The sequence below is a fragment of the Ambystoma mexicanum genome, chromosome 1q, assembly GCF_040938575.1.
Source record: "Ambystoma mexicanum isolate Mex_15411 chromosome 1q, UKY_AmexF1_1, whole genome shotgun sequence".
In the NCBI taxonomy this organism is placed as follows: domain Eukaryota; kingdom Metazoa; phylum Chordata; class Amphibia; order Caudata; family Ambystomatidae; genus Ambystoma; species Ambystoma mexicanum.
In genome coordinates, this window is record NC_090922.1 from 628062114 (window position 1) to 628206292 (window position 144179).

General features: G+C 46.5%; 1 protein-coding gene across 1 annotated transcript; it reads right to left on the reverse strand.

Moving 5' to 3' along the window:
- Window positions 1-15269: 15269 nt before the first annotated feature.
- Window positions 15270-79462, reverse strand: LOC138534084 (tumor necrosis factor ligand superfamily member 6-like). Its single transcript, XM_069641194.1, has 4 exons — window positions 79074-79462; window positions 63874-63919; window positions 62529-62585; window positions 15270-17122 (listed from the first exon to the last, which is right to left on the reverse strand). The coding sequence occupies exons 1-4, from the start codon at window positions 79311-79313 to the stop codon at window positions 16728-16730; spliced, it is 738 nt and encodes a 245-aa protein (XP_069497295.1). The 5' UTR covers window positions 79314-79462; the 3' UTR covers window positions 15270-16727.
- Between the last annotated feature and the right edge of the window lie 64717 nt (window positions 79463-144179).

A 144179-nucleotide genomic window follows, 5' to 3' on the forward strand; every position in this document is an offset into this window, starting at 1 on the left:
GACACCTTTCCCGTTGGGCACTCTCACTGAGGTGCCGAACGTGAGAGGTGTCCCACTGACAAATTTCCCAGTCTGGCCCTTAAAAGAGCGACGGGGGGGGGCAGCTTGCCCCCTTTCCCCCTCGGTACGCCATCGGTGGTATACTGCTCACACTTTACATATAGTATATAGGTGTTGAGTGGTAGGGGATGCACTGACTACTGCAGCTGCAGAGGTTAGTAGGGCAAACGCAACTCCTTGTGGGGGGCCAGGGGCGGTGGCGCAGTAATGTACAGGAGACGGGGGTGCGTTCTGTCAACATGTACAGTCAGTGCAGCGGTGTAGTAGGGTTTCGCTAAACTAACTGGCTAAAGGCGTGTCAGTCACACTTCACATGGTGCAACAACAACTTGGCAGCGCCGCAGCAGGCATAATGCACGAAAAAGTATACCTCCCTATCAACAGTTCCTAGTAATATTACCCGCAAATTAAGGAAATGGTAGTGACCACGACCCCTCTCTGACCAGACCAGCACAGCGCCCCCATGAGGAGCACTTTACCCCGCCCCCACCCCTCGCCCCCGGCATCAAAACCTGGCTCCACCACTGCCCTGCACCTTTTTTGCTTTATTCATGTGCATGAGTGCAAAACGTTTCGAAATAATATTGGAGGCTTTGGCAATTTGGACTTCCAACTTTGAGCTGCATTAAGAAAAAAATTGTAGGATATATTAGGGGGTAATTCAAATCATAATTTGGCGGCATTTACTGCATGCAGTATATTTTTTAGCAATACCGCATGTGGTAAACACCTCCAGCTCCATAATCTGATGGGCGATAAAGATAGGCAGCAATTGAAATACCCTCCGTTTTCCCCTTTACCACCAGACCCATATTGAGGGTGTAATGACTGCCTGCTGATGGTGTGTGCCCACCTTAAACATTAGATCAGGAAGAATAAAACGACTTCCACTTCAGTACTGTGATGGAACTGCACAGATTCAGGCACTCACTAAAACATTGAACTTGTCGTCCCTCCTCTCATCTACTGTGTGTGCCTTCTAGGCGAAAGTTAGTGGCGAAAGATCACTTGTAAAAGTGCGTCACTGAGCCAGTTGATTTGAAAGAAGAGGTACTGGGTCTCATACAGGACAAACACCTTCGAGCACCTTGCTTGGCCATCTTTGCTGCTCACCATAATTCACTGAGCACAGAGTAACTGGGCGCTGGAACATGCAAACTATAGCCATGATGTGGGTATTCTTAATCTTTTATAAAGCGCCAACTTGTATAACAATCGCTCCTGCAAGATAAAAGTGGGGGCTTCGAAGTAGCTTTGTATTAAAGAATGTTTTTTTTTTTAATGGGGGATACGCTTTCTGTTCTATATATCAGTTAAATGTCCAGGTCTGCAGATGACATGTTGAATAGACGGACGGCTTCATCACTGTACATAAGATGCAACACACTGCAGACTCTCCTGTCCCAATAAGAGAGCTGATACATTAAAAAAAATAGTGCCTCGGTCCCCTTAGAGTGTCTTGACAGAGCAGAATGGGTTCCTGATATGGATTCATGTGGTATGTTACTGAGGTCATTACTGCGGCTTTACATTTCCGACTGTGCTGAAATTGAATCTGAAACATTGACTCATCTGAATACCACGCCACTTCAAATCAGTCACACCATTTCTTTGAAATGCAGTGCTTTGAACATGGGTAGTATGACCACAGAACAGGCAGCATGGGTGAAAGAATGCGAGGAACAGCTTTTCCTGTACTGAGTAGTTCATTTCACAGTCCGACAATTTGATACATAACTATAGGAGGTTCTTCCAACTGCTGAATATCTGTTTGCAAGACCACTGCCCTCATGGCCCGTCTGAAGCATCGATGTCCAAATATAAAGATTTTTTACTAACTGGCCATCGAAGGATCAGCACAGTGGGGAAGGCCCTTTTAAGTGCTGCAAAGTCTTGCTCGGCCAGAGGCATCCAGATATGACTGTTTCCCTTCTTAAGCAGTCGGTTATTAAAGTAAACATTTGAGAGTAGTTTCTGATGGATTATCGATATAAATTTGAAAACCCCAAAGAACACTGTATTTCCTTGATGGATTTGGGTGTGGAACAGTCCAGAACTGTGGCTACCTTGTAACTGTCAATTGTTATGCCCTTTTCTTTGATTACAAACGGTTGTCCATGATTTAACCGAATCAGAAATGTCTGAGGGAGAGAAAAACGAAAGTCATTTGAACGAAATGACTTTTGGTTTTCTCTCCCCGGGACATTTCTGGTGACCCGCACCCCCCACCCACCGCCTTACTTACCTTTTAGTGACACACTTCACTCTGTGCCGCCCACTCCTGCATCCTTCTGCGACGTCGGGTCCCTTCACTTACGTGCATGCCCCCAATGCCATTGTAACGAACAAGGGTGTGGGGGACGCCGCCTCTCCCCTTGTTCGCTACAATGGTACCGTGTGGTAGATTTGTTCGAAATATTCAGCTGTATGTAATTTTCGTACTGTAGAAATTGGGGTTTTTTTTTCTATTTTTTTATACGGATTCCATTATAAACCCCAAATCCTCAATAGAACGTTGATGGAAGGTGCATTTTATGGCTTAGCAAGGAGATGATGTGTTCCAAGTCTGGACACTGTGTTTCTCATACAAAATGGACATGGGTTTCTTCATCTGGAGAAAAAACTAGTATGTCATCCAAATGCACTATTAGGGAATGATCAATAAGATCAGAGAAAAAATGCTGTCCATAAATCATTGGGAAATAGCAGGGGTGTTTCATAGCCCGAATGGCATAGTGTCCAAAAAGGGTTTGAAAAGCCGTCTTCTGCTCGTCCACTTGTACAATTACGAGCAGATGATATGCCCTCTGATATCCAATCTCATGTGCAGACTAACATTCTGCAAGGATCTCTTCAATAAGAAGCTGTGGCTAGCGATCCCTTACAGTTACCTGATTTAGCGCTCTGAAGTCTATTCCAGGCATTAGCTTGAGGGTATCCTTCTTGGGGACGAAGAAGAGGGATGCCCCATCAGTTGATTTTGACAGACTGATTAAACCATTTTGTAGATTCCCTGGGAGTTCGACCTTCAAGGCAATCTCTTCTGTTCTGACAGTCAATATATCCTTCCAAAAATCACAACTGCCCTCGGCAGCAGATCAATTCGACAATCATATGGACGGTGTGTTTTTTTTTTCTTTTCTCTGTCAGTGGGAAAAACATCCAGAAACTCATGGAAGATATCCGGGACTGAAGCAAGGTGACCAATTATCTGGTCAGGAAGGATATCTCGAGGCGCCTCCTAAGGCCTAACGATACTCAGGAGGGTACAATGGGAAGTGCAGTATTCAGAACCTAAAAACAGGATGTAGGCTGTCAAATTGATGAATGGGTTATGCAGAGTTAGCAATGGAATTGGCAAAATCTTTAGGAAATGTGGAGCTGAAATCAGGTCAAAGGGTGGTTTTTCATGATTTTGGGCGATCTGTACATGAATGGAGCGTGCTTGTGCAGTAATGGCCCCAGCGCAATAGTGGTCCATTCTTCTCCATCGGAAAGTTACGCCTCCTTGCCCAGACCATGCAGCCCATGAGTCCACCAATGCCGGGACTTACATGGAATAATGCAAGAGGCGCGATGGAACTCATAACAGGATGAAGGCGGTTTTCCTTTATGTAGAATGTATGATTTAAGGGAGTTTCTCTTTGCCCTGGTATTGCATTCTATTCAGGACAGGGCCTGGCCATGTCATGTCTTGACAATACATTCGAACCAAAAGGATGGAGAAAAAAAAAGTTTGAATGTTTGAATGCTTTTATTTTTTGTATTTTTTTGGGGGGGGGGTTTGGGATGGGAAAAATTAGTGGTTTCCCCCCAAAAAACGGTGGTTTGGGGGGAACCCCAAAAAAAAATCCTTTTGTTTCGAATGTATTGTAGTTTGAAACTATGTATTCGAACATTTGACTATAAACCACCACAATATTGACATAGGTCTTTGTTTTCTCCTTCTTTAACTTTCCTTCTCTCATAGCGGCCCTTAAACTGTATCTATCTGCATAAGGAGTCAGTTTGCTTGAGTAGATGGAGTCGAAAAATAGTCCTTGGGTTGGACTTAATACTGGATGTTTTTTTTCTTTCCTAGCATTGTTCCTGAAGTCTTGCATTTAATTGGATGATCAAAGTTATTAGGGAGTTGAGAGTTACAGGGATCCTTATGACCTGGGCCGGCAGCATGGCAGATGTTCTTTTTTCGGGGCTAGGTCCTGAGTAGCCTTGTTGGCCACTGCTGTGGTACTCTCCTGAAACTGCTCCATTGGCAGATTGTGGGTCTTCTAACGTCTCAAAATGTCAATTGATGGTCTTACCGGGGTTCTGATGGTCTTCTGATGTCTGGCCAGTCTGACGGATGGATGCAGGTCTTCTTCCAGGGTGGGTAGTGGGTGGTTGAATCTAGACTGTTCCTCCCTAGCGTCTCCATCCCAGATAAAGGCTAAGCGAGAGCAAGGCTGAACCCAAAGTAGCCACAGAATGCAAAGGAAAACTGGTGATTGAGTCAGAGAAAATCCCCTCCAAGCAGAAAAAATGTGTAGTCCGATCAAACGGTAGAGTAACAATAAAAGGCAGCTCACATTACTCATTAGCATTGTTGAGAAGGAGGGCGCCCTTGTGAATAAGTCTGTTTATAGTGCAGGGCCCTAGGTAGTAACCCAGAAGGAGAAAAAGGCACCAAATGCAGCAAGGAAGGATACTTGCCTATTGCAGAGGTTGTCTTTCAATGGGCAAGGTGAGGGGCCTAGGTCATTTCTGGGGGGAGGGGCCTAGGGCATGTCTGGGGGAGGGGTAATGGTGTAATGAGCCCTGGAAATCTGAGAAATAATAACCCCCTTCTCCTGCCAGGAATGGCCTGGACCCAGCATCCCCCTTGGATGCCCGTATGCCAAAGCCTTGTAGCCAACCCCCCCAAAAAAAGGAGTGTGGCCTGAGGGTGGAGCTTGCCCTGCTCCAAAAATGCAAGTCGACAGCTCGTCCACAGGTGGTGTTAGACATCCTAACCCTGATGTGGGTGAAACAAAAAAGGGCATAGGCTGTGGGGCAACAAGTGACCCAATCGCAGGGTGTGACAGCCACATTCCGGCTGCCTGAGGTAGGAACGGTAGCTCTGGCTCCTGGATGGCATGACACACAGCCACAAACCATGGAAAGGCAGGCCCGTGGGGAGGTCCTACTGGTACTTGACCCATTGCCATGACATCATATCTTATGTACTGAAAAAGACTATTAAAGTCCCCTCACATGCTGGTGTGCCAGGGTTCACTCCTGACAACACTAATCAGGAATCTCAGATGCACAATCACCTCGACAAACAAACCCAGACAGGTAGGAGATGGAGGAGGCCTTCATACAGCCTGTCATGTGCCAAAACTACTAGCATTGTAGTCTAAGAGACCTACGCTCTGATAGCCTTGCCATAATCCAGCTTATCAGTGATCAGTCAAGGCATTCCCCAGGGCCACAACAAGTATTCTGATTTATAACACCTAATGAAGTGTGAATAATGGAGTAGGTACCACCCAAGCTAATTCAACAAATTACACTTATAAATATGTAGCTATATAATTACCAGCATTTTAGTACATGCCATTTAGCCCCTGTGGCACTCTGTGGGGTATTGCTGAAAAAGTGAACAAAATACCAAGGAAACCCTTTTTAGTGCTGCAAGCACCCTAGTTGTACAGCCACTACAATACAGGTGTGATAACTAGTGCATAATCGTTCACACACATCACATAGAAAGGTTTTCAAAACAGTATTTTAATTAATTAATATCTTCATCTTATACATAGTGAAAGCAGACGAAAAAACAATCCAATGTCGTGCTTTTTCTTGCTGACAGTTCTGATCTGTCAGTGGGGTAGTTGAATACAGAGGCTGTGTCTCATTACTCCAATTTCTCTGGTTGAAATTGTAGTCACCGTTTGAATTGTTTCTTGATCTGTTTTATCTTGCCACAGTAGAGATGGTTTCACAGGCTCAGCGATGTGATGGGCTGCGGGTAGCGGTCAATAGGTTTTGCAGTAATTGTAGCAAGTTTCTTGATCCGAGGATTTGCGTTCTGATCCAGTCCTTGGCAGAAATTCCTGTGTAGCTTAGCTAGATTTTCTTCCAATATCTCGATTCCCAACTCCCTGTGCAGGTCAGCTGTTCTTGTAAAAAGTGGGGCTACAGCCACTAGCCTCAGAGCTTTGTTTTGCACCTTTTGAAGAGTCCTCCGGTGTGTTTCTGCAGAGGTGCTCCATGCCTGAGACGCATAAGTCAGGGTGGGTCTAATAATCCTCTTGTAGATGTTTAGTTTACTCTGGATAGACTTGGACCTTGACCTCAAGAGTGGGATCGCTCGTTGCATCCTGCCTTTATTCATGAGATGAGCCAATGCTATAGGTGATACCAAAGCCTGCCACACATCAAGGACCCAGGAAAGTGACGGGACACAGTATTTCTGGGAGATTTAAAATTAAGGGATAACCTACAAGTGATGCATGTTCAGTAAACGTTGGTATTTTAATTGAAGAAATCAGGTTACTCACATGAACCATTTAATTACTTCCAGGTAAAAGCTTTCACTTCTGGATATAGTTGTTGCTGGCCAAAGGCTTGTCTGTGTCTTACGAAAGTAGCCTGAGCTGATGTGCTTTGGCCAAGAAATGGAGGGGCCGTGACCTGCTTTGACCTGGGGAGCTGGGAGGCAGAAGACAATTGTACCGTGGCTAGTCCATGGAATAGAGAGGAGACATCCCACTAAGGTGCCCAGCCGCAAGATCCTCCCCTACAAGATGACATGGTCTCCATCCCTAGTGCTGCTCTGTTGCAAGACTCACTCTCCTGTTCATTTCCCAGCCTACTATAAGTTACCAGTATTATCACTGGGACCTCAGTTTCAAACCATTTTAAGGAAGGCTGGACCCTGAAGTGTGGAGTCTTGAGGCCCTGAAGTAATGTGTACTTAGATGTTTGATTAGAAGATTTACCTGCTTCCCATTTTCCACTGTCAACATTGATACAACTCTAATGATTTCACAGTGACCTTTCTGTTTTAATGCATTTAATTGGGAAGTTAGCCAAACTTCCCAGTTCATCAATTGGTCAATGGATGAGAAGTCCTTATAGAAGTAATGAAGCTGATACACCAGAAATGTGTTTATTAATTCCCAGGTGTATATATGCTGCTAGGAATTATGTTGTAATAAAGACTTCTAGAAATGTTTGGAGTTTCTGCTTTAGGTGCTTAATAACACATAAATGCCCTTGAATGTTTTCCTCGTAAAGCATTTCATTACTCCTTTTGATTCAATTGATGCTAAACAAGTCCAAAACAGCCTCTACCACAGTCCTACTGAAGAGAGCTCTCATGAAGACGTATTGCATGGCAATCTTGCATTAACTCTGTTAGTAATCATTTGCTTAGCAAAGCTAAAAGTAATTCCGTCTTTGCTTTACTTGCATTGGAAACTCTCGCTGCTTATCTATCCCCATTTGGGGATATTCCTTAAGACCCCTTCACTGTAGCCAAGTTGCTTGTGGCAGAATACCAAGGATGGCCGATGACTTCAATAGGAATTGTGACAAAGACCCCTGCCTTGTTCAGGCGATTTTTACCAGGGTGATGAAGAAGGCCAGGTTCCTCCTTCAGCTATAGGATGATGGACCTGTTGGGCTGCATGTGGAGGACCCCAAGTCACTCTTAGTGCCAAAAATAAGGTAGGTGCCAGTCACAAGGGACATACTCCAGAGACAGACCCTTTAGAAAGACCTGCTCGCTACAGGAAAAAGTATTGTCAGCAGTAACATCAGAGCAGACCTTGGCACTGGGTCCTCATTTATAGGGCAATGCACATTGTGGCATTACCAAGACAGAAAAGAGGAGGAAGCAGGGTGGAATCTCACTGCGGTCAATGCTCGCGTGAGTAAGGATGCATGTCCACTGCCAACGCCCAGATCCCCATGCATATGCACAGCCAAGGACAGGCTGGCAATCCAAAATGGTGCAAAGTGATGTTTAGAGTTTTGACCCCCAATATGCAAGACAACCTCCCACACACGACCAATACACCTGACACAGAGCGCACAATCAGGAATAGCTAAAACCAAACCAAGAGAGCAAGGCCAAGGCAGGAGGCAAAGTAAAAGCAGTACACGTGGAAGCTGTAAAAACAGAGGCCTGTGGGAATTCATTTGTAGTTGGATCGTGGAAGGAGAAGGATCAGGAGTAGGAACTGTGCTTGCACCAGGAGACTGGGGAATGGAGGAGAGATCCTGGAGGCTGGGAGAGACTGAAGACCCAAAGATACAGAAGGGCTAAGGGGAGTAAAGAAAGAAGCAAGAAGAGCTGGAACAAGTGGGAAGGCGTTGGCGAGCATTGGCCAAAGAAGGTGAACATAACTAGAAGGAGGGAGGAGATATCAGAATGAAGGTGATGCTATCGGTTGGGAAGGAGCCGAGGAGAAGGAACCCCAGGAATAAGGAAGAAAGTCTCCAAATAGGTTAAAGGTGGAGGTTGTTACTTTGGAGGAGGAGAATGCTCAATGGGGTGACAAAAGGGGAAAGGACAGAAGGCAGCTGTAGGTTGTAACATGGAATGAGGAAAGTATCCACAGGGATGACAAAAGTGATAGTTGTAACAGATCAATACAGGAAAGTGACAGCAAGAGAGTAGAGCAACAAAGAGGCACCAAAAAGCAGGGATGAAAGAGAAAAGGAGATCTTTGTTTGGGAAGTGGGAGGTGCCCACAGGGGTGAAGACAGAAAGAAAAACAGAAGATCAGTGGAATAGATTTATAAACAAACAGCAGAGTGATGGGCCGGTACCCAAAGGGGAAAATAAGTAGAAGTTGAGACCATTGTTAGGGAGGGGGTCACATTAGTGAAAAAGAAAGTAGAGGGATAAGATCAGAAGAGCAAATGAGGTACAGATTGATGAGAGATCGGGGAAAAAGGAGAGGAGTTAGAGGACAGGAATACATCCAATGTATAGAAAAGTGGAGCGCAAAAGAGGGTAATCAGGAGATGGAGGGGTTGTAGACAATGGGAAGTAGGGAGGAACCGGGGAATCATTATCATAGACTTGAAATACCTAAAGAGCTACAGTCAAGTGGGAGACAGGAACAGAGGGGATAGATGAGAATAGGCTTCTGGCTCGAGGAGAAAGGTTACCACAAGGGGGGTCCCGAAGCAGAGAAGATGGCCACACTCTCAACCTGCCAGTCACTCCTGGCCACATAGAGTTCAGGACAAGCTACCCTGTGCTCTGTGCAGGGCCCTCACTACCCAGGCCGAGGGTGAAATTATACCAACCGAGCTGAAAATTGATTCACAGAATCTCCCTATGTCCTGCCCCAGAGAAAAACATGAGACATGAAAGACCAAGTCACACATGAAAAAGGCAATGAAGGGAAGAACATAACCTGGAGACCAGTATGGAACTGTGGTGTCCAAGGAACCAGAGTGGAAACCTTTGATGACTGCTACTAAGCGAATAAGGGACACGGACGACATGTCAGGAATCATGTCTTCTTTATTTTTAATATGCATGTTCACTCCCTTCATGAGGTAATTTCCGCACATCACTTCCCACCCCGGGTCACAGTTCGGGACAGACCCACATAATGATGTGCAGGTACTGTCCAAGACACTAAAATCTGACCCATCATAAATAATGTGTTCATCTACATTATCTCTTCAATCCATCTGATAGGTTTCTTCCCTACTCAACGAAGAGATCTTTTTTCAGAGGTGTCAGCAATGATGTCCAGAAGCACTTGTGTCTCCGGTGCATATGCATTGTCTGACGGTTCACTATCCCCTGACTATCCGACACAACTTTGATCAGTGTCAGAGGTCCCTTGCTTTCATGAAGAAAGTAGACTTTTTAGTGATCTTTCTTTTGCCCTTCTCAGCTGGTAAAATTGGACTTTCCTTCTTGTAACATTCAGGACTTCTGAGCTGTTGCTTGGCATGCCACCATGGTGTCACCTACATTCACGTGTGATTTGTGTATCCGCCTATTGTTTTATAGCCACCTTGGATTGTGCGTCTTCCTCGCAGAGGTGAAACTCCTCATCTTGACTTCCAACTCATGTTGTCAGCTGTGGTGGACTGGGAACCAAAAGAGGCCCTGGAAATAATTTTCAAAGTGGCCCCATATTACACATTTTCAGCAAGCCCAACCCTTTTCCCATGTGAAAATGTGGAACTAAAAAATGGTTACTACAAGGAAGTGTCCCAGGGTGCAGAGGCCTTCATGGAAAACTCCAGAGTTCCCCATTGGCCAGTCCACCCAGGGTTCTACGCTGACGAAGATGAGTCTGAACCTGTCACTCGAAAACCATCTCCACTGGGCACTGGCTAGTTATACTGTGATGCACGTTGCAGTGGTTGTACAGCAACTGCTAAATGACTGGTTCAAGTGGCTCATTTTTTATGTATGAAACCTGTATGGATCATTTTAGATTGCTCGTAAAGTGTTGTACTATTTCATTTGCCCTAGCCATAATGGTGTGACACACCGATTATAAAATCACATGTATACAGTGAACATTTTGAAATTTTGACTGCTAAATGGTGAACCATTATCTGACTTGCCTAGTTTTTATACATCATAGGCAGTGAACATTTTGTCAAGTGCCGGGATGACAGTGGGGGCACCGGTGAATGAGATGATGAGTAATTCAACGTAGCTGGAGTATTCATCCATTGCAACTGAAATATATGTGCCGGAACGAGTAGGGGCAAAGTAATCTACAGATATTTCTTCCCATATTCGTTCAGGCAGTGTATTCGGCAAATCACACCGTTCTTGAATGTGGTTTCAATAGCAGTGTCCAACCTGTGAAACCAGATGCTCTGTATGAGTAGTCGTTTGGTTGATGCTAATCCTCTGTGGCCATAATGGGCAATGTCCACCTTTTTCTGTTGTAGTAATGATGGAATGATTATCTTGTTGCTTTGTAGGTGTATGTTAGAGGAAACCATGTAAATGTCGTGTTTTAGATGTAGTAATCTCTGTAATTACTGTTGATCAATGTCTGGCATGCCCTTGGCTAGGTGTTTGGTGTGTTTCCATCTGCCTGACTTGGGGCACTTTATAATCACATTTAGAGTGGGGTCTCATTCCATATGTCGTCCAATGTCCTCTAGCAACACCATTTCTGGTTTGGTTTCTTTAGGATGTCAATTGATGTCGCGAGCATCCACTGACACTTGACAGCAGAGTGTAGCGAGACAAGAAATCAGCCAGATTGGAGCCAGACCAGCTCCTTGCCTTGCTTGGTTACTGACAAAGGGTTGTGCACTGGTCATGGGAAAGTACTGAATATGGCTTGTACAGTAGCTGGCCATACCCAGAAAGCAATGTAGTGCAGTTATGGTCTGGGGATGAGATGTGGTCATTAGCACTGATACCATTTCAGTGTCAGGTTTAATCCCCTTTTCTGAGAAAATATGTCCAAAAAATCTCAGTGTGTGTTTCCCAAATTCACATTTGTCACGGTTCAGATTGAGGTGTGTATCTTCAAGGGCAATGCAGGCTTTCTGTAGTGTGGCATCATGTGCCTTCTGTCACACCCCAAAGATGAGTATGTCATCGCCGTAGTTCATGCAGTTGGGAATATGTTGTATTACTTTATGAATTGTCTGTAGAAATACCTCATCGGCTGATGATATGCAGACATCAAGGTGCTTGCAATGATGGAAGGCCAAGATGTGTGGCGAAGGTAGCAACGTATCTTGAGGAGAACTCTAATTCCAGCTGATGGTAGCCTCTCTTCAGGGCCAATTTGGAGAATGTTACACTTGTAGTATGGTGTTTATCTTGCTGTATCGCTGAGTTGGGAATCCGCATGCAGACACTGTTGAGAATGACGTGCTTGCCTGAACCCTTTCTTGGAATGGGTATTATACGAGAAACCCATAATATGGATTATGTGGCTAGTTAAATGACGTCCTGCTCCCTTTAACAGGCACAGTTCTTCTTCGACTTTATGTTGCATGTTAAAAGGTACACAAAAGTAGTGTTGAGCACTGGGTGTGAGGTTAGTGCCAGTGTGCAGTCATAATTGGTGATTTTCTAGCTTCCCTATTCCATGAAAGAAAGATGGAGCAGCTGGTCAGTTTTGGCCACCGTGTTGAGGATATTGGTCAACATCATGTGCAGGAGGCACATTTGAAGGGCTCTCTTGAAACTGACAATGAACCCACTTTGTGGCTGCGCCCCGATGACATGTAGTTGTAGTGTGGCTGAATATTTCTGATAGTTGCTCTTGGCAGTAAACGTGTCCATTCAAGGCAGTGGAATTTGAAACCCCTAAAGAAATGTCAACCTTTCAGGGGCGCAGCTGAGAAGGTTGTGTGCTGGTGTCTATCAGAAAATCCATAGGGGGATTGTTGACGTCAAGGAGCAGAATAAGGCTAAAATCAATGGCAGTTTTGTTTCCTGTTATTGCAGAAGGATGACTCTGATTCACCAGTGGAACGAGGTTTGGATTTGAGATAATTGAGCTACCTTTGTGATGTGCATGTGGAATGGCGATATGACGATCGATTATGACAATCCAATTTGTCTTTCTTACGGTCAAGCGAGTAGGTTTGTTCTTTCCGTCTCCTTGATGGTAGATCTTGTGCTCGGGGGATGATCTGTCATTGGTCATGGATTTGGGGGGGTTTGAGCTCTCTTGATGTCTGACATACTCCTCTAAAATGGCTTTAACAGCCTCAGTCGGTGCACGATTGACATCTGACAGAGAATGGGCTGTCGTGCAGAAAATCATATCTGCATCTGTAGCATATTTTCCCAGATTATTTGCTCTGATTTGGTGTAGATGTCAATTGCTGTATAGGCACTGGGGTTGTTGATGATAGTTTCAGCTTTTCCGTGTTTTCTAGTAGGAGGTCAATGGGCCTGGTGGCACGAGCCATCGTCATTATTTTGTCGGTCTCGGGAGGATAGGAGCAACGTGCTCGCCTTGGAAGCACGGCGACACGGAGCAACACAGGTTCGATCCCAGGGTCCGTGCTTAGAAACCTCTGGGTGTTAAGCGCGTTATAAATAACCTATCATATCAAAGGTGTGTGCTTTTTGTAGCAGTTTCAAGTCACAATGCTTTACGGGGCACATAGGCATATCACAAAAGAGTGCATTGTTTTGCCCCCTTCGCCTGTGTGGTGGTGTAGAGTATGTGCCGCTCATAGCCAATGTTTTTGTGAGGTGTAAAATAGTCATTTTGACCTTTCTTCAAGTCATTAAATGTAGCAATGGCACTTTCCTCCGGTTCATGGAGTATGTCATGAGCCAGGAGCCTACCAGCAAGAATAGTCCCCCCTCTCTCCTTTACCTTCTTGTGGCAAAATTGCATCAATATCGACTTCAAAATCATGCACACACCAGGGACCAAGGTTAATGGTGTCTAGAGTGTTAAGAGGTGAGGCTGCACGTAATGGAACAAGCCCTGGTGACATAGAAGCACTGGAGTCAGTGCTGGATTATCCATTAGGCCACTTCTTTTAGGGGCCCCGCGACAATGGATCAAAATAAAGCAGTGCAGAAAATTAAAATCATATTAGGAGATCATTTGCGAGGGAGGGGCCGACATTTCGACTGCCTAGAGGCCTCCACATGGTGTAATCCGGCACTGACGGGAGTATGTCACTTCCTCATGCAACAACGCTGTGTTTCAAGAATAATCCCCACAAGGAGGCGTATGACAGAGAAAGAGCTTTGTAACATGAATAATGCAGGTATGAAATAGCAGTGACTCAGCATTGGGGTGCCCATGCACCTTGGAAGACTGAGTCAGTTGGTCACTGGAGCTGTCACTTGTGTGCCACGTATGCTGCGGAGGCGGCAATGCTGTAGGAATTTGTTCCGCATTCCTAGCTGGCTTAGAGAACCGTGGACCTCCGATCTCCCCTAACAAACACACGCAGAGTGATTCAGCAATAACCACTCAACACTTTGAGCATCAGAGGGTGCATCGAGTGATGGAGCTGAAACAAATCTTCTTAGTGGAGGGCAGCACGGGTCAGGAAACGGCCTTTGTCGCCATTGAGAAGTTGTGAGGACTGCCCAACAAGAGATTAAAAGACATGGATGACATGCCAGGAGACATGTCTGCTTTATTTGTAATACATGTGTTCACTCCCTTGTATGAAGTACTTCCCACAGTCACTTCCCACCCTTGGACTCGGCTTGGGGAGTGACCACATAATGGCATGGAGGGGCCCACAAACACTCTACATCTGAAGGAACCGCCACAGAACTAGGCCACAGACTTTCCTACAGCGAGAGTGTTACCAGACCTTTCCTTAGAAGGGAATCCTAGTAGAAGTGTGATTCTGAACCTTTAGTTAGCCCCAAACTGTAGGTAGCTTGTGATCCATAGAACCGGCCTGACCATTTTAGTTGAAGTTTACTCCATCCCCATTTGTTATTTCTTCGACTGTATACACCCCTTAATATAACTCAGGCAAATTGAGTTGTCTGTGTGCTCTGTTCATTGCATCCCCGTCGGGGGCCACAGTATGTGTAGAGGAGGAATGCCCGGTGCAGCAGCAGGTGTTTGCACTTTTGAGTTGTATATGTTGTTTACATGCTCTTAGATGCCTGAGGGTTGTCCAGCTGAGGCCTCGAGGGCCGGAATCCTGATGGGCTTTTTAGGATATCCCTCATTAACATTCATGAGGAAAAATGTGCATACATTTAGAATCATTGCATGCAAATTTATCTCATGAATATTAATGAGGGGTATCCTGAAACCCCAACATGGATCCGGCCCTCGAGGCCTGGAGTTGGACAACCATTCATCTTGAAACATGAAAGTACAAACATACCTGAAGGCGTACAAACTACTCCTGCTGCACCCAGTCTCTCTCTCCTTCTCCTAGAAAGAGCCGGGTCCTTTTCATGTAAGTGCTGCTCTCTTCCGAGTACTCATTTGCTCCTTGCTCTCCTATCATGTCCAGTGACCCTGCCTTTCCCCTACTGCATGTGCTCCTTGACTCCGCCCTCTGTGCGCTTGGACTCTCTGCTCCACACCCCAGTGCTCCATGCCCTCCTGTGTCCCCATCTCATGTTCTCCCATGTTCTCAAGCTTGAGATGCTCACTTCTCGCCTCGAGAGTGTGCTGCACCTAGAAGATGATCACCAAGAAACAGTAAGAAGATAAGAACCAGAACCAACATCCTACTCAGTGGACAATGAAAGAAAGCAGAACAGCCAGGGGTAGAAAAACACGATTGATTTAATTACATGTAAACAGTAATATATTAATTTTGAATACAATACATACTAATATTTAAAGCATTAACAACACAATAGGTACTTCTTTTGACTTTTCCCTGAGCCTTTTCCTAGTCTGGTGCATGTGCCAGTATTAATTTATCCAACTAATGCACACCTGGCAAAAGAGAACCTACCCCTTGTGACCAGCATTGGACTAGGCAGGAGGGCGAGTGGTGAATAGCAATCTTTTACATTCTTTCCACTGAAATACAGGAATGTGTCTGCATATTATGTCTACTTTAACAAAATGGCCGCAGGGGGTCCTGCAAAATGTGATGAGTGGTCCCAGATATTGCTGCCACTCACAGTCCTTTGGTGAATGTGGGTGCCCCTGAATTGCTGTGTCCCTCTGCAGCACAAGGGCTTCGGGGATGTCTTGTGCCCTTCGCATATAGGCATACCCCCTAATCCTGTCTCAATGACAGTAGCAGGCCAGGTCATTTAATGCTTATCAGTCCCAAGGCTGGTTAATAGGAGGGGAGAGATACTACAAACGTCTGCCACTGGGGTTTCACTACCCCTTTCATTATCTGTATTCAATCCCATTGGTTGTCAGGGTAATGAGATGGTCTGCCCATCTAACTCTCCCCATCCAGTGCAATGCCTTCCACTGACAGAGGAAAGCCCGTCTCTTGCACTCTCCCCATACAGTCTAAGTGTGATCGACTGAGAGGTGGTTGTTAATGGCCCCAACCTTGACAAATTCTTTGATCAGTGTGCAGTGAAAGCCGTACTTATTCTCCTCCTCCAGTCTGCCACATGGAAGGGAAGTCCCTCGATCCTTATCAAGCCCTATCGCATGTCTCTGAAAACATTGACCCTGTAATGCTCTTCTTCCTGGGCATTTTGCCTTTACTTCCTGTCGTAATACTTGTCCCAATGGGGGGGAAATCTGGTCCTCCTAGTCTTATCCAGTACTAAGGCCTGCCACTGGCACGCACATTGCTTTGCCTCTGTCTTGCCTTGTCCAATCACAGGCCTATCTTTTAGGGGTGAAGCCCTGTCCCCAATGCCCTCCTCCTATTATCCTTCCTCTTTCCTTCATCCTGTCTCAATATCTCTGGCATGAACGCCTCACCCCTATTGTCCACTAGTCCAGTACAGATCTGTAACTCTCATCCACCTCCTATAGTCATGGCGTCCATCCCTGGGATGTGATGACCTGGCCGTCAATGTAATGTAAAATGTTTTACCTTATCACCATCATATGGATGGCATTTCCTCCCAAAGAGCATGTCCTTTAAATCCACATAATTAGTTCCTTGTAGTGACTTTTTCTGACCAACAAACTGTATTTGGCACCTTTGACAACCTCCCTTTTGTTGCCTCTTCCTGGTGTCTTGTGTCCCAATTTATCATCTTCAATACCCACATGCTTGGGCCCTAGTAACATTGACATCTAAAGTTTATAGAGGCCAAAAATGGTCTTTGTTTCCTCAAAACCAACCAGGCTGACATCTGACACATTGACATACACGCTGTCGAAGCGAGTGAGGTTGAAGACGGCTGCCAACGTGCTGCTCCTCGACCACTTGCCGTTGTTCCCACAGTAGTTGTTGTTCCGACTCTCAAGCAGAATCTTTTCACTTCCGGGGCGCGGCGCCCGCTTGAAAACAGTGTGGATAAGGGGTGTGTTTTGGCAGCTGAGAAATCGGAAATAGACGGTGGAGTAAACAAAGTACAGTCCGGTTTCGTTGATTACAAGGCCTCTGTTGACATAAAAGACCCCATCCAGAAATGCCTGCCCGACAGTATCTTCCCAGTCCAGCGGCAAAGAATTTGTGTTGGATTTGCCTAGAAACAAAAATGGACAGAAGGGATTAGAACCAGAACAAGCACGACATCCAATCTCAGAAGATGTTTCAGCGTTTTCTTGATGTACGGCTATTCTTTTCCCTTCTATTCTATTCCAGCTCTATCACAAGTGTTAATTCCTCTGATTTCATTACATTAATGATTAATTATAGAGCAATGCCCTATATAATGGCCCCTATTGCTCCCAAAAGCATAAAACAAATCTAGTATGCACTTGATTTTCTAAAACAGTGCAAGGAACTGGCGAGACACCATGGGCCTCATTACGATCCTGGCGGAAAACCATGGTGCTAATAGCACCATGGTCCATGCCGGTAACTTACCGACTCCGCCATGGAGAAAGGGGGAATTACCACCCCATTACAAGGTTGGCGGGGTGGTAATTCCCCCTTCCTCCATGGCCCTTCCCCATTCCCATTTTCGCCCCATAGGGCTCTATGGGAATGGGGAAGGCACTAAGTACGGTACCGCAAATTGCGGTACCGTACTTAGCACCAAGGTCCCTTTGCAGGTCCCTACTTTAACGGCTGGTGTAGACCAGCCGTTAAGGTCGGGTCCCGCAAAGGGACCTCGTAATCAGGCGCTAATGGGTTAACAGCGCCGCAGCCTTTTACGGCGCCGTTAACCCATTAGCGCCAGGGTCGTAATGAGGCCCCATGCGCAATTTAACGCAGCTCCAGACAGTTAGGTCTGAACTCTGTGGAAGGTTATGGAATGAAGGCAGTGCCGTACACAAAACCAAGAAAGGTAACACAAAAAGAAGCAACACGTATATTCAGGACACATATCATGTAAGGTGTTTATTAAGACAACATTTGTTTATTTAGAGATTAAGCAGAACTGAAATGTCCCCAGGGCCTAACGGTCAATAGGACCTAAAGATCAAAAGTTATAGCCGTTTAAAGTCCACTTTTAAAGTTCTGTTGAAAAAAGGTGAGGCAAATGGAATGGAATGATTGCGATTGGAAGGACATTGGGAGAATGGATCGATCAAAGTCAAGACCAAACTCCAAAATGGGAACCATTGAATCTACTATGGGAACGCTGGCTACCAAGTGATGCTTAAGAAATAATGGATCCCAATGTTGTCCAATGGATTTTCTCGCCAGTGGCTATAAGTAAAACGTAGGCCAACCTGGTTGGGATAAGGAGGCAGATGTATGCTTAGGAAAGTGAAGGGACACCAAGATGCAGGATCTTCATTTTGTGGTCAATTAGGAGAACCGTTGTCATTGGCACTGGACATGAAGTAGAGGAGAACCAGGACTGCAGCCACAGGAACCAGAAATGTAAGCAAACAACCTGGGAATTAACTGGTGTGGGCGGGCTGCCAGTTCTGGTCTCAGAGACCCTAATGCTAAATGACTTAGGGCATTTGCAGGCCAAAAGACAGAGGGGATTTCTTTGGTGGCTGCTGACTACACACTGGATTGGTCTCCAGAACACGTAAAAACACATGTCCAGAGGCTACATGGTTCTTGTAGCCAGTAAGGCTGCTGCTGGAGGGTTGTGGGTGCTTGAGATCTCTGGGAGTGGCTTCCAGGCATTGCTTTCGTGAAGAACAGGCTGGTGGTTACTTTGGTAAGCAGACAGTCGAGGGTGGCCAAAGCATCTCCCAGAATGCTTGCAACCAATGCAGATGGCTGGTCTGGTCTTCTGTTCTCTTTGGGGACCAACCAGGGATCACAGGTTGCTTTCCAGCCAGCCCAAGGTGAGGTAGCAGTGTACATCCGGGTGCCAGAACAGGTGCAGCTGCACCAAGTTAGACATTGTTCCTACAGAGTAGCTTTGAGGTACTGGGGCTCCTTCCTTCCAAAGGGAAGGATCCGAGGAGTCAGCGGGGAGATGAAGTGCACCTGCTGGGAAGCATTCTCCCAGGCCGTGTCTCAGGAGGGGTTGCAGGTTCCAAACAGAAATGTGTGTGCCCAAGGCAGTGGTATTCACCCCATGTGTTTGCGACCAGGTCCCTATGTACTTCTTCTCTGCCTCCAGCAAACATGTAAAATGGTATTGACCGGTGCCCCAGGAAAAGCCCTTTACCCCCCCTGGGATCATAAACTTCCTCCACCACTGGTACAGGCAAAATATGTCTCTGACAATTGTCCATTCTGTTGTCTAGCAGAAGTCTGCTTCCTCCTCCTACCAGCTATCAGGCAGCGGCTGACTGACAAAGCATGTGAGCCAAATGTATGAGTTCTAACAATTTATTTCATGTAAGAATAAGGCTGGGATAGAACTAGGGGTTTATCTACAACTGAAACCAGTGTTGCTATCTTGAAATTAATTAAGCAAAATATAACTCCTGACCCCATTAGGGCCCAGCTAGGAGGGTTGCATTGCTCACCCCCTGATGGAAATAAAGACACAGACACCGCGGTGTAAAATAAATGTATTTTATTTAGGTTGTGTGAATGTGTATGTTTACTAACTAACTTGTCCTACCCAAATATATTTTCTACCTAATATCTTAATCATATTGTTGAGTGGTATTGTCTCATTGATGATTTATTCATGATCTGTAATGGCTCAGAAGAGATATGCATGCGTATGTAGATTGTTTGAATGATAATTCCATGAATTTAAGATTGACTATGACCAGCAGCTGTAAAGAATTGTTTTTTAGATGTCAGATTTCAAATTATCCAGAATTTGCAGGTGTACCCCTGCTTCACACAATTCCTACTCCAGTCCTAGTTTGAAGGGTATGTAATGAACTGAACCAATGCTTCCGTGTAGACACTATTGCTAGTCTTTCCTGTAGGAGCCAGTGTGAACAAATTGTCTTTGTTTCCAACTCTAGAACAAGCCTCATGAAGCTGACCTTGAGTAAAGCATAAATCCTGTAAAGCGATCACAGCTGCTCTGAGTGGGAGCATTAAGATTGCACAGCCACATTATTGGTGTCCGGTTCTACAGCTGAGGCAGCAGCAACCTCAGCACCAGTCCCGTACGTGAAGGGATGAAGCGTGTCAGCTTTGTACTGTTGAGAGGTCATACATTCATCAACTTCCGTGGGAAATTAAGTTCCTGTTATTATCATGAGAGATTTGCTACAATGTAAGGGGCAGCGCCATTGCGGACACTATTGAAGAGACATGCACCGTTTCATGTGACCCGCATTGCTACAAAAGCACTGTTTTGTGTCACCCGTATGCAGTGGTCAAAGTGGGTAGGAGCGGTTGGGAGCATGCTCCTCGACTTTTTTAAATTACGTTTTATATTCCTATACTTTTATTTTACAAAGAAACCGTTCTGGAGTGGTTTTTGTTTTGAAATAAAAGTAGGAAGAAGGGGAAACATACATTTTCAGTGTAGTGCACTGAACGTTCCCTTAAACAGCAAGGAAATGTGTTTGGGGGATTTTATTGTGCGTGGGAGGGGGGTGCTGATGGTGTATGTGGGAAGCAGGAGCAGTCCAGAAGGGAACATAGTTCCACTACTTCTTTTCGTACACTTCAACCACTGCCCGTATGACTTGAAAAGTGAGTGCTGCTAATGCCAGCTAGAATGCTGATAGTGTAGAAAATTTGGAACATTTGACTGCTGAGGTTTTCATGAACCGCTGAACTTTAGGAACAATGAACGTAGAACTATGGCATAACTACGGCGCGGAGAGCCTTATGGCAGGGGTAAGCATTGCAGACCGCTTAAAAAAATGTATCTGAAAAAGGTATATGTTACTAGTGGTCCCCAACAAACCCTATTGGGGAAACATGTCAAGGGACCACGGCGAAAGGCTGTGGACACTGGGCATGGCTAGTGTGCCCAAAAGTCTGCTAATTATTCCTATGAGGCCACATCCTGGCTTCTCTCTTTCTGTCTGAACACACTGCAAGAGTTTTCAGTGAAACTGTGGAACCCCCCCCCCCTGTTAACTTAATCTGTGGTGTTCAGCAGTGGTCTTGGCTTTCCCCCACCTCATATAATGTATTCACAAAACCTATTTTTCATATTCTTGATGATCTTGGCATGGTATGATGAGGCAGGATTGCCCTCACCTTAAAGGTGGCAGAGTCACCTTCATAGCAAAGGATTCCATCCCTATCAGAAAGGTAGGTAGGACAACCGAAAACAATAGGTAACCACCCACTCCTCAAACTGAACCCCTCCCCTAGCAGCACCATCACCCACCACATCGTCTACCGCCCCCAGGTCCCGTAACAGACTTTCAGGCTGACTCACCTCCTCACAGACAACCTAAAAGAATCCAGCAAAGCTATCCTCCTAGGAGACCTCAACCTTGGCTTAATGACCCGAAAGATCCCTCAGCCAACTCACTAGACAAAGCGTTAGGAACCCTAGGGTTTCAACAAGTTATCTCAGCCCCCACCCACATCAAGGGTCACACGCTTGATTGAATAGCCCACCACAACTGCCCTGTTACCATCAAGACAAACAAACCCCTTCCCTGGACTGATCACCATGTCATCCTCTTCGACCTCACCATGGCCAAGTCAGTCCGCCAGCCTATGACACCCCTCCCACCAGCTCTCACTAGAAGCACCCGTCAACTCACCAAAGATAGATTCCTACCTCACCTCACAGTTCCTGCCCCCAGGCCAACGTTCTCTCAAGACCCAGAATCCCTAGCTCAAACATTTAACACCATCATCACCCAAGCAGTAGACATTGCCCCACTTACCTCTAGGAAGGTCAAACGCACCAAGCACTCCAATTCTTGGTTCACTCCAGACCTTCTCGAACTTCGCACCAAAAAAAGGGATGCACTCTCCACTTGGAAAGCCAACCCTTGCAACTCCACTAAAGAGAGTTCAACAAAATTGCAAAAGAATGCAAACTAGCCATTATCAAAGCCAAAGCCACCTCATTCAATACGAGAATAGACACAGCCAAATCCAACACTAAAGAGATCTTCTCCATTTTCATTGAGCTAGAAACACCTACTCCCCCCCAATCCATCACAAAAGATGAAGCCTGGTGCAACAGCATCCAAGCTGCCATGCTCAGAGAGCTTGACACGGTGCACAGCAAAATCCAAGCCAACCAACAGTCACTTAACCACCAAGCGCTACACATCCTTAACAATAATTCTGGAAACACACCCCTTTTCTCCTTTAAGGAGGTCAACAAACGGGAAGTCATAGCCCGCTTGAACTCCATCAATATATCAAACTGCAAAGGTGACACTTGTGCAGCCACTCTCATTAAAGAATGTGCCACTACCCTTGCACCCTTCCTCATTACCTTTATTAATGCCTCCTTTTCCACCAGCCTTGTCCCAGCCTGTCTGAAGCAAGCCCGGGTCCGCCCTCTCTTAAAGAAACCCACGCTAGACTCAAGCACACCAGGGAACTACAGGCCCATCACCACAGTTCCCTTTCTCCTAAATATCCTAGACAAAGGAGCCTGCCTCCAAGTCCAACAGTTCCTTGAAGCTAACAACCTTCCCGGTCTCCACCAGTCTGGCTTTAACCCAGGCCACAGAACCGAAACAGCCCTACTAGACCTCAAGAACCAAATGGATGACTTTAGATACTCTGGCAAACCAGCCCTACTACTCCTCTTTGACCTCTCGGTGGCCTTTGACCTTGTCAACCACAAAACCCTGTGCCAACACCTCTCAACCTCTGCACACTTCTCGCCCAACGCTACAGCATGGATCACCTCATTCCTCCATGCTAGAGCAATAAGAGTCTTTTCAGACCTAGTCTGCGCGCACCCTAGCACCATCCAATGTGGAGTCCCCCAGGGCTTGTGCATATCCCCCTCCTTATTTAACATTTTTACCAGGCCACTGTTCAACATCCTTGATTCACTAGGCATCACATATACAAACTACGCCGATGATACACAGGTCCTTCTAGCACTTTCAGGTGACTACGAGTCAGACTCCAAAACCCTAAACGCTGCCTACTCCACGATCCAAACGTGGACAGCAGAGAACTGGCTCTGTCTAAATGGAGACAAAACTGAACTACTTCTAATCAGTTCACCCGAAACTCTAAAGAAACTTGACAAACAATACACGGTTTTTAACATCGACAACATACAAATCCCAGTCTCCCAGGCCGTAAAAACCTTTGGAGTCTACCTAGACTCCAACCTCTCAATGATGAGGCAGGTAAACGCCATTGCCTCGTCTGCTGCCTACCACTCTAAACTACTCAATGCAGCTAGACCATTCCTGACAAAGCAACATTGCCTAACTATAGCTAGAGCTAAAATTGGGGCCCGGCTTGACTTCTGTAATGCCCTGCTGGTCGGCACCTCCACAAAGAACATTGAAAAACTAAAAATTGTCCAAAATAATGCACTATGGGTATCCCAATAAGGGAACACATCTCAGCTGCCAAGAAACAAGCCCAATGGCATCCCGTCAAATAACCAGTCATATTGAAAACATTGTCCCTCACTCATAAATGTATCCATCATGCAGCCCCTCAATACTTTTCTCAGAGAATCACTAGACCACCCACAGAAAGACCAATCAGAACCCCATACACCAACCTACTCTCAGTGCCCAAGGTCATAAGCGCGCGGGCTGTAGTCTCCAGCTTCCCATTCATCACTGCGACCCAGTGGAACTCCTTGCCTCCCAACCTCAGAAGAATCTCATCCCACATAGCCTTCCGAAAAGCAAACAAAACACGACTGTTCATCTGAAACCTGCCAGTGTCGAGCCATAGAACTCTAAATGCATTGAAATGTCCTGCCTGTAACTTACTTTTTCTTCAAGTAACTAAGTCGTCTGTATATTATGCTTCCCATGTAACCCGTTCCAACCTTGCTACGCCGCATGTAACCAGTAAGCAACGTTGTAACATGGAACTAAGTCAATCTCTTGTAACAGTGCCTCGATGCCACTGGGCTGCCAGTTCACTTTATAAATGTAAATAAATAAATAAAAATATAGAGAAATACTAACTACGCTGACAACACACTGATTTTGCTGCATTTTACAGGGGATTATAAACAGGATTCGGACAATATTAACAAGAGGTTAGACCCTGAGAACACTGTCGGAAGTGGCCAAGTGTGGGCTAGGTCTTGGTGTGGCTTGACGGTCGAAACGAATGCTGTGAGGTTCTTTCCTCTACTCTAGTGGCTCCCGGCGTGCAGACCTGTATTGCGAGAGAGCTGTCCTAGTGAATGGCTGTGAACGCTGTTGTCAACGCTTGGTAAAGACAGCCGAGATTATTAGTGAGCCCGGAGTGGAGTGGAGAGGAGATTGGTGATTTCTGGGGGGAGGGCTGTCCACTGGGCTGACCCCTTCTAGGGAGGGGGGGGGCAACTCTGAGCTCTGTGTGCCTGAGAGATGGTATGGCAGAGAGCGCATTATACAGAGCTCCCATGCTCTTTTGCTCAGGGCGTGAACATTATCCCTGACCAGTCAGGACTCTGGCATAAAAAGTTAGATCATTTGCTTTTTTTGTTGCTTCTTACTGGCTACTCGGTAAAAAGCTGTGTACAGTGACTGCGGGGTGCCCTTTGTAGGCACCCTTTGGATTGTACACTCTCAATCAAGCAGCCTACTTAAACATAGAATACTCTGGTCTGCTGCAGCCCAGGGAGTCCGGGTTTAACAATTTACCCATCATGCAAGTTAGCACTGTTCACTGTATTATTGCTTTAGCGTATTAAATGCATTAGGCTTGCCACACTGCCCAACTGAATAAGTTTATCTGATCTGCTTTTCCGAGCATACTGACCTTTAAGGGCACTCTTTCAAAATGCCTGAAAAAGGTTGCTATCTGCTGCGCAGCCAATTAGTGCCTGAGGGAATGGGCGGCCTCTTCAACCAATGCAAGGAGGCAGCCCTCAAAGAGCACCCTTTGATGGCGCAGGGGAGCTGCACCCTACCCTTAACCCCTACCTCTGAAGAGCAATGCAGGGGGTGTGCCGAGGAAGACATGACCTCGGAAATTTTAATAAACCTACAAGAACCCGCTCTATGGGTTTCATCTAACCCGAGGGAAGGCCATACAAAATGTCTGCAAAAGCTCAAGCACTTAGAGCCTGTAGAAATTACTCCAATAGTGAGCAAGCAAATCCCAGATTGTTTTCTCCATTCTTACACAAGTACAGAAATAAGGTCACTGACTCCTTGCTGTGCCTGGGCTATGGTGGAACTCTCCAGTATCAAGGATCAGAGCTTGATTGAGGCAGCCACATGGGTTGGTTTGAAACGGCTCCTGTACCTGCTGTTCCTCGCGGTGACGGTGGTAATTTTCTAAATGCGCCAGTTTCTCCTATACGAAGAGCGTCACTGTTGGGCTCCTCTACCATGTTAACTGAATTGATTCCTCTTGACAATACTAATTCTGTGCATTGGAAAATGATAGACAAGGTAGTTTGCCACTACATCATACTTTGAGAGAAGCGGATGAAAGGATAAGACTAACTTCTCCCACTGTTTCCGCACTGAACTCAGTAGTGAGCAGATTTGTTGAGCAATGTGACAATAAACGCGATGTTTATAGATATAAAGTACTTCATACCTCTAAGGATGCCATGGGGACAAAGGATATGGGATGCCCTCCATGTAGTGCTTCTACAAGAAAACAGGTGGCAAGACAAGCAAACTTGATCTCACTCACCCAATCCCTTAAACAGGGAAATTCTACGCAAACTGGTGAGGCGCCGCTGGACAGTGATATTCCAAAGTAATAAGTCCTAGTCTCTAGAGAAACGCTCGCAAAAACTAAAAAGCTAATAGGCATTTGCGTAAATTCCTCCATTCCTTACACACCACAGAACTGGCTGCAACCTTGGCAAGACAAAAGGTCCACTGGGCAACTCCATCTTTATCCACGGACACGGCATCTGGACCTGTTCTGTTCCCCAAGAGGGGCAGCAAACTCAGAATGTGATACCAGGGGACTATTACCAAAACGTCTACATCAACAGGGGTAATATCTGAGGTCCCACCCCTCCACCCCCGACTCCTGTAACCTTCTAGGTCTCAAATGCTGCCTTCACACGGACCAGCTCCTAATTGTGACTTTGGGATACAAACTGATGTATTATGCAGCAAGGAATCTCAGCTTATAAAAAAACCTGCGATTCACACAGGTTTCAGCAGTATGATCTCCTTGCACGTAGCATAAGCACTTGTATGGGATCCTTGCACGTAGCATAAGCACTTGTATGGGCATGTCCAATCAGGAGCTAAAAAGGTGTAATTTAAATCATCAAGCAGTCCAGTGTGGGTTAGGGGATTATACAGAGAAAAAGAAGGTGCAGAATTATGCAGGTGCAGTTAATCAGGTTGCAACATATTCTAAAGTAGGCCTTTTTGATGCTGCCCCTGTGGGTCAAAGGGTCACTACCAAGAAGGATGCAATGGTTCAGACAGGCAAAGAAGTAGGTACAATTGGATGGCCCTTACTAATGCGCTCAATGGGTAGACAAACAGAGGCTTTATTGGACTCCTATGTCAGGGGGCTCAGGCCAGGGAGGAATCTGGAAAATTATTGGGGTCCGTTCATATCTACTGGGGGGGACTTTTGTTGGCATCAGGGGCTAGCTTCCTCTTCCCCTCACAGCTCCTTAACTCCCTCAGGACCTGGTGGGGAAAGAAAAATAGCACCTCTTTACTGTGTAAATCGCCCAGGCCTTTGCACCCCCTGTGTTTGTCAACACGCGGACACTACTATTAAAGAGTCAAGCCTGTTACCTTCCATTGATTGCCTACAAGAAAACATTGAAGGGGTATCAAGGATGGTTGATAGGGTAGGAGGGTGGGTATGGGGAAAAAACCAAGTCACAAATAATGGGTTATGTACCAGCATATTTGATACTGGAATTTGTGCTGGTATCTTCCAGGAAATCTGATATACTATTGAATCGCTCTGATGTACTGGCCCTTCTGAATTAAATACCCCGCCTTCGCTAGATTTCAGCTAAGGATATCGAACTTTTGGAATTTCTTTCAAGATAACATAATAGACATAGTTGCACTAAAGATTCCCTCAAAGGCAGTCTTTTCGTTACTTCTTGACGAGGCTGACCCGTTAAGAGCCATGGGGTATGATTTGCGTCCCAGTATTCTTCATCCTGGTCACAGTTACTTAAAGAAAAGAGAAATTGTTAATTATACAGAGGGGAGGTATAATCAGGATACCCCAAAGATAAAATCACAAGAATGAAGTACTGTGGGGAATGTTCATAGTAAAGTGAGTTTTATGGTCGCAAGTAAACATATACCAGACCCTGCAGAAGATTGGCCCTGGCACCCTGCAATGCTGTCAGAATTAAAAGCAATGTATAAACAGAGCCCGGAGAAACTGCCCTGGGAGAAACTGCGGGTAAGGCAGTCAGAGAGAATTCCATCTTGTCAGGTTGGTACCTGCAAACTGTCCATAGCATTTGGAATGTTAGGGGGTTTGATAACCTCACTCACAATGACGGTTTGGTTAAGACTCTAGGCCGGTATCACCTTGTCTGTTTGCAAGAAACAAGTGCTACAGATAGCATTCTTTGGGAGGGGCATCAATGTTTTCATCAGTAAGCTGAACGTACGCAGGGGTAGACCCTCTGAAGCTTATTTACGGCAATTGGTAATGTCTTGAGATTGGGAGGGAAAGTGTGTGTCAAAAGATGATAGAGGAATTCCAGTGGTAGAATTGGGCATGCCAGGCAATGCAAACAGTTTTAATACATTACTTTTTAATATATACTAGAATCCGCACCACTCAAACATTTATGACTTTATTGTCTCTGTAAATGCTAATATAGAATTGTTCAACATTAAATCTCCGGAGAGTAGTAGGAGACTGCAATGCTGTATGTTTACTTCCGGAAGACTGTTTGGCTACAGATAAGGACGAGGCTTTGGAATATATTAAATAATAGCTAGAGTATGGTCACAGTTTGAAAGAATTATGTAGTGAGTGGGGCTTGCGGATCTTGAATGGCCAAGCCAATGGCGACATACCCAGCCACCATACCCGGCACAGAGACAAGGCAGTAGCCTGGATTGATAATATTTTTTTGTCAGATTGTCTTTTTTAAAGGTGCAAACAATTTCTTGTTGTTGATAATCTCGCTAGTGACCATTGTATGCTAATTGCTACTCTTGATGTGACTCTTTATTATTCTACCAAGTCAACATAAGGACCTGGTAGTTAATTGGAAGTGAAATGGTATAACATGGAGGCCTAAGGTTCTGGAAAGGTTTAATGCTGAGCTGGCAAACATCCACATTTGGTAGTAAGCAACTTACTTTTTCTGTTCCACAATTTCCCAATTTTATTACACAGAAAGTGTCAGAGATCTGTAAAGAGGACTGCTGACGGCCTCTTTCACGTCGTCCTCATACATTTAATAGTGAGGTTCAACATTGGAAGAGAGTCATGATACAGGACATAAAAGCAATACGAGAAGGGAAATTTGATTTAATTAAGCAGATCGAATTGGTTAAAAAGGTAAAACAGAAGTATACAAATTGGAAGACGGCCAATAGATACATGGTAGCTAAACAAGATGGTAAATGCATGCTAGAGACTTTATTGAAGCATGACTCTAGGAATGTTTGGACCTTGGTGCGTAATCAGGCTACTTTAGTTATGGATGCATTATGTAATCCTATGTCAGAGGCTGTGTGGAATTTGTATTTTAAGGGCTTATATAAGGAGGTCTCTACTGAATACTATGAACCTGGATCTAGGGGTCTCAGGACTCCATAATTCTCTATGGAAACCGTTTTAGAATTTGTTCCGCCTCTGACTCCCGTGCCGGGTCCGAAAGGACTCTGCAATAGACATCTGAAATCGGCACCTGAAGTATGGGCTGCTACTTTGTTTCTGCTTTTTGAGAATGTACTGATAACTAGAACAGTTCCAGATTCTTGGCGAGTATCAACTATAGTGCCAATATACAAGAAGGGTGACCGATTATCATCATCTAGCTATCGACCGATTGCCGTCCTGGATGCCAAGAGAAAATTATTTTCGGTGCTCCTTCTAAAGGAGATTGAAAAATGGATTAAAGCAACAAATCGCTTCTCCAAATTTCAGAGAGGGTTCAAGAGAGGCACCGGAACAGATGCCAATGGCCCAGTTATCAATGGCCTAATAGAACGGGCTGTATTTAAGGGAGCAGAAGGTCTGTATGTTGAATGTGTCGACCTGTCCATGGCCTTTTACATGGTGGCTAGGCACCGTGTCTGGGAAAAGCTTAGGAAGTGGAATTTTCCAGACTGCATTTTGTCTATTATAGTGCATATTCTTACTGGTACAAGGCTTAGAATTAGATTGGACATGCAGGGGTCCGTGTCTGGGGAAATTCACACAGCATGGGGCTTGAGGCAAGGGTGCATATTGGCCCCCTTCCTCTTTAATTTGCATATCTCAGACCTGGATGAAACACTCAAACCCACTCTTTTTGTCCCCCCAGAAATTGGCACAGAAAAAATCTATGGTTATGTTATGCGGATGTCGTTTTATTAATGGACAGAACGCAAGTGGGCCTACAACGACTTTTACATTGTTTTTTATGAATATGTCACCACAAATAAACTAAATGTGAATTTGTCCAAAACCAATATACTATGTTTCAATGGAATGGGTGTGAAGCGTCCCAGACACACATGGACTCTAGAGAGTAACATTCTTTCTGTCATCCCATCCATTAAGTATCTGGATTTCGGGCAGGTCAGAGCATCTCATAGAGCTATCATGCATGACAAACTAATGGAAAGAGGAGGACAATTTGGAGCTCACATTTTTTTATTTGAATTTTGAATTTTTGAGTCATTTATACTGCGAACCGGACAAACTTAATCGTATTTGGGCACAGATAGAACCATTAACATTTTGACTGTCTTTCTCCAATGTGATGAGTTTAGTGCCCCTGTCACTATTTCCCATGGGCAAGCTCAGCAGAACAGATGGGTTTTCAGGGCCTTACGGAATGTCATGAGTGTCTTAATCTCTCAGATATATGCCGGGAGTTTATTCCATAATCTAGGTCCATAAACCCCAAATCTACGGTCTCCTTTGCTCACATATTTTGACTGCGGTACCTGGAGTAAGTTCTTCTCACCTGAGCGTAGCTGCCAGCTAGGAGTATAACTCTTGATTTTGTTAGATAGAAACCCTGGCGCCAATTTATTCACACATTTAAAAAACAGGCAAAGAGTTGTAAACTCTATTCTCTCTTTCAAATGTGCTGTATAGCCCAGAAAATCTGTCGTTTTACACTGACCACTCTAGTTTCATTTTACAATCTAAAAGTACTTCCGGACCCTCTCTATGGTTTAGAAATCAATTCATTCACTGAATTGTTTGGTTTTAGGAAATTGAATGGAGGAATCTGGAGGAAGGTGCTAACTCTACCAAACTGTGATCCATGAAGTGTGTTGTAACATGGAAAGCTATTGCACTATTTAGAAAGATCATACTGGCAGTTCCTAACCCTTGTTTCCGGACCGCCACACTCATAATGAGGCCCATGGTGCATGTTGACAAAAAGTAATGTATATTATGTTTTGCATGCAAAATACCAGCAGACATTTGAAAAGAAAAGCCAACTTTGTTTCCATGAAAACATTTCTGTAGGCCATAGGCAAACCCTTTTGCTGGCTGTGGGACACATGTCACAAATAACTTACCCAGTGCGAGGCTGGTCATTACATACCCCCACCCGCTGTTTATATATTAGGGCAGTTGCGAGTAAAATTATGAAGTTTTGCCACATAACTAGATTGTTGCCATAATTTGACACAAGAGCAAATGGGGATAGCAACTGGGAATTGCCACATGTTTGCTCCAGACCACTAATCCAATCCATAGAGGGAGGCTGGATTTGGGAGGAGAGAGAAGAGTGACTGTCCAATCCTATTTGCGAGAACTGTTGCAGGGTACTCTAGATTGTAAACTTGATGGTGTCATCGCTGCTATATAAGGAGGAATGCACTGTGAGGAAGGGTCAGAGCTGCTGAAACTTAACATCAGACAGAGCTGCAGAAATGTACCATAGGGAGAGCTGCTAAAGCGTACCATCTGACATATGCAAGGAAACACCAGAGGAGATTGCTGACAGTGCATCTGGCTGGGGCTGTCTATTGGTAGGAAGGCCTAAAAAGCTGACTAGGTCATATGGTGGAGAGAGGGAGGCCATCCTTGAGAATGGAGTGACCAGACCTCTGCCCTATATTTCCAGAGGGTCCTGACATGCAGCTGGCTGTCCTGAACTTTAAACAAAGGTTTTCAATGTAAGTAGACTGGAGCCCTTTGTGACAAAAAGGTGGGGGAATCTACTGGGCTTAAATCCTTTCCCTTTATAGTGGGTGTGGGGGGGGAGTAAAACTGTGTAGATCCTTAGCCTATTTAACTAAAAATATTAATTTAATCAATTCCCTTTGGCAGAACAATACGGAGTGATTTTTGTTCAAATTTTAAATGATCAAAGCTCACTTCTCAGTGTGCGCTGAAAAACTGGATAATATTTTTGTCCTGTTCACCCTGACTTCTTTAAGGAAGAGGGGTGTCTTTGTTCTTAAATCAGTCAATATGTTTTGTCCATCTTTCCTCAACACAGGCCTTTTAGTGGAGGCGGGTCTCAAATCCTAAATTCTTCAATCATCCTAATTTTTCTGTCAGACGTCCCCAACCCAGACCAAAGTAGGGGGGGGTGTCTGAAATACAATCCGCTAAATTACCCTGGGCCTCATTACGAGGTTGGAGGTAAGGGAAAAACAATGCCGGTAAAGGATTACCGGCATCGCTAACAGCTCCTGCCAATTACGATCTGTCCATCCGCCATGAGCGGCACCGCTAAGAACGGTGCCACTAATAGCGCAAGCTCGCGTTCGTGCGAATCCCCATGACGGCATTAACGGCATGGCGGAAATAGGTGTCCATCACAAGGCAAGTGGACATGCTAATAGCGGCATGGACTAGGCCCAAAAAGCCCATACCGGCAAGGCGGAAATACCGGCATTGTGAACCACCCGTTAAGGGACATGTGCAGTGCTCCAAAGTACCACAGGTGGCCACAATCAGCACAGGTGCAGGCAATGGAGACTGGGGCAGCACAAAAGGAGCACACCACAGCCCTTCCCACACCCATTCCCACACCAAGATGATTGCAATACTAGCAGCATGACATGGGCTGAAGGACATGATTGCATTGCAGCACCAACAACAACAGGCAGCACAGAGGAGACGCAGGAGGAGGAGGAGAAGGAGGAGGAGGAGGGCGAGACAGGCCCAGCAAGCCCCACCAGTGCACCTAGTGATACCACAGAGGCAGCCACCAATCCCCAGGATTAGAGCCTAATCCCTGAGCAGATACACACCCTGTACTGTCTGGACCGGGATACCATCACCACCATTGTAGACATGATATACAACGACATTGTGAGTCTCATTGACATCCGTACTGCCATCCCCCCTCTACTGAAGGTGGTAACTGTGCTTAACTTCTTGGCCACAGGCACCTACCAGCATACGGTAGCTCAGATGCATGACATATCACAACCAGTATTCTCACGCACGCTGAACCAGGTGCTCGATGCCCTCCTGAAGCACACAAGTGAACACATATCCCTGCCACGGACTGCCCAGGAGATCTCCAACACCAAAGTTGGCTTCTACTCACTGGCAGGCATCCCAAGTTGCATCAGGGCCATCAACTGTACCCATGTAGAACTGGTGGTCCCACATGCCAATGAGGCAGTCTACCGAAACAGAAAGGAATACCACTCCATCAATGTCCAAATGGTATGTGACTCTAACAAGATTATCACACATTGTTGTGCCCGATATCCCGGATCAACCCATGATTCAATGGTCCTGCGGAACTCCACGATACCACGCTACATGGAGCGACATGCTGCACAACGTTCGTGGCTACTTGGTGAGTAGCAGGGCAAGCACATGGCAGTGTGATGTGGATTGTGAGTGGGTGGGGGGGAGATGCATACTCCAACTGGGTGTGAGTCGGGGGGATGCATACTCCAACTGGGTGTGAGTGGGCGGGAGATGCATACTACAACTGGGTGTGAGTGGGGGGGGATGCATACTCCAACTGGGTGTGAGTGTGGGGGGATGCATACTCCAACTGGGTGCGAGTGGGAGGGAAATGCATTCTCCAACTGGGTGTGAGTGGGGGGGAGATGCATACTCCAACTGGGTGGGAACTGTTGTCAAGAGAAAAATGGACATACTAATTCACACCACTGTCCACCGAGGCAGCCCACAATGGACCTGACACAAAACCACATGCAAGTGGTAAGTTGCACAACAAAGAAATTAATCGCAAAACATGCCAATTCCATCCACATGCACATTGCACAACATACCATTCCCTATATAACACAAACCAGCAACATGCATCCAAAAATCACATAGGAACTGTATGCTGAACAACATCTGAAATGATCTGGGCCCTTGAGTCCTTACAAATGGATCTCCTGTAGCCATTGTAGTGAGCCACACCCGTACACCACTACTGAATTGACATATCACAGCATGGGGACATCACCTACGGAATGTCAGTATACTAGCAGTGTGGTACAAACGTTGCCAGGCCCAAGAAACACAAATGACTTAAACTCACCCAGAACATGGCAATAACTGCCGTAGGCATGCATGGTGCATGTCCACTTGCAAGCATTACCTCATCTTCCCACATTGCAGTTACTCTGATTGCCATGCATGCTTGGATTTGTGGATGTTATTCACAATGCTATGTTGGTTTGTGTGGTATGTACAGTTTCCACTTGATGTAAACCCTTACACATACCCATTGTTGCACCCATGCAGGTGATGCTGGATATCCCCTGAAGAGGTGGCTCCTTACCCCTGTACGGAACCCACAGAACAGGCACAAAGAGGACTACAACCGTGCACATACCCGAACCCGCGTGGTGATTGAGCAAACCTTTGGCCTTTTGAAGACACGCTTCCAGTGCCTCAGCAGGTCTAGCGGGGCACTCCTGTATGGGCATGAGAAGGCGGCCAAGATCACCATGGCATGTGTCATGCTGCACAATATGTGTATCAGGCGGAATGTGCCAATGCCCCCTGACATTGAACTGCAACCACCTGCCGAGGATGATGACGGGGATGAGGATGGAGGAGAGGGGGCTGCAGGTCATGCAGGTGTCGATGGCCAGGAGGCACGTGCTGTGCGCCAACATCTGATTGACCAGATTTTCTGAATACCATGTTTGCACTCTGTGGAATGGATGTGGGTATTTGGCCACTGGGTTATGTTGTTGGGTGCACACTGGGCCCTGTCCAGCAATAAAGCACACATACACAATGACAATGTCCACTCCAGTGATTTATCTTGTCGCTTGGTGTTTTATGTATTAATAGTTAAAGAAGTGCATGGAACCACCTACGCAAACACCCTTTCCCCCCTCCCCCCACAACACTCCCAAAACACCATTTCCCCCTCCCCCACAACACTCCCAAAACACCCTTTCCCCCCTCCCCCCACAACACTCCCAAAACACCCTTTCACCCTCCCCCCACAACACTCCCAAAACACCCTTTCCCCCTCCCCCACAACACTCCCAAAACACCCTTTCCCCCTCCCCCACAACACTCCCAAAACACCCTTTCCCCCTCCCCCCACAACACTCCCAAAACACCCTTTCCCCCTCCCCCCACAACACTCCAAAAACACCCTTTCCCCCTCCCCACAACACTCCCATGAATGGCTTCCACAACAGTGCTGTCCAGCTGTACATGAGTCAGCAACAACTGGCTGGTCCTATTTCCCATCCCCACTGCCCCCGTTTGGGGGTTGAGGGGTTGTGCGCTGCCGAGCCCGCAAGGACCTGCGCAGGGGGCTGGTCTGCCTTGAGCTGGCAGTGGATGAGGTGCACGGTTGTTCCGGGGCTGGTGGGGGGTTCTGTCTGTCTATTGCGTCAGCTATGCGTGTGAGGACCTGCCTCACAAGTGACATCTCATCACATCGCCTGTTGGTGCTGGCTTCCATGGACTGCCCGATGTCCCTTGCATGCTCCCTGACCTCCTCCCTCAAACGTGCCGCCTCATCCACATGCTGGCCAACCAGCGCAGTGATGTCCTCCTGCCGCTGTCTGATGGTGGCCATGTCATGGGCACCGTGTCTTGCTCGTGGGGTGGGTGCCTCGCCTTGTTCTATTGGTCCAGCATCAGGTGATGGCCCTGGTGGACTCCAGCCCCCTGCCACCATATCATCACCAGACTGGCCACGGCTGCTGGAATGCGATGCGTGGGCTTGTTTCTTTTGACTGCGGGGGGCTGGGTGTGTGTTCTTGTATGGACAAGTCACAGGTGTCCTCCACATCGGACATTGGTGCTGTGTCTGCTGCCTCGCCAATAGAACTATTGGCTGCAGACAGTGTCTCTTCCGCAGGTGGATCGTGCGTGGGGGGGATTACTACAGTGGGTGCAGCAATTGGGTCTGGCGTAGGCTCACGTCTTGGTGGCGTGGGTGGCTTGGTGGGTTTGGACCTCTGCGGGAGGGTACTCTTCCCTGTGCCCCTCGACATGGTGGCAATGTTGCCTGACTCCTTTGCCCTGGGTTGTTTCTTGGCAGGGGGAGCCTGTGTCGCAGTGTCCTGATCATCGCTGTCACTTTGTGAGCCTGTAGGGGACAAAGCGGGGGATGGCATTGGTGATTGGTAAAGGTGCTTCATGCAGGTGTTGTTGTTCATGCTGTTCTATGCATTTGGACTTCATGTTTGGGCATACAGGTCGTATCACTGTTGGGTGGGTCATTCATGCATGAGTCTGGGGACACGTGTCTGTGGTGATGCATGCATGTGTGTGTGTTGGGATGTGATTCGCATATGGGCAGGGTTGTGTGCATGTATGTTTGATGGCCACATCCATGAGATGATTTAGGGCTCACATATGGGGAGGTACCTCATCTTTCACAGTGCAGTGTTTAGTGTGGACACTCACCTCCATCTGCTGATGTGGGTGCACCACGCTCCATGTCGCCGACTCCCTCGATGGATTCAACACCTATGGTGCTTGCGCAGGTCTCCTCCCACTCCATGAGTTTAATTGGCGAACCTCCACCGCCTCCTGTGGCCATGGCCAGGTTCCGGTTGGCAGCCAGGATGCTGCGTACACGGAGGCGGAGATCGTCCCACCGCTTCCTGCATTCTCTCACAGTGCGGGGGGTGGTGCCCACCGCACTGACTTTATGGGCCACCTCAGCCCAGATTTCCTTTTTTTTAATCAGGGTGACACGCCGCATGTCATTAGCGAACACCACCTCTGCATTGGCAGCAAGCGTGTCCGTGAGCATCGTGAGCTCTTCATTGGTGAAACGCTCCTTACGCTGCCGGTCTGAAATTCTTTTAATTGCCTTGGGCATTGTCAGTGGGTCTCTGAGGGATTTAGTAAGGCTCTAATGTGGATGCAGGTCCTGGGGGCAGTGGATGGCAATGGATTGTGTTTTTAATGATGGCCGCCGTGCTATTTCCCGTTCCTGTGCGATAACGCTACTTCCGGTTCCGCTTATTTACGGTCAACGCTAATAGCGGTCGCCGCTATTAGTGATCATCGCTCTTAGCGGTGACCGCTAATGCCGTTTTATAGGGCAGCGGAAGTGGTAGCAGCTCTTTCAGGGATGCCGCTAAGTGACTTTTCGGGGGGTTTAACGGGATAGCGCTATGGACATTAACGGCATAGCGCTAAGCTCGTGCCCACGTACTCATGATACCACGCTATTAGCGGCCAGGTACAATGCCGCTCACGTTATTAGCGCCATGCCGGTAATGACCGTAACTTACCGCCATCCGTGTAATGAGGCCACCCGTCTTTATTTTAAAGCGATAGTGTGGGTGAAATAATAATTGCCATATGCGTTGGCCCAAATTTGTAAATTAAACTGGTAACCTTTAAGCGCGCAGGAAAATCGAAATTGCACAGCACTACATTCGTAAATTGTGTTCACTGGCCAGCGCTAAGTATTTCTTGAAATTAAATTTGTAGAAAGTAAAGAGTTGTGGTTTGTGTTCTTTTCAACTCACTTATGTGATTTATTCATGTTGAGAGAAGTTTATTGTGTTGTGCAAGGGATAAAGTGGTGTTTGACATTTCAGTGCGAGCTTCGTAGCATCTATATATTTCCTCTACAGTGGCCTGGTTCTTGGCTCATTGGTTGCTCAGGGGAGGCATCCAAGGGGTATTAGATGAATTGGAGATTGGGCTCAATAAAAGAATCCATTAAACCGTTTGCTGTGTGACACCTTGAGTGGGGAGGAAAAGATCACCCTGTGTTGAGGGTGGCCTCTCAATAAACCGTTACAATGAGGAGGGGCCCTGAATGCAGAACCGCAGATGAGCTACAGGTCTGAATCGACCTGTAGACGGAGACAAATATCCACAAGAGCCAAGCAGACCCAAGGAATATTTGGAACCCCGCAGAAGAAGCTTGCCACCCTGAGCCTGCTGTTGTCCTGGTAGAGGCCCGCTTTGCTCTCAATCTCCGAAGACCTGTGAAGGTTCTTCAAACCTTTGGAGTGGTGGGAACAATCGCTCTCGATGCCTCTCGGTTGCCCTGCAAAAGAGCCTGTTCGGAAGTGTTCCTGGGCCATCCAATGGACTATCAAGCTTGAACCTTGGCACCCATGCAGGAGCATCATCACATCCAAGCTTGCACTGCAAAGCACCTTTTCATCAAGTTTCGTCATCCCAGCTGCGTTGGGACACGAGAGAGAAGCATGCATCAGATTGCGAGAGTTGGGTGCCCCGGCGTCACTGTGTGACAGTGACGGTCACTGAAAGGCAGTTTTCCTGCGTTTCTTCTTGTGCCCTTGGACCAGTTGCATCAGTGTTTGCTTTGTTCTTCAACGAGAAGAGAGATACAGCTCCTGGTGTAAACCGGACCCACATCTTCACCCGCAGTGCCATCGCACTTTGAAGCTGAATCAAGGGTGGGAAATATTACCACTGGTGACCCCCACCAGTCCTGCCAGGTGTGGACCTGAACCAAGGTAACGACGGTGAGTACTGAAACCACTTACCGGTGGCCTCTTGTTCATCCATTGTATTTTATGCACAGAGGATCCTTTGTGGTCCTCTCTTAGGCTTGGGTTGTCTCTTCTTCCTAAAGTAATCTGAAAGTTGGGAATAGCTTTGTTCATTGCAGAGATCCTCCCCTGACACTTGGAACCTGTTTTCACCCTTCACAATCCCACCTCTAACTTTGCCAGCTCCTTAGAAATTGTACTTTGTGACTGTATGCACGACCAAGCGTGTGTACGCGCACATCGAGCATTGAGCACAAGGCTCCATTCTTCGTAGGGATGGACTTATAAAGTTAGGGTTATCCAACTCTGAAGTCTGTCAATGCTATAAAGTTGGCCTGCCCCTTTTCCCTTACAGGTTTTGGCGGTGCTCCGTACTTTATCGCATTGACATAAGTAACTATGTATTTTACAAGGTGTGTTGTTTGAGTGGTGATTTTACTGTTTGTTCCATTTTTCACTTGGGTTTATTCTTGGGCCTAATGCATTGTAGATTTTCGTATACTACTGTCTAAGGGTAGTTCTTGGTGTCTTAGTGTATGTGCACATCAAAGACCTTAGACCACCCCCACTCCTCCTGTGACTTAGGTGACTTAGCCTTGACTGCTCTCCAAGCTAATGTGAATTGGTCCGGCTATCTTCCCAGAAGTCTTCCCTGTTTCACTAACAAGGATGGTCTCCTAAACTTCTGTTCACTAGAGCAGAGTTTAGAAATCCATTCTAACAGTGGCAACCTTAAGTACTTTGTTGAGAGGAGAAAATGAGTAGAGGGAAGGTCAACGAGCAGGTTAAAGCAGTAGTTGAGTTTGCTGAGGCACAAGGTAGAGATTGGGATTTTGGCAGCATAATACGTGAGGAGCAGGCAGAGTTTTCTGATATTAAGAAGGATAATTGACAGTGGAGGTGATGGAGTGACTGAGTTTGTGTTTTCTGTCGAACAGTACCCCGAAGTTGGAGAGCTTTAGCTGACAAAGTGAGAATGTCAGGAGGAAAGGAAATGGGGGTCGGACATTGCTGTTGGCCCTGGAGGCTTGGAGAAAGAGAACTTCTGTCTTGAAAGAGTTTAGTACCAGGCAGCGGAAAGCCATCCGCTGATGGATTCTGGGAGTCAGTTTGAGTTGATATTGATATTGATGTTGGTATTTTATTTGTATCACATCCATACACAAGTGTTTCAGAGCGTGACTAGGCAAGGGAGGGGAACAAGGGAAAAACAAAACAACAATCTTACTAGGTCCAGTGACATTGAGAACATGCAAGTGCATGGCATTGGGAAAGGGGAAAGTGCAAGGGAGGGGGGGAGAAGTGGAGAGTTCTGAACAAAGGGATAACATTAAATAATAGAAAGAAAGAAAGAGTGGTAGTGCAGCCAGCAGGTGGCAAGTGCTAGGTTAAGGCAACATACAGGGTGTGTCTGATAAGTGCAGAAAAAGGGGGTGGAGGACTGTAGGGTTACAGATAGAGACCCCAGTGCAAGGGATTGTCAGGAGGCAGTGCGGGTGGGTGGCAGGGTGAGCAGTTACCTGGGCCCGAAAGTCAGAGGGTAACCCGGTGCATGATGCCGAGACAGAACAGATCAGCAGGGGAGAGGGGGAACGAAGGCAGAAGCAAAGAGGAAGGTCTTGAGGTGCTTCTGGAACCAAAGATGGTTCTCCTCAAGTTTCAGAGTGGCAGGGAGGCTGTTCCAGAGGGAGGCCCCAGTTGAAGACACAGATCTAGCCCCAGCTCGGTTCTTTGAAAAATGACTGAACCTGAGGGAGTGAGAGGTGGAGGAGCGAAGAGCTTGGGAGGGAAGATATTTACGGAGAGGCAGCTGAAGGTATTTTGGACCCAGGCCGCAGAAAGCCTAGTGGACAATGCAGAGGATCTTGAATTTAATCATTGCATCCACTGGGAGCCAATGGAGATATTTCAGGGCTGGAGAGATACGATCCCAGAACTTGAGGCCAAGGACAAGTCTCGCAGTCCTGTTCTGGATAAGTTGCAAGGGGGGGAGAGTAGAAGCAGGTAGATTTAGAAAGAGGCTGTTGCAATAATCCAACCTAGAGAGAACCAGGGCTCGAGAGACAGTGAGCTCCTGGGGAAGGAGAGGAAAGGCAGAGTACCTCTGAGGAGGTGAAGTAGGGAGTTTGACTTTTTAGAGACATTAGAGAAGTGGGCAGAGAAGAAAATCGTGGAGTCAAAGATGACCCCGAGGTTCTTAGCCTCGCAGGTGTAGGTAGGAGGAGGGCCAAGGGAGGCCGACCATAGAGTGACAGGAAAGGAGGGGGAAGGTGTGCTGATGAGGAAAATCTCCGTCTTGCTGGCATTCAGGCAGAGATCGTTGGCAGCATACCAATCCTGAATGGCAGAAATGCAATCAGAAATGAGCGAAGGAGAAGAGGTGGCAGAAGGAAGCCTGAAGATGAGTTGCGTGTTATCAGCATAGCACTGGAAATTGGAGCAGAAAACGGCAATGCAGCGGGTGAGAGTTGCCAGGTATTGGTTGAAAATCCAGGGTGAGAGGTTAGACCCCTGGGGAACACTGCAGGTAGAAAGGGAGATAGATGAAAGGAAGGACCCAAGTTGGACATGGGAGGGTCGATCCGAGAGGAAAGAGGTCAGCCAGGCCAGACCCTGATCGGTGATCCCCAGGTTGTCACGAAGATAGTTGAGCAGGATGGTATGGTTGAGTGTATCAAAGGCAGAAGAGAGATCAAGTAGGACGAGAACGGAGGGGATGTTAGAGTCAAGGTTGGAGAGCAGATCTTTGCGGATGTTCAGGGGAGCAGTTTCCATGCTTCTGGCAGCTCTAAAGCCAGACTGATGATCGTGGAGACAACCAACAAAATCAGAGTGAAGGTTAAGCTGTGAGAAGGCCAGATTTTCTAGGAGTTTGCCCAGAAAAGGAGTGATGGAGATTGGGCGATAGTCAGCCAGACAAGTAGGGTCAGCTGTGGGTTTCTTGAGAAGGGGGTGCACAAGGGAGTGCTTCAGGGGGAGGGGAAGGCTCCGACGGCGAAGGAGAAGTTGCAGAAATCAACCAGGGCAGGAGTGAGGGTGTCAATGTGGTCCTTGGAGGTTTTGGAAGAACAGGGAGGAGTCTGTTTTGATGAGACTTTCATTGATCAGACTTGTCTAGAGACCTCATCAGGGGAGAAAAGAGGAAAGGAAGATAAAGAGGGTGGGGGGTGGCAGTAGGAGGGCCAGAGTTCACAGAAAGAGGGGGGGTAGAGGGAGAGGAGACGAGAGGGTGGACAGGATGTCCTGGGATTTTGAGATGAAATGAGAAGTAAGGGCAGTGCAAAGGGTGACAGAAGAGGTAGGGACTGCAGCAGGGTTGGCCAGCTCCTTGCAGATTTTAAAGAGGTTGGACAAATTGTTAGTTGCTGCAGAGACACAGGCTTGGATGTGTTCTCTCTTCTTCGTGTGGACAGAGAGTCAGTATTGCCTTTGGAGCAGGCGACAGGCCAGTTTGCTAGAGGATGAACAAGAAGCCCTCCATTTCCTCTCACCCACCCTACACTTACGTTTAAGTCTGGCTAGGTCAGAGTCATACCAAGAATTGCACTTGGCTTTGGGCTTCAAACGGCTCCTCATGAAAGAGGCAAGAGCATCAAGAGTGTCGAAAATAGAAGAGTAGAGCATAGACAGGGCTTTGTCAGGCTGTGAGTCAGCCAGAGGTGGGTGGGGTGGGAGAAGATGGCGGCGAAAGCCTCAACTGACACAAGCTTCATGAGCCGGATGTCCGAGAAGGTAGGTGGCAGTGTTGGGGTAGGCTTGGCCTGGGGGAAAGTAGAAGAAGATCTGGTCTGGTTTTCATCAACAAAGAGGCGGCACTGGAAGCTAAAGGATGAAATGAGTTACCCATGGAGAAGGTATTCAGGGTGAATAGAAGTGGGCCGAAGGTTGGACCTTTAGGCATGACCAATGTAAGGCGAGTAGTGATAGAGAAGGTGTACGAGATCCAGGAGATGGAGAAAAAGAAAGAGCTGTGGGAAAGGTGAGTAGTGCTAAGAAAGTTGGGGAAATGGGTGAGAACAGTTTTGGCGGAGTGCTTGCTGCAAAATTCATATTAGAGGGGGCTACACAGCGAAAATATGTCGAGATAGTTAACAATATCGTCGAAGAGCTCCCTGTTGTGGATTCTGGAGTGGTGCAGCTGAAGCATCCATTCTATATACATAAACAAAAACACCTGGACCAAGCTCAAGTCGGCTTTAGACCCACGAGAGGAACAGAAACGGCACTCCTATCTATATGAAATCAACGCAGACCCCAGCACAAACTCTGCCCTGATACTACTCGTCCTCTGTGCAGCATTTGACACAGTCAGCAATTAAATCTTCATCAAAAGGCTATAAGAAATAGGAATAACCGACCTAGCCCTGCTTTGGATTAAATAATTCCTAACCGACAGAATGGAAACAGTCTGGATGAAACCCTTCAAATCCTCTCCACAAGTCACTGACTGTGGAGTGCCACGAGGGTCGTCCCTATCCCCACTGTTCTTCAATATCTACCTGACCCCACTAATCAAACTCGTAAAAAGACACAGCCTCATCTGCCACAACTATGCAGATGACACACAGATCATCTATAAAATCAAAGACCCACAAGAAGAGAACACAATGCTGGAGGATTGCCTAAAAGAACTCTACGAATGGATGAACACAAACAACCTCCAACTCAACCCAGGCAAGACAGAAATTATAATTGTCTCCAAAAAACAGGAAAATAACCAGTACATCTCCTGGCCCAGAGAACTAAGAACAGCACCCACACCATCCAAAATATTGAGAAACTTTGGGGTCCTAATGGACAACGCGCTGACAGTAGAACCTCAAGAAACACAATTATCAAGAAATGCTTCTTCCTCCTACACATGACAAAAAGAATCCTACCACTCCTCTCGTTCAATCATAAAACACTGACCATCATTGCACTCATCATGTCCAGGATACACTATGCTAAACAGCCTTTACCTCGTAATTCCGGACCATCTACTGAAGAAACTACAATGATTCCAAAATGCAGCAGCTAGACTTCTCCTCAAACTATCACGAAGAGACCACATCACCCCAGCACTAAAAATGCTACACTGGCTGCCAATCAAACAGCGAATTACATTCAAAATGATGTGCATTAACGCAAAGCGCTATTCATGGTGAAGGAGCAGAATTCCTACAAAAGAAGATAACCATCTTCCTGCCGACAAGAAACCTCAGATCAAGCAATGACATCTGCCTGGAACAAAGACCATGCACAAGAAAAAAACGTAGAGGATCCTCATTCTCCCACATGGCAGCCAAAACATGGAACACCCTTCCAAAAGAAATACGCAACACAAAGGACCACTTAAAATTCAGAAAATCACTTAAAACCTGGCTCACAATTGGATGGTAACGAATAGAAACACTAAGACAGCACAGAAAATAAAATAGCCCACAATGATCACACATGGAAGACAGAACCCGGGGAACGAGGGAACCCAGGACATACACACCCCCAAACCACCTCCCAACTCCAGGCAGCACTAAGAACAGAGGCCCTAACTGCAAGCAAGAGAGTGTTAATCCATGAAAGGGAGCCAGTGAGACAGGGACCACCTATAACTCAGAGGGAGGGAATCCGCCATTGTAACCCAGGAAGGCGACAACAGGCAACGCCATGGAGACCCACATACGATCCTAATACCATACACCTCAACCCAAAAAGGGGAAAGGGGTCTTCACTTCCCCCTACAAATCAGAGGGAGGGTACCAACCCTAGATCCCCAGTGAGGCGACGAAAGGCATCCCCTGGTGACCCACAAACGACAAAATACCATACACCTCTCACCTCTCGAGGGAAGGGGCCCCACCTCTTTCCTACCCCCGCACCACCTAATGGCTCATAAAGACAAGCCCACTGGCGCAGAACACAGAGAGGGACTAGGTGAATACTGAACGCCCTAAGCAACAAGATAAAGAAAGGCCCCACTAACCCAACTGCCAAACCTCAACTGACTGCCCTGCATACACTTCTCATACGCTAAACAATCACAAACAACTTCCTTGCGCAGCAATCCGCACCCACTTCCCTACACTGCAACAACAAAACAAGTCACACGTTGTCTCACACAACACCACATGGGAATCTACCGATCCATGAACTGCACCCATGCTCAGCGAACAGTGGCCAACCGAACTGAAGCTGCCAACAGTACATCACTTTCTTCCTCACCATACTTTTGTCCCGCTTTCCCCCACTAACAACCGCACCCTCTCATCTTTCAGAGCCGCCAGAGCACCATGGGACTACTCTGGTGGTGATAGTGCACAGTATAAACATCCTTTAACATTAACATATCAAACTGGACAACCCACTGGACCATTAGCATGAACTCCAGTCATTCCTATAATTCAGGGCTCGTGAATGAAGGCTGGCCCACATTGAATAAGAAGAGATTAGCAAATGCCTGAATCCTGCATATTCCTTTTGTGTCCCACACCCAAAGAAGCAAGATGGCGCCACCTACTGTATGCACCAATGTTCTCTTTGTGAAACAGGCACTGATTTGTGCAGAGCAACCTTTTGTAGATTTTTGATAACCGAGGTCTTGGATTTGTGATATTAGCAGCATTGTCAAGTTAAACCCTCTGTCGACGAAACCGGCAATACTGAAAGCTTCCCATGCACAGTCCATGCACAATTTTGGGGAACTGGGTCTTCCCACCTGCCTGCAGCTTGTTTGGTACAGTCAAAATCTGTTGCTGCTCTAGGTCGAACTGCCCTCTGCCCCCTCAAGCCCCACCGCTTTGCCTTCTGATACAGCGGCATAGCCAGGATTGTCCATCTAGTGGGGTCTAAAGCTAATGTAGTTGGGCCCACCACAGTGACATTAGCATCTGTAAATTCCTAAACACATTGCTGAGTGGGCACTTACAGGTGTTGGGTGGGCCTTGCCCACTCAGGCCCTACCCTGTCTACTCCTCTGCTTCTGAGAGTTGAAGACTTGCTCTGAAAAGCTGGCAGTCCAGCAGGAGTACAGAGAAGAGGTTGAATTGGCACTGTCTCATTTATTCATTTTTTTTAAATATTATTTTTTTGGTCATTTGTCACGGGCCGACATGCAAAATAAATCCACTTCAGAGAGGAAGCAGAAAAAGATGGAGGGAGAGAGGGTATCGACGGGGATGGAAAAGGTGTATGGGTGAATTTAGGGCCATTCACAGGCGACCATGGTCGACGTTCTCAAACTCACATTGAGTATGTCCGGATCAAAGCATGCCCAATGACATAGGGAGTTGTTGTGCTTTGACACATTAGTCCTGCAACACTGACTGCTCAAGTCAATTTCTGAACTTGTGGATGTTTACAGCATTTTTAATGTCTTGCAATAGAATCTCCATCCTTCGAATTGATTCCTTCATTTTCCTGACCTCCATTGTATTCCCTGTTTCAGGAACATGCCACATCCCCCCTCTCTGTCACAAATATACACAACAGTGGAAATAGGACACCATACAACCTAAAGGGAGTATTGAATGCATGACAGGAGGGACTGGTGTCAGCTGATTCACGTTGCCCAATGGCACGGCCCCTAACCCTTGCAATGGATTCTGGGACACTCTTGGTAGGCTGCTGGGACCACTGATGATGTGGGTGATGTGGGTGGCTTGGCTGGCAACAATCAAATGCTGTGATGGTGTCCTCCATGTTCCTTGTCAACTCATTTGTGGCAGCCATTTGCAAAACCTACTTGCTCTGGGCAACAGCTGGATGGTTGCTATGGCCACACATGTACTGTGCAGCCCGGCTGGTGGCAAACAAAGACTGCAGGACAGGGCCACAGGCTAGTGGTTAAGGTGGTGTCTTTCTGGTCTATGGTCAGCTGATGTGTGGTGCCCAACTGCAGGGTCTGTTAACTTGTTGGTGCTCAACTGTCAATTCCAGCCCGACCCTCTGGTGCCCCTTTACCCTGGCTGCCAATTCTAAGGGGTAGTGTCTAAAAGGGTAGCCTCTACGCCTTTGACTCTACTCTGCCCCTGAAATCTGCATCCCCTCATTGCCAAAGGGCCCATGCTGTAATCTAAAATACCATGTCATGCGTCTTTCCTGACTGCATTACAAGGGCATTCTCATGTCCATACTGCGAGCACATAATACTCATTTCTAGGACCATAAAGTTCCAAGCCTAGATAGTGCCAGTCACGTAAAAGCAATCTTTTGCTACAAGCTAAACATTCATGTAGTCCCTTTCACGCTGTTTAATAAGCAAGTACAGAAAAAAACAGGCATCCATTTCCCATAAACATTCCTCTTACAGTCCCCATTACACTGCTTGCACGTCAGATAACTAATCCTTCTCTGTTTGATAGATCTCTTTCTGTCGTTACTTATATGTCTTTCTCTCCCCCCATCTATTCCTTACCACCAACAGACTATGGTCTGGTGTCACAATTGGTAATTTTTATTTTGGTAGAAAGAAAATGTGGAAACCAATATTTGCGCCCTTTACTTTTGCTCTTTGTTGTATTTCAAAATGAAGAGAGGAACTCTGGTTTGCTGTTTTAAACAGTATTTTGTTTATTGCTGTGATTTCTTCAAAATGTTGTTTAGATTAGATTAGTTCACAAATTAATTTGGACCCTGGACACGTGTTTCACTGTCTTTAAAACATATCAGGCAGTCAGCATCAACATATGTCTAAAATTTGCAAAGCAAAAGAAAAAGAAATGTTGTGATGTAGAAACGTTGCCTCCAGCAATGTTACTATATGAATCTCCACAGTCAATTCGCATACATTATCAAACAAGATCTTCATCAAGTTGAGGGAAGTGCCAATTTTTCTTCAAATTCTTTTCAATTTCCTTAGCATTTGCGCTATTTGGAGTTATTATACTGGCCCTCATTACGACCCTGGCGGAGGTCCATGGTGCAATTTGCACCATGGTCCATGGCGCTAAGCTGCCAACTCCGCCATGGGGGTTGGCGGACTTACCGCCCCATTCCTACCTTGGCGGGGCGGTAAGTCCCCAATCCCCATTTACCCTTCCCCATTCCCATTTTTGCCCCATAGGGTATAATGGGAGTGGGGAAGGCGTTAATTACGCCACCGTAAATTACGGTGGCGTAATTAACAACGAGTCCCGTAGCGCCATGGATTTTTCCGCCTGCAAAAAGCAGGCGTAAAAATCACCATGGCGCTACGGGAACTCGTAGTCGGGCGGAAAGGTACGCCATGCATTACGCCGGCGTAAACCCCTTTCCGCCAGGGTCGTAATGAGGGCCACTGTATCCCCAAGTCCCATCCCGCACTAAATACTTTTGTAGTCACGAAATACACAAAACATTTTTTGAATATATACGACAGTGTTTGGGTAAAACAAACAAAAAGCATGGTTTTCACATATATTTAAGCCTGTTATGCTCTGTACCTAATCTTATGTTTGATAATGTATGCAAATTGACTTTGGAGATTCATATAGTAACATTGCTGGAGACAACGTTTCTACATCGCAACAAAATACCTTTCTTTTTCTTTTTCTTTTGCTTTGCAAATTTTAGACGTATGTTGATGCTGACTGTCTGATATGTTGTCAAGACAGTGAAACACGTGTCGAGGGTCCAAATTAATTTTTGAACTAATCTGATGTAAACAACATTTTGAAGAATTCACAGCAATATACAAAAAACTGTTTAAAACAGCAAACCAGAGTTCCTCTCTTCATTTTGAAATACAACAAAGAGCAAAAGTAAAGGGCGCACATATTGGTTTCCAAATTTTCTTTCCAATTGTTGTGCTTGCCTGATCAGTCTCAGACAAGGAAACCAACGTGCAGCCCCCAATTTTATAACTAATAAAAAAACGGCTCGCCAAGGAGTTGCGACAAAGTCTGAAAAGGACTGCAGAGCCCTTATCTTATGGTCTGGTCACACCCTGGCGGGCCACAATAACCTGATACCAAGGACACGGCTAGGCACCTTAAGACCACTGCAGTGGTGATGGGTGCAGTATAAATATATCTTAGAATAACATGTGTAATTTGTATGAACTACATCATCAGTAAGCTCCATGTTTAGCAACAGAAAATAATGTTGCAGTGAGAAATGAGCACAACAATGATCAAATAATTTCACGTTCTGCATCAGCTGCATTACTAATGACTAAAACCTTTAAACGAGTGTGCAGTGTTTGTGGTCAATGAGTCCCTGTAGTAAAAAGGTCTTTCTTTAATAACAGACAAATCTGAAATGTACTTTCTGGCCATTAGACAAAATATTATGAAGATTGAATTGGCACACATGTATAATGTATGGGCTAAAGCGCCAACGACAAGGAGGAGCAGAGGAAATTATTGCATGCAGTAATGTGGGACTACAATCTGCTCCCTACCGACCTCAGCATTAACTCAACATGTGATGAGGATCTATAAAAAAAATGAATAAGACATACCCGCTTCATGTGATCTGAGCTTTGTAGAAGTGGCAGTCTATCGGAATTCTCATGGCAGTGTAGGTTGGACTTAAAGGTTACGTATGCTTTGAAACGACAACTGTAATCCACCATTGCCCCCAGTAAGTGCTACAAATGGCATTTGCCACTAACATTACCAAGACTTTCCATAGGGGAAAATGAGCCCAAATGCAACAACTAGCTCTCCACCCAGGTGCCAGAAAATGCTTCTACGGCAAAGTATATCCAGCAAAAGGACTTTGGAAAGTTGGCCGCCAAGAGCAGCAGTGCAAACAGCGCTGAAACAGCACATTGACCTCTCATTTCCCTTCATACACTCTGCAAAATCTGTCCTCTAGTGGGGCTGCAGCGTCTGAAACTCTTGGTGCGGGCAGTGGTTCTATCTCCCGCCCAATGCTGGGCAACGGTCTACAGGTTAGATTGCAAACATTCCAAAATAGGACTAGTAGAATCATTCTTGGGCTGGACAGAGGAAATTGAATGTGTGTTTGCCCTTCAGAAGACCCATGGCTGTTACCCGTAAATCTCCTCTTCAAGGCTAGGGTTATGAACTTGGTCTGGACGATGCTCTAGGCTTCTGCAACGTTTTATTTGCCAAGTCTGGTTGCATCTCTTGATCCAGTGAGACTTTGTAAGATCAGAAAACAAAGGTTGCTCGGGAAAACACGTCACATTTGGGCAGAAAGCAACTTTAAGGTGGAGGGAATGGCCTTATTGAATTCTCTGCCCAATTAGCTGAGAGGAATTCCCTTTAAAAGAAACTAATGGGTTGCTACTGCCATCACGTGATCCGCTTTGTTTGTGAAAAATTATGTGATAGGGGTCTGTATGTGATGTTTTACTTTAATTGTTTCCGTGTTTGTATTTACAGGCACAGTGATATGTGTAACGTTATTCAAGCTTTATAGACCTAGAACAAGGGGCGTACTCGGGCTTTTAAATTGGCCTTCAGGCCCATTAACTCCCGGGGCAGCCCGAGGGTGTGATCTGTAAAGCTATTATGCCCCTAAAAATAAAAATAATAAAAATAATTAAAAAAGTGTAAAAAAATCTACCTGTAGCGTTGTTCGGAACTGGCTAGTTTCGAGCAACCACGTCCAAACATGATGAGGAGGCAGGCGAATAGCTTATGCAGCAGCTGGGCCGCATCTGGCAGGTGCAGCTCAGCAAAGACTGCAGGCAACAAGGGAGGTGGAGGGGTAGCCTTCCCCCACCGTAACAAGGTAAGGAGTGGGGGAGGAGGGATGGTTTCCCGCGCCGGGGCCGCATCTGTGAGGTGCAGCCCGGGAAGGTTGAAAGAAGGTTTGGTGGGGGGCATCACCCACCACCCTAAAAATGTAAGGATTGTGGCGGGGAAGGGGCCAATCATTTTTCGTGACCGGACTGCATCTGTCAGGTGCGGCTCGGGTAAGGTGGAGTGCATGGTTGTCAGCGTGACACTCCTGTAAAGAGAAGGAGCGCTGCGCGGTGCTCCCGTGAAGGGAATGAGTGCCGTGCTGACAGCCATGGCCACATAGATGTCAGCACAAACGCCCCAGTGATGAGAGGCAGTGCCGCCCTGAGATCCATGCTGCGCTGTTAGCATGGCTCTCAGCGCGATGCTCCCTCTCATCACGGGCAGCATGTCTGTCAGCGACCCCCGCGAATGGCTAATGGGAGAGTGACGTGGCACTGCCCCATTGGCCCATTCCAGGATGCAATAAGTATTATGTAGATTTTGTGATGGTTCAGCGCTTGGGAGCTACTTGCAGGCCACTGTTTGAGCTTTATAAATAATATAAATGAACCATAAAACACCACCACTATCACCACCAGTTACACTACCACACAATCTAATTAAGTCCCACCCAGCCCAACTCGCTCACTAAACGCAGGAGTGTTCAAACATGCTAACAACCTGCCTTACATATGCCACTAGTTTTCCTGAAATGCATACAATTGCCTAACATCTCCCAGATATGGACTCGGAGCTTAAGAGTTAGAGGCGGTATTTCTGCTTTCAAGACAGAATACATTTGCGAGGCTTTAATAACCAGAATCGGAAACCCCCAACACATAAAAACATTGGATACTGCATTCATACTCTACATCAGCCCGAAAAAGCTCCATTAATAGCTAACCTAGTGTTTTTCTCAATATGAGATTCTTCCAAATGACCAAACACCAACTCCTCATTCGCTACTTTCCTCCAGGATTATAATCTCTTGTTCATAGGTTTAGTAAACCACAAAGATCAGGATAACCGCCTTGATGCGTTATTCACATGGCCATCTTTGACTAGTGCAAAACAAAAGAGGTGATGGCTGGAAGGTTTGGAATTAATCCTAACAACTAGCATTGCTCTGGGCAACGCTCCAGACCATCGTTCTTCACCTGGCAAGCCATTACAAAAGAGGAAAGGCCATATGCAAATCAGGCTTGGTCCCACCCCAAAAGGGGCAGTCCAGCCCGAACTGCTTGGTCACATCCCGCCTGCACGGGACCACAATCATCCCCAAACATGTTTCGGCCTTGTTAGGCCTCATCAGTGAGGAGTAGTTATGGTCTCTAGGCCTAGCAGACACGGGACCCATGTCTGGGCATGCCCGTCCCACTCGGGGTGACTTACACAAAACAAAAGAGGTGATGGCTGGAAGGTTTGGAATTAATCCTAACCACTGGCATTGCTCTGGGCAACCCGCCAGACCATCGTTCTTCACCTGGCAAGCCATTACAAAAGAGGAAAGGCCATATGCAAATCAGGCTTGGTCCCACCCCAAAAGGGGCAGTCCAGCCCGAACTGCTTGGTCACATCCCTTCTGCACGAGACCACAAGCATCCCCAAGCATGTTTCGGCCTTGTTGGGCCTCATCAGTGAGGAGTAGCTTGGGTCTCTAGGCCCAGCAGGCACGGGACCCACATCTTTGACTAGTACAATCAAGTATTTATTCAATTGTTTTTTACTCTTTTTTATAGAGAGATTATGCCACATTTAGAGCATTTGCTTGCTTGGCATTTGGGTGTTATGTGGCAACTACAGCAGTAAGCCACTGTATCAATGTTTTATTTCCTAACTGTAGATCCACTTTCTGATATATCTAGTTACAGTTTGTGTTCTTTGATGTGGACGTCTTGTTGTAGCTCATTTAAGTGGTGCTTTTGTGCCAACTATTCATCAATGCTAGCGATTCGTGGGGATGAGGCTTATCGTTTTGGAAGCAGAATTAGATCCTGGATGTTGTTAGGCTACACTTTCTTATGTGACGGTTATCAGCCATTTTAGGGTCAGGTATATTGTATTTTCCGTTATTGGCCTACACTGTTTTGTAGGGTCATGCAATGGGCATTCACTCCACTGCCAGCCACAGGTGACAATCACCAACCATATTTCAACCATCCACTAACACTGGTAACCATTGACAGCCATCCCCAACTATAGTGACATTTGTTTTTGCTCACAAATAGATCTTTAGCAACAAAATGAGTTTTGGCTTACAGAAGATGCTTTAGAGCAACGTTTAGTCTTAGCTCATAAATGCCCTTTAGCACCACACTTGCTCGGCTCATAGATGGGCTTTAGCTCCAGCATTATTCTTTGCACATGGATGATACTTCACTGCTACTATTAGTATTTGCTCATGTGTGAGGCTTTAGTGCTACAATTACTCTTGGCTCATGTGGAAATGGCACCACTCTCCACATGTAGACCCCTGACATCCTTCACTTGTGTTTCACATATATATATATGTATATATATATATATGTTACCACATGGAGGATAGATAGATATATTCTTTTTTTTATTTTTATTTTTTTTTATTGTATAATGGTTAAAAGCTAACTCAACCTTAACAATGTAAAACATTAATAAGAAAAATAGTAAAACACATTAATTTACAAATCATTATAACCACAAATTGATTATTTCAAATGAATAAAACCAATACATATTGAAAGGGAAATTCAGTGCAATCTCGCTCACTTAAAACCGAAAGACACTCATTAAAAACAACAGATTCGTCACTTCCAATTAATAGAGCCATTGCATATCAGGAGACAAATTCAACTCAGCCATTCTTGCTTTTGTACCCTAAAATTATTCATTCAATCTCAATCCATTCAGGAAGTTCACCACTGAGATAACAGTGGATACGCGGGATCCAAGAACACACATTTCCCAGAAGGTGTCGGTGTACACATTAGCATGCACATCGACAAACATTTAGAAATGCACAAATCTCAGTGTGCTGAGACTGGGACATACAACCACAAGATGTTTTAGTGTTTCTACCCAGGCAGTTTTCTTGCAAAATTTACAAACAGCTCCACGCCCCAGAATCAAACTTCGTCTAAGCCAAATTTCACCAGTATACTACAAATTCCATTGAAAACTGAGAGAACTCTTACCCATCCTAGCACATGGAAATATTTCTATAGTAAGCCATAGTACTCCTCTTTTTATACTCACTATGTGGATGACTCAGGCTGGTGTATGTATGCAGCCGGTCCAAGTTTAAGCTCCAATCGAGGTCAAGCAAGGATTGCTTTAACTTTTCCATCTCCTTCATATGATCACAATTGAACAGACCCATGAATTGCAATAAAACTGTACTGCGCTCCACAAATTCCTTCACGGGAGCAACCGTTCCCTTCTCCACTATACCAGCAAGGTCACTGTATAGAGTATTGGTAAGGGCTATCAAAACATTTCTGGATAATGACAGAAATGACACTGACCTTTCACCTTTAAGGAATTTGCACCCAGTGAATATCTAATGGCCGGAATAGGCGCTGCTTTTGGAACTCACTTTCCACTTCGCCAGATTATACCCTCCAAAACCATAAAAAACCCAATCCTTCCAAAGCTCGATTCCATACAGCAGCTTAAGAGCAACTTTCCCTTCAATGAATGTTACTAACGGAATGAGGGAAAATGTAAAGCATCTGCTTTTAATGCATTTCATTTGTACAATGCTGGCATCTGCTTTAGATCTTAAACATTTCTTATTGTGCAATTTATCAGGGCATCCCGTTACGGGGAACCCCAGGTACACAATGGAGTCAACCCTTGTTAAAGCAGTGCCATTTAGAAACCAATGCATAGCGGTTCTCCTCTTCCTTTTAGTAAATGACAAAATCTTAGTCTTCTTTGGGTTAATCCTAAAACAGTTTGATTTGGCACAACCTTCGAAGGTAGTCAACAGTCTCTGCAGCCCCTTACCTGTGCAATCAATCAATATGAAATCGTCGGCATACGCCAAGCAACTCACTGCCAGATCCCCTAGCTTAGGAGTACCCAAAGCTGCTGCTTCCAAAGAAGTGCCAGCATCAGCCACGTATAAATTGAATAGGCAGGGGGCCAATATGCACCCCTGCCTAAGTCCATTATACGTGGCAATTTTACCCGTTAGTGCACCTTCATGATGTAGCCTGACCCTTACATTAGAGCCCTCATGAAGCATAATAATCAATTTTAACAGACCAGGCGGGATCCCCCACCTCTCAAGCTTTTCCCATAATTTCACTCTAGAAACTGTTTCAAAGGCATAAGATAAATCGATAGTTGCCAGATGGATTGTGTCATACTTTTCCTTTACTAGGAGATCCTGATAGCAACCCAAAACCAAACCATTCAGATTTGGTCTGTGTATTTTACGGAACCCCTTTTGAAATGTGCTAATCAAACCCTTGCCGTATGCTCAAGATTCCAAATGAGTTAAAATAAGGGAGGCAAAGATTTTACTATCCGAATCAAGAACTGATATCGGACAATAGTTTTTAGCTTCCGACCTACTTCCACTCTTATATTTAGGGACAATAAATTCTGTTTGCCAAGTATCTGGAAAAGTGGCTGACTCTAATATGTCATCAAATACTATCTTCAAGATTCCTGCCCACTCCTTCGTGGCTCCCTTAAATAGGCGATTTGCAATCATATTGGGCCCGGGAGCTCTGGAATTGCCAGCTCTCATTATAACCCCATACACATTGCTCGTATCAAAAGTCATTGCACCCATTAAGCTACTTACTACTACCTTCTTCACCCCCTCCCCGCAACCTCACAAAATGTATCCGCATAAAGTTCTTGAAAATGAGTCACCGAATCAGATTCTGGTGCTGCATTTATAACCTGGTCCACTTCAACCCTGGACTGGTTATCCATCAGTGTCCAACTGGCTCTGGAATTTCTCTTTTGCAAATGCCCCATGCCCATGTTGCAAATGCGTCAGCTTGCAACATCAAAGCTCTATGATTTCTCACCCAATTCTTGTATTTCTGTTTTTCCTTTTTTATTTTTTCCACAACCTCTAACATATTCGAATTCCTCCTGCAGATGGGTCCGATTTCAGCCCTCATGTCATTTTAATGCCTGACCAACACAGCGTTGTACTTGTGCAATTGTTTTAAAACCGGAACCTTACATTATTTAGCAGAGTTTATACACCCCGGTAGATTGTTAATAGATTCCCTCACAAAAATGTTAAAATTATCATGTGTGAAAGTTACCAATTTCCAATTATGACAAGTAGACGACACCACCGCCCCTATTTCATTATTCACTAAATCAATCCTTTTAGGATTCCACAAAATTCTGTTTCTGGCTACATTCAACGACACGCTTTCTTTGAGAAATGCACGTTTACACAGCGATTCACACATGAAGTAGCATTGCAGTATGATGTGGTCACTCCAACCATTTGGGACAGACTCAAATTTGTTAAACTTGCCCATTAGAAAGTCATCAACAAAAACATAGTCCCGTATTGAGCTCTCTTTACCACGAGACCAAGTCGGGCAACAACCCTTACGTGCCTCAGTCACACTATTCAAACAATAGAGACCCAGATTATTCAGGCAGCTATGCCATTGAGCACCATAGTCCTGACTACCTATGGGATCAATGGTAAGGTTTGAGTAGCCCATAGCAGTTCTTCTAGACTCAACTGAGGAGCCTGGGGGCTGAGTGCAGTGAGAATTAAGATCCCCCAAAACAATCACCCGTCCCATGGAATGCTCCTCTGTCCATTCCATTATAAAACCCACCAAAGTTTCCAAAAACCACTCTAATAGAGATTTTCCATCATGCCAATAGACATTGCAAACTAGAAAAAACCTCAGTAAGTCCCCTTGACCGGTGCACCATTCCATGGCCAACAAACCTTGTCTAATGTCAAATATTTTAACATTGTCAAAACCCACTCAGATTTTAACATGGTGATAATGCCCCCTTTCGGTCTTTCTCTGGTGACCTTTGTCGCCAATTGGGTTACCGCTTGATATCCATCCCAAGCGGGGAGCTCCATCAACCACGACTCCTGAATGCAAACCACTTCCAATTTACATAATTGGAGGCCCACTTCTGGGTTTGTGAACAAGTGTGCATGGCCCCTGGAATTCCAGGACACCAACTTGAGATAAGATGTCACTGGGACGTCCTGTATGACACATCCCGAAAATGGTTGCTATTTAGAGAAGAAGCCACCCAAGACCAATCCTCTGTCTTTTGTGCTCGGACTTGCACCGTGTCATTAATCTATTAGAGTTCTTATGCTTGTTCTCCACAGAAACCGAGTGATAGGTCTGACGCCCACCCTTTTCCTTTACTGGAGATGCCGACCTGGAGTCAAAAGGTGCAAGAAGGACGCCAATTTTCCTCAAAGCAGAGACTTCCCTCAGTAAAAATTCATACACCATCCTGGATTCCAAGGCCAGCACCACCTTATCCATTCTCTGCGGATCTGTGAATTCAACCCTCTTAATATATGTTGCTGAGATCATACTTAAATGATCAACTTCTGAACACAGGGCTAGCATATTTGATGGATTAAGTATAAGGTTGCCACCAGATTTAAAAATACTTTCTAAGGAGATCTTATATATGGGTTGCCTTTCCAGATGCTGCTCTTTCGTTGCCATGTGGCTATTAATACTCCTCTTAATTTCCTTTTCACTTGTCCTCACTTGGGGGTGGGGGGGAGTAACATACCTACCCCTTGCCCCTTAAGAACAGAACTGTTTTGACAGACCGATGTTCTCCTTTAGACCAGGTGGCCTTAGTGGGTGTTATCGCATTTGAGGAAATCTTCTCATAGATGTATTTGGCACCCTTTCGGGCCACCTGTGCAGAGTGTGTCCTCTCCATACGTTGCACCCCTGAACTGACAAAACGCTCATGCTCACAGAGCTTCCAATGAATGTAATTCGCTCCATCCAGATCAATTACATTAGCATTTAACCAATCAGAATTGTTTCTTAGGGGGGCATTACTTTGGTTGTCATTCAGAACGAAAAAAACCTTACTCTGTGCCTTTGGTTCTTCAGGATGTGGCCCATTTAGTTGAATAGCAACCCCTCCATCCGAGTAGCCCCTGCACTCAGTGTCGCAGCTAAGGACCTTGGACCCTGCATGCCATGCGGTGCCCATTGGGCGATCCGCAGTGCTAGTAATAAGGGGCTGTACCGGAGGTGACATTTCACCCCTCCGGTTGAAAACCACCTTCTGCACTGATTTCAGTTTAGCCCCTTCCGTCGAAGGTGCATCATATTGCATGTAACAAGAGCACACCCCCTTCATCCGTAGTCCCTCTTCGGGGATCATTCCATTTTCCTCTGCCGTATAACTTAGTATAGCCCCCCAATGGGAGCTTCTGTACGTTGTGCAGTGGATTAACATGTCAGAGGGATGACTGCTTTCACACCTTGTACACAGTTCCCCACAGAGCAACCCACAGCAGACTGTTCCACATGTTCCTTTCTCTCCTCTTCCTCTTCCTCTACCTCCAATTGAGTACCAACCAGGGTTATTGTGACGGGTACCGAAGCGTGATATAACAACCCGGACACTGTGTTGCCTTTTCACCACAAAAACCTTGGGAATAGTCACATTTCTCATGGGTTTACCCGCACGCGGATTTGTAACCCCTTCCTTGTTCCTCTTTTTTGGTTATTTTCTTCTGCGCTATCTGCACATTGTTTCTCTTTTCAGTGGCCTTTTTACTCGTCCTGGCCAAGGCCCCACTATTGGCAGCAGCAGACCCCACAGAGGGGTTATGGGGGGCAGTAGTTAGTGCACATACCTCTGGCCTAGTTGAGTCATTGTCAGAGATAACCGAGGAAGAAACAACACCCCACGCCTCTGTATCAATATTTGACAAATACAGGGTTAGCTCTCCCCCTTTCTAAATTTGCTTTTTCAATAATCATCACTGCTTGGGACAAGTCTGTGCTCTCAACCCCTTGTAATCGTTGCATGTCATCCCAGAGCCAGCTAATATAAACAGTGTATCAAGTTGGTTTTGAATGGCTCCCAAGACTATTGTATGTAAATCCGCCTTCTCTTAGATGTCCTCACATAATCCTGCAAATGTTGAAATCACCTGATTGAGGGTTTACAAGGCAGTTTGACCCTTAGTTTCTGCTTCAAAGGACTGGCGGTATTAGGGGCAAAAGGAGCTACGTCTAGACTCCATACCAGAAACAGGGCGTGGCGTTGAGGCATAGGAAGTGCTCAAGTAATTTTGCCCATCATCGTCCCCCTCTTCAACCTCTGAGTGAAAGGAGGGGGAAACCCCCCCCCCCACCCGCTGTAATTTGGACTTCCTACGACTTTCAACAACCCGTATGCAGTCCTCATCAGATAGCCGGGTCGATGGTGATTCACTACTCCTTGCCCCGCGATCATTCTCTTGCTTTTCCACCACACTTGTAGCCGAGCATTGAGGGTGCTCCTCCACTCTTTCAACATTGACTCTTAAGGGTTGAACACATTGAGTGATCATCCCGGTTTGCTGATCGGTGTATGCTTTCCCTGCACATGTTATGGGAGGCGGCGATTCCAGGAGCTACAGGTCTTTTACCATTTCTAGCATTTTCTCACGCAGTCATATCAGAGTGTTTGTAAAGACTTCGTAGCCCAAACATCTTGTTGAAAAATTACTAGACTTTTCGCTTAAGTCCAAACAACAAGCACTTTTGGATAAATTGGCCGTACAATCCCATGTCACTGTGCCTCACCATAAGCCACTATAAGCCACTCTTACTCCCCTTGTCTCTCGAGCAGATTATTATGTGCTTACCATACTACGCCCCCACCAGTACTCGTTAGAGTCCACTTTGAGCATGGCCAGGGCACTCCAAGCTGCGTCACGCTCTCACTTTCACTGAGGAATGGATAAAAGAATGAAAAAGAGGATGTTCCTTCCCCCGCCCCGCTTACCCAAACACCGGAACACTTTACACACTTCGCCCGTTTCCCAGTTATTATGTATTTTGCTGGTCTTAAAGTGATAGTGCTCCAATAGTGCAGAGAGCAGCTGAAGAAACAGACGGGAACGCCAAAGATTAGCAGCAGAGTATCACACCGGAACACTTACACTTATCACATATATATATATATATATATATATATATATATATATATATATATATATATATATATATATATATATATATATATATATATATATATATATATATATATATCACTTGTTGTTTACTGTGGGTTTTCTGTATTTTTCATTTGACCAATGTATTGCGTGACATTTCAGTTTCCCAAATGTATTTTTCATCTTGCACTGTATGTGACTGGACTTTATGTGACTGTATATTGTGGGGATTGTGGAACTCCAGCCATGCTCCTGCCCAATAAAAGGGACTCCATTCCCTCTCAAGCCCAGCCAAATCCCCCTGAAAACGAATGTTCCCAAACCAGGTAACAGCTACCAGCTTTTACAGCCAGTGTAATATGCAGCCTGGGGCTGGCCCTTTCATAACCTCCTCTGCACACTAGTAACAGCATCTGTTGTCCCTGCCTATGTTTTCCCACTTGTACAGCCTGTGATTTCTCTCTCCCTTCCTGTCACCAAGCCTCCTTGGACCCTGGGAACAGTTCTGTTCATGATGGGGATGGGTGTGGGTGGGCTCTGGAGGTGGGAAGCGACAGCTGTGGAGAGAGGACCTGTCCCTGACAATGTTTTCCCACCTGTCCTAAACCCAGTGAACAGCCAGTAACCAGTTCCACCTCTTTTGTCCATCATGGGAGTGGGTGTGGGACAGGTTTTGCAACTTGACCTACACCCTGGCATTTCCCTCTCCCTTCCTGTCAGCAAGCCTCCTTGAGCCCCCGGAACAGCCAGAAACCAGTTCCGCGTGTTGTGTTCATCATGGGGGTGGGCGTGAGCAGGCTCTGGATGGGGGGGGACAGCCTTATAAGCATGTGGAGATAGGACCTGGATCTTTTTTTCTGGGTTGCCTGCAGTGGTGGGCTGGCAGTGTTGGTGGGGGCAGAGAAGCTGAGGAGGGCTTTTAGCAGGTACCCTTTTCCCCCTGTCTGCCCTTCACCCTCTCCCCCTTTGCACCCTCTTGTTCCTCTCCCAACCTGCTCTGTTTTCCACTGGTAGGTCTTCCAGCCTTCTGTGTCCTTGCTCTTCTCTTTCTCTCTGTTTCTCTGTTTCTCTTTCTCTGTTTCTCTCTTCCTCTATCCCTCTCTCTGCCTCTCTCTTTCTTTTTCTCCTGTCCTCTCTCTTCCCCTTTTTTGCTCTCTCTCTCTTCCTCTCTCATTTTCTCTTTCTCTCTCTCTCTCTTTTGCCCATGCTCTTCGGTCTCCCTCTCTCTCTCTTTCCACCTTTCCGCTCACTCTCTATGTTGCCATTCCTCTCTCTCTTTCTCCCTCTCTTTGCCTTTCTTTCTCTCCCTCTCTTTCTCTCTTTATCTCTCTGCCTCTCTCTTTTACTCTCTCTCCCTGTCTCTTTCCCTTTCTTCTGTTCTCTTCCTCCTCCTCTCTTTCTTTACACCTTTCTATCTCTTCCTCTCCTTCTCTTTCCCTGTCTTTCCCCTCTTTGTTTCTGTCTCCCTTACTCTTTCTCTCTGTGTGTCTTTCTCTCTCTATCATTCTCTATCTCTTTCTTCGCCCTTCTCTCCGCCCTCACCCTCTCTACCAGCCCCTTCTCTCCCCTCTCCACTACCTCTACCACTGGCTATTTGTTCCTCCTTGCCCCCAACTCTGTATCTCACTCATCGCTCCCAGATGCCCATTCTTTCTTCTCGCTCTCTCCTGTCTCAAGTCTCTTTCTCGCCCTCTCTCCTCCTTCCCAGCAGCTTCCCCACTCAGTGTTTCCCTCTCGGATCCTTCCTTCTTCCCTTGGGGTCCCTTCTCCCTCTGCCCTGCATCCAAGGGTACTCCACAGGCCCCGGGTTCCATGAACATGGGTGTGCCTAGCCTGTATGTGTTCCACTTATGGTCCGCTTTGTGCCCGCAGCAGTATGCCTAACGTACAATAAGTATGCTTCTCTGCCAGTAATACATCTGTTCCTGATTTCTGACCTGAACAAAGACATTGGTGCAGTCATTTGGTGTTTGCACTCTTCGGTGTAGCCTGCCTGTCATTGCGAGAGGGGGGACCCAGTCCACCTGCATACACAACGCACCCTCACCAGGTCTGTTAATCCCTGGCCCAAAACTATGGCTCTGCCTGGGGTCTCCCACACGACCTTCCCCAATTTGGCAGCCTCCCAAGTCCAAACTCAGGGTACATAGCTTTGCCTGATAGATGGTGTGTGAGTGCAACAGTTCGTTTTGGCTCAGAGGTGCCACTTTAGTGCCACAATAACATTTGTCTAATAGCTGTTGCTTTAACTCCACAATTAGTTTTGGCACATAGATGGCACATTAGCTGACGATTACATTTAGCTCATAGGTGGTGCTTTAGTGTCACAATAAGTTTCGGCCCATAATGTGCCACCTAGTGCAGCTACAACATTTTAGCACATAGGAGTTATTTTAGCATCCTAATTAGCACCAAGGCGTGTCAGGAACATTGTATAGATATGTTGGGATGTGGCAAGTCACAAAACAGCGCACACTGAAAATCTCAGGGACGTGTGTGGGACTGGGGAAGTGCAACAATGCCGCACTCCTGTATCATGATAGACATTCAGGTTGTCTTTGGTCTCTCTGCCTGGGATATCAGGGCTGTCTGTGCGGCCAATGGAGTTCCCTAGACCAAAGCCAAAACTGTTGACTTTCTCAATGCTTGGTATTTATAGGTTCAGTTAATAAGTCATTACAGGAGCCAAATAATATGCCCTCCGTATGTGAGAGAGAACCGAGCAGAAAATATGAGAGTGTTAACTTGCATGGTCACAGGTGAGCCACTAGTTATTAAATTATACCAACTGCTTGTGCAAATCAATTTTAAATTCATCTTTTCGAGATGGAGGCTGCAACTCTAACAGTTCTCCAGTAGGCCATGCCTGGCATATTCAGGGGCCACTCTGTGAACGTTGTCGAGCAGGCCTACTATTTTTGTCTGATAGAGATAGCTAGGGAGCATTCTGCAGGGTATTACTACAAAATATCGCAGAACATGACAGCAAATCCGAAAATGTCGAATTTCTAAAGCCCCATTACACTGCATATATATGTGGGGGGATGGGTGAAGTTGATAATAAATGTGGCTGAAGTATGGGGGGTGCGGGCCGCCCCCTCCCTATCTCCCAAATAGATATGTGTTGACATGAAGTAAAAGAAAAAATAATCGGCATTTTCAGATTTCGATATTTTCACGTAGATCTTTGTGCCGCCTCCAACATATGGCCAGAGGATATTGGTGGTGGGCTGTTTACTCAACGGAATTGCTGTAATATTTGCACAAGGTGATCCCAACTTCTAGGCACAATATAGGAACTGCAGCACTCTGATTATTACAGCTATATCTTCATCCACTCTCACAACACAGATCGCAATGTCCAATTGTTGACAAGTTTGAGATTTCAAAGTTTTGAAACAAAATTAAGGTTTGAACAAATTCCTTGATGCCGATCAGCATAGACACGCATCTGTTTTGTCATTGGAGCTGCTTAAGAGTGAGACTGTGGTCCAAGGTGCGATATTATGGCATAGGCAAAGGAACGGAGTCCTACTTCTATTTCAATGCCAGGAGACCTCGTGATAATTCTCCGAGAACTAGAGGGGAAGACAGATGAAGGCTTCATTTTTGCAAATGTACAATGCCACATACCCGTTAAATGGGCCGCTTGCTTTGGGTGTTGCTTTGATGCTGTGAGGTCTGGACCGCCTGTCAAGAGGAAAGTTGGGTGTTAAAAGAAGGCAATCAGTTCAAAAGCACAGACCCCCCAAAACAGGCTAGAATGTCTGGATGTCCCACAGCCTCTGAATGGATTTAGGCCTTCAGTGCACACATGTGATCTTACTATAAGGAGAAATGGTTTAGTGCGGCCATCATAAGTCCAAGGTATTGCTTCATGTAACTAGCCACAACCCTCATGCCAGGGTACATCCTAACTTGCCCAGGTACTACCATCATATGCAAGGTGCAGTCTCATGTCCTCAAATACAGCAATTGTATGTAATCAATTCCTCATAGTTCAGGACTTGTGCATCCTGTGCTACACACCCCTGGCATTTACCCAAGTAGGCTCAGTTTATGCTAAGTACATATTCCGGGTACTTCTGCTATATTGCAGATGCAAACTAATACCATGCGGTACGGCCTTGCATAGCCAAGCAAGGCTATCATATGCCCAGGCACAGTGACATATATCCAGAATTAGTTATCATGTTCCTATCTAAAGACATCATGTGCCCACCTACAGCGTCAACTGCCAATGTTTCCCGCCAGTATCTGCGTGGGTACGGTCTCATATGCCATAGTACATTCATGGATTCGGATTGATGGAGGTCATTGGGGCTGAGAATGGTAGGAAGAAGCAGGTCAGGGTCAGCTGGACTGAATCTGTGTGGGTGCTCAGCAGGGATGTGGGAAGTTGGGGATCAGTAAAATAGGGGAGTGCAAGGCCGTTCAGTGTGGAGGATGGCCTCGCGGAGCGGTGCGGTACAATGGTCAATGCGTGTGAGAGCAGCGATAGAGCTGCGTCTACTAGCCTATAAAGCTACATCACCAGTAGGTGGTGAAGGGAAGAAGGGACTGGGGGGATGTTGGGTTGGGGTGCAGAGTTCATATGCACCTTGGGATCCCTGTAATGTGGGTATATGTACTGAGAGAGAGGCAGAGTATAATGTATGGTGACACATACAGCATCATAGAGTCATGGAATCTATGACCTGAGATACTGTATGTTTCAACATAGGTTATTCTATGCTTGCATTAATGGGACCAGGAATGCATGAGGAACATACACAATATAGCTCAGGTGTTGGGAAAATAATGAAATAACTTGTGAGAAAAATAAAAAGTCAGTCAATAAACAGGGAAAATAACATTTGCATAAAGAAATGGTAGAGAATGGACAAAGGGCTACAGAACTGGTCTCCAAAAGTGATGGTGAGGTGTCAGGGGTGGTATTCACTCTATGCATGATCTGTGCAGTATGACGACGACTCACCGATCCGCCTTTCCAAGACCGAAGATAACTCGCTGCTGGCAGATAACTGGGAAAGACAGAAAATGAATATGTTATTAAAAAAAACAGCCTGCTTTATTTCTGCCCTAGTGAAAAGCATTTGATAATAGGAATTGGAGCAACACCTGGTTTCTCTATTCCTAAAATACACACAGAAAAATTGGTGGCGCACTCCTTTTGTACATTTCCTTTGTATGTGGGCAACGCTTAGATAATCTAGTCCCTGGATGGGACATGAGCACAGTGGGATTGCACCAAAAGATCATATCTAAAATGCCGAATGCAAGTTTAGAGCGCATTCTGCATAGTAGATAAAATGTAAGCCCATGATACCAAACAGGGGTAAGGGAGCTGCTGGGGTGTCCCATGCATACATTATAGGCAGTGCGGGGGGCCAACGGCCAAAATCCCAAAAGACTGAATTACAAAATGCGGGCTAGTGGGCTCCATGATTTTGTAATTCGATCTTTTGGGATACGATATTACAACGTACAACCGAGCACAGTATATGCCCTGCCTACTCTTCACACACACTGCATAGTCACCAGCTTTATCCCAGCTCAGGCCGTGCCAGTGTCTCTGCCCCATCCCATTGTGAATCGATTTACTATCTTTGCCTCCAGCATTCCTGCTATGGGTCACATCACATCACATCCTCACTACACTTCTGTTGTGAAAATAAAAGTTTCTCTTGTTCTTGTTTGTTTCAAACTGAGCATCGTGTACTAATTTGCAATCATCTACAATCATACAAACCATCACTATTACCACATCCAATCCTATCCTACGCCAGACAATAAGTACAGATAGCTAATTATTAATCACGGGTCTATGTATAACAAATCCTCGGTTCTCAATACACACAAACAACACATGAAATGAAAGTCAAATTCTACATTAATATACGAAAGGGAAAAGAACAGGAAACAAAAGTGCACATTCAACCAACACCGGTTGGGCAACACAAAATCCCACCACAAAAGGTTTGCATGATTATGTGTATAATTACTCCCAATCACACATTAATAGGTGTCCGCGGTAAAGAGTTTCGAAAAAGTAAATGACATAACTTTTTAAATGTTGCAGGAAAACACTAATTGCATATTTAATGTCCATTGCAAAGAAAAGATTTAAGCTTCAGAAGACATACTCAAAGGAAAGTGCTGTGATCTTTTTCAAGATGTCATGGTGTCCAAGAATGGTATCATTTGGTTTCCTATTTTTGAAAAGGTTCCTTTCAAATTAGGAGTTTTGATCCCAAAATCATTGTAATTAGGGATTCTGGGCAATGGGAAATAGCTTCTAATTAACTGTTTGTGAGAGGTGTGTTACTGGTGAGACATTGTAAAGCCTGAAGAGCTCCGCGATCGTGGGCTTGATCCGCAAGATGTGTAGCTTGGTGTCCAGTCAATTGGTCGAAAAAAAACTGGTCGACTGCAATTTGGTCGACGCAATTTGGTCGAAAACCAAATGGTCGAATTTTTTATTTATTTATATATTTATTTTTTGGGTTTTCGTTTAGTAAAAAAAGGGGTTTTTAGAGAAAAAAAGGGGGTTGGGGGGGGACCCCCCCCAAAAAATTAAAAAAAGGGTTAAAATAAAAAAAAAAAAATTCGACCATTTGGTTTGCGACCAAATTGGTTCGACCATTTGTCTGGTCGACCAATTTTTTTCGACCAAATGTCTGGCAACCGTGCAGGTTAGTTGATTATGAAAGAATGTGATCTCCTGCAAGAGAGATGATTGATAAATGTAAAAATAATTTTTCCATGTGTCGCTCGATCATTCCTCTTCTCACGTCTCAAATCATATTGTCCACCTTTTGGATTCGCTTTTCGGTTAAAAACACAGTCTCTTGTACCATACTTATTTCTGTTAGGCATGATGTTGTCTCTCATATCTCCCCATCCCTCTGTTCCGCTAGACATACATGGTCAAGGGCAAGCGTCGTCTCTGCCGAGACACACCTACCCTTGATGTCACTCTGGGGTGTTTACTATCTGAGTGTGCATTGGGCAGGATGTGAGGAGCTCCACCTTAATGGTGAGCGTAGCCACTTGAGGGACATCCTCCCCACTCACTTTACAGCACTTTTCTGTCTTCATCAGGACCACTTGGATAGATGCAATAATAGGTCTCCAGTAGGTTTTCCTTTAACCATGGAGGTGGTTTGGCTTCAATCTCTTGGGTCTCTCTCATTAGGGATTGTAACAGAAGCCCTATCATCCATCTCTAAAGGGCCTTCAGTAGAACTTGATCCTTCTGGAGATGCGGCCTCCATAGGCGAACATAGTACTCCCGAGGTGACCATGCCTGCGACGGGTGCAGTGATAATACAACATCACCATTTCTATTTTATGTCCATTTGTGCACTTCAGCGTTCCCCGTTCCCTACGCACCGTATCAAGCCACTTTGATGTATATCACGCCACTTACGAAGCATAACCACGGGGATGTGGCATTGGCGCCAGAGGCATAACAATGGCATATACACAAGCATCCAAGTGTGGGTAGAACAGTGGCCAGGTGATAGGAGACACATGCTGCATAACCTGTGTGTGGGCACCCGGGATCCTCGCAGCTGGAGGTGGATCTGGAGATCTGGAGGTGGATCTTCTGAGGCATTAGGAGGCTGCAGAGATCTCAAAGGATGGCCACTTCTATTCGGACCTGGGTGGCCAACTTGTGAGCTCACTGCGGGAAAAAGGCCTCAGTCTCCAGGAGAGGCCCAAACTCTCCGATTAACTATTAAAAATCAAAATGTTAAACTTCACAAATTCCATCAAAAAATAGGGAGTAAAAAATGATTCATCCTCAGCAGTGGAAAGGCAAAAGCAACATGCCAGGCGCATTACAAAACATGGCTACGTTGCCTCCTGATTTGAGAGTTTAACCGCGTTTGACAGTGAAGAAGGGCAATTTTATATTTTGAAAGTTGAATCAGTACTCCTTTTTGCACTGGATATGTGCCTTGTAAATATTGATAGCTTCCTTGACCAATTACAGGGTCGTATATGGAAGGGGGCCCTGCGCCTGGCTAAATCTATTCCCAACATGGTAGTAAGGCAGGAACTTGGTCTTACTGAATTATCTGCGCGATATAATTGGCGGCTATTGTCTAACTTTGCCAGAATGTTATATCCTCCAGCTAATTGCTTATATGAGGATCCTGGTCAACTCATGACTGCTTCTTCCCCTTCCTCCATTGCAAAATATTACGAACAAATGGTATCTCTACTTGATGAAATTGCACTTATACCATCAGATTTGGAATTCAGACTAATTCATGTCAAATTGCGTACATTTGATCATGATTGGTGCAAAACCTTAAATGGCATATCTCAATTTAAATTATATGAAGAAGCAGCTAAATTCAGTACCCCAAGACTTCCGCATAAACCCTATTTAATTCAATTTCCATGCAACAAGGCTAGAGAAATGTATCTCTGATTCAAATTGAATCAATCGCTAACTCTTGAAAGAATTAGATGTTGGCATCCACTTTTAAAATCTGATAGTGCATTGGGATGTAGGTTTTGTAACAATGAAACCCTTATAGAATCCACGAAACATCTAGTCATCTTCTGCCCACACTTTGAGGCAACTCGCCTACTAATACTTGATACAGATGGTGTAGGCTTGGATTCTATTAAAAGGGAATGGCTTTGGATAGCCTGTATGTGGGGTAATAGAACAAGCCTTGTCTTATCCCTGTGTAGATTCTTAACAATCATTGATCGGGAACTTGAGATTATGTATCAAAGTCTAGAAGGTGTGAATTAACAACCTGGAGTAAATTTCTAGTCTGTGCATTGTTGTTTATAAGTACTATGTAAAAAAAAAATACTCAATAACAAGTGGAAATTTGTTTGTTGATTGATTACCTAAGTGTTCTCTTTCCTCCATTATATTATACTGTCTTTATGCACTTGACAAGATATGTATAATTGCACAACGTTGTTTTGGCAATTTGTGGAATATGTCTGCCTAACTAGAGTTCAAGTGGACTGATTGAATCAATATCTATTTTTTCTTTTTTAACAAATGTACATATGTAGTAAACTACTGCTACAATGTTACTTTAGTATTAGGTAGAGTCTTCTCTGCTAGAATATTTTATATCTCTTAAATTATCAAAAGTATTTTTTTCATCCATTTGAATGTAAAGTAAAATGAATCACAAATCATATGTAAATATTCAATTGTAAGAATTCTAAAATATATAACAAAAAAGTTGTAAAAGTTTGTTGATCGAACTAATAAATAACGGTTTGAATAAAAAAATAAAATAAAAAAAAGAAGGGCATTGAAGTACATTGGCATGTTACTCTGGTCTTAAGCACTATCATACTTGCCAACCCTACTGATTTAGGCAGTAGGCTACTGCTTCTTAAGCAGCCCTACCGCCTACAGATTTGGGTGACAGATCCTACTGCTTTTTACAGTGGCAGGTAATTTATGTGACTCTAAGGCAATGAATCTGTGCGGTGGGCGGGTGAGTGATACATTTGAGTGATGCGCTCAGATCAATCCACTGACCTGACAGCTACATGACTCTGCCCTGCGCTCTTGCCGGGACAGACCTTAGGTGAACCACCATTGAACAGGCAAGTGGCAGAGTGTATCACTCAGCATCTGCCTCTCACACTGAGGAGGGCCTCAGTCTCCATGTTGTTCAGTGTTCAACCTGCACTGCAGGAATAAATATGTACTGCCCGGGCTGCTGCTACAGACCAGCGGCAAACGTTGCCCACCAGCTCTGTGTGATTATTTTCTGTGAAGTTAGGTCATTGAATTTGCTGTTAACTTAACATTCACAATTATACATTTTAAACATTTGAGCATCTCTCCATGTTGTGCTATTTGATGGGTTGTGCATTTTAGAAAGCTCCAGTGGTGCCAACAATTTATATTTTGGTAATTTCCTGTGATGTCATTGTTATGCAAAGTATTATTTTTGAAACTTGACAAATCCTACATCTTTTTGGTCACAGAATGTTGGCAAGTATACACTATGCGTGGTGGGTGTCATCACATTGTGCACACATTGGATGCCTCTGTTTGGTGCAAGTGTCACCTCCAAACAGTAAAAGGGACAGCAGCAGCAGCAGTGTTCAGCCCTGTGCTTCACAACCCAAGTACCCTAACAGAGGACATAGGCGTGTCCATGGAGTGGCCTGGGGTGCCACGTGCTACCCCTGGATTCTGATTAGCCACCCCAGGTGCCACCCCATTATCCTAAACTATTTATGCTCATTTAAACTTTAAACACAGGAATGTAAGACTCTAATGTTAGTAATTAAAGTAGATATGGGGGGTGTGCGTGTTTGTTTGTTCGTAATTCGTGCAACCCCTGCATAGGTCAGTGCCCCACTTGGGCCACCCCATTCAAAAGAGTCTGGACACCCCACTGCAGAGTCAGCTTTGAAAATCCAGCAAGGGATTCTGAATTTTTGAGAGAGCAATATATGTTTTATTAGAGGGACATAAGTTAATATTTAGCCAATCACACTGCCTCCTGTGGAATATCCTGCATCCAGTAACCACAGCGACACAGGATTGCAGAGCCTTCAAATGCTGTCCCCACACTACACTCCATCCACAAACCACTGGTCATCCAAATCAAACTCCATCAGGCCAAGAAATTAAAAAGAACATAAGTCATCGGCAAAACCCCTGGAGTGCAGGGTCCAAAACTGTACAATATTGGGAATCCGATCACGATCGAAGAATCAAATTATATTCCCTTGAAAAAGATGCGAAAAACGTATTTTAAAGAAAATCATGTGACTGGTAAACGCTCCGCCATTGCAATGAATGAATAAAGCCAATGGCCGGATATAACCACAGTTGGACTGAATCCACTGTCTCCCACTCCTTCCACCTTCCGTGTCCCACTCTCCGTATTACTCTTTTTTTCTGTTACCTCGGTTCCTTGGTCAGACTGGGCCATAAATTGTCTAGGCAACCAATGAAAAAGTGGCCCACAATTGCAAATGGCTATTCATTCGTTTTGTGACACTGTTTGGAGAGTATCCAACGGGGAGTTTTTTGATAAAATGTCATTCAAATTGTGCATTTTAAAGAATATGTATTCAGCAACACTGGTCAAAACTATTAGCCGCATAGTGAAGTAGCTCATCAAATTGGCCCATATTGGCCAAAAAAGTGGCCCACTACTGCCGTAAAAAGTGGCCCACAGCAGCATTTTGCATTTTTGGTTCGGCCATGGGCCTATTGCCCTATAGGCCAGCCCGAGCCTGCCTCTGTGCCCTGTCTTCTCCTTGTCATCCTGCCCTCACTCCTGTATACTCTTGCCCATTATTCTGTGCCATCTTTGTACCCAGAGTCCACGTGGATGCAACCTTCCTTTGCTCTGATTTGGTGGCTGTCTCTGTCTTTCTCCTCTTCCTCCTCATGTGTTTTCTTGCATGCTTTTCTACAAAGGTGCTCGGAAATCTCTGGGACAAACGTGGCAATTCGGTAAAGCTCCCGGAAGGAATAAGCACAGCGGATAACCAGACTCAACCCATGTGTCCATCTGAGCAGCCTGCCAGCTATACATTCACTCTAGTACCTGTCGGAACCTGGTACATGGAGGCATGACCTGGCTGGCAAATCGCTAGAAGCTCATACCAAATCGCTAGAAGCTCATACCAATGGCAGCTGCACACAAGGGCGCGCTCAGGCAAAAGGCACAGTCGAGTGCCTGGGACAGGGCCTGTGGCAAATCGCTAGAAGCTCATACCAATGGCGGCTGCACCCAGGGGCAGGCTCGGGCAAAAGGCAACAGTCGAGTGCCTGGGACAGCGCATGAGGCAAATCGCTAGAAGCTCACACCAAATCGCTAGAAGCACATACCAACGGCAGCTGCACACAAGGGCGCGCTCAGGCAAAAGGCAACAGTCGAGTGCCTGGGACAGGGCCTGTGGCAAATCGCTAGAAGCTCAAACCAATAGCATCTGCACCCAGGGGCGGACTCAGGCAAAAGGCAAAAGTCGAGTGCCTGCGACAGCGCCTGTGGCAAATCGCTAGAAGCTCAAACCAATAGCATCTGCACCCAGGGGCAGACTCAGGCAAAAGGCAACAGTCGAGTGCCTGCGACAGCACCTGTGGCAAATCGCTAGAAGCTCATACCAATGGTAGCTGCACACAGGGGCAGCATCGGGCAAATACCAATGGCAGCTGCACACAGGGGCAGCCTCGGGCAAAAGGCAACAGTCCAGTCTCTGGGACAGCGCCTGTGGCAAATCGCTAGAATCTCACACCAATAGCAGCTGCACCAAGGGGCGGGCTCAGGCAAAAGGCAACAATCGAGTGCCTGAGACAGTGCCTGTGGCAAATCGCTAGAAGCTCACACCAATAGCAGCTGCACCAAGGGGCGGGCTCAGGCAAAAGGCAACAATCGAGTGCCTGAGACAGTGCCTGTGGCAAATCGCTAGAAGCTCACACCAATAGCAGCTGCACCAAGGGGCGGGCTCAGGCAAAAGGCAACAGTCGAGTGCCTGGGACACCACCTGTGGCAAATCGCTAGAAGCTCATACCAATGGTAGCTGCACACAGGGGCAGCCTCGGGCAAATACCAATGGCAGCTGCACAGAGGGGCAGCCTCGGTCAAAAAGCAACAGTCCAGTCTCTGGGACAGCGCCTGTGGCAAATCGCTAGAAGCTCACACCAATAGCAGCTGCACCAAGGGGCGGGCTCAGGCAAAAGGCAACAATCGAGTGCCTGAGACAGTGCCTGTGGCAAATCGCTAGAAGCTCACACCAATAGCAGCTGCACCAAGGGGCGGGCTCAGGCAAAAGGCAACAGTCGAGTGCCTAGGACAGCGTCTCTGGCAAATCGCTAGAAGCTCATACCAATGGCAGCTGCACCCAGGGACGGGCTCAGGCAAAAGGCAACAGTCGAGTGCCTGGGACACCACCTGTGGCAAATCGCTAGAAGCTCATACCAATGGCAGCTGCACACAGGGACGGGCTCAGGCAAAAGGCAACAGTTGAGTGCCTGGGACAGCGTCTCTGGCAAATCGCTATAAGCTCATACCAATGGCAGCTGCACCCAGGGGCGGGCTCAGGCAAAAGGCAACAGTCGAGTGCCCGGGACAGCGCCTGTGGCAAATCGCTAGAAGCTCATACCAAATCGCCAGAAGCACATACCAATGGCAGCTGCACACAAGGGCGCGCTCAGGCAAAAGGCAAAAGTCGAGTGCCCGGGACAGCGCCTGTGGCAAATCGCTAGAAGTTCATACCAATGGCAGCTGCACACAGGGACGGGCTTGGGCAAAAGGCAACAGTCGAGTGCCTGGGACAGCGCCTGTGGGCACTAATAACACTCGGGCATGCAGCAATCTTGTTACCAGCATAAACTTGCAGGGTCATGAAAAATTGTTGTGAAATGGATGAAAGATGTCTTGTCAACCCTTGAACATTGTAACGTGATATTAGAAACACTATTGACCGCTCCGTTCAGTTTGAAAAAGAGAATTGTATGAGAATGACTGGATAGAGACATGTTCAGCTGTTAAGGGTTTTAAGCTATTGTATGATTTTAATAACGAGACAAAAGCTTTGAATGTGTTACCAAGTTATCTTTTAAAATCAGACCCTCCAGTTTATTGCGATTTTGCGATCCCGCAAAATGCCGCGAAAACGGCCGTTTTGCGCAAAATGTGCAAAAATGGCCGTTTTGTGCAAAAACAGCATCTTTAAAAAAAAAAAATTACTTTTTTTTTTTTGTTTTTTTTTTTTTAAGTAATCTGCAAAGATTACTGTTTTGAAAAAAAGAATCCTCAGGGTGCCAGGTTCTCAACTTTTTTTTTTTTTTTTTTTTACACAAGAAATGAAATCACTTGCGCCCCAAAAATTGCAGCCCAATCCACAAGGGACACATGAATGGGCACATTTTATATGCGCGCCCATTCAGATGGCCTTTTTCACCTCCTTGATCAAATAAAGTGGCGTTTCTGTCAATTTAAAAGCACATCCCTCATTTCCAAGCAAGATGCACTTTTAAATGTGCAGAAATTGTAGGCAACCCTACGCGCACGGGATGTGGGGCTGCCACTGCATGACAGGGTCTTTCCTGACCCTGTCATGCATTTCTTTTAAGGTATGAACCGCTGCTGAGTCGCTTGCATTTCTGTTCCTCAAACAGGATAAAAATGCATTTTTTGGGTCACATTTTACAGCGGCAGGCACCTAGAGTGCCTGTCCCTGTGAAAGGCGCTGGGAGCTTGCAGAACACTGTCGGGAGAGCGATTCTATTCAAAGTACTGCCCATTTTGATGACAAAAATCTATCGAATGTTACAATTTGACCAATTACGTCCAGTACTATTCGATCGATTTTTATAAATACTGAACATGTGTTGCGGGGGTGTCACCCGCTCCCCTTGTTTAGTATTTTTGGTCTAGGGTGGTTGCAGAAGTGTTTTCCCCTTTTTCCTCAAAATTGGAGGCGGGGACAGAAAAAAAAAGAAAATAACGAAAAAAGGACCCTGCAGAGTCGGATCCGACCCGCGTTAGAGGGACGGATCCGACCCGCGTTAGAGGGACGGATCTGGCACCGCAGGGTTGCAGGGGAAGCGGCAGCGACCAAGCAGTTAAGTAGGGGAGGGGGTCGGGTGGTGGTGAAAGGTACATTTTGGGTTGTTTGGCTGAAGTGCAAATCAATTTGCAGCAAAATTGACTACGGTCAATTCCGCCGCAAATAATTACACTTCGGTCAAACAACCCAGAACACCATTCAAGGCAGCTGCCAGCGCACAATTTGCGCTACAGCTCAAGCCTGTGGAAATGCGCCGGTCACCTTTGAGAATAAGGTGACCTGCTCATTTCCAAAAATGGGTTGTCTAAAAAATAGCATATCCTCCGTTCTTTTTTTAAATGCCCCATCATTTGAGGAACTGGGTCAAAATCTACATTTAAAAAAAAATAAAAAAAATGGTTACACTATGAGAGAGAGGGAGAGTGATGGGTGAGATGTGAAGTGATGGGCAAGAAAGCAGAGGAAGAGCAGTGGGTCAGAGGAGGAAGTGCTGCACAAGAGAGCAGAGGAAGCAGTGATGCGGTGGGCCAGAAATCTGAGAGCGAGCAGAGGTACAGAAAGTAGAGGAAGCGGTTGGCCAGAAAGAGGCAGTGAGCTGCAGATTGGGAAAAAGGATGAGGGAAGAATGTGATAGAATGGGAGAAAAGATGCAAGATGCAGAAGCAGCACAAAAGAATGAAGGACTGTATATTGAGGGAGGAATTGTAGAGTGTAAGGTGTGAGTTGGGAGTATGATTTGGAGTGTGGCAGGGGCTGGGCAGTGCAGATTGTGACTTGACAGTGTGACATAGCACGTGAGTATTTGTATGACAGAGTGAGAGGTTAAGGAATGTAAGTTGTGATGGAGAGTTGGTGAGATGTGTGTGGGTGTTTGGGGGATTGGAGAACATAGAAGGGGAATATTTTCAGCATTACAATTGATAATGATCAATTTAGTTAATACTATTAAACAGGCATGAACATTAAACCAGAAATGTAGCCAAATCAAACACTGTTCTGCCAAGCCAGAGACATCTGGGACTCTTCCTATTAAATTAATACAAAAGACACATAATAATGATACCCTGGCTCTCTTCTAGCCTTGCACTCTACCTATTTCCTGCAATGTGGCAATCTTACACCCTCCAGTTAATACAAAATGTCCCGCAAAAATGCCGCAATAAATAAAGGTTTGTACCGCAAAATTTGCCATTTCATGCCGCAAAATTTGCCATTTCATGCCGCAAAATCCTGGAAGGTCTGTAAAATGTCCATGTGTTAAGCTTCCTACTCAGTATTTGAGATTTCGACTGAATCTTATGAAGTGCTTGGAGCAGGGTTGGGAATTCAAAGAGAGCTCCAGAACTGTAGATTCTGTAAACAAATGAACAAGTTGGACACCTTGAAACATTTAATGACTGATTGTCCACGTTTTCCTCTCAAAGACAATGGGCCTCATTATAACCCGGGCAGTAGCCATACCATTGCTGGGTGCCGGTGCCTGTCAGTCGGGAATGGGGACGTCGGATGCACCGCCCGACGGTGCCGGTGCATCCGACATGCTGCGCTCGCGGGTGCCGCTCTGCCTGCCAGGCCAGACCTGGCGGGCTGACAGGTGCACAGGAGCACAGCTCATAGTATGGCAGTCCAGGAACCACGGTACCAGCATGCTTACCAGTAGCGTAGTTCCAATGTCGTTTTGAGAAATGTTTAAAATTCTATAGGACTCTAACTGCAGATCGTTGCTGGACTTCATTAGTGCCTGCTTAGAAACTGACTCTGTGGTTTGGAATGAGCTTTTTAAGGAGGTTGTATGTGATTAGTTCATGTTTTAGAAACCAGGTGATGAAATATGGTTTTAATACGTACTAATTGAATTGTGGTATTTATCTTTGCATATTATGTGAGTATTAAGAACATTTATTTTTTTCTGTCTCTCTGTAATGAAATGTGTATGTATTTCTGGTATTTTTGTGAAAGATTTATTAATTCAACTCAAGCACAATAAGAAAAACGTGCATTTCATTTTTTTTCACGTAGCACTTAATACTTGTGGTATCTGGCTTCCAAGCACTGGGACTGTTGGCGAGATTAAATAGGACGCAATACATTAAACGGATTTGACCCGGACCATGCAATTTCCTCAAATAGGGAAAATGGGTTTAGGACTAGAACCTCCTGTAGCCCCCGATTTTAACTTAACCAGTAGACCACCACAAATCCAACACAAACCTTGTGTGCCAGTTCGTCAGCAAACTCTGCAGGTAAGGACAACTCGAAAGAAAGCCACTGCAGGCCATCTACTCTTCAGCAGAAAGACCTCCAGAGAATGCCACATTACAGAATGGCCGTCCATATTTACAGTATATTGCTCTCATTGGTGGAAGCATCAGGAAGCGGTTTTGGCGTTCGGCGTGGCACAGCGACCCGCCTCAGGAAGCCTGTACTGGCAGCAGAGACAGCATCACACTAGCCTGCAGAGTTCTGAAATGATTCACGTGCAGGGGCGTTGCTAGGGGGGGGCTAAGGGGGCTATAGCCCCTGATCTTTTGGTTGTAGCCCCGGATAGAATCTCAGGAGCTACAGCCAAAAGACTAGCTAGCCCCCAGTCCCAACAGTTCCGACATCAGCTTAGCCCCGGGTCTTTTCCAGACCTAGTAACTCCCCTGTTCATGTGTCACTCATGAGCAGTGCATTCGTGTAGAAGCACCAGCTGAATCCCTGCCACGCGGTGGCGTGTCCAGGGAGCAGCCTGGGGTGGCACGTGCTCCCCATGGAATCTGATTGGCCACCCCATTATCCTAAACTATGATCATAATGTGTGTGTGTGGGCTCGTACGTCATGCCCCAATAGAGGTCAGTGCCCCACTGGGCCACCCCAGTCAAAAGAGTGTGGGCACGCTACTGATACCACGGGACAAGGTTCTCTCAGTTCTGGGCTAAGGGCTTTCCTTTTATGAAGCAACGTAATGCGTCACTGAAGTGAGCCAAGCCGCCACGTCTCAGAGGACAATATGTCTCAATCTCCATTACAGAGACATGAGGCTTCCACAGTAAAGACCGCAGTCACCTGGAATCGGCAGCCATCCAAAATGAGAGTTCTGTGAAAGTCAGCTCAGGAATCATCTCAACGCCCTCAAACTCACAACTTTGCAGGAGCTGCAACCTGCACCCTCAAATGCTGAGTTGCCACACTGGTGCCCGATTATGAGTAGGGCAGTAATGGTAAAACATGTAGGGCTTCATTCCAGGTCTGCCGGTCTGGTAAAAAAGTCCTGGTATTGATGTATACCTGCACTTTACCAGACCAGCCAACTACAGGTTTGCCGGTAGGGCATCTGAGTTACAGCACCCCACTGGCAAAATAACCCGTCATTACCAGCAATGGTATTGCCGGTGCCGGTAATGACGGCACATCCTCTCAGGGAGTCTTACAGAACTCCTTCAATGGGGATTACCACGGTCACTCCAGTACTCGTAATCTGGCGGCACTGCCGCCGGACCCAGTGCCAGAAACAGTAATAGCCGTTGCTGGTATCCTGATGGGTTTTTACCGCCAGAATACTGGCAAGGTTAGAATGAGGCACGTAGTATTTCTAAATACTGCATGTTAGCGCTCTGCCAAATTGTGAGTTTTCTCTCAGAATCTCTTTATTTCCGCCTGCTTTTGTGTGGAGGAATTTACCTCCACAGAAACGCATTAAGGGATGGGATATCACCACAAGCGGTAATTTCTCATGGAGTAATATAGCATTTGCAGTGGAGTCGCCAAAATGGGGAAAAACAGAAGGGTCTGCATGATACAGAAGCATGTGGACCATTCAAGTTACTGCATGCATACCGCGTGCGCTGGTGGTATTATCGCCACAATCATGGTCAGACCCACACATGACATAGCAAATCATCATTGAGGGCTAATGTGCCAAAACAAGACTTGTGGTCGGCGGTTCTCATTTCCTAAATAATAACGGTGTATTAGTGTGTGCAGGTGCTCATTTTCTTAATTGGTTTATGTTCGAGGTTGCTTCAGTACCATCACTACAGCCGGATCGACCAGACATAACTTGTGAAAGGGTCATATTCCCAGCGATAATGACCCCTCCCAAAGTCTATAAGGCATGTGCTACTGATGTGGTGATGAAATAAACCAAATTAAATGTGGTATAATTTTGCAAAATGTAAATAACTGTTTATCTTTATAAGGAAAGCAGTTTAATTGTAAACCTGGTTGAACCGGAACGGTTTCAGCATTAGCTTGCCTTAAGGGCAATGTTAAAGTGACTCGTGTTTCTTTTACATAAGTGAAAGCAATGTCCCATGTTTCAGCTTTCACTTTTCTTTGTTAAGTTAAGGTGCAATGTCTTGTTGAAAGAAATCTTGCTAGAAAATTGCACTGCTATTCCTTGAACGCAAATAAATGATTTCTGTTTTTCCCCTGCTTGCTTCTGAAGTCAGAATATCTAGAATGCAGTAAATATCAGTAGTTATTGACTGCATTCCAAACGTTATGATAGGCAGGGAGGTAGTCAATGATGACTTCCATGTGCTAATAATATGTGTTAATTTTCGCTTTTCATTCCCAAATTTGGCTTCAAACAAGCTTTTCTGGCAAGCTACCTTCCGATATCTAGGATTTTTGCATTTCATAAAAGCTGAGCGTTTTTATTTCTCGAGGCTCGTGGTGCATTGACAGCTCTGCAGCCTGCATGGATTGTTATTTCTCGACGCTCAAAGTGCATGCTCAGCTCTGCAGCCTGCATGGATTGTTATTTCTCGAGGCTCGAAGTGCATGCTCAGCTCTGCAGCCTGCATGAATTGTTATTTCTCGAGGCTCGAAGTGCATTGACAGCTCTGCAGCCTGCATGGATTGTTATTTCTCGACGCTCAAAGTGCATGCTCAGCTCTGCAGCCTGCATGGATTGTTATTTCTCGACGCTCAAAGTGCATGCTCAGCTCTGCAGCCTGCATGGATTGTTTTTTCTCGAGGCTCGAAGTGCATTGACAGCTCTGCAGCCTGCATGGATTGTTATTTCTCGACGCTCAAAGTGCATGCACAGCTCTGCAGCTTGCATGGATTGTTATTTCTCGAGGCTCGAAGTGCATTGACAGCTCTGCAGCCTGCATGGATTGTTATTTCTCGACGGTCAAAGTGCATGCTCAGCTCTGCAGCCTGCATGGATTGTTATTTCTTTAGGCTTGCGGTGCATTTACAGCTCTGCAGCCTGCATGGATTGTTATTTCTCGAGGCTCGAAGTGCATTGGCAGCTCTGCAGCCTGCATGGATTGTTATTTCTCGAGGCTCAAAGTGCATGTTCAGCTCTGCAGCCAGCATGGATTGTTATTTCTCGAGGCTCACAGTTCATTTACAGCTCTGCATCCTATATGGATAGTTGTCTGCAATTGTTTTCTTTATCAAAATAAGTCCATAACTCGAATGCCACCAGAGAAACCTTCCAAATAAAAACTTAACATTTTAGTTCAGTTATTTTTCCATTGAAAAAGCTAAAACATGCTTTTATACACTACCATAAGAGGAAATATTAAATAAAACAAAGTTGAATTCCATTTGGCTGTTCATTAAAGCGCTTCCCTCTAAATTCCTCCTCAAAATGGACTTCTTGAAAGTATGCACAGGCTTGACCTGGTGATGGACATTACCTTTTTCATCCTTTCCAGATCTTTCTGCAACTGGAGGACCTTGAAGACCCCAAGCCCTGCTCCGGCCAGTGCCATGAACACCAGGATTGTAACAGCGAAGAGGCAGAGCCAGATCCCATCCCTTCGCTTCTTCACTGGCCTGGGTGGAGGCAGCGGGGATGCGGCAGCTGCAGGGACATCCACCCAGAAGACATGGGGGTGGGCATTGTTCCGGTACTGCTGCATGTTGTGGTGGTCCATGCCTCTGCCACCCCTCAGCAGCCAGGCTCCGCTCTACCTGCCTCCCTCGTGCCGCCTGGGTGGCAATCCTGCAGGAGAGTCTTCTGAGCACAGTCCTGGTGGGTGAGAGGCAGTCTGACTTCATACACCTCCTCTGTTCTTATTCGCTGCACTTGTGCAGTGTGACTCTCTCACTAAGTCTCTTTCTCTCTCTCTTTGAAGGGGCGCCTACCACTTCCTTCCTGTCTCCTCAAGAATCGGCCACATCAGTAACACTAAATGTTTCCACCCTTTGCTTGTGTCATCATAGGTTTATGTAAGCTACCACAGGCTCCCGTGCTTGGAAAAGGTCGCTCTCTCACAGAGCGATCCAGCTGCGGTCGCACAATGATAAGAACACTGGGCCTCATTATAGGTTTGCCGGTATGCCAGCAAACGAACCTACCACTTCTGCTGCCTGATATCCGGTTTTACTGGGATAATACAGGTAGCGGAAAGGGCGGTAAATCCCCATTCCATGGAGTCCCATAGGAATTTGCCAGTATTTTCGGCATCAGCAATACTGGTTCAGAAAATACCCGCTGTTTTGTGCTTGAGTCACCTCCAGCTCTTGGCTGGAGGAAAGTCTGGTTACCCCCCCACCCCCGCCCTCCGGCATACTTGTACTCTGCCGGTCCGGTAAAGTGCCGGTATATGTTAATAATGAAACTTTATTACCGGACCGGCAGAGTTATAATGAGGCCCACTATATAATGAATATGGCCCATTGGTTGTAGAGTAATGCAGCATCCCTTAATCTGTGGATTCACAGATTAACACACATCGATGGCAGATATGGGTCACCAGTCTGATTTATTTTCCTATTGGCTGAAATGAAAGAAGCTCCTGTGTGGAGAGGACCCAACCCAAGCCTAAGGAGTGCTGGGATGACATTGCATGTCTTCGATTGGTCTAATTTTCGAACTGACTGAACATAAACTGTATGTGTGGAAAGCATGCATCAAACATTTAGAATGTCTTTTTTACATTGCACCAGCTTTTCAATGATGTGTAGTCGGACTGGAGTCGCAAAGTGGAATTACGCCTTGCAGCAGCCCCATCCGTTCTACCATACAAAACTATATGCATTACTCCCAAGATCTGATTTTGATGGTGGCAGTAATGCATTGGTTCATATGGAATATGTCTGTTTTTAGAGCCTGCAAAAAACAGGTGGATTCCAAAGGAGTAGTGGATATAGTGGAAATAGTGGATACACTATTTGCACTACGAGTGTAAAAAGGTAAAATGGTAGTTTTTACAACTTTATTTTGCACTTCGTAGTGCAAATGACGAATGGTGCATGGAGGGGTATTTTTTGTGTGAAAGTACAAATATAACAGGTTTGACAAAATGATTACTCTACAGGGATACAAGGGTGAGCAGTAGTTTTAAACTCCTAGACAGCCCCATACTACCATTAAACCAGGAGTGATCTCAACAACAAAGGTGCAATAGGCAGAACCCGGCAGGTATACCCCCTTCACCTCTGGTGGTAAGTGGGCAGAGGGCAGACTAAAGTCTTCAGGAGGGATGTGCTCTAGCAAAGAAGCATTCAAACAACAATAGTAATAGGGTGCCAAAATAGAAGAAATGTCCAATCAAGGTTCTACAGACTTTAATTAATTTGAACAATATTAAAACACTACTGCGCATCCCTATAAAAGTAGATGCAAAATATGCAGACTATGATGAAAGGGTGTACTCTGGGTCTAAAGACCTCAGCTTCAATGGAGTTCAAGGCACCAAACTGGCATTTGAGTGGTTTAGAGATACAGGGAGAGTCATGGGTCACTTTCTTGGTTCTTTTGTTGCTGGGGGACCCTGTCTAAGGTCTCCAAGAGTAAGATGCTCAACCCCTCCAAGACTGAATTCCGACTCCTCACCAACAACACCAAACCCCTACTCATACAGACATGGCTATCAACCATGAACTCTGAGCGATTAACACCGGAGCTCACCTCCAGCGCCAAGTCCCTCGGGTTCCACATTGACAAACACCTCTCCTTCAAGACAACCATAGCTATGAAAACTCAGACAGTTTGGCATCAGCTCTCCCTCCTGCAAAAGGTCAAGCCGTTCCTCCCCGCGGACAGCTTCAAATCCACTGTTCAAGCACTGGTCCTATCCTCCTTGAGGAGGTTGGTGGGTGGAAGGCCGAGAACTGGCTGGCGCTGAATGATGAGAAGACTAAGGTGTTGGTCTTTGGCTCCTGCTGTCCTCTGACTTTCTGGACCCCCGACTTTTGGCCCTCAATTCTTTCCCTCTCCCGTTGTCTCTGTTAGAGACCTGGGGATTAAAGTATCCTCCTCCCTGTCGATGCACGACCAGGTCTCTTCAGTCTTGGTCATTTCAAGTTTAGAATTCTTTGGAAAGTCCTACCCATTATCCCCTTTAAATTTCATGCTCCTGTGGTGGCTGCTCTGGTACTAAGCAATATTGATTACTGCAACACTCTTTATCTCGCTCAACCGGCTTACCCTCTGCACCGTTTGCAGCTACTGCGAAATGCAGTGGCCCGAGCAGTACTTCGACCTTCCTTGAGTGCCCATATGTCACCCCTTCTTTGTCAGCTTCACTGGCTCCCCATTGAGAAGCGAGTGCTGTTCAAGTCGCTGTGCATTATTCACAGAGCCTTCTACCAACTCAGTGCTGATTATCTTCAAGCCAAGTTCCCCCTGTCAGTGTCTTCTAGAGCTCTTCACTCCCAATCATCTTTAATGACTGAAACACCTTGGGTGAGACTTTCCCGCATGGGTGGTCGTGCCTTCTCTGTGGCGGCCGCAAGGGATTGGAATTCTCTCCCCCTGTCCTTGCGGGCTACTTCTAACCATTTGCCCTTCCGCCGAGCTCTAAAAACATTTCTTTTTTAGTTAAGAAACTTCTTGCTTTTCTGATTTTGTTTCTGTTAGGTGAACGCCATGATGCCTTCGGGTGAAGGTGTGCTTTATAAGTTTTAATAACATAACATAACATCCTGCCTGGATGGGGGCAATGCACCCCTTGAAAGCCTCCGGTCGTCCTCCCTTGTGCCCCTGAGAAGTGTCCTACATGCAGCTGCTCGCCTCATCAAGGGTCTACGCAGACACGACCACATCACCCCAGCCCTCACCGACCTTCACTGGCTCCCACTAGACACACACACCATCTTCAAGTCTTGCTGCATCATCTATAAGTCAGTCACCCTCAAGTCACCCAGCTACATTGCAGAGAAACTCAATGTCTTCGGTGGACAGCTCACCACCAGAAGCCAGGACTTGAAATTCATCACTGCAAAAAGGAAAAGACCAGAAACCAAGCCTTCTCTGCCTACACCTCAAGACTATGGAACCTCCTTTCCAACAGCATCAAACTCGCCCTCACGCTCCTACAATTCAGAAAAGAACCCAAGACCCACCTCTTCAAGGAACCTCTCCGCCTCAACACCTAGGCCATCATATCGCCCCTTGCGCCACCTGACTCACTAGATGCTGCCTGACCCTCTCCTCCCCACCAACCGGTATAATTGTACCCCTCCCCTGTGCCTCTCTGTATCCTACCCCCCACTGAATATCTGTTCTGTTGTTACCTCTGAAAATTGCTCCGTTATGCATCTGTACTGTTGTATACTACTGTAAAAGCGCTCCTGTATGTTTGTTAGTTTGTTTGTTTGTTTGTTTGTTTGTTTGTTTGTTTGTTTGTTTGTTTGTTTTATTCATTTATAATGCACACCAGACCCGAGAGTAAGAGGGTGCAGCAGTACAGGATATGCAAAGCTTAGGTTACAAAGTTACAAGTTACATTTTGTTAATAACATAAAACAGGCCGAAGCAGTGATACAGTAAATTATATACAGGATATTATACAGTAATTGTCAGTAGTGTAACATTGGAATCGTAGTACGGGCAATAAGAAGCAGAACAGTTTGCTGTATACAGGCTATATCTGTAGTACAGGCGAGTGGGTAGCAAGGAGGCCCTGGCTAGCTGATCGATTGCTTCAGATGGTTGATGTAATTGGATCTGAATTTAAGGTAAGATTTCTCAGCACGTATAGTGTGGGGCAGTGAGTTCCATACTTGGGCCGCCCAGACGGGGAAGCTGGAGCCTCCGGCCTTGGTCAATTTGAATCTTGGAATGATAAGTGTATTGGCATTGGAGATTCTTGCGGGTCTGGAGGATCTTCTTTCTGCAAATCTATCAGAGAGATAGGGAGGAGCCGCATTGTCCAGGGCTTTGTGTGTGAGGGAGGCAACTTTAACTAGGATTTTGTCTTGGGTCGACAGCCAGTTGTTATTCCGCCTTATCTTAGAAATATGTGATCGTTTGGAGATACCAAGAGCTCCTCTCAGGGCATTATTTTGTAAAATTTGCGTTCTACGTGGGATTTATTTGTTAGCCCCAATATATAGGGCATTACAATAATCGAGTCTAGATAAAATGAGAGCTCTAGCTAGAATCATACAGTTATCATCTGAGATAAAGTGTTTACCAGCTCTGATGAGCTCACATGTGTAAGCTGTGGCTGAGGCCAGAGAGTTCACCTGTTTGTTGAAGGACAGGGGGGCATCTAGATAGAGGCCTAGAGTCTTCACTTCCTTGGCTACCTTAATAGTATTTCCGTTGATCTCGAAGGCAAGGTATTCCTGGCCTAGTTTTTTGAGATTGGAATGTGTGCCCAGAATGATTAATTCTGTTTTGTCATCATTCAGGCATAGACCGTGAGTTGCCATCCATGCCTGGATGATGAGATACACCCTATTTACCAAGGCCAAATCCTCGTTGTAATCCCCAGAAAGTGGGAGGAGGATCTGGGTATCATCTGCATAGTTAGTGTAGGTGATACCAAGAAGGTCCAGATCATCAAAAAAGGTGCTTAGTAAATATGTTGTATAGTGTCGGAGAGCCTTGGGGAACGCCGCACAAGATAGGGATCGGGTCCGCTGCCTGCATCTGAAGGGGAGAACACCCTCATGGTCCTTTCACTAAGGAAAGATTCGACCCATGTTATGGCTTCTTTGGAGAAGTGTGCAGCTGAGTTTAGGTGGTGACAGAGGACTTTGTGATCTACAAGGTGGAATGCGGCCGAGAGATCCAAGAGTAGGAGGAGTGCTGTCTGGCCTTTGTCTCTTAGCTCATCAATTTGAGCCTTCAAATCGATGAGAGCGGTCTCGGTCCCATGTTGTGGACGGAAGCCAGACTGCCTTCTTCCTAGGAGCTTATGGTGTTCTAGGAATGTTTGTATTTGGATATGTATCTGTATTGTTGTAAACCTCTGTAAAGTGCTCCATTGCTTCTCCAAGCTAGGTCCACGATCAATACATACCATATTAATAGTAATAATAATGAGTCCTTTGTCTGCCCTTCCCAGCCAGGAAGGATGATTGAGAGTATTTGCAGGGGCAGGATCCTTGTTACCAGTGGTCAGGCATCAGGCAGGCCTTGTCCAAACAGCAATTCACCTCCAATGTCCCTTTAGCACCGGTGTCAGAGGATCTTGCTCCCTCCTTGGAGGATTTTCGAGCAGACTGTACACCCATAATGTTCAAAGTGAAACCTTCCTCTTCTGTTGTCCAAACATGATTTAACTAAAGGGGAGAGGGTCTACCCCCTTATGCAGTCAATTTCACAAAGAGGATTGATCCATTTCAAATCTTCTGTAAGTGTCCAAACCTGGCTGCTCTTATAAGAATCTTTGCTTGATGATGTGAGTCCGTGGGCACTTTGTCTACAGGATGTGGGGTGGTGGCGCAGGAAATTTGAGTGGCCAAAGAAATCCCAAGAAGGTAGAACACCTCTCTTGGCTGGAACTACTCACCTAGGCTACTCTAACTGCTCCCTTTTCCCTATCTGCCCTGCATCAATCGGGCATCCAGCAACTACCAACCAGGTATGATCTCTCCATTGACCTGTCAGGGATTTCCTTTAAGCACTGGTTCCCAGCTACCCCGGTATATTCTGTCCTCTTTGAAAGATGGTGAGCCTTTCCAGAGAGAACAAAGGGAAATGAACAGGGTTAGACCCAAATAGTTTGTTTTGGGTGGAACTCAGTCACAGACGGCTGATACACAAATCACCTGACAGTTGAATGAATCACTAGAAAACAGGCTGGAAATAAATTGACATCAAAAATGTTTTGGCCAGTATCATTGTATAGCCCCACCATATTGAACCAGATATGGATTATATTTATTATTCTAACTGCCACCAGGCCTTGAGGGTACATAACTATATGTAATTTGGATGAGGTGTACCCATGTTTAAGGGCAGCCCCTGACTTTTGGAATGTCGGGTTCTAGGAGGCTTTTTGTAAAGAAAAGCACATGTGACTTTGCATCTGCCATGTTGCCAAACTGTAGGGCAGCTGCTGGGGTGTCAGGAGAGAGGCCCAGCAGAGCGGCATGTATGCACTATACGTTTTGGCATAGAGAATTATGAAAGGGAGGACTAATTAGCAGATCTTACTTTCTGAGATAGAATTGCCCACATCCTTTTGTTCCTTTCTCCTTAGTTCTTTGGATAGAGTGGCAGACAAATTGGCACCTAGTCTTCCTCACTTTGGTAGACCTAAACCTACTGTGGCCTATTTCACCCCGGAATTGAGATCCCAAAAGCAGCTATGTCGCCGTTTTGAGAGGAATTGGTGGACGAAATATGATATTGACATACGGAATAGCTACAAGCAAGCTGTGCTTTGTTACCGTAAGATGGTCTGGGTTGCCAAATCTAAATATTATTCTAACCAGATAACCGAATCATCTTGCTCTTCTAGAGAATTATTTTTAGTAGCTAAGGAGTTATCTGTCTGTCCTTCAGGTAACTCATTTAAACCGTTAGATGCCCAACTGCGATCTAATGAAATTAGCCCTTTTTTCAAGGAGAAAATTCAAGATATTCACAAAGTTATCAGAGACAGCCAAATTGCTGAGGAGGTCAAAAAACCCCGGGATTTGCATGGAAGAGGTCTTTCCTCTTCACTCTTGACTAATACTTTTAGACTTGAGCGAATACATGATGAGATTACTTGGAAAGCTCTTCAGGGCCTGAAATCGGCCTCACCCCTGGATGCGGTGCCCCTCTGCACCCTGAAAGCTCTCCCCCAGAGGGCTACTGGAATGCTTACAGATGCATTGCAGCACTCTTTTTCCATGGGCAAAGTCTGACCTCTCTTAAACATGCAGTGGTTTTACTACTTTTGAAAACATCTAACTCTGACCCCCAGGTGCCAGACAACTATAGGCCTATTTCTCTTCTTCCAGTGATGATGAAGTTGATGGAAGCTGTGATCACTCTGCAACTTTCAAAATTTCTGGAAGAAAATGACTGGGCCTCATTACAATTTTGGCGGTAGTCCTGCCGGACCCGGTAATTGTCCATTCGCGGGCACCGGAATGGAATGAGCCCGACAGGGCTCAATGGGAATGGGGAGATCGGATGCACCGGCACCATTCAGATGGTTCCAGTGCATCCGACATGCTCTGCTTGCTGGTGCCGGTGGCACCCGCGAGCAGAACTCGTAGTTTGCCGGTCCAGGAAATACGGTACCGGCAAGCTAACTGGTACTGTAATTCCCGGACCGGCAAACTTATAATGAGGTCCACTGTCTGCAACCGTTTCAATCTGGTTTTCGACCCAAAATGTGTACAGAGTCTGTGATATCACTGCTGGACGATCTTGCGTTGCTTCAGGACCGCAGAGAGTCTGGAGTACTTATTCTCCTTGATCTGTTTGTGGCTTTTGAATACGGTGGACCACGATATCTTACATATCAGGTTGGAACAAGCAGGGGTCACTGGACCTCTTTCAGCATAGTTTAAATCTTTCCTTGAGGGCCATTCCCAGACTGTTTCCTTTCATAATTGTTTTTCTTCTTCGGTGAAACTATCTTGCGGGGTTCCGCAGGGGTCAGCTTTGCCCCCCCCCTTCTTTTCAACCTGTGTGTTCGCTACTGGCTGACCTTATTGCTGAATGTGGAGTCCTTTTTTATTCTTATGCTGATGATACACAGTTGGTGTTTTGGCTGGACTCCCCCCAAGAAGCATCCCCTATGAAATTGCAGGATTGCTTGGAGAAAGTAGGCAGCTGGATGTCGACAAACTGGTTGAAACTGAATGGAAGCAAAACAGAAGTCTTGGTTGTCAGCCCTCATGGGATGGATCATATGTGGAACTCGCAGTATTGGCCAGAATCACTAGGCCCCTGCCTGGTTCCATGCGCCTCTGTAAAAGGTCTGGCCGTGAAACTTTTATCAAATGGCATGAGGCCCAGATCTCTGCAATCTGTAATGCTGGATTTCGGAGACTGAAGGCTCTGAGGAAGATTCTCCCTTTGCTTCCCCCAGCCAACCGAACAACATTGGTGACATCCACTATAATGGGGTCACTGGATTATTGCAATGGCATTTACTTGGGACAGCCCAAGTATGAGATCCAGCGGATGCAGGTATTACACAATTTGGCAGCGTGACTGGCACTTATGGTGCCTCGTCTGACCCCCTCATTAGCGCTCCTGCACCGTTTGCACTGGTTGCCGGTGGCTGCCCGGATAGAATTTAAGATTCTTTGTGTTGTCCATCGGGCTGTGCACAATGTTCGTCCCCATTATCTAAAAGCAAAATTAGAGCGGTATTGTCCAGCTAGACAATTGCAGTCTTAATTGTCTAGCTGTCCCATCTGCTTCTTAAGATCCCCAAATAACAGTGAAAGTGATTGGGTGGTCGATCTTTTTCAGTTCTGACCCCCAGCTTGTGGAATGCTCTTCCATTATCTCTGAGAAAACTTGCTGAGTGTCTTCCTTTTAGAAGAGCGTTGAAAACTCACCTGTTTTAACTTAGCTCCTATTTTTCCTCTAGCACAAGTATGAAGTATTGGTTGTTGTGGGCTGCCGCCCTTCCAGCGCCTAGATGCCTTTTTGGGCCTTCGTTTCACGCTCTACATTTTCAAATAATCAAATAATAATAATAATCTTTTTTAATCAAAAATTCAAAATGCTCTGGATAGTAGGCCATCAAAGGTGGCATTCTGTCACAACAGGTCTGCTGCGTGAAATGTACCCTTATAAAAAAATACCTCGCGAGGGGCTCATTTTCCATGAAGGGCGTAATGTAGGAAACATGCGCAAACGTCCCCTGTAAGCCTTTTAGGCATGTTTCTTATGTCATGCCGCATTCTGCTGCATTTGTATGGCAGAGAGGAGGGGAAGAATGGAACTTGCGTTTAGGCCGCCCCCTTCCTCTCTGCGATACAAGGACAGCCAGCATTTGCGCCAGCATGGATTTTCATACTAGCATAAATGCTGTGGATCCCTATGGGGTCCGCTGGCTTTTTCTGCCAGCAAAAAGCTGGCGGACCCCTTAGGGATCCATTGCCAACACTGCCTTCCATGTATACATGCTTGTATGTAGCCTTTTGCCCTGCACATTTGCACTCCAACAAGCAAAGGACTACAATTTGGCAGTGGGGCCCGCCTACATGAATGTCTACTCATAACGGCTCCCCGCCGCTGAATTACAAGGAGCAACAAAATTAGGTCCTATGTGTTTTCCCCACTACCTGTCCTCTGTGTCAAAGTACCCTGCATGAATCTGGGGACATCAAAGTGATTGGCACAGGGTGCCGGGTAACTCTCTGAGCCAGTGGATGATGGACCTGAGTGCAAAATTGGGAGGATCCTGGGTTCCCCTCCCTTGGTCTCCACCACGTGGCTGGGGATTGTTTAAACAGGTTTAAAAAGATCTGAGGGTTCACGAACATGCCTCTCATTTAATTCGCAAGGTTCTTCAGATCTGCAGATCTGCACACTTTCTCAGCATCTGTGAACACTCTGAGAAATGGGGTTGCAAATATTTAGACAGCAGAACACTGTGCTTAACTGCACTACAACAAAATGTAAGTTTCTTCTTTCCACATGGCTCTCCCAAGACCCCCTAACTAACACATGAAATCCAAAATGGCAGCCAAACCTGAGACAGATTTAGGCCAGCCCTCTTAGCGTCAACTAGACCCAAGTGAGGCTTGAAGCACCAGCCAATCCCAGCCATTTAACAAATGAGAATCACACTTGCAGCTCTGTGCCCAAAGTCCTACCCCAGGAGGAAGTCTATAGCACTAGATGCGGGCTGCCCTTACAATTAGTCAGTGTGTGTTGCAGAAGCAGATTGTTGGTGATGGTTGGAAGAGTTTGGAGAGTCAAACAAGTTCTGTGGAGGATTTTGGAAGCAAGAGTGGAAGAAGGAGCCAAAAGGAGGCAGTGAGAGTCAGGAGCAGGTGTTAACATGAGGCCGGGGTGGTGAGGAGTTGGAAGAGATTGTTCTGTTAGGAGGAGGTGGACAGAGTCTGTGAGAGGTGCTAAAATAAGTAGGAGGTGGTGAAAAATTGGAGAAGGAGGTTATATTACGAGGAGGTGGTAAGAGTCTATAGTTGAAGGAAACATCCTGGTGGTGAGAAGTTGCAGGAGGTGGTTATATCAGAAGGATCTGGAAGAGGTTTCTCTGAGAGTATGGAAGAGGTGCTTACATCTAGAGGAGGTAGTAAGAAGCAGACGGTATTGGCTATATAAGGAGGAGGTGTTAAGTACCTGGAGGGGGTGGTAACAACAGAAGAAGCAGGTGGGGAGCAGCAGGAGGAGGTGATAACATCTGGAGGATGTAGGAAAGTAGATACCAAGAGAAGGAAGTAATAAGGCTGGGAAGGACCAAGGAAGGTGACAGAGGCGAGAGGAGGCACGAGATGCAGAAAGGGAAGGCAGAGAAAGAGCAGCAAGAATTTAAAAGGAAGGAGGTGCAGGGGCGTACCCTTGAAAGTGAAAAGGGGGCCTGGGAAATAGAAAGTGGCAGCAAAGTCTTCAGGCTCCAACCCCCAAACCATGAATAAATGCGCCTTTTACCTACAGCTGATGAGAGTGACACAGAGACAGACCACCCAGTGATCCCAAGGAATCGAATAAGGACCAGTCTGCAGTCTTATACCAGGGTTCTGCTAAGTATTCAAAGACTCTTGGCACTAAACATACTTGGGTACAGGACTCAGGAAAGCCTGCATATAGGTAGTTGACAGGGATTGTCAACCAATGTGGGATGAGAGGGCTTGGCAGCCTAGGGTGAAAGACTTGGTGTTGTAATCCCTGAGACTTTTCTGATTATTGTTTGTTCTACTGTAAAATAAAGAACTGTAAATTGAACTTCCCAAGTTCAGTCGTTTGTGAGTCCCATTCAGAATCTATAACACCTTTTAGAAACGTCTTGAATAGATTTCCAGACTTGGCAGAACTACATAAGCTGATCTCTCTTAGGTTATCAAGAAGAATATGTGTGTGCATGATGTAGGATAAGGCCACACATTAATGCAAGTGTGGAGACAACTGGCAAAGAGGGCCCACTAGCATCACTGCCTATTAGCAGGGTCTTGGGGACATGCTTTAGGGTACACGTTGCTTTCGTAGTACTTTGGAGATTCTAAGTAGGACTAATCTGTGTTTGTAATCGTGAATGCAGTTTTCTGCCACTTGTGATCCTGAATTTCAGTAACATCTATCTTGGTCCCTCGGACAGCATTCCCTCTGACTTTTCATATGCGCAAACCCTGACAATTTGGGAGGCTGATCCCAATTGGTTAAGCTTGTTCAGTGTCCTTTGTCTCCATATTGTGTGCTGGAGTCAGGATGGCCAATGTGAAACACAACAGAGCCTGGCAAATGGTGGAGGCTAATAATGTTACCAGCAATATCGTCAGGCTCCCCCCCCTTCCCATAGAACTAACAAGGGGTTTCCCAGATCGAGAGGGAGGACCTCTGATGGGGATGAGCCATCACTAAGGTCCTTCCACTCATCTCCTCAGATATAGAAGCCATACAAAAGATTCCTGCTGTGGATAGGTAGATATAAATACAAGGTGGAATTAGCACCATAATGGCCACACTTGCCATAATCTAGAAGGATATGTCCTACTTTGGGATTCAACTTGGGAACGTCACAACATGGGAAATAGGACGAATCAGGCAGAGGGCCTCTGAAAATTCCTAAGGAAATTAGGTATTTGAATTCAGTAAGACCCCTTTATGTTCAGCCCAGTACAGACTCTAGGCTGGCCGCAGCCCACCCCCTTTGTGCAGTGAGGACTCAGCATAAATGAAAACACCCTCAATGTAACAAGCTCTCTTTTTCTCTGGCTTCCTAGTTCTGTAGAGGCGGATATGTCGGCTAGTCTAAATGTATGCAAGCACATTCATTGTTTGCTTAGTAATTCCATCAGACTGTCTCTTTCCTTTTCTGTTTACCAACAAGCAAACCATGTGATGCACAAAAATACCTCTTTGTTAGTGAACCAAAGCTGAGCTTGTGAGTCTGCAAGTCCACTATTTAGTTTGTAGGACTTCTGCCATATCCTAACAACAGATTAGACGTGTCTTTTCAGAGCGGTTTTTGAAAAGGGATGCATTTCACACAAGTTTGAGGAATCAAAGGGTCTCCCTGCTGAGATTAGTGTATGAGACTGAGGTTTTAGCATGGACTTTGGGCAAAAGACCAGTATTAGATAGTCATAAACAGAGATTATATAACAAGTCAGACAGTGGGGTATATTAACCCACTAATGCTCTGCCCTGCGACACCCTTGTGTTCTGATGGTGCCAGAAATATCAAAATGGCCGCGAAAACCTTGTGCGCGCCAAAACCTATGGAATTCGTGCTTTACAATACGAAAAGATGGCTGCCAAATCTACCATGCATGCTGTCAGTGGTGAAACGGAGATCTCACTCCTGAAACATGTCATTGGGCTCCACAACATGTGCAAATGAAGCACAGCAGGAAAAAGCAGTGCTGTACTAAAGGAAACCCAAAATGGTGCTTTAAATCCTTTTTCTTGGTTGCTGAAACTGCAGAATGCCGGTACCAAACACCCTCAAACATCCAATATTCTTGCTGGGTGTCACAATTCACTGAGTTCAAGAAATCATTGTGTATTTGTAATATCCTGAAAAGCTAAATTTGTCATAAAAACATCCACAGCAAAAATGAGCTTGCCAGTGAAATCTGTCAAAATCTGGGCGCAGTACCCTCAGCCACCTGTATTACAGCTGTCAAAAGTTGCATGATAGAAGTTAAACTTGTACAACTGAAATCTAATGTCTGAAAACTAAGTGACCTGTTATTGAGAGTAACCTGGTTGTAACTATTTAAATCCCATGGTTTAGAATCTGGAATAAGTGTTCTAGCTGCTTGTTTTGAAATTACAAGTTTATGCTAAGCTAGGCCTTACACTTCTAGAACCAGACTCCCACAAACTTAAAGGGGAAACAAAAGAACAAGCCAGGCTGTGATGTAACTGCTTGCCTGCTAAATAATTATCTTCAGAACCAAGAAGGGCAGATTAAACCCAATCCTGTGCCGTGCTGTGCCTTGCTGTGACCAGAGAACCATTGCAGACCCAATCCAGTTGTGCCGTGCTGTGCCATGCTGTGAACAGACCCAGTCCAGTCCGGTGTGCCCAGCAGAGTCCCTGACCAGAATCCCTGACCAGAAATCTTGACGGACCAGAATCCCTAACGGTTCCGTTCTAAACATGTATAGTGAGTATCCATAGTATAGAACTGTGTCACTAGCATCTGTACTTTCCATAGTCAATCCCTATCTAAATCCATCCTATCTTGTCTCTAGAACCTGATATTGTTATGAGTGCTTTTGAATTGTTAAACCTATCTCTGCGCTGAGTTGCTCTTAGTTGTATTCTAAAATCATAAGTCATTAGTTTTGTGAGTAACTAAATTGAATCCCAGAAAGAAATTGATTATCCACCACATGAAGGGTCCCTGGCCAGGATTGATGGAGATTCATGTGTGGCATCTTCTTTTTCTATAGTCATATTCTAGTGTAAAGAAATCCTGTCTGTCTTTTAAAAGCACATACCTGTTTTCCCATTTTTGCACCTATCTGAAAAAAATGACCTCCACTAAAACATCCATAACTTTCTCAATTTATCAACAAAATGTGAAGTTCTGCTTGTAGCTAACACCCACAGCTTTAAATAGAACCTAAAACCGCATTCCAAATCCCTATAGTTCTCCCGCAATCGCGATTACCGCACGCAGAAAAGTTTGCCACAAATTTGGTTTGAGGAAAATGATTACACGTGTAAAACAGCTTTTGATTGCACCCGACCTCAATTTTAAGATTTCACCTTGCTTCTTACTATCAAATCATTGCTAGTGTTTGTAAAGAGGCTCCCATTAGAATTTATAATAACTTCAGCAATTTAAACAATATTTAGCGTTTTACCCAATCCATTCTCAAGATCCCTTTAAAACCATTTTGACAGCTTGCCAATCAATTCTGTTTCTCTCTTGTGTTGCTGGGGGGAAATTGGGATTGACATTTTGTTTGAATTCTGCATTCCTGAATACCTGCTCTCTCTCCTTCTATCTCTTTACATTGCTTGTTGGGGGGTTGAGGGGTGTGTGCAGGGGTAAATAGAACCACACTGCTGTTTGATTTGAACACACACAAAAGTATTATTGCTGTGCTGAATTATTTGGCTCACTATTACTCCTTGTGATTAAAGAGATTGCTTAGTGTTACATCACCCCATTGGTGATTATTGTATACTCATTAAACATAGAGTGATTATATTGTGAACTGTATAAATAAATATTTTAACTTTGCAAACCAGCCTGATTCCTGGTTCAGTGTGACCGGCGGAGTTAAAGGAGAGGGGTGTGATATGAGTGGTACATCGTTCAGAATAAAAGAACTTTTAGACACAAAATAATAGGATTTGAGTTGTGCATTACACGCTAGGCGTTGACTTAGGTGAAGTGCCGGATTGAAATATCCTACAGATTGGGGGCTCGTCACGAGATTTCTGAATTAGACATATCACTTGTGACAGTCTAATACAGAGTGCTAACTGACGGGCTATATAAACCCTGTTGGGCTTCCACACAGTGCTACACTGTAAAAACACCCTTCAATAGAAACACTCTAAGGAATTTGGTCTGTTTTGCAAAAATAAAATAACTCCTGTAAGTCAGAAGGAAATTAATATTTCCGGAATGCGACCCCAGTAGAAATTAATATGGCAAAAGAACACCTACTGCACAAATTAGTTGTCAGGGGTGAAAGGACTAAACAGGATGAGAATGTTTGGCTGCAAGAAATAAAAAGACAAGCCACTGCCACAGAATTAGATATAAGGCAGGATCAGGGTCCATTACACATGGCACTCAGTGAATTGTACATGGCCCCTAGGGCAAAAGAAGAGCAATGTAAAATTGCCAAAATAGCGGCATACCTGTACCTACACATTGGAGAAATACAGGAAAAATATGCCGAAAACCTAGATCTGGCAAAAAGACAAGTGCAATCACTAGAAAAAACCCAAACTGATTTGGACTCTGCAGAGCAAAGGCTACAAAAGAGCCAAGAATCAGAGGATGAAACCAGACAGTACCTGATAAAAGTAAAAGGAGATCTGGATATCCTGCAGCAAGAGAGGGTAGAACAAGACACCAAATTACTGGCGCTGCAAAAAGAGTGTCAGGAAAGGTTGGATTCTCTGCAACAGAGCCAACAAAAGCTGGAACAGCAATTAACCTTTAATAGAGCATGCGCAGAACAGAACAGAACAGATGGTCACTTTAGAGAACCGCATAGACAAATTAAAAGAGGAAAACAATAAATTAATTCTTAAAGACCTTGAATCTCAAACTGAATTTGATGAAGAGCGCCAGAAAGCTGGTGCATTCAAAAAACAAAGGGACGACCTGGCTGCACAAAGGGGTACTCTAATTCAGGAAAGGGACACCTTAGGCCAGGAAGTCAGTTATTTAAAAACCAAGATGGAAGAAAATCACCTGGCCCTCCAAGGACTGGGTGAGCTTAAAATGGACTACGAAAAACTGTTAGAGCACACCAGGAGTGTAGAAGATGCTCTAGCAAAGAATGATCAGGCTGGGAAGGATCAGACTCAGGAGGTGACCCTCCTGCCCCAGAAATTGGCCCAACACTCTAAAATTAGACAGGAAACACAGAGAGACGTGAGAAAAATGACAGGCTCCATAAACAGGTGGCCATGCAGGAACAATTAATAGAGACCAGTAAGGCCTTGATAGAAGAAGAAAGGGGTCAGATTCTTGCATGCCATCAGGGAGTAGGGGCTGAGAGAGATGAGGTCCGCTGGGAGAGGGAAACACCTGAGCATAACCTCAGGAACCCTGGCACCAGAGACTTTCATCTCTTCAACTCCATGGACTCTGCCACCCCCATGTCCACGGGCGCACATGAGCCCAGGGCCACGGGGATGGCAGACTTCAACCTAAGGGGAAATATGGGGCTCGTAGGCCTCCCAGGAATGGATGGGCGGGCATCTGTGTATGGGTCCCCAAGTGCTAGGGCCATCTTCTCTGATCAGGGAGACTCCAATGAGGGGAGTGTCAGAGAAATGGATCATCAGAAATATGACTTACCCAGGGATCAAATGGTAAAATTTGGTGGGGAACTCCATGAGAGTAGGCCCACTAAGGGCATACTGAAAACCTCTTCCCAGCTAGTACAGTGGGGGTTGGAGGGTACTCAGCAAATCCTGGGAGCAAGGAATAGTTAGAAGACTCTTCTGAGTGCCACAGGACTCAAGAAACTAGGCCCCCACATTCTGCCAGCCATTCCCAAGCTCGCAGAATCCGGGAGAGCCTAGAAGACCAGGCGGCCACCTCTGGTAGCAGTGCCTCTGAGTCAGAGGATGAGTGGACCAGGATGACCCGAATTAAAAAAGCCAACAAAGTCAAGAGGGCCTTGCTCAAGGATCCCCTGAAACAAATAAAAGCCATTAGGAGCGTCATCACGCCCTATCACAAGAATGCAAAATATTCGGTTTGGGAGCACCTTGAGTTATTTGAACAGATGATGGAAATTTTCCATTTTGAAGGACAGCCAAAGCTGTATTCAATATGTAAAGTGGACATTTTCTCCCGAGTACTCCATCTTCTTTGCGGGGCTGGAGGATCAGAATCATTCCAGATGGTCCACCTATAGGGCAGCCATCCTCAAACATTTTTCCATTCACAGGAACCCTCAGGAGGCTCACAAGGCAGCCTACAACTTACAATGTGGGGAAGATCAGGCCCCGCAAGAATGTAACCAGGAATTAAAATGCGCCTTTGCGCAGACCACTAGAAGGGTTCGCGCTGACAGCAAAGAATTCGTGAACACCTTCTTTCATGCTCTCCCCAAATATATTATGACCCAGCTAGTGAGGGACTTTCATGACAAAAGATCACTAGACTGGGTCATTGAACAAGCAACGCGCATCTATGAGGTGCAGAAGCCGTTGGAAAACAAAAATAATACCAAAAGCCCCAAAACAACCAACACCCCTGCTGCTGCTAAAGTGGCAGAGGTGAAGGTTGCCCCCATTTTAGATCTGGAGATGGGGGGGGCCTAAAAACCTTCCCGCACAGAATCCAAACAACCCCAAACCCAGAAGGCCCTCGTGCCAATCACAAACAGGGAGCCAGGGAGGTAACCCCACAAATGGGACCCCTGACTCCCCTGACTACATCAGCCCACGCTACAAGGGTAATAGACCCATCCTGGGTTATGTGTGGACTCCTCCAGCCCAAGGGGTGGGGGGACCCAACCAGACAGCAGGAAACCCAGGGAACTTCCCTCCTCACTTTCCCCAGGAGGGCAGTAATCCCCCAAATACTGGACAAAATGTCTTTCCTAGGTACCTGCCAATTTTCAACCCCCAAAACAACCCATCCTTCTTTCCCCACTTTCCTGAGCCCAGACAGCCCAATCCGGGAGAGGGGAGGCCAAGGGTGTAGGGCTACCCAAACTTCCCTAACCCGGGGTATTTTGTGAGAAGGGATAGCTACCCTTCCCGGGATCAACCCAGGGGAGACATGAGGACCCCGTACCAGCCAGAGCGGGTGTCACAACTAGAGCGCCAGGTCCAGAACATGGCACAGGATCTGAGTCGCATGCTGAGGGCTCAACAGAACCCTCAGATGAGCATGGCGGCTCAGAATGACTCGAATCCAGGATCTGGTGCTCCAAAGCAATGACGGGGGAAGAACCCCAACAACCCACCGATTCCCAGGGAGGAGGCACAAGGGGAAGGAGGGTGTAAAGCCTTGGAGGAAGCTTCCTTCCTCATTTGTAAAAAGCCCTGGGAAACCCAGGAACCGGAACCAAAATCTCCTGCCGCTGACAATCTGCAACCCAAGGAACAGAGGGGGGGTAGGAGAAATAAAGAGCCCAAAAAGACCCTTTTTGTGCACGAGGTACAACTCTTCCAGTTTGAAGGAGAGGGGTCCTCAGAGGATTCTGGGAAAAGGATATTCTCCTTCAGAGATGGGGGAACTCCTCCCAAAGAAAAATGGTTCCCAAAGGATCCAAATCCAGACTGGGTAGATGTGGGGACCGAGTTAAAACCGCCCATCATCAGTACCCAGAATCACCATCACGAAAATCCCCTGGTTCAAACCCATCCTGGTGACTGCCTCCAAAAAGGGGGGACAGCCCAGAATCAGAACCAGGGGAGCCCAAAACTTCCCCCATATCTAGCTGTCACCTTTTTCTTCCAGATTCCCAAGATCCAAAACAGAATCCTGCCCAAATCACCTCTCTATCAGTTTCCAAAGCAAAGAAACTAACCCACCAGTTGTCCAAAATGTGCATTATCTCTGCCACCTTGAGGAAAAGGAGGGAAGATATTATGCCCCGATCCAAATACAGGGGCAATGTACAATTCTGGTACTGATGGACACTGGATCCCAAGCTACCCTTCTGTCAAAAAGGGCCTTTGATCAACTGAATTCGGGAAGGGGGAGAAATACCAAATTCCTCTCACCCCTCTTGCTGGACAACTTCAGAACTTCGACGGGAAGGAAATTCCCGTCGAGGGGACTGCGGATTTGGACATTAAAATTGGGCGACACAAGGTGAAGCACCCGGTCATAGTTGTGACTCCAGAGGGCACACCTTGTTTACTAGGGAATCCTGCGTAGGTTGTCTCCCCTCATAGATTGTGTAAAGAAGGTCCTCTGGACCCAGACTAACCGACCAATAAAATTGAAACAGAGTGTCAACCATGTTAGTTTAAACGGCACATGCCACATGGTTGAACAAAAACCTGACCAAATAGATTTTCACTTCCAGAATAATCAAATCCCAGACGTGACAGTAATTGCAGTAAGACAACAAACTGGTGATGGGGGGGTCCTCCCTATTTCTGAAAATCAACCTTCCTTCCAGTCTAAGGTGGCATTCCACACTGAAAGGAAACACTCTGAAATTCTTTACAAAATTCATAATCAGAACATTCCACTCCTATAGTCCAGAAAGATGCGAAATCAACTCAAAGCTTGGCTGATATTCAGAAAATTGGAGAACAGATGTTCATCCGTATTCAGTTAAATGAAGGGAAGGACTCTGTTCTCGCCCGAGTGTGTGTGAACAACGGTAAGAGCTTCATCAGCGAAGCCATGTTCCGCAAACTCCCAAAAGATCCAGCCATTCCCACATTTAAACTCATTGACAAATGGGAAATGGACCTGGAAACACCCAATTCTAAACATCTCCTGCCTAGCAGGTGTATGCTCAGAATTTCCATAGGCAACAAGAGCATAGACCATAATTGTTGGGTCGTGCGAGATGTCCCTGCAGCATTTTACTTAGGCAGTGACATTCTCAATCGCTTTGCCATTAGTTTGGACCTAATAAACTTCAAAGCTTGGTCCTGATTAGCGGGTAATCCCATGGACTTTGATGACCCAGAGAAAGCATTCAGGTCAGCACAACTGCTGCCATATGCAGTTAAAATTCAGATTGGAGAGGAAGACACCATCCCAGAACGGACCAGACAATTCTCTCTGGAAGTAAAAATTAAAAGAGGACAGAAACTGAAAAACCCTGATGCCTATATTCCTCTTAATGCTCATTTCCAACGGCAAGGGTTGGGGTAAACCTAACACCACTAGTCAACACAGAACACGACACCATTCCAATAGAGGTGGATAACAGCGACCTAAAGAGTATCACTCTGGGCGCGGGCACCAATTTTGGAATGGCGGTTGATGACCGACATTTTTCCATAGATTTAGGTAATGAACTGTTAGGACCAATCCCCAAGGACTGTTTTGACAGTGATAGTGACGATGACACAACACCAGACAGGATCTTCACCCGGCATGGGTGGAATTTCCTGGTGTACTCTGCCTGCCCTTATGGTAAGGAAGATGTGACCTGTGACTTCAGGCGGGATGAGGTGATCTTCCAAGTCCATGAGGACTGCCTTCCCCACCTGAAGCCATCAGTCCAAATCAGCACTTTGACCAGGGACTTCTCCACCCAGCTGGAGGAGGCCGCTGAGATAGCCAAACCGGAAGTCTTTCCAGGCTTCAGGCAGATGCTGAAGAGAGAGTCAACCAAGCTGATGCCTGTGAGACTCTGGAGCAAAAGCAAATATTGAAACAAGTTTTCTTAGATTTTCAAGATCACTTTGCGGTGGACTCATATGACTGTGGTCGCACCGACATCCACACAACCACAATTCCCACTGACCCTGGCATGATTCCAGTGTTTGTGAAGCAATATCGCTTGCCTCTCGCATCAATGGAGTCCCTTACTGAAATAATTAAGAACCTTGAGTCCCGTGGGATAATTTGTCCAGTACACAGCCCCTTCAATAATCCGGTGCTGGGGATTTTGAAACCAAACGGCCAGTGGAGACTCTGTGCTGACCTTAGGGAGCTCAACAAACGGGTCCATACTTCCCGATGGCCTCTTCTCTACATAGACCAAGGGCTGGCCCAGATCCAGGGGTCAAAGGTATTCACTGCCATTGGCCTGACCAATGGGTGCTGGACTGTACCTGTCAGTAGGGAGGACCAATACAAGCTGGCCATTACCTTCGTGGGGTAGCAGTACACATGGACCCGGACTCCCTTCGGATACATCAACTCCGGCAACTAATTTAACATTTTTCTACACAAGGCCATGCCCGACCTGGGTGAAAGGGGTAACCTGGCCTAAGTAGATGATGTTTTAGTCAAAAGCTCAACTGTGGAGGAATACATAGCGGAGATCCGTTATGTTCAGACACAGTTGAGGGCTGCCGGAGCAAAACTCTCCTTTCAAAAGGCACAGTGGTGCAGAACCCGTGTCAATTTCCTGGGGCATGAGATTATTCCTCAGGGTCACTGTCCCCAGGAAAAGAAAGTGGAAGCCCTCCAGAAAATAAAAGACCCCACAACTCTGCGGCAACTGAGGAGCCTCCTTGGACTAACTAATTATAGCAGAAAGTTCATTGAGGACTATGCAGAGATCACAAGACCCCTGATCCATCTCTTGAAGGGGGGGTCAAGTGGGAGTGGGGTCCAGAACAAGCCGAGGCAGTAAGACAACTCAAAAGAAGCCTCTCACAAGTGCCTTGCCTAGCTTACCCTGTCAAAAACAAGCAGTTCTTCTAGGAGACAGGGTTCTCAAATACATGCTTGACTGCAGTATTATATCAAAAGTATGACAAGGTCAATAAATTAATCTCCTATGCGAGTAAGACTTCATCCGCTGTGGAAGAAAAATTCAACGATTGTGAGAAGGCACTCCTGACAACGGTGTGGGCATTGAAGAATTACCGCCCGTTTATCCAGAGGGAACACATCATAGTGGAGACTCCACACCAGCCTCTGCAATATCTCCAAAGTGACAGAATCCGGGCCGGAAATGTGAGTAATTCCCGAATTACTTCCTGGATTCAGTCAATGCAAGGCTTTCTTGTGGAGGTCAGATATGGCCAAAACAAGAAGAGTCTCCTCGCGCAAGGTCTGGCTGACTTGCATGATTGTGCCAGAGAAAACTGTCTCGAGGACAAAAGTCTTAAAATCAAGGACAACATGGAGGCAAACCTTAATTCGAGAGAGTTTGGGTGAGGAGGTGCACTCATGTGTTAATGAAATTCTAATACTTCAGATTATTTAGGTGCAATCTGTATGGAGTCTGTGCTACTAGATCAATGAAAATGAGCCAAAAGAGAAGGTCAACCGTCTACAACGGAAGACATTACAGATATACACTTGTATGCTGATTCACAGCCAAACTTTTTCCACAAATTTAACAAATAAACAAAAATTCTTCTTATACGAAAAAACACCAAAGTTTATGTGTCTTTATTTTTTCTCTTTTTTCTTAAGAAACACAGTTCTCAATAAGTTAACAATTCACTCATTTGAACCTTCAACAAAATTTCAGTGTTGTGTATATGTAACCTTGTTTCATCCTATGCATGGTTATTCTTTCTTCATCCTAACATGTTCAACATAATGTTTAACAACACAATTTTTTAGTGACACACTGAACCGAATTCCACTTGAATACAATATAGTGTTCAAAGAAAAAGCATTTCTGATATCCTGTATCTCTTGTTCCAGTATAGCTGCCCTAATAACGGGCTTCTGGGATTTCCACTATGCGTTTCGGGCACTTAGTAAGCCCTTCTTCAGGTGGGAATATCAGATTTTTCTGTCCTCGTTCTACAAAAATTCAATATAAATAGGAAACTCAATTAGTTTCTCTTTCTATGCAAAAAAAATATTTTTTTTATATTTACAAACACATTATTTTGGACTATTGGCACTTCACTAACCTCAGTCCACGTAAACTGTTGTGCGGTACTACTCTGCCCGCTTCTATATGATGACTACTTCTATATTCATATAGCTGTTAGAATTATTGATGGGATTCACCAAACTAGAGAGAGAAAACAAAATAAAAATACCCAAAGTCACTACTTTCTTCCATATGTATAGGGATTCACACTACTATGTCAGAGAGCGGTAAATGTGAAGCGATCACGCGTGGGACCAGTCGTTAAAAACAGCGCTGGGTCCCACTCTGTGATCACAAATTTGAGAAAAGTATGCGATTCTTGTTAAACTCACCCTTTATTGTGGCTCAGTCCTTTTCTAAATGTCCATTTAAACACTGGGTCCGTTGTCCATTCCAAGGTTTAGGTATCCCTCCATTCTATCCTCTATTTCCGGCAAGTCTAGAGCCGCGGTGGGGCAAGGGCGCGGTGTTTGGCGCCGCGGACTACCAGCTGCTTCGTGCTTCCCAGGCCACGCCCCCAGGCTCATAAACGCTCTTCCACGGCCCCGCAGCGGTGAAGCCCGCGGTGGGGCAAGGGCGCGGTGTTTGGCGCCGCGGACTACCAGCTGCTTCGTGCTTCCCAGGCCACGCCCCCAGGCTCATAAACGCTCTTCCACGGCCCCGCAGCGGTGAAGCCCGCGGTGGGGCAAGGGCGCGGTGTTTGGCGCCGCGGACTACCAGCTGCTTCGTGCTTCCCAGGCCACGCCCCCAGGCTCATAAACGCTCTTCCACGGCCCCGCAGCGGTGAAGCCCGCGGTGGGGCAAGGGCGCGGTGTTTGGCGCCGCGGACTACCAGCTGCTTCGTGCTTCCCAGGCCACGCCCCCAGGCTCATAAACGCTCTTCCATGGCCCCGCAGCGGTGAAGCCCGCGGTGGGGCAAGAGCGCGGTGTTTGGCGCCGTGGACTACCAGCTGCTTCGTGCTTCCCAGGCCACGCCCCCAGGCTCATAAACGCTCTTCCACGGCCCCGCAGCGGTGAAGCCCGCGGTGGGGCAAGGGCGCGGTGTTTGGCGCCGCGGACTACCAGCTGCTTCGTGCTTCCCAGGCCACGCCCCCAGGCTCATAAACGCTCTTCCACGGCCCCGCAGCGGTGAAGCCCGCGGTGGGGCAAGGGCGCGGTGTTTGGCGCCGCAGGTGTTCGGCGTTCGTGGTGGGAGGCCCTTTCCAGGCGCGGCTGGGGAGTAAGTAAGTGCAGGGGAGTGCTTCTTTGACTGTGCCCGAAGGAGTAAAAGAGTAAAAGCCAGGAATAGTTTTGTGTTTGAGGTCTTGGCTTGAGGGGATCCGCCATGCGCCTACTGAAGTCATTAAGGTCCCACAAGGGCCATACTGTACTCAAGAAACCCTCACCCACCTCGCCTCTCACCCCACCCCTGCGCTGCTCTAAGCCCGCCCCTATTAGTATTGAGCAGTCATCAGCACGCAAAATTGTGGTTATTAAGAGACTGAGCCACCAAGGAGGAACAACTGGAGCCAAGGCCCTTACTGCAGTCTCCTCGCTCATCGACACTGCCCCTGATGTCAGGGAAGTGACTTCTAGCCACCTCACTTCTCTCCCGCCAGAAATAGAAGCCCTGCAAACTCTCCAAGACATAAGGGACAGTAAAACTGATCTGGAAGGTCTTTGTATTGGAGGTGATAGAGAGGCTGGTGGTCAGGCTTGCCTGTCTCACCTACTCGGGGGAGGAGGGGGTATAGTAACTAAGGTGGTAATCAAGGAGCCATCTCTAACCATAGAAGTTACCACGGATGGACGGCTGAGTTTGGGAGACTTCGCAGTCATAGCCCGAAACAAGGGCGGCACGTCAGTTTGTCCAACCCGTGCTGCAGGGGAGTTCCGGGCCCCCACTATGTCATCTTGCCCATCATTTCCGCTTCCTGCCTTTGGTGAACCATGCCCGGGGATGGAGGGGGAACTGGTTCGACATTCAGAGTTTACCAGTGGCTGTCAACCATCCAGCCTCCCCTTTGGCATTTCCCCTGGTACCTCATTGGGTGCGTTTTGTCCAGAACTTGCACATGCTTTGGATGTTGTAGAGGATGTTGTAGAGGACTGTGATTGTAACTTTGGCTCTGGAATGGTTGTGGGTTTGTCCAGTTCCTCTCCTGCCCCTGTTCCCACAGAGGAGGGACAGCCTATCGACGGCTCCATGAATAACCATCTCCTCCGCTCTCGTAACCCTTGTAATGAGCAAGGGTTTTCATCGTGCTCAGTAGCCAGCCCTTATCTCCATCTCTCCCCACTCAGGACCATCGATCGACCATGTAGTAGCACCAGCATTGACATTGGAACAGGTACTGACACCCCAGCCGGGGGTGTATCCATACCTAGGGGGGCTGGCTGTAAATGCAATCAAGTGCTGGTGGAGCTAGCAGCTATCAGAACTTTGCTCTCATCCCTCTTAGAATCTAAGGGGTGGGCTTTGAGGGATGAGGTGCCTCTGATCACTCCAAACATGGGCAAGGGTCCCCCCGATCCTCCAGGGGTATATCAGGGGGAACAGGCTACCCTGAGCCCTGTTACTGTAGTTCCAACAATCGCCTCCCTTAGCTTGGGGCTGGGGAACGCGGGACCAGCAACTGCCTTCAACCCCAGTGCAAGAAGTGCTAAATTTAAAGAGCTCCACAGGTCGCCCGTCCCTAAGGTAAAGCCTACCCCCTTGCGGGTCTATGTTCCACAAAGAGAGGGCCCACAATGTACCTACCCAGGGAAAAAGAAAATCTATGGCCCACAGGGTAGTGGGGCTCCCTTCCAGCCCCTACCTCATTGTCAGTTCAAACACGCTAGGGTGTTCCTCCATGGGGTTCCTAAACTGGCGAGAGATGTGTATGAATCAAAGGATGCCCTGCTAAATAAAACCTTACACTGGCTACGGTCCACTAAAGGTTGTGCTTCAGTGCAGAGGGAATCCATGATGGGTTGTGTCAGAGTACCTAGTGGGGGGAATCAGCCCTGGGATACTGTGGTACTGGCCTTTAGGGACCCGGGTGTAGCAAACGAAGTCCTGGGACAACGTGAGGGAGCCGGCAGGACACCCAGGAGTGGGATTCTAATTAGTCCATATCCGGGTACAGGGTTCGGGTGCACCTGGCGGCCAATTGTGAGGTCATCTCCACTGTCCGGCGCTAACCTTATCCCTCTGGGTCGTGATCGGTCAAGTACCTTGATGGAGAGGCCACCGTAAAGGGTCATCTCGGGACAGAATTAGGGATTTAATGAACTGTTGAGTTATTGTTTCTATTCGGGAGTAGACATTGTAATTGCCTATTTGTGATGTTTTTGCATGTTTTTTTGTGTTTGATGGATTTCTTTGAAAATCCGAATAAACTTGTTTGACTGACTGACTGACTGATGTCCGTATCAGACACTGAGACGCGGTACTGCGAGGGAGAGGCTGTGTGATACGGACATCACCAACAGGACGCGGTGCTCCGCCCAGGAGAAAAAGGTTATGCACGGCTCTAGACTCGCCGGAAATAGAGGATAGAATTGAGGGATACCTAAACCTTGGAATGAACAACGGACCCAGTGTTTAAATGGACATTTAGAAAAGGACTGAGCCACAATAAAGGGTGAGTTTAACAAGAATTGCATACTTTTCTCAAATTTGTGATCACAGAGTGGGACCCAGCGCTGTTTATAGCGACTGGTCCCACGCGTGATCGCTTCACATTTACCGCTCTCTGACATAGTAGTGTGAATCCCTATACATATGGAAGAAAGTAGTGACTTTGGGTATTTTTATTTTGTTTTCTCTCTCTAGTTTGGTGAATCCCATCAATAATTCTAACAGCTATATGAAGATAGAAGTAGTCATCATATAGAAGCGGGCAGAGTAGTACCGCACAACGGTTTACGTGGACTGAGGTTAGTGAAGTGCCAATAGTCCAAAATAATGTGTTTGTAAATATAAAAATAATATTTTTTTGCATAGAAAGAGAAACTAATTGAGTTTCCTATTTATATTGAATTTTTGTAGAACGAGGACAGAAAAATCTGATATTCCCACCTGAAGAAGGGCTTACTAAGTGCCCGAAACGCGTAGTGGAAATCCCAGAAGCCCGTTATTAGGGCAGCTATACTGGAACAACAGATACAGGATACCAGAAATACTTTTTCTTTGAACACTATATTGTATTCAAGTGGAATTTGGTTCAGTGTGTCACTAAATAATTGTGTTGTTAAACATTATGTTGAACATGTTAGGATGAAGAAAGAATAACCATGTATAGGATGACACAAGGTTACATATACACAACACTGAAATTTTGTTGAAGGTTCAAATGAGTGAATTGTTAACTTATTGAGAACTGTGTTTCTTAAGAAAAAAGAGAAAAAATAAAGACACATACACTTTGGTGTTTTTTCGTATAAGAAGAATTTTTGTTTATTTGTTAAATTTGTGGAAAAAGTTTGGCTGTGAATCAGCATACAAGTGTGCATCTGTAATGTCTTCCATTGTAGATGGTTGACCTTCTCTTTTGGCATACCTTAATTCCCCACACAAAGTCTATGAAGAAGATCAGTGTGAGGGAATGCCCACTGTCTATGTGGATGGATGCTCCTACCATGTTGACAACAACGGGGAAAAAGAACTTGTGGCCGGCGTAGGGAATGCATGGGTGAATGATGCCCCAGAACCCTCCGCTGGGTACAAAATCGGTCCCCGAAGTAGTCAAATGGCAGAGTTGATGGCTGTGCATCAAGCCATTCTCACTGCTGTCCTACATCAACTCCACGAACTGGTCATAATCACAGATTTGGATTACGTACGGAACAGGTTCATGGAGCACCTGGTTAACTGGAAAACCAGAGGCATGCTATGTGCTAATAACAAACCATTGAAACATGGGACATTAATACAGAATATTGATGATCTGGTCACCTCGAATGGGATGACCATCTACTGGAAAAAGATCAAGGGTCATTCTAAAGTAGAGGGATCAGACAAAACTGGAAATGACCTAGCTGATCAGCTGGCCAAAACCAGAGCCATCCAAGGGGATCTACTTGAGATCGAGTCCCTGTTGGGGGAAATCCAGGTCACTGCTATCACTAGGTCACAGACAAATGCTCACAATGATCTCTCAACTGCACAATGGAGTAAGGAGACCCCAGATGCTGATTTGATTACGGCTCAAAAAGGGGATCCAATAATTGATAGGTTTTATCAACACATTGAGGACCCTGAGAACTTTCCCCTGATGGATACCGATTACATAGGGAAAGAGGACCTCAGAGTGTTGATGAAATGTCCAAAAATGTTCTGAATCCAAGATGGTTTGTTGGTGAGGAGATCCATAGCTGGCCATGACCAGTGGGTGGTCCCCACCTCATTCCGAAGCCTGATGCTAAGTCACGCCCATGCATGATGTGGCCACAGCCAGTCATGGGGGGTTTCATACGACACTAGAAATCTTGCGAGAGGTTGCAAACTGGCCACACATGGGGCAGGACCTCGACCAATACTTGAAGGGGTGTCTTGTGTGTGCACAATTTCAGCCAACATCACTCACAAACCTTGCTCCCCTACAAAAGAGGGGGATGACACTGCCTTGGTTAGATTTACAAGTCGATTTTATCGGGCCCGTGATTCGCTCCTCTAGGGGGAACAAGTACATGTTCACCGTGACATGCTTGTTAACTAAATGGGTGGAATGTCTCCCGGCACCAATATGCAAGGCAGAAACAGCAGCTGCCCTGATGATCAACCACATCTTCTTGCGTTTTGGACTACCCCAAAGGATTGAGTCAGACCGAGGTAGTCACTTCACTAGCAAAGTGATGACAAAGATGCGGGAGATACTTGGGGTCAAAAGGAAACTACACATTGCCTACCGGCAAGCCTCTAGTGGTGGAGTTGAGAGATACAACAAGACAATTGTGAGCATATTAAAAAAGTTTGTGGCAGACTCTGGGCCAAGTTGGGACATTCGATTACCTCTTCTCCTGATGGCCATCAGATCTACCCAAAAATGTTGCCATTTGAGCTGATGACTGGATGAAGGATGGTGCTTCCCCAGCATCTGCTCTACAGAACCCAAGAGCAAACCTTGATAAATGCCTCCACAACTCATGAGTATGTTGAGAATCTGAGAAAACACCTTCAACATGCTTTTGCCTATGCTCAGCGGAACCTAGAAAGATCTGCAGACAGTATGAAGACCCACTATGACCTTAAAACAACTAGAAAAGAATACCAAGTAGGAGACGGGGTCTACTTGTACAATTTCCAAAGGAACCAGGCCAAACAGCACAAATTTCTTCCTAGCTGGCGGGGTCCTTTTGAAATTGTAGACAGAATCTCACCAGTCGCCTACAAAATCCGTATCCCCAAAGGCAGTTTAGCAGAAGGGGAAGATAAGTGGGTCCACATCAACCAGCTGAAGTGTTGCCATCCTAGGCATACTCTGTGACAACCAGAGGAACCATCTGGAAACCCAGAGGGGGACATTCCGCATCCCTAGAAAACTCCAACTGTAAAACCATTCCACCTGTTAAAATCAGTAGTAATTACAATAAAGATTGTCAATTGTATGTCTAATGTATGCATCTGCCCCACTACATGAATAGTGGTAGGGAAATGTCCATAACCTTGCTCTGTTCTGTCATCATAGTACTGAAACCATGGATCCTAAGCACCAAGGAAGACCACTCAGGGACCGGGAAGAAAGACCCAAGGGTCCCCGAGTATCGCTCCATACTCCCATCCGGAACCGGCGAGGAGAACCTGTCGATCCAGCACTGATGGGAGAAGCAGACAAACTTTTCCACTTGGACCAAAAAGAAAGAATGAACATCCCAATCTCCCGACTTCCCCTTGATGGGCGGTCACATTCAAGTCGTGAGGGGGGGCTTTGTGGGATGTATTAACCCACTTATGCTCTTCCTTGCGGCACCCTTGTGTTCTGATGGTGTCAGAAATATCAAAATGGCTGCAAAACCCTTGTGCGCGCCAAAACCTATGGAAATCGCGCTTTACAACACGAAAAGATGGCTGCCAAATCTACCATGCATGTTGTCAGTGGTGGAACGGAGATCTCACTCCTGAAACATGTCACTGGGCTCCACAACATGTGCAAATGAAGCACAGCAGGAAAAATCAGTGCTGTGCTAAAGGAAACCCAAAATAGTGCTTTAAATCCTTTTTCTTGGTTGCTGAAACTGCAGATTGCCGGTACCAAACACCCTCAAACATCCAATATTCTTGCTGGGTGTCACAATTCACTGAGTTCAAGAAATCATTGTGAATTTGCAATATCCTGAAAAGCTGAATTTGTCATAAAAACATCTGCAGCAAAAATGTGCCTGCCAGTGAAATCTCTCAAAATCTGGGCGCAGTACCCTCGGCCGCCTGTATTACAGCTGTCAAAAGTTGCATTATAGAAGTTAAACTTGTACAACTGAATCTAATGTCTGAAAACTAAGTGACCTGTTATTGAGAGTAACCTAGGTTGTAACTATTTAAATCCCATGGTTTAGAATCTGGAATAAGTGTTCTAGCTGCTTGTTTTGAAATGACAAGTTTATTTTAAACCAAGAAAAAAATGCATCAGAAATAACGTTTGAATTTAAGCCTGACTCAAAGCCAAACCAGTATAACAACTTCCCCCAAGGAGGCCAGGCCTCTCTCTCTCTCCACCAGGAAATCACATTCATGTGATGATTAAGGGGTGGGAGGAGAATTTGGGCTGCTGTAGGAAGGGGACAATGGATTTCGTACAACTCAAAAAGATGCTAATTCTGAAGGGTCGTAAATGGCCTCTGCCAGAAGGAACTGGGAGGGGATTGCTCCTGAGCTGCAACCAGACAGGAGGAGGCGAAGACAAACAACATTTTGTTGATTCACAAGGACAAAAAGCACATTTTTAAAAGACAGATAATTTACTGTGTGAAATTGTGAAAAATATGTAACCCACAGATTTGTGAATCTAATTTTTGGCTGCACGGTTTAAGAGGCGCCAGAACTTTGTGATATGTTCTGGGAGGAAATGACGGCAAAGATGGTTTTACACCAAATGTATTTATGCCAAAAGTATGAAACTGTACACGCTTATGCCCATATACAATGTGCACATTTGTAGAAATTTGCTCTGAAATTGGACCATGTGTTCCGAACAAAAAGGGCAACATTCTGTAAAAAGCAGACACAATGAAGAGGAAGAGCTGGAAGACACCCTCCCCCCAATCTCATCCAGACCATGGCCTAGGGGATCATGACCCAGACACCTTCCACGAGATGAGTTTGCCTACTTATCTGACGGCAGAATACCCTGGTTCAAGAACATACACCTAAGAGGAGTATGCCCACCGGTACGATCAACACCAGCCCCTGTGGCCCGCGATGATATTTGCGGCATGGATGAACTCAACTAAAAGCAATGGTTACAATCTCCACATCGTTAGAAATGCCATGACGACATAGCCGGCGGACGATAATACACGTGCCACCGTGCACACTGGTCATTCACACATTAATCTACACGAAGAACATACTCAGTGCTATGACGTAATGGATGATTACACTCACGGACGTGTATCGTTTTTATTTTTCACATAGGCCTTCTACCGCACCGCAGAAACGCATGACGCCTGAAAAGATTGTGTATATGCTTGCTGATGCTTCCTCGCCACCTATCTCTATGAGACGCTTTCATGTATATCTAGTGTTGCATATGATGATGCGTCATTTCGGGGCTACCATACTATGGCGTATGTACTGTTACCCATGAACTAGGCCGAGTAGGCCACGAGCAAGAGTCCCCAGATCGGAGCCTCGCAAACGAAAACCTCTTTCAGGACGAAATACAAGTACTGAACAAGCAGAACAAATCTACAGTGAGGACCTGCAGCCAAGGCCACGATGTTGCAACTCGCATACCGAAAAGCCCACTGCCAAGTTTACACCTGCAAATGCTAAACTTTCGGACTCAGAATACTAAAATCAAATGCTCATCAATCCAATTCTGCTCCAGCCATGTTCTCTCCACACGTGACCGAGCCGAACTGACAGAGTGCCAAGTCTACGAGACAAAGAAGCAGCCAGAGTCTTGTCAGTTGCAACAACAAAGCAGCAAGATGCACACCTGCAAGGATGGGAACGACCCGGCTAAGAGCCTATGAGCAAACCTGCCCATAACACATTGTTTGCACATAACACATAGTTGCACATTGTTGCCAATGACAGGTACACCGTGAGCTGGGAACGACGATGGTCCCAGGCTTGGGGGCTCATGGGAGAACCAATCAGAACACAGGGGGACTCCCTACTGACGCCAATTACTCACAACCAATCACCGAGGGTCCCCTTGTTGCAATTTCGAAGTAGTAAATGTTAGGGACGGCCCAAGTGTACCACCTGATTTTTTTCCTTCCAATAACAAATTTCCATATACCTTAGCCATACTAACCCTACCACTCAGATAGCCAATCCTGAATGGCAATAGGTTTTTGCGCTAACTTTCTGAAGTGACGCAGTTAGCGCGTCATACTGTAGTAAAAAGGCCTGCGAACCTCGGAGAGAGCGCTTTTTGCCACCTTTTCTCGCATGCATACGTGAAACCGATCCTGCTGTTGAAATAAACTGCAGTCTCAGCCTTGCTCCTTGGGTGTGCCTATACTCATTTTGGGGAACACGGGAGGAGTTGGGGCCTCCCAGCCCAGAGGCCTGCGGACGGCTCTGCCGACTCCGGGATAATCACCCCGACAAGTTGGAGGGACTGCTGAGATATTTTTAAGGTCTACCCCCTCATCTTTTTATTATTCCAAGGCCTCTTGTTGCGAAGCGGACCGGCAGTGCGGCCCACTCTGCCGCTGCCCCCTTTTGCGGACTACAGGACCATCGCAGAACTGCGAGAAGACCGGACGGCGCAATCGGATATTGGCCCTCGGGAGCCGATTGAGAAGTATCCCGCCCGCGGTTGGCGAGTGCCCGGATGATTCCAGACGAGGGGAGGTGGCGAGCCGCTTGGAGGGGTGCACGCAGTTGGGGGGCCCCACATCAAGGGAACTTGGTGAGAATAGCACACCCAACAAGCAAAGTAATAATGTAAGAGGGGGGGACATTTACAAAAAGGGTGGCGGGAGGTGTGTACTGTGTGTGCTAAGGATTTGAATAACAGGTGACGGTAGGTGGGCGAGTGGCGGTGAAGACAGGCACGAGGGCCGTCTTCTGCCGCGTTTGTGAAGGAAGGTGGGTGGAGAGGACGGCACCACCCGGGACCGCTAGAAGGCCCTGATTTGTTTGGATCAAGCGCGCATGTACGGGGGGGGAGGTGGATTTCCTATGAATTGGCGTTTTAGGTCAATTAATAGATGTGGATACCTACTAATTGAGTGTTGAAACTCGTTAGGTAGATGACATTTCCCCGTAGGAGGTAGCTAGAGAGTTGCCGAGTGCGGAAGATAATTGACTGGTTAAGCTCCCCAGGTGAGGGGCGTATCACACGCGAGGCGACACAGCGGGTGCAGTTCAATTATATGAGTTGTATTGGTGGTTTCCTTGCCTTGTTCCTGGTGAAACGAGAGGACAGCTGTGGGGGTGATGGGATTACTAATTAAAGTACATTGTGTGATTTTAATGTGAAAGTTCTTAGCGGTATTAGATTAACGAGGTTGGTGACGTCACCCGTAGGATACCATAGGACTCCGCGGCTGCCTGGTGTTTCGCTCGGGTTACCCGAGGAGGTGACCAAGAGTTAAAACGACAGGGAGAGGGGCGGAATAGAAGGGGGAGAGAGGCCGGTCACGCTGAACGCAGTGGTCGAAAGGTAGAAAGTAAACGTGGGGTGGCTGTACAAACACATCACCCAGGGCACGCAGTCGCAGTGGACTTCATGTACCGCGGCCGAAGGGGGCTGTACAAGTGATATCGAAAGAGAAGAGAGAAAAAAAAAACACAAGGGGAATCGTATATTTGTGAACTTAATTGCTTTTCAGCGGACGATCGGAAGTCCTCAAATTACGGAGCTAGGTAAAGAAGGTTGCAACGATAAATGTTAATATAAAGTACAATCATGTCTTACGAGTCAAGGTCTACGGGGTGGGGGAACAACTTATCAACTCCCCTCCAACATATTTGCAAAACGTGATCGCCTCATAAGGAGAAACTTATCAAGTATAGTATTGCATGGACACAAGGAACAGACAATAAAATGACTACACTGTGGCCACCTAATGGCAGTTTTGACCCATATGTTCAGCACATGCTGTTAACACACATACACAACACATACAAGGGGAAGAAGTTAGATAGTCATGTGGAAATGTTTAACTTGTGGAGAATGTTCCAGGGGTCCAGGCCAGGACCAACAGGTATGTTTACCGTGGGAGGGACCGCAGAGGAGAAGGGGAGCAAGGAAACAGGAGAGAGCAAGGGCATTAAGGAGGAGGAAAGGAGTGTGGATGTGGCGGCTAGCAGTACTAAGGACAGTGAGAAGAACAGGGGGGGAAACGAAGGTTCCAGCATCGCACATGACGTGGAAGTGAAGGAGGAGAAGATAGAAGAGATGCCCTTAGCGAAGGTGGTAAAGAAGGAGGAAGGCGGGTTATATCCAGTGACGGAGTTACGAGAAGTAGCAAGGCAGCAGCTAACGGCAGCCGAAGGGTACTCAAACCCAACCTACAGCCCTTCACCATATACCTCCACAGGTAGTAACCAGAGGGGGGAGGTAACGAGCACGGTGGGTTTGTGCTCCATAGGATCGGACGGGAAAGGAGAAGGGAAAAGTGAGAAGCATATTGTGAACATAGGATCAGACGAATGGGTAGCAGCGCATGTGCCTTTAAAGTTGCGGGGATCCCTAACGGGAGAAGAGGAGAGCGCAGTGAGAAGAACATACAAAGATGATGAGGGAGATGAACAGGAAGTTGATGAGGTGAGTGAGAAGAAGGACAAGGAGCTGTCGCAAGAGGAGGAGGAAATGTTGGAGGACCGATTGGCAGAATTGAGAAATGTGCGGAGCGCACTGATTAGGCAGTTCGAACAAGGGACACGGGGGAGGAGGAAAGAGAGAAGGAAGCTAGGGATGAGCGGGAGAGGATAAAAGAACTCGCAGAGAAGACGAAGAGGGAAGTGGAGAGGATTAAGGCAGTGGCGGAAAGGGCATCCCGAGCGGAGCAGCGAGATATGAAAAGGAGAGAGGAAGAGAGTAAAAAGGAAATGGAGAGGTGGAAGAAGATACTATCCGAAAGCACAAGGAGATACGAAGAGGGTAAGGTGATAGAGAGTATATTGCGACGTGGATGGGAAAAACGAGAAAGAAAGGAAGAGGAGGAGCGGATATTAGCAAGGGTAAGTAGCCAGGTAATGGAAGAACTAAAGAAGAAAAGGAGAGGAAATTGGGGGAGAGATAGCGAAGAGGGAGGATGAGGAGAGTGTGGTTAAGAAGGTGGGGAATGGAGTGAGAAAGTATATCGGCCAGGACTCGGAGGTGCCCACGACATCGAAGAAGGAAGAAGAGAGAGAAACGGATTTAATACACTTGAAAACGGTGACAGTAGGAGGGAAGAGAACAGAATGGGGGTTGTCACTACTGGACGGGTTGTGTAGTGAAGATGATGAAGCTATTGGAGGAAGAGGGAGCAGCGGCAGTTTAGAGAGTTTAGACAAACTGTACCTCACACGCGCAAACGTTGAATCGCCATGGATATGCGGGAAAAGAGAAGAGGGAAAGATAGGTGATGAACAGTTAAGAGAGAGAGCAGGAAGAACAGCACCCACAGGAACACCTGCGCTAACACGCCCGCCACTCCCACTCACACCTACGCCAGAACAATCACCATACATTGGCAGACTTAGAGACCTCCCTCGACGTAGGAAATAAAGAGCGACAGCATACACCCGTAGTACAATATGACAGCAATAGGAAGGGGAGGAAGTGTGAAGAAGAGGAAACGACAAGCGCTCGCAAAATAGATATGATAACAGAGTTTCCAAACACAGAGAACGAAGACGAGTATACTGATGTTGTCTCACAATCCCGGAAGGGACAGAGGGAGTATAATTTAATGCCTCTTTTAGAACGGGGAGGGGCCAGGCTACAATATGTCCCCTGGAAGCATACAGATAAGGAAAACATAAAGTGTAGGCTCCCATCATTAAGTGGGGGAGCGGGGAAGTGGATATACGAAATGGAAAAACACACAGCGGGGCAAAAGCTAGCGATGGGCGATGTGAAAGGACTCTTAATATCAATACTAGGGGATGCAGCAGATGACATCTGGAAAAGGGCAGGCTTCCCTGGGGTGACTACTACTGACACGTCGCATGACGGGGCGCCATTCGCCAATTGCAGACACACGCTGTGGCAGGCCCTCAGGGTTCAGTACCCAGACACGTCAGACATAGGAGCCATTACCTCACGCAAGATGCGCGAGAATCAAGACCCTGTTGATTACATCCAGCAGATTCAGGAGAAGTGGCGCTTGGAAACTCGGAAGCAGTGGGATAAAACACTGGCCATTTTTTACCACATACTTGTAAAGGGGCTCCCGGAGGCAGTACAAAGGCAATTGAAGAAAGTAGTGGGGATAGAAGCGAAGCCATGGCCGGAAATACAATTAACAATAATACATCACTGTAGGATATGGCAAGAAAAGATGAAGCAAAAGGAGGAAGATAGGAAGGCACAGGAAGCAAAATTAGTGCAGAAGAAACTGACAAAATACTCAATGGAAGGTGCCTTAATTACAACACCAGCAACAGTCACACAGACACCTATGCCGGTAGTAGTAGCACCAGGCACAAGACAGCAACAAATGGCCCAAATACCACAACAAGTGCAGGTAATGCCTCAGCGAGTGTCACAGCCCCCATTATACGCAGACGTAGCTGGGGGAGGATACCTGCAGCAAGGACATGGTTACAACACATTTCGGGGAAGGGGTGGAGTAATGAGAGGAAGGGGGTATGCCCAGTTTGCGCAGCAACAGGTAGGAGGGCTCCAAGGCCATTTTCCCAACACGCAACCAGTGTACCAAAATAACACCGGCAATTTTCCATGGCAGACTAGGGCACCCCCGGTATGTTGGGTTTGCGGAACAGTAGGGCACATATCACGTACATGCAGAATGAGGCCCACATTATGGGGGGAACAGGGGCAGCAAGGGCATGTGGGAGAACAGCAGGTGTACCAGCAACAAGACACGCAACAGAATGCCACGCAGCAACAACAACAAGTGCAGTATCTTGCACCGCAACCCCAGACACAGGGTCACGCATCACCACAGCAACAGTTGGTAGTGGCACAACAACACCAAGTGCAACCAGCACCGCAGCAAACTCCGATACAGGATAATAAAGTATCGACAACTGATACCACACTACCAGAAACACAGTTGGGGAAGGTGACAATACTGGGACATAACCCCTACACAGGGGGTGGCATGTCATTGTACCCACAATAGAACGGCCCACAGATGTCCTTGATGTGTCCCATCCTGTCGGTAACACCCAATAGTGCGGAGGAACCACGCATACAGGTAACGATAGGTGACAAAAAGTTTTCCTTTCTTGTTGACACTGGGGCAACCAGATCATGCATAAGGGATGGTAACTTTAAGATGTCAGGTGAAGCCATGCACACTCAAGGATTCTCTGGGGCTCAAGGATTGGTTCCCTTTACTGATAACATCTTTTTATCAATAGGAGATAACGAAATGTCCGCCCCGCTCCTATATTCGAGGGACTCGCCAGTAAACATACTTGGTAGAGATATCATGAGCAGATTGAATATGACCATATCCTTCACGGAGGATGGCATAATTTCCTCTACGCCAGGAATAAACATGCTTACAGCACGACAAATATTGCAAGCATACTGTGGTAAAACAGTGGCTCGAGCAGAGCCAGTTGATGGAGAGATATTCCAATACGGTACAGATATGGCATTTGCATGGATAACTGGGATTGAGGGCAAGGTTTGGAGGAGACCAGCAGCATACCTATTCAGACCAGAGACACCAGCGGATGAACCCGAGGGGAAGGTGATTTGTGTGGGCATCGAAAGTATAATGGCAACCCCAGATTACATCGCAGTTCATGCCCAGGATGGGGAAGGTAGGGCATGGAGAACAGTGATTGCACTAGCTGAGGGATGCAGACTTACACAGGTTTCTGATGAAGAGCTTTTCTCAGACGACAGGGGAGAAGGGGTAATGGTGTTCATGATGAGTGTTGACATTTGGCTAAAGGTGACATATAAGCGGGTGGCACAGTACCATTCTATGAGGAAGATATGGGGAAGGTCCCAGCCTCTTTGTGGACCACTAGTCCATATGACGTGGGTTGTATAAAGAGCATTGGGGGAGTAAAAATAAAGTTGAAGAAGGGAGCAATCTTGCCCAGAGTCAAACAATATCCGCTGTCAAAGGAGGCAGATGAGGGCATATATGAGACGATATCAGCCCTGATAAACAACGGCATATTAGTACCATCAGAGTCAACATGCAATACGGCTGTGTACCCAGTACGCAAGGCAAAGGGAGGATCGTGGCGTTTCATCCAGGACCTTAGGCCATTGGACAACATAGTGGAGGCAGAGTACCCCATAGCAGCAAATCCAGCCACTATACTATGTGGAATACCACCCGAGGCATCACGGTTTACGGTAATTGACCTCAAAAATGCCTTCTTCTCTATAGCTTTGCACCCAGATTCACAGGATCTCACACGTTTCACTTATAGGAACACAAAATGGAAACATACAAGACTACCCCAAGGGTACTGTGAATCACCTTCAATATTCAATAGGGTAATACAGATGGACTTAGGGAATATTGAACTGGAAAGCACAGTATTGCAGTATGTAGACGACATAATGATTTGCAGCGCCACTGAGGAGAAGTGCAGGGAAGATCCAATAAAAATGCTAACAGTATTAGCGGAAAAGGGGTACAAGGTAGACAAGGGGAAGTTACAGTACTGTCAGGAACAAGTATTATATATTGGCCAATTAATATATCAGCATGGAAGGCACATAGCACCACAGAGGACGCAGGTGATAAAGAACACACCGCAGCCACAAACAGTGCGAGAATTGCAACAGTTCTTAGGCCTGTGTAATTACTGCAGAGCATGGGTCTTCGATTACAGTTCATACATAGGGCCTTTACTTGAGGCCTTGAGGGAAGCACAGCAGGGGGACAAGAAATTAAAATGGACAAGAGAAATGGTGGAAGCGTTAGATGAATTGAAAAATGCCATATCATCTGCACCCGTGCTAGCCACCCCAAACTATGAACACCAGTTTTTTATTTTCTCACACTGTGATTCAGCAGTTATGAAGGCAGTACTGACTCAGAAAACAAGCATGGGGCACAAGCCAATTGCATTTTACAGTGGCCATTTGGACCCAGTAATGTTAGGTAATTTCCCTTGCGAACAAGGTCTCGCAGCAGCCGCGTTTGCGGTCGAAAAATCTTCATCAATAACAATGGGGTGCCCTACTACATTGTTTGTTGAGCATGCACTGTTTGCAATTTTGAATAAGCCCAAATCTACATTGACCACACAAAGGGCCTCAGGGTATGAGATTATTTTATCTAGACCAGAATTGTTAGATGTAGCACAGTGAACCCAGCCAGGTTCCTAGCTGAAGTAATTAAAGAAGGGGAGTATGCTCATGACTGCACGCAAACAAATGAAATGTATTTGTGCGCGAGAAAAGTTGAAGAGGATGCACTGCTTGGGGGTGATATAATATTCATCGACGGTTCCTCAACTATTGACCAAACAGATGGAGTAAGGAGAACAGGAGCAGCAGTAGTAAAAATAACGGAGGACTTGTTGTATGTCCCGATCAAATGCGTCCAACTGCCGCAGCATTATTCAGCCCAAGCAGCAGAATTAGTGTAGCTGATTTTAGCACTAAAAGAGGGCTTTGATAAAAAGGTTACCATATACTCCGATAGTGCATACGTAACATCAACAGTACACTCAGGGTTAATTAAATGGCAAAGAAGAGGATTTAGGAGAGCAGATGGTACCCCAGTACAGCACGCTTTCCTACTAGCCGAACTAATAGAAGTAATAAACAATCCCCAAGAAGTGGCGTTGGTTAAGTGACGAGCCCACACTAATGGTGATGATTATATCTCGAAAGGTAACGAAGTAGCAGACGCACATGCAAAACATGCTGCGTATTTTGGTGAACTGTGGTCTCCCCCAGAGTTAGAAAGGGGAAGGGGAGGATGAAAGCGAGACAAATGTTGATGAAGGAAGGGTATACACATCTCCCTGCAAACCAGATTATGGAACTGCAGGCATCCGCGCCAATGGCAGAAATGGAGCTATGGGTGAAAAGAGGATGCACAATGTGCCCCACTGATGCATTGTGGTGACAAAATAACACAGGAAGGGTAGTTATGCCTTTGGCACTGTTGAAAACAGCGCTTATACAGTTGCATTATCCAGCGCACACAGGAAAAGAAATGATTGCAGCACAAATTAAGGAAAACTGGTTTTGCCCCAATCTAAATTATCATGTTGCTAACTTCATAAGTAGATGCTTAACATGTCAACAGTTTACAGCTGGCCAAACGCTACAAGCAATAAAGGGTACTATACCCCGGCCAGACGGACCCTTTCTACACCTTCACATTGACTACGTTGACATGATCAACGTTTGTCAAGGACATAGGTACATGATAGTTGTAGTATGCCCATTTTCCAGATGGATCGAAGCTGGACACTGCACGCACGCAGACGCTTTCAGGGCTACAAGGTTTTTAGTGTGAGAGGTCTTCCCTAGGTCAGGCGTATGTGAGGTGCTACAGTCAGATAACGGCCCGCACTTCGCAAATGAACTATTCCAGCACATCACTGCCCTCTTGGGAGTTAAGCATAAATTTGCATGTGCATACCATCCGCAAGCAAATGGCGTGTGTGCATGCCTTAACGGCCTCCTAAAAGAAGAGATCGCAAAGATCCAGCAGACAACCAAAAAGAGCTGGTTGTACTGCCTTCCACTTGCATTATTCGAGTTGAGAAATAGACCAGGTTCCGACCACCACCTTACTCCACACGAGGTGGTTACAGGTCATCAAATGCGCCTCCCTCTAATGCCACCGTCAAGGGCGCTCACTGATAATGAAAGTTCTGCAAATGTTTTCGGTGATGAAATGCATCAATATGTGTCTTCTTTGATTACTAGTATCGCTTTTATCTCTCAACAGCTCGAGCTCACGCAGGGCGGGTCGAAGAACACACAGCACGATGAATCAACTGAAGACAAGGAACAGCAAAGATTATGTAGAATTACAGAGGGCGATAGTGTCCTCCTCCAGAACTTTAATAGGAAATGGAACGAACCCCGTTTCACGGGGCCACACTTGGTAGAGAAAGTAGCTCCTCAAGCAGTCAAGCTAGCAAATAAAAGCACCTGGACTCATCTTCACAACGTTAAGCCCTGTATCTACAAGACCCGCCCTCGTGTTGATAATAGGGCCACCGTAGAGACGACATCACCAGCAGCACCGTCACCGAACGAGCACACGTCGACAATTAAACAGGACAATCGTGATTGTGCCCCCGATTTATCCCCAGCCACGGACTCGTTAACGAAAATTGACAAATCACCCATGGTCACAAGGTCCCAAACGAAAGCAAACCCTTCTCAGTTATTGCCGCCTACTCCCTGCCCATCCACAGTTGATTGAAGAACATTAAAATAGAGTTATTGAATGCCGCACACACCACTGTAAACACTTGTATGTTCTCTTTCTCTTTTTTCCCGCACATGCAGGCGCCGCATATTGTTATTGTTTAGAAAGTGGAATGACTAGTGTGGTGTCCTGCCCAGGAGTAAATGCTGCCCGCAGATGATAACAACCCTGAAGCCCTGTCACATCAATTTGTATATTACATACAGAGACCAAAATATCTGAAAAGGAGGAGGGTACGTGTGTACTACACTGCCTTCCTTTTGGCCATAGAACTATTATTTCCCCACCTTCATGAACATTTACCAGCACTGAGAGACAGATCACTAAAATTACTGTGGGAACAACTTTTCGCCTGGGATATGAACGTCCACCTGATAGGGAGTGCTTAACTAATACTACTAACCATATTAACGCATACTTTCAGAATTTTCAGGCGGGCAACTTTAGCTTCGCAAGAATAAGCTGCAGGACCGCAGCAAAGGTAAGAGTAGAAATGCCGGTGACATTAGTTATTGTAATAAGGTTGTTAGGAATGTTGATAGTCACTGGTCTATTGGCTGCCTTTTTCTGGCAGAACATCTATGCTTCGAGTGTTATGGCTACACCTAAAACTACCTTATCCCCTCCCACGGCTGCAACCGGTACAACTTCAGGTGGTATAAGTAATAATGAAGGTAAGGGTAGTAGAGTTAAACGCAACACATATGCAGAAGAGAAGGAAATTAACACATATCTTACAGATTCAGCACACATCACAAACAACATGTCGTACCGACACATGACCAAAATTGGTAAGCAGGCAATGGAGGGCAACTGCTACGTTTGCTCATTGATACCTTACGCCATGAGTGCATCAGGAACATTCGTTGCTACCGAAGTACCAGCTAATACAGTGTCATGCTTGAGATATTTAGCGCTGTTCCAGACGAGAGGGCGATTCCAAGGAACAGTAGTGAGAATTGAATGGAAAACAAGGGACACATACCCCTATGAGAATAATTTCCTTAAAACATACTTGGCCTACCACAAGAGGAGCCTACATACTGAGGCATTCAGATACATTACCGATGGCCCTGACAAAGGAGAAACTAAGAAGGTTACGTTGGACTACCTACCATGCGATTGGTATGCAACTGAGATACCCGGAGAGCAAGGATGTTGGAAAAGACCACTTATTGTGATAACCAGGAAGGTATATATGAACAATGAATGGCAGATAGGTGTAGTAGGTAGTAATATGGTAACAAGAGAAAACACTACCACCATTAAGGAACACAATGACAGATGTTGGACAACATGGGGCATGTATGTACCAATGTTAACATGGATGGAAAAGGATGAAGACCCAGTAAGAATACTACCGCTACCTGCACCCGCGTTATGCTACCAGCACAGAGGTGATGTGGATGTAGGATACAACACCAACTGGAAGGACTTAGTGGAATTGCCTGAGGGAGGTGCCGGGACAGCGGTAATAATGGATCACTATTGGGCCTGCGGTGACAAGGCATACCACACACTACCTCCATCTTGGAATGGAATATGCACCACGGTACACATAAACGTTCCATCAATAGTTGTGCCGCAAAAACACGTTAACCTAGCCAACTTCCCTAAGATGGACGAAGGAAATAAGAGGAGGAAGAGAGTGTTGAAGACTGCAGAAGGTGACGAGAACAACAATAACAATGCCTTGTCGAGAACAAAAAGACAAGGGGAAGCGCTTACAGGGAATTATCTGTGGGGACGTTCAGAAACAGCACTCTCTTCCATTCCACCGGAGCACAGATTATTTAGCAGAGCGGCGATGTTCTTCTCATCAATAATACATCCTGGATTGCAAGCATATGCAAATGCGAAGTGGCTTCAGATAACTAGGTGGGAGCTGCAGATGACGATACATTCGACTGTTAATGGATTCAATCCAATAAGGGAAGAACTACGAGCAGTAAGGATGGTGGTGCTGCAGAATAGATATGTCCTGGACCTCCTCACAGCGATGGAAGGAGGGGTTTGCGCAAAAATAGGACAATCATGCTGCACATTCATTCCAGCTAATGATGCAGACAATGGAACACTCACTGAAGCAGTATCTCAACTAGCCCTCATGCACTCGAGAATGGAAGACGAAAGTAAAGGGGTAAAGAAGATGACAGCTGATTTTCTTTCCTCTGGTCATGGATGCCCTCATGGTTGTCAGAAGGACTAAAGTTACTGGTGGGAGTAATAATATTAGCAACAGCTTTGTTACTAATAATACAATTTTGGAGAGCAAGAAAAGCGCACTCCATGGACGAGATGATAGAGATGGCCGGTATGCATGCACTACTACCAGCTGACGATGCACTGCACACAGACACCATAATAAAGGAAAGAGAGAGATTGCGCAGACAGATTATGGACAACCACAAGGATCCGTCATCAATTAAAGTGGAGAATCCAAGGAACCCGAGGAGCTATATAAGGAGATGGGTGTACTGCAAACCTAACAGGACATGTGTATACATGTACTGGTCCTTCGAAGATCATGTTAACCATTACGGTCACTTGGCTGGAATCACCAAGATATAGAGAGTGAGAGGAGATAAGGAAAAGGATGAGTTTGTGGTCGACAAGTCGACCAGAGGGGGCACTCAAGAGGAAGATCTGGAAGACACCCTCCCCCCAATCTCATCCAGACCATGGCCTAGGGGATCACGACCCAGACACCCTCCATGAGATGAGTTCGCCTACTTATCTGATGGCAGAATACCCTGGTTCAAGAACATACACCTAAGAGGAGTATGCCCACCGGTACGATCAACACCAGCCCCTGTGGCCCACGATGATATTTGCGGCATGGATGAACTCGACTAAAAGCAACGGTTACAATCTCCACATCGTTAGAGATGCCATGACGACATAGCCGACGGACGATAATACACATGCCACCGTGAACACTGGTCATTCACACACTAATTTACACGAAGAACATACTCAGTGCTATGACGTAGCGGACGATCACACTCACGGACGTGCATCGTTTTTATTTTTCACATAGGCCTTCTACTGCACCGCAGAAACGCAAGACGCCTGAAGAGATCATGTATATGCTTGATGATGCTTCCTCGCCACCTATCTCTATGAGACACTTTCATGTATATCTAGTGTTGCATATGATGATACGTCATTTCGCGGCTACCATACTATGGAGTATGTACTGTTACCCATGAACTAGGCCGAGTAGGCCATGAGCAAGAGTCCCCAGATCGGAGCCTCGCAAACAAAAACCCCTTTCAGGACGAAATACAAGTGCTGAACAAGCAGAACAAATCTACAGTGAGGACCCGCAGCCAAGGCCACGATGTTGCAACTCGCATACCGATAAACCCACTGCCAAGGTTACACCTGCAAATGCTAAACTTTCGGACTCAGAATACTAAAATCAAATGCTCACAATTCTGCACCAGCCATGGTCTCTCCACACGTGACCGAGCCGAACTGACAGAGTGCCAAGTCTACGAGACAAAGAAGCAGCCAGAGTCTCATCAGTTGCAACAACGAAGCGGCAAGATGGACACCTGCAAGGATGGGAATGACCCGCCTAAGAGCCTATGAGCAGACCTGCCCGTTGTTTGCACATAACACATAGTTGCACATTGTTGCCAATGACAGGTACACCGTGAGCTGGGAACGACGATGGTCACAGGCTTGGGGGCTCATGGGAGAACCAATCAGAACACAGGGGGACTCGCTACTGACGCCAATTACTCACAACCAATCACCGACGGTCCCCTTGTTGCAATTTCGAAGTAGCAAATGTTAGGGACGGCCCAAGTGTACCACCTGATTTTGTTCCTTCCAATAATAATTTTCCATATACCTTAGCCATACTAACCCTAACACTCAGATAGCCAATCCTAAATGGCAATAGGTTTTTGCGCTAACTTTCTGAAGTGACGCAGGTAGCGCGTCATTCTGTAGTAAAAAGGCCTGCGAGCCACGGAGAGAGCCCTTTTTGCCACCTTTTCTCGCATGCATACGAAAAACTGATCCTGCTGTTGAAATAAACTGCAGTCTCAGCCTTGCTCCTTGGGTGTGCCTATACTCATTTTTGGGAACACGGGAGGAGTTGGGGCCTCCCAGCCTGGAGGCCTGCGGACGGCTCTGCCGACTCTGGGATAATCACCCCGACAACAAGATCCTACAGCGACGAGGGTTGGAGGAGTATCTGCTCCACAAAATATGTAATCTATATATGTTATTGTTATAGAGGTTGCACAGTTGTAAATATGTATTGTACCAAAAGTAGATTTTATGTTCAAGGGGCTAAGGGGAGGATTTTCTGACTCATAAACCCACATCATCATGGTGACACCCTGTTTTCTCCTCCAATCAAGGGAGAGAGGAGACTCTGGCCAATCCCAGGAAAAGGGGGCACGCTTAGGATAAGCCAGCACACACACCCCTTTATCACAAGCATAAATAGAGACAGCTGAGGACTTAGAAAAACACACAGATTCACCCACTAACCGATTGCTGGCAGAGCACCCTGTGAGAGGACCATCCATCTTCCTTGCTCCAAACTCCAGAAACTTTGCAAGCAGAAAGGCCCATTATATAGTTGAACCATTCTCAGCTAGGCCTTAAACTTCTAGAACCAGAATCCCACAAACTTAAATGGGAAACAAAAGAACCAGCTGAGCTGTACTGTAACTGCTTGCCTGCTAAATAATTATCTTCAGAACCAAGAAGGGCAGATTAAACCTAATCCTGTGTCGTGCTGTGCCATGCTGTGACCAGAGAACCATTGCAGACCCAATCCAGTTGTGCCGTGCTGTGCCGTGCTGTGAACAGACCCAGTCCAGTCCGGTGTGCCCAGCAGAATCCCTGACCAGAAATCTTGACGGACAAGAATCCCTAACGGTTCCGTTCTAAACATTTATAGTGAGTATCCATAGTATAGAACTGTGTCACTAGCATCTGTACTTTCCATAGTCAATCCCTATCTAAATCAATCCTATCTTGTCTCTAGAACCTGATATTGTTAGGAGTGCTTTTGAATTGTTAAACCTATCTCTGCGCTGAGTTTCTCTTAGTTGTATTCTAAAATCATAAGTCATTAGTTTTGTGAGTAACTAAATTGAATCCCAGAAAGAAATTGATTATCCTCCACATGAAGGGTCCCTGGTCAGGATTGATGGAGATTCATGTGTGGCATCTTCTTTTTCTATAGTCATATTCTAGTGCAAAGAAATCCTGTTTGTCTTTTAAAAGCACATACCTGTTTTCCCATTTTTGCGCCTATCTGAAAAAAACGACCTCCACTAAAACGTCCATAACTTTCTCAATTTTTATGCTAGAAACAAAATTCTACTTCTGCTTGTAGCTAACATCCACAGCTTTAAATAGAACCGCATTACAAAAGCCCTATAGTTCTCCCGCAGTCGTGATTACCGCACATGGAAAAGTTTGCCGTGAATTTGGTTTGAGGAAAATTATTACACGTGTAAAACAGTTTTTGATTGCACCCGACCTCAATTTTAAGATTTCACCTTGCTTCTTACTATCAAATCATTGCTAGTGTTTGTTAGTAACTATCTAAAGCGGCTCCCATTAGAATGTATAATAATTTCAGCAATTTAAACAATATTTAGCATTTTACCCAATCCATTCTCAAGATCCCTTCAAAACCATTTTGACAGCTTGCCAATCAATTCTGTTTCTCTCTTGTGTTGCTGGGGGAAAATTGGGAGTGACATTTTGTTTGAATTCTGCATTCCTGAATACCTGCTCTCTCTCCTTCTATCTCTTTACATTGCTTGTTGGGGGGATGAGGGGTGTGTGCAGGGGTAAATAGTAACAACACTGCTGTTTGATTTGAACACACACACAAAAGTATTATTGCTGTGCTGAATTATTTTGCTCACTATTACTCCTTGTGATTAAAGAGATTGCTTAGTGTTACATCACCCCATTGGTGATTATTGTATACTCATTAAACATAGTGTGATTATTTATGAACTATATAAATAAATATTTTAACTTTGCAAACCAGTCTGATTACTGGTTCAGTGTGACAGGGGGAGTTAAAGGAGAGGGGCGTGATATGAGTGGTACATCGTTCAGAATAAAAGAACTTTTAGACACAAAATAATAGGATTTCAGTTGTGCATTACACGCTAGGCGTTGATTTAGGTGAAGTGCCAGATTGAAATATCCTACAAGACATAGGTTGGTGGGTCGGCTTGAAGGCACTGGAGGAGAAGGCTAGGTGTATGATTTAATGGGATTTTTTCTCTTTGCATCATATGATGGCCCTGCCGTGATCTACACCCCAAGACTGGATATGGGGGAGATCAATGATTTGGTAGGATGTGTTCTGCACTCTGCAAAGGGTAGGGTAATGTTCTATCAAGTGCTAACTATGAAGATAGAGCCACTGTATACTCATCATATTCCACTGGGCAACATACCACAATCAACAGACCTGCAAATTGTCCTCACATGTTTACTACACATTGGGAAAAATCATGCACAATTACATGCTCATCGGGTTGGGTCTGTGCTGTGTTATTTGGGATGAAACAGGGCAGGAAGAATTACTCTTTTTGTATTTTTGATGATACTTTGGCAGGTGTGCTGTTAAGGAGGATATCTCCATAAACAATACCCTATTTGTATCTTTAAAGTGCTTCGATATTTCTCAGAACTTGTCTTGTCTAATCTGTGCCAAATTAGAAATGAGAAATATTGATCTGCAAATGCTAAAACGTAGCCCGGTGGAGTGTCTTGTCGCCTATGTTTCAATGTTATGTGGACATTCTACATGTGTTACTGGGATGCTGTGTAAATATGTATTGGATTGAGCTATATGATCTTTAGCCTTCAGGGCAGGTGATGAAGTGTATGTGTTTCTTGCTAGGTATGATGAGGCCTCACCTCCACCCACACACTGAGAGAGGTATTTACATACTGGCTGGTTTCACAGCCTCAGAAAACCACTGATGAAGAGAACCACATTTGTTTCCAAGATACACCTAGTGGGTGACACCCACAATGGGAGCTTGACACCCACTTCCTAGCCAAGGTGACTCACCCACATTCTTGCTGACCAAACGGGACCAGTGAAGCTAAAAGCCTCTGCAAACCATCGCCAATAATTCAATTAATAAGGAATAGGGAAACAGGGCATTCCAATTTAAAGAGACATGGGGATGCATAATAAGAAAGAGAGAAAACAATCACAATGCAAGAAAAAGATGAAGATACAGAATGAAGAAGACAAGAAGCAATCAAATGGTGAGTATAGACAGGTGAGAATTGAGGATCCTTGTAGGTATTTGTGGTACAGACGTCTTTAAGAAATCTACTCATCCGATAGATGGTTGAATGCTTCTTTAATAACTAGCTTCTTGATATGATGTTGTGTAGTGTTTTAGATTGCTGGGTAATCTGATTAAAGAGTTTCGGCTGGTCCCTCGGTCTCCCATGGGCTCCTTCCACCCCTCTACCCCAGGCTTCCTGACTCCTAAGGTCAGATTGTACACTAGAGATTGGTATCCACTACTGTCTAGAGTAACCTCTACAGTGGAAGGGCATAAAGGCCAATGCCTTATCTAACGTACTCCCTCCGGGACTTTGGAAGAGTTACCCTAATAAAGAGAGTACTAAAGTTCCATCTTGGTTTAGAGCTTGAAAAGTGTGTTGGGGCTCTCCTATGAGCAGGGATGCTATATACCAAGTCAAACAATCCTGGGCTAAGCCCAGAGTCTCTGGACTCCCTCAGAATTCACAAAGAAGGCCATAGGGTCTGTGTAGCATGGTGTGAGGCACCACTGTCTGCCCTTGTCTTCCTGCAATGGCACCTTGTAGCGCTGTAAGGGCTGCTTGATGTTGTGTACTTATTGCCAGTTGCCCCTTAACCAAGGTTCTAAATAAGTCCTCAATGATAGTAAGAACTGATTTGGAGTCTGGTTCTTCTTGGGCCTCGAATGGGGATTATGAGCCTTCTTCTTTCTCATTGTCTAAACTGGGATCTCCGCACTCCTGGAAGGCTGGAGTACTGGAGCTGACAGTCTAATCCCACTGCTCTTTTTACTTGTTAGGACTTTTCCCAGGCCTCCCAGATCTGCTCCCCTAAGTGGCTCTTCGGGTCATGTGATAAGGTTCCTGCTTCTGCGAGATCTTCCACTTTGGTTTGGGTGTCTTCTAAATCCTCAGATTTCCAGGAGCCATCTGACACCCTCGAGTCTGATTCCAGGCTGAGAAACGTACAAATCTGATAGATGGTTCAAGTTTTTTATGAACAAGCTTCTTGGTTTGTTGTCTCTTCCTACTCCTTCTCCAGCCTTCCTCCTCTCCTACTCTCCCCCCTCTCTCTTTCTCTCTTCTCCCACCTCTTTTCTCCTCTGTCCCTCAAATTGTTTTCACACTCTTCTCCAACCTACATCTAGAATCTTCCTCCTACTTTTTCTCCCTCTGAAATTCAACCCTTTCCCTTCCATGCTCTTTACTACTACCCTCTCTCCCAATCTCTCTCTCACCACTTCACTATTTTCGCACACGCCTTCTCTCTCACCTTCACCCTCGACACTTTCCCACTAACCCGTTTCTTCCTACACTCACCCTCCCTCTACTACCCTTCATTCTCACATGTACTCTCCCAAACTCAGCTACACTCTTTCGACTATGTATCGCACACTGTACCTCACCTGCATTCCTATCCAGCTGCTCCACAGGCCCTTCCACATGCCGCTCCACCTTCCATCCTCCTTTGGTCTCTTAATACACCTCCACGCCCCCTGACCTCACATGAATCCCCACACACTCTGTACCCGTAACTTCCTACTTCTGTCCCCTCCACCCCCACTGGTTGCATGTTCCACCTAACTTGGTGCTCAATCCATGGCTATCCTTTTACCCAGGATTGGACCACTGCTGTTCGAGGTCACAAAAAACCTTCAGCCATGTCCGCTCTGCACGCAGCAATTCAAAGTGTCTTTGTCATGGTTTCTTCCGGCTACTGCGTCAGCGTTCCACTTAATCTAAGCGGCTGTGAGTGATGCATCACTCGGGGGGCCAGCGCCGGAATGTCAGAACTCGTATTGATGTCCTTTTGTTTCAGCCTTCTCCTGGGCTCGCTTAGACCAGCAGTGCATGATGATCTTGAAAGTCCTGCAATGACACAGAGAACTTGGGGCAGAATGGAGGGTGCATGGCATTGGGTGATCAAAAGTGGTACCTGGTATTGCACACAAGCGACGTTCGGGGGTGTCCAGAGAGTGTCCCTGCCACCCCAGCCCCAACTCCCTCACCCCGTCTCTGGAGTAGGATTGGCTATGGCATTCACCGTGGTAGGCCTTCTACCCAGGCTAGGAGGGGTCCCTGTCACCTCTGACACCGTCAAACACCTGACACTGTCACATTAGGTGCACTGTTTCCTATTTGAAGATAAAGTGCAAAGCAGCCCCTAAATGCAGCATTCCCTTTGCTACGGCTTGTGAACAAGTTTATACCCTGTCACCGATTCATTACCATTATAGGAGGTCACTTTTCAGGTAGAAATTGCGACAGGAGCTCACTTGGCCCACATACTCTTTAGTACAGCAGTGCGTGTAATAAGGTTGTGTTGCATTATTTATACATCAGAACATGCTGGATGGGACTGGTGACACATTTGCTCACCGTAAAGATGAAAAAAAGGCAGTGAAACTGACTTACTCTCAATTTGTAATTTTCTTGCAGTGGAGTACCAATCCGTTCAAATTAGCCCAATCATTGTCTAAATGAAATAATCTAAAAGGTTACTGCAGTCTATACCATCACATTTCTTAGACTATGCATATCAAGAAGAGTTTTGAAAGTAAAGTCTGCTGCTGCATCTAAGAGACAATGGGCCTCATTACACGGTAGGCGCTAAAAAATGTGATTTACCGTCATGGCGCCATTAGCGTGTCCGCCATCGTAGGAGACCGCTAATAGCGTCACATTACGAGTTAGCGGACACGCGCATAGGGCCATGACGGTAAATGACCCCACCGCCATGGCGGAAAAGCACTTTACCGGCTCCGACCAAAGTCCTGATAGCACCTCCGCCCTCATGCTGCACGCTATTAGCGGCCACCGCTGTTAGCGGTCACTGCTATTAGCGGTCACTGCTATTAGCGGTCACCGTAAAACACCGGAACCGGAAATAGCGTCATCGCACCGGAACGGGAAAGAGCCCGGCGGCCATCTTTAAAAACACAATCCATTGCCATCCCCTGCACTCAGGACCTGCAGCAACACCACGACTGGCAAAACCACATCCCAGAAGAACAAACAATGCCCAAGGCCCTAAAGAAAGCCGATGCGCGCCAGCGCAAAGAACGCTTCTCAAACGAGGAATTGAAAATGCTGGCAGACACCCTGGCTGCAAATGCAGAGGTAGTGTTCGCTAGCGACATGCGGCGCCCGGCACTCCTGAGAAAAAAGGAAATCTGGGCTGAGGTGGCGCAGAAAGTCAGTGCGGTGGGCTCCACCCCCCGCACCGTAAAGGACGTGCGCAAGCGGTGGGATGATCTGCGCCTCCGTGTACGCAGCATTTTATCGGCCAACAGGAATCTGGCCATGGGCACAGGAGGCGAAGGTGGATCCCCGATGAAGATGCAGGAGTGGGAGGAGACATGTGCCAGCACCATTGGCATAGAATCCATCGAGGGAGTGGGCCGAATGGAGTGTGGTGTGGCAACAACGTCAGACGGAGGTGAGTGACCACGCAAGACACAGCAATGCCAAGCATGAGTCCCTCCCCTAAATGTGAATTGGGAATCAGCTAATGGATGGGGTCATCACACACACATGTACACAACCCTGCATATATGCCCTGCACATCCCCACACAACCACATGCATGCAGCACCTCACACACGTGTCACCCTGACACATGTCCGGATGACCCACCCATCTGGCCAACAACCTGCAGGCCCAAAGTAGATGTCCAAATCCAAAGAACTGCAGCAACAACAACATATGCATGATGCACGTTGACCCATCACTGATGTTATCCCTGTCTTGCTCCCCCACAGGGTCACAATCTGACAGTGAGGAGCTGGACGCTGCAACGCAGGCCCCACCACCCAAAAAGCAGGCCAAGGGAAAGGATGCAGGCACCAGGCCCAGTACATCGAGGGGCACTGGGATATCTGGAGTGGCCCAGCGTACAAAAGCCACCCACGCAACGACCACACCAAGGGTCGAAATGCCATCCCACACTGTGGCAGCACCCCCACCACCCACCCCCACCACTCAGGAGCCAGTGCCAGAAGGCACGCCGTCCGCAGCCAATAGCTCCGTTGGGGAAGCAGCAGCCACGGCACCTATGAGTGATGTGGACGACCCATGTCCGACACCGGAAGGGCAGCGTACACCCAGCCCCCAGCTGTCCCCACTCCACAGCCCATGCAACACATCCAATGGCAACATCCATGAGGTGCATGCCGGAGATGCAATGGATGGGTCATTCAGTCCCGTGGCGAGCTCACCTGATGTCGGCCACATGCAGCAAGCTGCGCCGAGGAGTAACAGGGGCAGGGCCGCAGACGACACCATGAGCCTGATACGCCAGCGCCAGGAGGAGCTCAATGCCCTGGTTGCCCGGCAAGTGAGCGAGGCTGCCTCGACCAGGGAGGAGATCCGGGTGTTGTCAAGGGACATGAAAGCTGCCATGGACAGCAACACGACGCGCCTATGTGAGGAGATGGCCGCTGTGAGGCAGGTCCTAACGCGCATTGCTGAGGCGATGGAGAGCATGCGTCACTCACATGGAGCAGATCAACCAGCCACGCCCTCGTCTACTAGCTCCGACCAGACAACCATCCTGCGCAGGTCCAGCCGGTCCTTGCGGCGGTCAGACTCACAACCCCCCAATGGTGGTAGTGGAGGAGGGAAGTAGGGCCAGCCTGTCCCTGTTGACACTTGGGAACTAATGCAGCACTGATGTGCACACCATGTTCGGTGGAGTTGTGGGGGAAGGGGGGTGAGGGTGTTTGGGGGAGTTGTGGGGGGAGGGGGGGGAGGGTGTTTGGGGGAGTTGTGGGGGGAGGGGGGTGAGGGTGTTTGGGGGAGTTGTGGGGGGAGGGGGGTGAGGGTGTTTTGGGTGGAGGGTACATGCACGTTTGAATGTCATAATGCTCAATACAGACGTAATGGCATGGATAATCACATGACTGGACATTGATAATTGTGTATGTGTGTTTTATTGTTGAAGGGTGCACTGTGATTATGTCCTCCATACACCCCGTGCCCTGAGCTGAACACCAATTGCACCCTCCTAATCCATGTGCATCAGAAACAATGGTCTATCAGGTGCTGCCGCACAGCACGTCCCTCATGGGCATCGCCACCTGCATGACCTGCAGCCCCCTCTCCTCCATCCTCATCCCCGTCATCATCCTCAGACGGTGGTCGCAGTTCTATGTCAGGGGGCATTGGCACATTCCGTCTGATACACATATTGTGAAGCATGACACATGCCATGGTGATCTTGGCCACCTTCTCATGCCCGTACAGGAGTGCCCCGCCCGACCTGCTGAGGCACCGGAAGCGTTCCTTCAATAGGCCGAATGTCTGCTCGATCACCACGCGGGTACGGGTGTGTGCATGATTGTAGTCCTCTTCGTGCCTGTTCTGTGGGTTCCGCACAGGGGTAAGGAGCCACCTCTTCAGGGGATAACCTGCATCACCTGCATGGGTGCAACAATGGGCATGTGTAAGTGTCTACATAATGTGGAGCGTGCACATGTCACACAAACAAACATTGCATATTCAACGACATCCACTGATCCAAGCACGCATGGCAATCAGGGTAACTGCAATGTGGGAAGGTGAGGTGGTCCTTGCAAGTGGACATGCACCATGCATGCATACAGCAGGGATTGCCATGTCCCGCCAGAGTTTAAGTGATTTGTGTTTCCTGGCCCTGGCAACGTTAGTGCCACACTGCTAGTACACTGCCATTCCTTAGTTGATGTCCCCATGCTGTTTGATGGCAATTCTGTGGTGGGGTACGGGTGTGCCTCACCACAATGGCTACAGGGGATCCATTTGTATGCACTCATGTGCGCGGACCATTTCTGATGTAGTTCAGCGTACATTTCAGTTGTGATTTTGATATGCATGTTGCTGATTTGTGTAATGGGGGAATGGTGTGTTGTGCGGTGTGCATGTTGTTTGGAATGGCCTGTTTGGCGTAATGGATTGATATGTTTGCCGTGGCACTCACTTCCGGCATGTGGTTTTGTCTCTGGTCCATTGTGGGCTGCCTCACTGTACAGTGATGCAAATATGTATGTCCATTCTTCTCATGACACAAGTTCACGCCCAGTTGGAGTATGCATCTCCCCCCCCCCCATTCACGCCCAGTTGGAGTATGCATCTCCCCCCCCCCCATTCACGCCCAGTTGGAGTATGCATCTCCCCCCCCCCATTCACGGCCAGTTGGAGTATGCATCTCCCCCCCCCACTCACAATCCACATCACACTGACATGTGGTCGGCCTGCTACTCACCAAGTAGCCACGAACGTTGTCCAGCATGTCGCTCCATGTATCGTGGTATTGTCGAGTTCCGCAGGACCATTGCATCATGGGTTGAACCGGGATATCGGGCACAGCAATGTGTGATGATCTTATTGGAGTCACATACCATTTGGACGTTGATGGAGTGGTATTGCTTTCTGTTACGGTACACTACCTCATTGGCATGTGGGACCACCAGTTCTACATGGGTACAGTCGATGGCCCCAATGCAACTTGGGATGCCTGCCAGTGTATGGAAGCCTACTTTGGTGTTGGAGATCTCCTGGGCAGTCCGTGGCATGTATATGTGTTGACTTGTGTGCTGCAGGAGGGCATCGAGCACCTGGTTCAGTGTGCGTGAGAATACTGGTTGTGATATGCCATGCATCTGACCTACCGTATGCTGGTAGGTGCCTGTGGCCAAGAAGTGGAGCACTGTTACTACCTTCAGTAGAGGGGGGATGGCAGTACGGATGTCAATGAGACTCACAATGTCGTTGTATATCATGTCTACTATGGTGGTGATGGTATCCCAGTCCAGACGGTACAGGGTGTGTATCTGCTCAGGGGTTAGGTTGACTGGACTGGCTCTGATCCTGGGAATTGGTGGCTGCCTCTGTGGTATCACTAGGTGCACTGGTGGTGCTTGCTGCGCCTGTCTTGCCCTCCTCCTCCTCCTCCTGCGTCTCCTCTGTGCTGCCTGTTGTTGTAGCTGCTGCACAGCAATCATGTCCTCTAGCCCATGTAATGCTGCTAGTATTGCATCCATCTTGGTGTGGGAATGGGTGTGGGGAGGGGTGTGGTGTGCTCTTTTGTGCTGCCAGTCTCCATTGCCTTCACCTGTGCTGATTTTGTCCACCTGTGGCAGGTTGGAACTCTGCTGTGCTCTTTTAACGTGTGGTTCGCGATGCCGGTATTAGCGCCTTGTCGGTAAGGGTTCTTTGGGTCTAGTACATGCCGGTATTGCCATGTACGCATGGCTCGTGATGCCGTGATATTAGCGCTATGCCGCTATTTCCGGTCTGAGGGGCCGCGCGCTCACGGACTTGCCGCTAATAGTGCCACCGTACTTTGCGGTGCCGCTAATAGCGGTATGTCCGGGTCGTGATTGGGGAGGGGATTTACCGATATCGGTAATCCCTTACCGGTAACGGTATGTCCCTACCGCCTACCGTGTAATGAGGCCCAATATCAGCATTACAGCGGTGTATGCTTCTCAATACACAGTGCTGAGTACTTGGTGGGGAGAGAGATTGTATGAGAACACAAGATAGCTAGGAGCAGGAGACAACGAGAGAATGTAAATCATAAGTAGATTATGTATGTGTTTCAGAGGAAGAGGGGAAGCCAGTGCTTCAGTTAAGTCTCTTTCCATTATTTTTGAGTTCAGAAAAAGCCAACAATACACAAAAATAGGATCCTGGAAGTAAAAGAATCCCATAGTTTTCTCAGTGATTAAATATATATTCCATGTGTGGCGCTTCAGATGCATTGTTAAGCATTCCGGTGGTATTTTCTGTGTCCTACCTTTCAATTCTTATGGTCATATTAGGATTTTTAAAAATGCATTTGATATTTGATGTTCCGTTTTGTTCTCAGGCAGGAAAAACAGAGGGCAAGGGAATTTTACTTGTCGTTTTATTTACCTAACAAATGCCATTTAACTAACAATTCCATTTTTTGTTATGGAATTAATTGAATCCCAAATATTTAAGCATGGAAGTATTGTGCCTTCCTAAATATGGAATGGCTTTCAAAGTTTTAGGCCTGGAATTTCTAGGACTTCCTCTCCCGAAAAGCTTCATGAAGCACTGCAGAGAGTTGCGGGGGAGGTGAGAAAACACAGAATGAGGCTCACAAAGGGAGAATGGGGAGAGGGTGGGGAACGTGTGTGGCGTGGAAGCAGGGGAAAGAGAATGAGAGAGAAGGAAAATGAGTTATGGATAAGATGTGATCCACATAGAGTGCAAAGACAACGAAGAGACTGAGAGAGGGTGTAAAGAAAAGGCTGTCAGAGAAAGTGATGAAGCAAAACAAAGACACAGTGAAAAGCTAGGGGAAAAGAAAGAAAGATGTTAGAGAAAAACAGAAGAAATTGAAAGAAATAAACAGCTTCAAAGAGACCATCAATGAGAGACAGTTCATTAGATATCTGCATGTGCATAAAATTGAAAGTGAAAATCAATGGGAAAATCAATGGGAAAATCAATGGGAAAATCAAAGTCAATGGGAGAAACAGCGACTCAAAGAGAGCCCCAAAGAATGAAAGATGACCCAGAGCAGGGAAATCGAGAGAGAGACAGACAGACAGAGAAAGTCACTCAACGCGGACGGATACAACCGAGAGAATGTCAAAGAGAAGACATTGTGAATTTATATAGCATTTGCCTCCAAAGCATTAATCACAAAGTGGTACCTACTTGTCCTGATGTAGTATAATTATCTGCTTGTGATTGGCATGACCTTTACCCAGATAATGTGCTGAAGGCCCTGAGAGCAGAACTTTCTCGAGCCATGCCTGCCTGTCCTTGTCCGGAGGAAACACCTGTTCACCATGATGCTGCCATATATCTGTATCCCCTATATATGCTATCTACCTGTATCCCCATATATATCTGTATCACATATATACCTGTATCCATCCTGTCGCTATATATCTGTATGTCGCTATGTACACTCTCACTGTCTGTCCTGCTCACGTGCCTGGTCTCAGGCGCTTATACTGATAACCACCATATCACACCACTACGCCTACTCTCTACTATACACCATCATTCAACTAGAACACAGCTATACCCCTGTTAATTCGGCCTAGCTGTTCACATACAGACACGACTCCATGATCACATCATCACCCTAATAAAACACAGCTAGCCGAGCACATTCCGGCTAGCTGTTCACATAGGCGTCCCTCAGGCCTAACGCAGCCAGAACCCAGTCTAGGTGTCCACCCACCAGACTGAACACATCTAACGGATTTCCTCAGCACCACACCTATCGCTAGGAAGCAGCTATCACCCAACAACTACACCAGCTGCACATATATCCGGAGCACCCACACACCGTACAACACTCTCTCTCTACTGACCTGAACTACGGTTCCTGAGGGCGTTCAACCTACCAGCGCTTTGAGATCATACCAATGATACATAAGGCGCTATACAAATGCCAAGTAACATAACATAATGTACTTCGCTTACTATCATGCAAGAAATTGCTTCATGCTGGTGCTAAGCATAGCCAAATTAATTTCTTCATCGTTCAGTACACATATCTATACTATGATTCTTCAGCAGCCAAGTGCAGTCAAAGAGTGAGTTGGTATCTGGTGCAATGCATATCAGTTTAATATATGTTAACGTGCAGTCAGTAGTGACAAGTAGGCACAATACCTTGATTTCATTTATTTTTCTGGTTTTCTTAAGCCAGATAAGGGAGGACCTCAGAGCACCGTGTACGGTTGAGCCCCAATAAAAAGCATATGTATTACGAGATGGTAAGAAGATAATAGACATCAAAGCAAATATACACATTTCACATATGTTAGTGAGGACTGCAGCTTTCAATGTTCAGTGTGAGGCACCAAAGCATAATCTTAGGATGCCATTAAGGATGCAACACATATTAAAACAAAGTTTAGTCTTTTGGAGAAATATGAGTTTCAAGCTTAAGAAAAAATGTAGTCATTTTTGACAATGTTGCAGTGTATTCTAAGAGGAGGCATGCAGACACCGTCAATGGGTCTGCGTGGCGTGGATGCCATGTTTTATGGTATGGGCTCACACAGTGCTGGTGCGTATGATGGTTTCATGAATGGGCTGCCACAACTATGGGGATCCCCAGATGTTTGCAGTGGTGGTGAGGGCATGTCACTTTTCATTTCACCCTTCCAGTATGTTTCATCAGACTGTGGTAGGGGTCCTCCAAAGCCAGTAATGAAGGGAACACCAAAGTAATCCAAAAAGGAGCATAAACCATGCAAGAAGTAACTCGATTTTATTAAGGCCCAGTTCAGCTGGGAAAGCAAAGTTCAAACTGTCCTGTGGAACTGAACTGAATGAAATAGCTGTCAACTACGCCCCCTGTGAGCAAACGTTTTATACTAATGCAACACAATTAGCATACACATAGTTTACAGCATTTGGTAGCTCATCTTACAAATCTGATTCATAGGTCTACGTCAGTCCCCTATATTAAAACACACATTGCATTATGTTGATTGGACCATGCCATCCTGGCCCCACTGCCCATTACCTCCCCCGTGACGTCACATTCCTTCCCACACCGTCCCACAGTTACGTGTTAAACCATTATGTGATTGTGCTGACCAGTGGAACTTTATTATCCTGCCATTGGTCAGTTTCCATCGGAACATAAAAAACATCCTGAACTTGACAGAGAAAAGACATTCACACGGCATCTGACCAATGAGGCTTCCCGGAATCACAGAATCATCCACAAGGATGCAGAACACTGTTGCACCCTGAGAACACTCCAGCCTCTTCTCTGATTGGCCCCCTGCTGCTCATACCCTCGACACATAACCCACTACCCATGCTCATCTGCCAAGGGGCAATTTGAAACCATTGACTCATTGTGGTTAGAATTTATTTTACTGCATTTAATTGGTATTTCTCTACTAATTCCCTGTGGGCACCCAGGAGCCTAGCTTAGTGACTGCAAATGTATCTGCTATTTCCTATTCTCAGGCGGCCTTGTTTTCCTAGGAACGGCCGACGTGCAACTTACCTTCAGCCTGATTTTGTAGCTGAAGGCTCTGACAATTCATGGGCCCAGGGCCTTAGGCCTGTGGCTGCGAATGAACAACTAATTTACTTACCTGGGGCCTGTACTCCGAAAGTACTTTAACACTGTGCCCACCATGCTGTTTCTACCCATTACCCTTGTCCCTTGCATGCCCCTCACCAGTACTACCACTCTTCTCCCCATGGACTCTCCGCCTGCACCTGTGCATAAATTACACAGCACAGTGACCAATGAAATCCCTATCCCCCAAAGGCATCCTCCCTCTGCTCAATACGTCTTGTCTCCCATCATTCACATAGTTGATAGGTGCGCCCCCCTTGGCAGTGCCGAATTTGCACCTTCACGACAGGTATTCATGTTTTTTTTGTAAGATATGCAATGCACATTTCTGTGACTACTAGTCCCACAATGCCTAGCATCATGGACAGAAAAGAAAGACTTTGCTATGCATGTCCAATGGCAACGCGCACAGTATGTTGTGTGAAACTCCTGCACCGCGGATTCTCCTGTGTGCATGGATGTTAAAAAGAGGGTGTAGTGTAATGGCTGCCTGAAGTCTCTGGTGACATTGGCCTATATCAATAAGGCATCTGCCCTTTTTCTTTTTCGCTGTGCCCCTTCTAAAGGAAGGATGATGACTGTATGTTGCACTGCTTTTAGTTACATGGCACTGACCAGTCTAGAAGTCACAGAGTCTGGAGCCTCTGTTTCATGTATCACTTTTCTACACCCTGAAGTATATCAAGGCATCTTGTGAGTTTACGGCTATCAGGTCTTTTCCTTTAAATAGTGATGTGTTTGTTTTATGTAGGTTTTCTGTTTGGGAACACACACAGTGATTGTGTGGAGGAACAGCTGCATGCCTCTGAAGGAAACCCCTCCCCCCACCTCCTATATGTTGGAAGCCTGAGATTTTGCCGTGTTTGACACCAGCAGTTGTGCCAATACCGCAGTGTATATTCAAAAGAAGATACCCATTGAGACAACACTATCGAATGTATCTCCGAAAAGATGACCATCTGAGGGAGGTACTCCCTGAAGGAATATAAAAAAAGGAGCAAAGAAAGAAGCCTGTGACGTCATAAGAAAGTATGAACGACGTCTCAAGATATTGGCTGAAGAGGATGTATGGATCCTGCAGAAACTAAAATTGAAGTAAAAAATCGAGTAAACTCTTAAATATGAAAAAGAAGATACACGTGCACAAAGTATTTCTGAGAATCAACCGCTCAACAATTGCACAGACGCTGAAACACAAGTAGACTAAGTCATCATAGAAGCTGGCTATACGAAGTGGAAAGACGAGAATTGTGTCGCGGTAAGAATAAGCTGAATCGTGGTACTGCGTGGTGAGGTTTTCTAGCCTGGAGTCAAGATTGAAGCAGCCAAGGTCAGCTATTTATTCTGGAAAGAAGTGAACGTGCAAAGGATAAATCATACCTTCTTAAGGTGCAAAGGAAGAACACCAAGCATGCCAAGTTTTATTCATTTAGAGCATTTAAAACCTGCAAAATGGACCAAATCGTGGTCACATGAGCCAAAGATGAAATTAGAGTTTGAACTTGAAGTCCCAGAACACGATAGTGTGAGCTCGCACTCCCATTTAGTCCGAAGACAAGGATATTTTTGCAAGGCCAACTACAAAGACAATTTCATGGCAGAAAGCTTGGGTGATGAGATGCTGGGCTAATTGGGTGGGGAGGTAGTGTCATGCCCCATCTCCCTGCACTTGCGTCTGGGCTTACGTGCTGCTGAGTGAACCGAATGTTCCAGACATGGCACAACAGTGCCAACCAATCATAGTAATCCATATAACGAAGGCCCATATAGTTTGAAAATCAATGAGAAATTGTGTATTGAATGTTTCTGAAGATTACCTGGCCGATTCATGGAATAAATGTGCGCCGAAAATCCCGGCGCAGAGGGGCCAATACGTGCGCTGCGCCGAAAATAAGCGAAAAGCGCAGGGAAACCAGCGCACGTCGATTCATGGAAGTCCGTGCGCAAGAAAAGCAGAGGACGTGCGCTGAAAAAGCGCGCGGCGCAGGCCGGCGCACAGGTCAACCAACGTCGTGCGCCACGCCCACTGCGCTATCACTCCGAGCGCAGCGCACAGCTCTAAAGTAGGCGGAACACAGGGTGGGACACTCGGAATGGGGAATAAAATGGGGCACAACACTCGGAATGGGGAAGAATGTGGGCGGCACGGGGAAAGTATAGGAGGCAAGTGCGCGGAACGCCCACACGCTCGCATACAACACGTATTCATGGAATAGAATAGGGCAAAAAAGCGCACGCTCAAAGCAGCGCACAGGCACAAACAGGCACAAACACGACCGCCACAAGAAAGCAGGCGGTAGCGTCTCTGCGCCTGCAAGAAATGTGCGCTAAAAGGTGCGCCAACAAATAGCACCTATATACAGACATGATCAATGTCCAATACTGTGGCCCTCCAGGACAAATGACGTACAAAGGGGTACCCACAAACACAGACACGCGCTGAGAGAAAAAATAAACGTGTGCGTGCATACCGGGGTGCGCGGGAAGTTGCACACGCGATATGGCCGGGTACGTGGATTACAGGGGTGCGCGGGAAGTTCCACACGCGATTAGTCAGGGTACGTGGATTGCAGGGGTGCGCGGGAATTTCCACACACGATATGGACGGGTACGTGGATTTCAGGGGTGCGCGGGAAGTTCCACACGCGATATGGCCGGGTACGTGGATTTCAGGGGTGCGCGGGAAGTTCCACACGCGATTAGTCAGGGTACGTGGATTTCAGGGGTGCGCGGGAAGTACCACACGCGATATGGCAGGGTACGTGGATTGCAGGGGTGCGCGGGAAGTTCCACACGCGATATGGCCGGGTACGTGGATTTCAGGGGTGCGCGGGAAGTACCACACGCGATATGGCCTGGTACGTGGATTTCAGGGGTGCGCGGGAAGTTCCACACGCGATATGGCCGGGTACGTGGATTGCAGGGGTGCGCGGGAAGTTCCACACGCGATATGGCCGGGTACGTTGATTTCAGGGGTGCGCGGGAAGTTCCACACGCGATATGGCCGGGTACGTGGATTTCAGGGGTGCGCGGGAAGTTCCACACGCGATATGGCCGGGTACGTGGATTGCAGGGGTGCGCGGGAAGTCCAACACGCGATTAGTCAGGGTACGTGGATTTCAGGGGTGCGCGGGAAGTCCCACACGCGATATGGCCGGGTACGTGGATTTCAGGGGTGCGCGGGAAGTTCCACACGCGATATGGCCGTGTACGTGGATTTCAGGGGTGCGCGGGAAGTCCCACACGCGATATGGCAGGGTACGTGGATTTCAGGGGTGCGCGGGAAGTCCCACACGCGATATGGCCGGGTACGTGGATTTCAGGGGTGCGCGGGAAGTTCCACATGCGATATGGCCGTGTACGTGGATTTCAGGGGTGCGCGGGAAGTTCCACACGCGATATGGCCGGGTACGTGGATTGCAGGGGTGCGCGGGAAGTTCCACACGCGATATGGCCGGGTACGTGGATTTCAGGGGTGCGCGGGAAGTTCCACACGCGATATGGCCGTGTACGTGGATTTCAGGGGTGCGCGGGAAGTCCCACACGCGATATGGCAGGGTACGTGGATTTCAGGGGTGCGCGGGAAGTCCCACACGCGATATGGCCGGGTACGTGTATTTCAGGGGTGCGCGGGAAGTTCCACACGCGATATGGCTGTGTGCTCCCAGGCATTACCTGTACACCCTCCACGGCCCCTGCAGGCAGCACACACCACAGGGAACTACCCTGCACACCTGCTCATGTCTCCCACCACCCCCACCCCCCATCCACCAGGGACACCCTCCACCAGGCCCCCACCCATGTCTCCCACCACCCCCACCCCCCATCCACCAGGGACACCCTCCACCAGGCCCCCACCCATGTCTCCCACCACCCCCACCCCCCATCCACCAGGGACACCCTCCACCAGGCCCCCACCCATGTCTCCCACCACCCCCAGCACTGTGGGGAACCTGCCAGCAGGCCCCCACCCATGTCCAACCCATGTCTCCCACCACCCCCACCCCCAGCACTGTGGGGAACCTGCCAGCAGGCCCCCACCCATGTCCAACCCATGTCTCCCACCACCCCCACCCCCAGCACTGTGGGGAACCTGCCAGCAGGCCCCCACCCATGTCCAAACCATGTCTCCCACCACCCCCACCCCCCATCCACCAGGGACACCCTCCACCAGGCCCCCACCCATGTCTCCCACCACCCCCAGCACTGTGGGGAACCTGCCAGCAGGCCCCCACCCATGTCCAACCCATGTCTCCCACCACCCCCACCCCCCATCCACCAGGGACACCCTCCACCAGGCCCCCACCCATGTCTCCCACCACCCCCAGCACTGTGGGGAACCTGCCAGCAGGCCCCCACCCATGTCCAACCCATGTCTCCCACCACCCCCACCCCCCATCCACCAGGGACACCCTCCACCAGGCCCCCACCCATGTCTCCCACCACCCCCAGCACTGTGGGGAACCTGCCAGCAGGCCCCCACCCATGTCCAACCCATGTCTCCCACCACCCCCACCCCCAGCACTGTGGGGAACCTGCCAGCAGGCCCCCACCCATGTCCAACCCATGTCTCCCACCACCCCCACCCCCAGCACTGTGGGGAACCTGCCAGCAGGCCCCCACCCATGTCCCCCTGGCCCCAGGTCCTGACGATACACAATCATGGCAGTAATGGCCAGCATACCCAGCACAAACACCCAGGCAAGGATTGCATGCACCCACATAGTGAATGCAATCACATGACACAACCCCAAAGGCAAGTATGCAAAAGAACACATGTCTGTCACACACACATACACAATGGGTGCAAGTGAATGTCAAAACCCATATCATGACATGTAAGAAACCAAAGAGAAAATAACACAAGTGTAAGATAATATAAAAATGTATTAAAAACACAAATCAAGTAAACCAATAAAACATACAACTATGTGGCAAAGTAAATAAAAGGTCCATGTCCGAGAACAAAAATGATAAACCAAAAAACAAAGGATTAAAAAATCAATATAATTTGTCCAAAGCAAAACCATGTAGTAGGAAATCAAAGAAAAACCATTACGTCATGGTGTAAACAATAAAAAAATTAAAAAATGTATCTCCCAAAATATAACAATATATACAGGAATGTTCCAGGGTCCATGAGCCCAACAGCACAAATGAAACCTAATACTAACTAATAAAATAAATATGTACAAAAAAGTGGCCATTGT

Bases quoted from the DNA above. Each gene is read 5' to 3' on its own strand.
- LOC138534084 (XM_069641194.1), bottom strand. From the start codon at position 79,313: ATGGACCACCACAACATGCAGCAGTACCGGAACAATGCCCACCCCCAT. The intron at 63,920-79,073 runs GTAATGTCCATC...TGTCTTTCCCAG, and splicing joins ATCTGGAAAGGATGAAAAAG to TTATCTGCCAGCAGCGAGTT. The intron at 62,586-63,873 runs GTGAGTCGTCGT...TCCTCTTGACAG, and splicing joins GGTCTTGGAAAGGCGGATCG to GCGGTCCAGACCTCACAGCA.